General features: G+C 34.2%; 4 protein-coding genes across 8 annotated transcripts; 2 read left to right on the top strand and 2 right to left on the bottom strand.

The window, feature by feature from the left end:
- Positions 1 to 2,612: 2,612 nt before the first annotated feature.
- megf6b (multiple EGF-like-domains 6b) lies at positions 2,613 to 63,006 on the bottom strand. The gene is given in 42 exon segments (XM_043252523.1): positions 2,613 to 2,943; positions 3,023 to 3,141; positions 4,081 to 4,228; positions 4,315 to 4,443; positions 6,083 to 6,211; positions 6,289 to 6,304; positions 6,306 to 6,390; positions 6,464 to 6,579; positions 6,581 to 6,597; positions 7,661 to 7,792; positions 7,870 to 7,944; positions 7,947 to 7,997; positions 8,802 to 8,817; positions 8,820 to 8,882; positions 8,884 to 8,932; positions 9,199 to 9,266; positions 9,268 to 9,323; positions 9,997 to 10,042; positions 10,044 to 10,129; positions 11,219 to 11,347; positions 11,608 to 11,618; positions 11,620 to 11,694; positions 11,696 to 11,727; positions 11,805 to 11,888; positions 11,891 to 11,931; positions 11,934 to 11,942; positions 12,602 to 12,629; positions 12,631 to 12,654; positions 12,656 to 12,683; positions 12,685 to 12,720; positions 12,810 to 12,846; positions 12,849 to 12,915; positions 13,000 to 13,137; positions 15,555 to 15,682; positions 17,204 to 17,261; positions 17,804 to 17,860; positions 32,511 to 32,546; positions 32,548 to 32,633; positions 51,682 to 51,786; positions 58,573 to 58,682; positions 61,317 to 61,451; positions 62,687 to 63,006. Coding segments are annotated over 42 exon segments (3,228 nt in total). The 5' UTR covers positions 62,773 to 63,006; the 3' UTR covers positions 2,613 to 2,656.
- A 2,392-nt stretch (positions 63,007 to 65,398) lies between these two features.
- Positions 65,399 to 69,978, top strand: akr7a3 (aldo-keto reductase family 7, member A3 (aflatoxin aldehyde reductase)). Of its 2 annotated transcripts, none has more exons than XM_043252600.1 (7): positions 65,399 to 65,795; positions 66,642 to 66,829; positions 66,989 to 67,093; positions 67,221 to 67,317; positions 68,803 to 68,902; positions 68,996 to 69,125; positions 69,612 to 69,978. In XM_043252600.1, the coding sequence occupies exons 1-7, from the start codon at positions 65,414 to 65,416 to the stop codon at positions 69,771 to 69,773; spliced, it is 1,164 nt and encodes a 387-aa protein (XP_043108535.1). In that variant the 5' UTR covers positions 65,399 to 65,413; the 3' UTR covers positions 69,774 to 69,978. The 2 variants fall into 2 exon arrangements, with proteins under 2 accessions (XP_043108535.1, XP_043108534.1); XM_043252599.1 differs by having other exon boundaries at positions 66,639 to 66,829.
- On the bottom strand, positions 69,906 to 73,689 carry mrto4 (MRT4 homolog, ribosome maturation factor). Its single transcript, XM_043252601.1, has 8 exons — positions 73,561 to 73,689; positions 73,278 to 73,336; positions 72,854 to 72,957; positions 72,689 to 72,770; positions 72,085 to 72,152; positions 71,689 to 71,840; positions 70,764 to 70,840; positions 69,906 to 70,373 (listed from the first exon to the last, which is right to left on the bottom strand). Exons 1-8 carry the CDS (start codon positions 73,586 to 73,588, stop codon positions 70,215 to 70,217), a joined length of 729 nt encoding a protein of 242 aa, XP_043108536.1. The 5' UTR covers positions 73,589 to 73,689; the 3' UTR covers positions 69,906 to 70,214.
- A 2,116-nt stretch (positions 73,690 to 75,805) lies between these two features.
- iffo2b (intermediate filament family orphan 2b) lies at positions 75,806 to 105,838 on the top strand. Of its 4 annotated transcripts, none has more exons than XM_043252506.1 (10): positions 75,806 to 76,745; positions 94,794 to 94,854; positions 97,662 to 97,757; positions 99,130 to 99,189; positions 100,353 to 100,523; positions 101,382 to 101,521; positions 102,759 to 102,948; positions 103,806 to 103,895; positions 104,006 to 104,130; positions 104,936 to 105,838. In XM_043252506.1, exons 1-10 carry the CDS (start codon positions 76,270 to 76,272, stop codon positions 105,039 to 105,041), a joined length of 1,515 nt encoding a protein of 504 aa, XP_043108441.1. In that variant the 5' UTR covers positions 75,806 to 76,269; the 3' UTR covers positions 105,042 to 105,838. The 4 variants fall into 4 exon arrangements, with proteins under 4 accessions (XP_043108441.1, XP_043108442.1, XP_043108443.1 ...); XM_043252507.1 differs by having other exon boundaries at positions 75,809 to 76,745; positions 102,789 to 102,948; XM_043252508.1 differs by lacking the exon at positions 99,130 to 99,189 and having other exon boundaries at positions 75,811 to 76,745.
- Positions 105,839 to 113,528: the final 7,690 nt, after the last annotated feature.

Here is a 113,528-nt window from a genome sequence, read left to right as displayed (position 1 = left end):
ATGAAACTAAACTTCATTGATTACATGATTACATACAGTAGCAATAAATTATTCATACTGTACTGTCATTACTGTTTATATTTGGAAGCAATTTATTAATTAAATAAATATTAAGATATATAAATAAATTGTTAAATACATAATGAAAGAAATAGATAAATACATAGTTAAATGAATACACATTTATATGTTTATTAATTTATGTATAAAAAATGTTTGCTCCACATTTAATTTTCGATGTTGTCAGCACATCACTTTGTGGTGTCACCTTTCATTCTCAATTTCTTCAGTCTGATTTCTAGTTTAAGCCCGTTTTTGTTCTTCGAGCTGTCACAAGCTGTGGCTGAGCATGGTATAAGATTAACAATTAAGAATTATGGCAAAAGTGTTGCAGACCGGAAGAAGAGAGCTCAGGACACTGGTGATAGCCGTGTGCAGCATTCATAATAAAATATATAGCAAAACATGTCAATGACACAACAACCAATCTTGCATCATGGTCAGTAATAGCTTGTGATGCAAAATACAACAAAAATACACTTAAACTAGAAAGCAGACCAAAGAAATTGAGTTTATAAGGTGACACCACCTTGATACATACAGATGCATCTCAATAAATGATAATGTCATGGAAAAGTTCTTAATCCACTCCTGAACCACAGACAATGTCAGAGGCGTCCTACCTGGGGCTAAGGAGAAGAATTTGACCAGTGGTCTAAAGTCCTCTTCTAAGTTGAGCGCATGTTTTGTATTTCATTTGGAAACCAAGGTCCTAGAGTCTGGAGGAAGGATGGAGACGCTCATAGCCCACTTTGCATGAAGTCCAGTGTTCCGTTTCCACAGTCTGTGATGATCTGGGCTGCAATGTCACCAACATCACTCCACCGTTTACCAAGAAATTGTGTAGCACTTCATGCTCCTTTCTGCTGACCATCTTTTAAAGATGTTAATTTCATTTTCAAGCAGGATTTGGGACCTGACCAAACTACCAAATGCATCAAAAGTGTTGGTGTGCTTGACTGGCCAGCAAACTCACTAGGCCTGAACCCTACAGAGAATCTATGGGGTACTGTCAAAGGACAATGAGAAACAAGAGAAGGTCACTGTCAAAGAAACCAGGGCTTCCAGACCACCTCAGCAGTGCCACAAACTAATCACCTCCATGTCATGCTGAATTGAGGCAATACTTGGGGTTCAATTACTGAGTATGTACAGTAAATAAACATAGTTTCCAGAAGGCCAACAATTCACTATATTTTTTTTTTATTATTGGTCTTATGAATTCTAAATATTCTGATTTTGAGATATTGAATTGGTGGGCTTTTGTAAATTGTGAGCCTAAAATGTCGCAATTTATAGAACCAAAGACTTAAACTACTTCAGTCTGTGTGCACTGAATATATTTACGAGAGTTTAACAATTTGAATTGAATTACTAAAAACTTTTCCATGACATTCAAATTTGAGATGGACCTGTAGGCTTACTTATTTACTTGAGTGAAAAAAAGACAATGTATATAAGATGTTAAACTAAGAAAATGAGAGCTGACATTTATTCTAAAGATTGAACAGTTTGTACAATAATAGAAATATTTATAGACGCTATTAGCTGAATTAAAAATATAGTGCACAGTTGCTGTTTAAAAATATTTAACACATGCTTAAAAAACAACAAAAAACTTATTCCAGGGTGGCAAAATCTTTTCAAAACATTTACAATTGTATATTTTACAAAAGATAAATAATTACTAATTTTATACAAAACAATCAAAAGCATGAAAAAATGTACCAGTTCCCATGTTTTTTCTTCTAATATTAACAGAAGAGGCCCTCCTTTTAAAAAAAGGCCATCATAGCACCATTTCTAACATTCACAAAACATCACTTCATGTACATTTTAATATCTTCCCGTCCACAGCGATGTTTCTTTATCAAACGTTATAGTCTGTCAAAGAGGTAAAACAAATACATTTTGTGAAATGAGTAAAATCCTGGGATTGTATTTTATAGAATGCTCCAATCCAGCAGCGTAAACAAGAATGTTCTAAAATCCACACATTTTTGTACACTTTTTTTTTTTTTTTTTCCTTGTGGAGCCACATGTGAATCTGACAACAGACAATATGAAAATCCCCTGAACATGTGGTGAAGGATGAAGACCGAGCTTTGAGGAACAGTTAGCGTGAATAAAGTGCACCTGTGTGTTTATGTCCTGCTGCTCAGTGTGAGTGTTTTTTCCTCTGGAGGGCCACCTAAGAAAATACAATCACAACCATTCAAATCAGTATATCCTACCACGACTAAATTAGTTATTACAGTTAACTAAAACAACCTAAAACCATAAAAACAATTGATACTTTAAAATACTTAAAAGTAAACATGTTTTAGCTAAAACAACTAAAACAGATTTTAAAGAAATAAATATAAAATAAAAAATAAATAAATTGCTAAATTAGTGCACAAAATTGCTTTCCTTGGATTTTTTTGTCTTGTTCTGAGCCAAAATGTGTAAAAATTCAAGATGGATTTTTGTAAAAAGGTTTTAGAAAGTTTTTGCTTGAAACTAATAAAATGCATTATGTATTATTTTTTCTTGTTAACAAAAGTAAAGCATTTTTGGCAGTGATTATAAACAAATTTAAAAAAACTACAGATTTTCAGCATGATGATGAATAATAAAAAGTGGGAAAAGGCACGCAAAAATTGTGCGTTGTGCTAGGGCCTTGAGGCGTGTGAGTGTTTTTGCCTGAATTGGCTACCAAACTAGCTAGAGAGTGTGTTTCTTTCAAACTCTGACTGTGTGAAGCAGGTTTACGTTGTGAGCATGTGAGGCCGATCCAATTGTTCAGACACAGGCAGCGTCCATTTCGAGGGTCACACAGCGCTCCGTTCTCACATTCACAGCTGAGAGCACAGTCGGGTCCGAACCGCATCATGCTGCAGTCTGACACAACACAGCACATGTTACACACACACACTCTCATACATGTGTAATGGTGAAGATGCAGTATCTCCTTCCTCACCACTATCACACCTGACCCCTGTCCGTCCTGAGGCACAGATACAGCTGCCGCTCACAGGGTCACACGGAGTGCCCTCTTCACAGTCACACGACCCAGAGCAGCTCTCGCCGAATGTGCCTCTGCTCGCACTCTGAGCAATAAAAAGAGGTGGTATTTGTTTTTGGTTAATGTTTACCTTATTTCATATAAAAATGTTTTAAGGTTCTCATTCATTTTAGGACTATATTTTTAATATATTAAACATAAATTTTACCAAAATAAGAATAAGTGTTTCTTTCAGCTATAGACAGAAATAAAACAAACTGAAATGTTTTTATTATTATTATTTCAGTTGTTTATTTTAAGATTTATTATATTGTTTGTTAATAGTATTAAAATGTAAATGTTTACATCTATATATCAATGTTATTATCAATATTTAAAATTTCGGAGTGTCAGACAGTCTTGTTGGCAGTGGCTATTTACACAATAAAAAATAAATAAAAATTTTAATAAAAATAATAATAAAATTTTTAAATAAAGTATTGGGTAGGGTTAGGGTATGTGTACTGTAGGGAGACATCTATTTAATAATTTGAATTATAATTAACATTTACGCTCAATAAATTGCATTCTGTTTTATAATATACTTCAGTACTGAGGTGCAGATAAATGCCATTTGCAATAAGTAGTATGAATAGCAGAAAATGCTATTTGCACTTAAATAATGTTATTTTAAATTAGTGTAAATAGCATAGATGTTGTTTATAATAAGAGCAAATAGCAGTAATATTTTCTTAGCACAGGTTTGCACAGATCTGTTTTCAAATGAAAATAGAATCCATTTGCACTTAGTGTAAATAGCATATCACAAAAAAATGCTGCTATTTTCACTTAGTGTGTAAAGGATTAATACAGGCACATGAATTATACATCAGTTCCTAAGAAAATTAATTAAGAAATGTTAAAATGTAAACAATCCGGAATTAACTTACCGTTTAAAAATGTTACTTTGATTTAGGGAAAACTTACACACATAAGACAGATTGACTACAGTATTTACGTATGTGTGTGTTGACTGATGAAGATGATGATCTAACCTCTCTCACAGCGAGAGCGTCATATCCAGAGGACAGAGACACTGTCCGGTTCTGGGGTCACATGAAGCCCCATTCATACAGTCACAGAGCTGCTGACAGCCAGAGCCGAAGAGACCGGCAGGACATGCTGAAACACACACACACACACACACACACACAGTGAGCACGCAGCTAACACTCACTTTGGGAAGAAGAGCTTCTCGCGAACCTCACCGTGTTGACAAAGATGACCGTAGTATCCCAGCTGACAGCGGCAGCTTCCTGTCATTCGGTCACATGTGCTGTTATTCTGACATAAACACTGCAGAGCACAGTCAGGACCAAAGCGACCCTCGACACACTCTAAACACACACACACACACAAAATCATAAAACCACTGATAGAAACACAAAACAGATTTGAAGCAAGAGAGTCTATGCAATTATATACACAATATACAGTAATTATGGTAACACTTTAGAATGGGGAAGACTTATTCACTATTAATTACAACTTTTCCTCAATAAATTTTTAATTTGCCACTTATTAATAGTTAAGGTAGTTGTTAAGTTAGGGATATAGAATAAGGGGTACTTAATTAGCACTAATAAATGGCTAATATTCTAGTAATATTCATGCTAATAAGCAACTAATAGGTATAACCACAAAATAAAGTGTTACCAAAATAAATATGTATCATATGTATTGTAAAATATTTAATTAAAGACTAGAAAATTCATAAAATATTCAGTCAAATGTACTGTGCAATGTTATTACACTATTCACAGTTTTTATAATATACACATGTATCATATGTAAAAACATATGAGATTTTAAAATATTATAGTTGTATTATTACATACTTTTATCATTTACATATTTTTTCAGTAATTTCCTAAAATAAATGTTGTATTATAATTTATTTTATTTTATTTTTTTATTTTTTTGCTATTTTTGTTGTTTTAAATACATTAATGAAGACATTTTTATTTAAAATGTTAAATTAGTTTCTATATAATACAGATAATTAAAATGTAATTACACTTTGATTCATATATTTCTACATGATGAAATGAATATTTGTAGCTAAATTTTATTTCTATCACACATCAGACTGAAACAAAACTCTAGATCTAATTATTGTTTAGAAAGAAGACAATAGATTCATAAGCATTCACTCTATTAATAAACAGATAAAAATAAATAAAAATTTATTACACTCAAATAACCTTTTATCTGAAAGAGGATTTATAATTTTAGCTAAACTGATTTTGCTTACTACTTTAATATTAATCATCATATTTAATCTTCATATTTAAGTATTTACACCCTTTAATATTACAATAATTTAATAATTTAATTTACATAAACCTTCTAATGGTGTGTCATGGTGGTAAAATATTTCATATTTCTACCAAATCTGTTAAACGTTTTTATTTTGTTATAGTATTTATTTAATGGGTTTTAATATATGGTTATAATAGTCTTGTATTCTATTTTGTTTTTATTGTAAATGTATTTTAATTCTGCATTTCTGTGATTTTTTTATTTTAATGTAATACATTTTAATTTTATAATACTTTTATTTAATTTATTTTTAAAAAAGCAATACATCTTCGCAAAAATATATTTATTTTAACCTCACATTTGTATGACTATTAATGTATTAAGTGTTTTAACTTGTTATTAATTTTCATTTAGATTTTATAGTTTTATTTTTAGTACTTTTTTTTTTTTTTTTTAAATGTATTTAATTTGACACATGATTTTAGAAATTCACATCAACGTTATGCCATGTTTCTGAAGTGAGATAATTACTAATACTGAAAACTGATTAGCATATTTGACCTGTTCACTGACATCAGTTTGTGGGTTTCCGATATCAATTACCCACTGTGATGAATCTTGGATGATGGATCATGTCTTTTACAAATCAGATGGATAAATTACCAATGAAGACAGCGTAAGAGCAGCATAATGAACTCTATAGTTGATGATGACCTCTCTCACAACGTGAGCCGGTCCAGCCGAGGCCACATGAACAGTTTCCAGAGACGGTGTCACACAGGCCTCTGTTATTGCAGTCACAGCGCTGAGAGCAGCCCACTCCAAAGCGGCCGGCGGGACACACTACACGCACACACACACACACTGCTGTCAGACTTCAGAGAACACACACGTCTGCCCATCATTGAACAGCAGCTCACCTTCCTCTGCCTCACACTCGCCCGGTGACCGGATCATTCCTCACACCTACCCTGCAGATGGCCACATGACCACAGTCCGGCCCGGCGTCCCCACTGGACATTCTGAAGGAGGAGAAGAGCGCTGGTCAAACACTGTTGTTTGAGATGCATGCTGTGTATTCTTTGAGTATGTTACTTACTGAGATGACAGCGGGCCCCGATGAATCCGGCGGACACTGCAGGAACCTGAGACCGAAGACAGACACCTTCGCTCAGACACTGACAACGCTTCTACTTGCAGCCGGGACCGTGAGAAACCTTTAGCACACACTACACACACATCCAACACCGCAGCATCAGTAAAACACTTCACTGAGTTTAAAGCACCACAATATTTAAATATTTAAATATTTATTGTAGTATTACAATAATTTAACAGTTATCTAATGTTGTGTCATTGTGGTAAAATATTTCATATTTTTAGTAAGTGTGTTTTAAATGTTTTAATTAGTATTTGTTATAGTAGTTATAGTTTTTTGTGGTTTTATTTTTTGTATTTTATTTTGTTGTTATTGTAAATGTATTTTAATTTTACATTTCTGTGATATGTATTTTAACCTTGCATTTTTATGACTTTAGTAATGTAAAGTGTTTTAATTAGTTGTAATTTTTATTCATTTTAACTGAGATTTTATATTTAATTTTACTTAAGAATTTTATTAATTTTAGGTAAGAATATAGGTTTTGTAGTATTTAAATAAAATGTTTTGACACTCATTATATTATATTATATTATATTATATTATATTATATTATATTATATTATATTATATTATATTAGATTAGATTAGATTATATTAGATTAGATTAGATTAGATTAGATTATATTTGCTGTATTCCAAAAAATTACCTCAAATTTTATATTTTTAGGATTTATATTTTTGGTAAGTATCAGTTTGTATTTATTTATTTTAAAAATGTTTTATTTTATGATTTATGATTTATTAATTTGTTCATTCATTCATTTATTTACTTGCTTGTGTTTTTAAAATTTACCTTAAATTGAAATTTTATACTTTACATTTTAAACTTTTTCATTTATTTTACATTTTCATTTATATTACATTTTTGGAAACATTTATTGAATTGTTATTTTTTTTAATGCTGATATTTTTTAATGCTTTTGTTGTTTTAATTTTTAAAATTTTCATATTAAAGAGGATTTTTGTATTGTTTTTTTAATTTGACATTGTTAGCATTTACACTGCTCAGCTCACAAAATCCCTTGCGTGGTTCTCTGATAAACTTGTCTGATCTAAACCACAGCAGAGGAACAAACCCAAAACATCCTCTGAATCCAGTGGTTTGTGGAAGTTTAAATGCAATCACTCACGCTCTTCACACTTGGGTCCTGTGAATCCAGGCGCGCAGTAACATGTTCCAGACACCGGGTGGCACAGCTGGTTTCTTTCTGAACACTGACAGAGCTGATTACAGTCGATGCCGAAGGTGCCGGGCAGACAGTCTGTTGAGAAACACACGGATGATAGTATTATTAGAACAGCACTTGTGATATAGTGATTTCTGAAGCAACAAACTCACTATGCTCGCAGCCATTGCCTGTGAAGCCAGGAGAACAGCCGCAGCGTCCCGTCACGTGATGGCATGGCGCCCCGGTGGGCAGGAGCAGCGCTGGACACAGTCCTGACCGTATAAGCCCGGCAAACATGCTGACATACACACACAGTGTTACACACAGATACTGGACAATAACATCAAGTGAAGCAGCCGAAATATCCCATTGACTTAATGTTGTAACCAAAATTTACTATCACTCAATCACAACTTAATAGCTGGCAAATCAGAGCACACATTGCTTTTTTAAAACAATGAGCTTTGAACAAATAGTTTCAGGAAGAAGGGGCATAGAGGAGAAAAATAATGCACAGTATGTGGAAAATGCATCAGTTTTTTGAAACTTAAACACATTGCATTACATCAAATACACAAAAGAAATGTCTTTTTAGCAACATCATATGACTCCTTTAAATTGAAAAACATTCATGTTTAAAATTATTGTCTCTCGAAAGAAAGTGTAGATTCTGAATCATTAAAACATTGAGACAAGCCGTTTCATGTTGATGTCAAAATGAAACATTTAGCACATTGCTTGCCCACTTGGTCTTTTAGTGTTGGTCTGATTGAAAATGCTAATTCATTCTGGCCACTAGATGCTGCTTTGAAGCATTAAAACCTCACAAACACTGCTTTAAATTAAATCAACCAAACACTGGAGGAAAAATGAATCGTTGAATGAATCGTTGAATAAATAGGTAAAAATAAGTGGATATTATAAGAAAATGAAAGTAATTTTTGACATTGAATGCATGTCAATCTGTTTTTAGGGATGACCAAAAACAAAATATGAACCTTTCATAAACCACAATAGAGGCACATAACATCTGAAATGTAATGAGCAGCGTTTGTGGATGAACACACAGCTCCTGTTCAACATGCTGGACACTGGAACTGACCTTTCTCACAGTGTCTCTTCCTCTCCATCCTGCAGGACAGAAACACTGTCCACTCACATGATGACAGGCAGCGCCATGGTCGTGACTCACACCGGCCCTCACAGTCGACTCCAAACCGCCTAATACACATGCTGACGCACACACACAGCTGATCAGCATAATTACACCCCACATTCCCTACACACTAATATCACATGTCAAATATTATTTTTACCTCTATAGAAAAGTTTTTTAGGTTTGCAATCATTTGGTCAAACAACGAAAAAGCCCACACCAGCCAGTGCTGACGATATTTTGTGAGTTGATGTGGACAAACGAGGAGCTACTTCATCTCCGGCTTTGGTTTAATCACAGGATATTCATGGATTCAGCAGATGTCTGTGAATGATCTTACCGCTTCTCACAGCGCTGTCCCGTCCAGCCTGGCTGACAAACACACTGACCCGTCTGTCCGTCACACTGAGCAATCGTTTAGACACTCACATCTCCTGACAGTCTGCCCCAACTGACCTCCTGGACATTCTGAGAAACACACACAAACACACACACACATATGTGAACATGAAGCATATATTTATGTAAGTTACATTTAAATAATATATACTGTATATGCATGACTCCTGTATCACACATCCTTTTTTGCTTTCTTTTAGCTTAGAGATTAAAACTAAATAAAATGTTCACGCTGAAGCACCGCTCAACTATTGTGAGAGGTGAGAGGAGAGGAATACAAGATCTAGAAACAGAGGGGTGTTTAATGTGTCTCAAGTGGTTGCCAAAATCATCTGACACACAAGTTAATCTTAATAGTGGAAAGGAAAATAATACCAGCATGGCACTATATATATATATATATATATATATATATATATATATATATATATATATATATATATATATATATATATATATACATGATGCAATGCCTGGAAATTAGTGGCTATTTTCCTTCCCAACTTCACAATAACTAGATCAATTTTTATTTATGTGCATTTTATCAAATACATAAAATATAGAAACATTTACACACTGGTTTGCGTCATGTCCTGATTATTTTGTGTTCTCTCTCTAAAGTGAAAAAGTAGCAAAATAAAATGTGAAAACCCTGAGCTTCTCCTACATTGCCAAAAATAGTTCTAAATCTCCAATAAAATCTCAGAGCCCAGCCAGACTAATTTAAGGACCAGTCTCTCACCCAGTTCACAAGCTGAACCTGTCCATCCACTGGGACAGAAGCAGCGCTCCACTGTCAGGGTCACACTGAAGCCCCACTCTGACACAGACACTCTCTGAGCACAGCCTGTCCTCGAAGAAACCTGGAGAACAACCTGGAAAAACAGGGAGCACAAAAACCTGAACTAGAACAACGAAATCATAGCCTCTCAAAGAAAACCAGTATTCAACACACAGGATATATCATAATATCAGAAACACTGACTTTCCTTCATAGCAGGCCTCCATTCTACTCTACTGGAGGGTATTTTGTTCTTGCAACTTGGTAACTGAAAAATAAATATGTGAATACATAAATAATATTTGTGTATGAAAGTGGATTGTGTCTAAACAAAAATAACAGAATTACTGCAGCAAACATTAATATTTTATTGTTTAGTAAATTTATTTATTAACAACAATACACTTTGTGTCCTGAATGCAATTTTTGAGAACTTTTTTTTTTTTTGAAAATGATATAAACATTGGCCCAGTGTAAATCTACAAAAATGTGAATCTGTGTGGAAAGGGATTGTTTCGACATGTATGTCATCTTTATGTGAAAAAGAAGAACTCATAAAGGAACAAATATGCTTTTTTTTAAATACATTGTCATGTATTTTACCCTAAATCCATCAAGATGCAGTAATGTGATTGGCTGATTAGATATCTGTGCTTATTTGTGAATAATTTCTGAAGGATTGTGTATGAATTTATAATTATAACTGAATATTCAGCTTTGCATTACAGGAACAAATTACATTTTTAAAATATATTCAATTCAATATTATGTTTTTTACTGTATTTGTGATACAGTATACAGTATATAGTGTATATAGAAAATATACAACAATATCGGTCTTACCTTAATAGACTAAAAACATACACTGTTTAGTGACAGTAGTGGAACAATTTACCCCAAAATTAATTAATAAATTATAAACTACTTTACTTATACATACTTTTAAAAACAAAATGAAACAAATACTTAAACAATTATATATTTTTAATTATATGCACACACATACATATATATATATATATATATATATATATATATATATATATATATATATACATTATTGTGGGAGTCTTTAATAAGATTTCAACACATAAATACTTTTAAATTAGTTTTTTAGTTTAGCAACTTGCACCAGTTATGTAGAATGGCCCATAGAGTATATATCAAAGATTGTAATCTTATTGCCAGGAGCAGGTGCTTCCCGTCCACCCCGCACTGCACTCACACTGACCGCTTATAGCATCACAGCTGCTGTTATTGTGACAAACACAAGTCTGAGAACAGCTCACTCCATACAATCCAGTAGGACATGCTACAGAGCAGCAAACACACACACACACACACACACACCAAATTACTCCACTGGAAACAGCTCTGTGCAAGACAGGAAGACCACATGTGCTTGTAAAAGCAGAAATTACGAACAGAACATCATTCCCTGCACACATCAGCAAGATACACATCCCGCTTCTTTAAAGAGCTTTAGCAACTCCCTCGGGTGAAGTACAAGAGGCCGAGCAACCACATGCACACTGAAGGTTAAAAGTTGCTGATTTTCAATAATAAGCTCACTTTGGTTACAGGGCCATCCAGCCGGGCCGACAGGCACATACACCACTGATATGATCACAGAGACCCTGCCTGCACACACACTCCATGACAGTCCAGACTATAGAAACTCCTGTGGACAGGCTGACATACAAACAAATAAAAAGGTCAAAATAACATATCCTATTATACGACTGATGTAAATGTATGATAAAAGCAACAATCGTGAGCATTTTCAGCAGTGCTCCGGTCCAGCCAGTCTTACAGGTGCAAGCCCACCCCACATGGTCACATGACGCCTGGTTTCTTTACACTGGCAGTGATGCTTGCAACCCAGGCCAATGCAACAGCAGGGCATTCTGGGACAGACATAGATCACATTGCAAATGGATGCTCACTAATGTAACAATTTTGACAGATACTGAAATATCTAAGAAAGACTAGATGTCAAATCTAAAATGAGAACACAATTTGGAGATTTATATCGTAATTAATTTTTCAACTTTCAAGACAAAGTTTTAAATAAAAAAATATGATTTAAAAGACCTACAATAAATGTTACAGTGCTTATTCCATAATATATACATACAAATGTTATGTATCTTCTACATATTATTTTATTTTTATTTTATTTTGTATAGCTTTCCAATATTTCATCAACCATGAATATTCCATGAATATTGTATTGTTAATAACAGACATTGCAGTATATATAGAATATAGAGGAACTATTAAACTTAAAGTAGTTCTGTATATGTAGTAAAGTATATGTCAACTTATTCTCCTAACTTAAACCTCCCAAATAGCTCACTTCCCTGACAAAGAAGCTGGAAATTAATGAAATTTAGTTGACGTGGTAGATAACATGCGAGAAACTTACTAATGCTAGGTTAAATTAGTAGAACGTATAAGAATATTAGAATTAAGTGAAACCTCAATGCATGCAAGCCCATGACCTTATGTTTCCACTTCTACAGATCTACAGAAAAGTTGCTGTGCCTGCAGGTGTTTCACTCACTCTGGTCACAGTGGTCCGTGAACCCTGCCCCTGCAAAGACAGTGTCCGGTCTGGAGCATCACACACTCCACAGTCACACACACTCACAGTCCAGACCTCAGCTGCCCATGTCACAGACTACAGTCAGAATACAAAATCAATATCTGAGTAAAAGTACAGATAATAATATATAACTGCAGTCAATAAAAAGCTGAATGAGACGTGCACTTTCCTGCAGTTGTGGCCTGTCCAGCCTGGAGGGACAAGCAGCCCCAAGAGGGATGGCATCGCCTCCATTGGTCACAGGTACATCTGAGCTGGCAGCCCATCCGGCGCTGCGGGACACACTGAACAAAAGACACGTTCTAAAACTCCCTACAGGACAGGGATGTGTGTGTGTGCTCTGAGATTTTACTCACCGGATCTGGCACAGTCTGCCAATGAATCCAGGAGACAGACACATCGAGCCGGCTCACGGTCACAACGGGCTCTCCGCTCTTCCATACATCATGTGGACACTGCCTCCCATCCAGCACCCCAGAGACTTTTGGGCACTTCTGGCACAGGAACATAGGAAAGTGTGTTTGGATAATTCATCTGACAGTATTATGTTCAGAGATCGTCTACACTCAAAGATATGTTCCAGGTCAAAATACTATGTTATATGTTATACTATATAAATACACACACACACACACACACATGCATATATATATATAGTATATAGTATATATTAAAATATATTAGTAAGGTTTAATGATTAATTGTATCCAAAATAATAGTATGTATGTGCATAATATATGTGGTGTACTATGTATATTTCTTATGTATTTAAAAATACAAACACATGCATTTATATATTTAAGAATATGCTATTTTAATATATTTTAAATATTTTCTATTTATATAAAGTAAAAGAAAAATAAATATATAAAGGTATACATATTTTCTAAGTATGTACTGTATCTTAGTGCTTAAAAAAATGTTTAAAAATAGTTTTAGTGATTTACAAAGCAATTAAATAGCTTGAAAAACTTTTACCTATTTTTTTGTTTAATTTGATTGTGTTAAGGTGTGTTTTTTTAACTGTATTGAATCAAAGTATTAAAATTTTTACTTCCTATTTTATATATTTATTTTGTTTATATTTAAAAAAATATATATATATTTTGGTGATTGCATGTTATTTTACGTATTATTTTTCTATTGTATTTCATTAATGTACTTCAAAGCTAATTTAAATAAAATGACAAATACATTGTATGTATAACAACTTATATGGATTTTATCAATTTAATGTATTGTTTAATGTATTGTTCGCATGTTGTTTGACATTTGTATTGTGTTGTGTACAGAACATTTTTTTTTTATACTGCAGGAGTATATGAGCCACTAATACAAGTTTACTTATATTACTGTAATACTATTGCTGTAAAAAAATATTATGTTAGAGGTCTCTTGATAGATGTGGAAGATAATATTAAAAATACAGAACAATATAAGTATGACATGCTATGCTAGTATAATAACATCACCTTTCTACAATGTTTTCCAAACGCCCCATACCATTACAAGCACTGGCCAGTGATCCCCTGTCACATGGTGCCCTGAGCAGTCACATTGACTGAAAGCAGCCAATGCAATCTCCCATCAATGCAATCGACGCAGTAATGGCAAAATATGCTGAACATGTGAATACAAATCAAAGTCACATTCAACTTCCACATTTGCAGCTATTGATCTAACTGTGCGACTAATGCATGTCTACACTTTAGCCCCAATGGCCTTAAGACTATTTGGACATAATATGTGTATTTTAATTTGACTTTATCTGATCAATTCATCGATGCATATCAAGTACTTTATCTAGTTTGACTTGATATACCTTTGGTCAAGCATTTGTCTCCTTGTCTTCCAAAGCTGGACACTGCGCTGACACCCGGTCACGCGATCACAAGTCACTCCAGCTCTAACAGGAGCATTTATTATCACAGCCAGAGCCAAAGAAGTTTGATTCACACTCTGTTAAGAAAAACATGAATACTGACTGGGGATCAGAACATATAATTTTGTATAGCTAATAAAAGTTATTATTAGTATTAAGTTATTAGTAACTATTAATTTAATACATTTTTAGATAGTATGTCTTAATTTCAAATGCAAATTTTCAAATTTTATTGTAAATTTTAGTTTTTATTTACTGTAGGTCTTAATAAACAAATAAATAATTTTATTTAATGTTTCCAATTGTTTTTTATTACATTTCAAAAGCTAATTTAAAATAAAAGTAAAATTTAAATGATATGTGATGCACAAAGTGCATTTCATTGTTTTGTTTTTGCTTTTCTCTTTTCCATACACGATTAAAACACTTGATGCAAATGTTAAATTAAAAATTTGCTAAAAAAATAAATAAAATGCAATATATATATATTGCAAATGTGATCTTGCATCAGTCTAAGGGGATGTCATGCAAACTGACCATCTTTGCAGGTTTCTCGCTCTGATAAACTCAGGCTTGCAGATACAGGAGCCATGATGACGGTGACACTCTACTGTGGCCTCCTGTTGAACACACTGACACTCTTCAGAAATAGCCTAAACAATGTCCATTTCTAGGACATGCTGCATAAACACACAGGACGCAGAAGTCATAAGTGATCTAATGCACCCTGCAACTAGAACTTTAAGTTATTAATTATGCTTACAAAGCACAGTGTAGATTTACTATAGTACAGCACTCCACGTAAGGGCAGAACCCTTCCCAGACAGTCCCAATATCACAGATATCACTTCCCCATAGGTACGACATATGACATCAAGTTATTCTATGACACCATACTTTATTACAGAACTTCCGCATAGCGACCCCTTGGGATAACCTGAAATTATTTTCACATCAATATAAATATTACAGGTGGTTTGCATTTTGTCTATTATATCTTCCATGCAATGAAGGTGTTCTGGAACGCACCATCCTGACACAGCCTCCAATGACACCTGTGACAGTGGCAGCTCCCGGGTGACAGGACTGCCACACACCACTGTTCATACACTTACAGCCCAATGAGCAATTCCTGCTGAACCAGCCATCTGGACATGCTGGACAACATATAAATACACACAAGAAAGAGGTGGTAAGAGGCTTTAAATACATGTAAAGTACAATAAAAAACCTCATTTAAAAGAAATTATCCTTGTATCATATTTCATATACATTTTGTGTGTGAAAAATAAAATAATTGACTTTTGACTTTTTTAAATCCCCATAATTTGACTTTTCTAATATAAAACAGTTTGTTATAAATCAGAATTGCACATATAAACAATTAGAGAAAAAGTAATTTTTTTTTTTACATGGTAAGAAATAAGTTTGTACTGATTTATACCTTTAAAACTATATCTCTTGATCATGAAACTATGCATATAAATACTTCATCTTATTAAGATTAAAAACCTATTATCTTACTATTAAATATTATTAGAGAGTATAGAGTATGTCTGATATTTATTGTATGTACTCTTGTGTAATCTGCTATACAGCTATAAAGATTATATGTCATATGTATATTTTTGGACATTTTTTCAGAAATACACACATATATGAGCATATATATATATATATATATATATATATATATATATATATATATATACATAAATACACAAATATTTGGTTTTTTGATTAGGTAAACAAAATACTAGCTGAAAATAAAAACTAAATAAATTTTTCCATGACTATTCTATACGCTAGGTTTACAGGGTTATAAATTGCCCTTATTAAATGTGCTGTGGTTTTGAATGTGCATGAATTATCTGTTTTAATAATCTTTAATAAATAAAAATTAAATTTTTCCACTTGTGAAATAATATTGATGCAACCAAGCATGATTGCTGATATATTTCATGACTACTACCCTTTCAGAGAAACTTACTCTCATTGGCAAAAGGATCCCTGTCCAGCCATCGACAGTCACAGCCATTTCTGAGTTTGTTACATACTCCTCCTCGCTACTACAGTCCTCACATGATAGACTGCAGTCGGCCAAAATGAATCGCCCAAACATACCAAAGACAGACCAGAGGACACACTCGCAAAATGTCAACTCAAAGCTTCTATTCATCACGGCTATTAGGAGAACGTTAACGTTATTACTGGTTACGTATGTAACCTCATTCCCGAAGGAGGGAATGTAGCTCGCCATATATAAAACTGGGATCTCTACTGAGTCTAACAAAACAAGTCAATGGACATTGGCTGCGATGACTGCATCCAGCTGCAGCCATCATGTTGAGTATAAGTAAGCAGCTGGTGCACGTGATGATTCATGTTTTCGCCCGCAGCTCAGCTGTGGTACAGCAACTGTGGCTACGTAGACGTGATGTTACATACGAATTCAAGACGCCTCTTCAGTCGGTCACTTTCAGACGTTCCTTCAGTCAGATGTACCGCCAGGCTGCATAATAAAGCGCGAAACTATGAATACATATACAGGATCCTCTAAAAGGTTCACTCCATTTGGCACAATTCAGATTTCAAGAATTCATTAGATGAAGGCCTGGCACCAAATGCTCCATGACATTTGGGCCACCTAGAGTGCAGGAGGACCCAACAGGGCTCACCCGGATAGTGAACTCTCTGGAGTAAGCCGCCTCTGAACTGGCCTCTCAGCGCCACTGCCTGCGAAATGAGAACAAAGGGAGGAAACTGCCCGACACGTGCGCCATAGTCGCCTCAGCCAGAGGCACCACAGAGGGCTGGGAGGGAGCCATGTGAGATAATGATGCAAATAAAATGTTTATTCAATAATAAAACATTTCATTAATTACCATTTTATTGACATATTCAGATGACCAACAAAAGTTATACACTGTATAATAACCCTAGTAAGTATAATAATTACAATATATGTATTATATAATTTTTATAAATATAAATGTATACATGTGAATAATTTCAAAATATAAACTAATTATGATGAATAGTTTGACAGCACTACTTTAAACACAAATATTTATTAGTAATAACAATAAAATACAAGAATTTTTCATTTCATTTTATCTTGTAAAATAATTAAACCAAAGAAACATAAAAGAAGCTTTACAACTACTTTTAATTTACTTCATTTACAATAATAAATATTGACAAAAAGACGAAAACAAACATTGTTTCAGCAGAATTTTTCCGTTATGTGGTCTCAGCGCCATAGTTCCGTGCTTCACCTGTGAGTCACTGGCGTACCGCTCCAGGATTCGCTCAGAGTCCTGCAGGATGGTGAGCTGAGGTTGGGGTTTATTCAGCACCTGACCCGCTCAACGCTCCACAGACTCATCCAGCACTAGGACAAACCATTCCTTTGAAACTAATTAATCTAACAATTATTACATACAATTAATCAACTTATTAACAATAATTCCGCTTAAAGATTGCTTTATTTTACATTAAGTAGTAAACTTAATGAATAAAAAAATATTTACATTTTATATGTATATTGTTAAGTGCTTCTTTAAACTCCATTTGTTTATCATTTATATGTATATATAATACATATACTTACATTTTTATATGTATATTTTGTATTTTATATTATATATAAATATATTTATTATATAAACATAAAATAGTTTGTTTCATATACATGTGTATGTGTTTGTATTTATATATACATAGTAAATATACAGTATACATATTATGTAAGCAAAAGCTTAAATATAATATAATAGCAATATAATATACTATTAAAACTTAATAAATACAACTTGAAATTAGAATTGTGTTTTGTTCAAAGATAAGCTGAAAACTCGTTATACATGAGTGCTCGTCCTCAATCTGGTGACGGCATCACGCCTGCAGAAGCACTGGAAGGAGTCACGCTTGTTCTGACATACACGGTGGATCACATCCTCCGCTTAAGTGCCAAACACTCGCTATATCTGTAATCTCACATGTCTGGATCTAGATTCTGAAATCATTGAAAATGTTTTTTTCTCTTTCTATCTCTGTAAGGCTTTGTACCAACACTGCTGTTACAAATCTATCAAAGCGTTCAGTCGATATCCAGCGGTACAGTAAATATCTATAACCTCCGATAGTCGAGCAGTCGTGCTCACAACAGAGCCGCTGGCTTCACACTCATTTATATCTGAAAGGTAAGAACATGCATGTCGTTACCTCAGCATGGTTACTGTGACTGAAACTGGAAAATGGTTACATTAGTTTTTTTTACCAATGCAGGTCTCTGCCGACATCCAGCTGGTGTGTCCTTTGGTTACAGCTACACACAGGTCCACTGCTTGAATGTTCATAGTGATGAGAATAACCTACCATTATTATGATCACAGCTGTTTACAATCTCCATCTCTATACCTGTGAAAAGTGAAAAACACACCACATTTGAAATGAAAGGGAAACTAATTTCATTGATTGAAAAATGTTTGTACTCCCAAAGAAAATCTTACTAAAAAAGCATTTTTAAATAGAATCAACTTCAAATTGACCAGTTTATACTTTGTAAATGACGCTGCACCTAAGTAATACTTCTGAAATATATACTGCTATTCATTTATGTATGTGTGTAAATATGAAAATATGATATATGATATATGGTGTTTATACAATTATACAATAAGTTATTCTCTGCTACTTCTGTTTTTTTTTTTTCCATTAGATATACAAGATAATTTCTTGAACATTCTCTTTTGTTTACTGTTGCTATTAGAAATTTTTTTAGCAGTACTGCATTTAGGAAACTTGCTTCTAAAATTTTTTATAAAATCAATAAGGTAATTCTCGAGACAGTGCTATTGGGAATAAAAAATAATGACTGAAGGGCAATCTAGGCATGACACGACTTGATTTATTAATACACAGAACAGCTTGTTTATCATTTCCAGTATGTTCATAATAATAAACTTATACTATAACTTTTTTTATTTTAAACTTTATTTTGTTATATGAAATTACTGAGGCCAAAAAAACTGTTTACTTTTAAAATGATATTTTTGGCTGCGCATTGCGGTTTTATTGGAAAGTTTTTAAATATATTGTTATATTGCAATAATTTCTACATTCACCAAATTAATGTAAAACTAAATAAAGACAGTATATTTTTTGATTTATTTAATGCCACTTTTATGTCTAAACGACTTTTGGTAACTTGGCTGGCTTAACTGATGACATAAAAGGAAATATTTCATGTTTCAGGTTTCTTTGAAAAGACTTGTTTATGTGTTGCAGGCGACTGACAGATATCAAGTCTCAGGGATCATACTCACGACAGCACTGCTTGCCGTCAACACCCAGCTCATACGCAGAGGGACACACACACATGAACGATCCTCTGGTATTACGACAACCATGAGCTTAGTCCGCCTGGCCCGCCTTGACACTCACAACATCTGATGCAAAGACAACACACATAAAAACATATGCACAAGCTTTCATGGCTTTAAAGATCACTTCTGAGTATGAAGTCATGATTAATATGGCTGGCTACATTAATGACATGTGCTTATTCTATAAGCATCTGACACAAAACTCTATAATCTCACACCAAATATACTGTAGCTCATAATCCTGTGTACATTTTAGTTTCAAGGTGGTCTGGCTATCTTCTAGCTAGGTTGATAAAACTCCTGATGACATCCACACAGCGGTCTGATCTCCATCCCTATGTACCCTGAGAACAACACCATTTTTTCTCGGTACACGGATTCTCCGCTGACATTGGCCAAGAAATACACTGGGTGGGGCTTCTATTATTAATGAGATTAAGGGGAGGTTGTTGGCACTATGGGTTAACAGAACTCACAGAAATTCCAAGCAAAAAAACTTACTTACTTAAAAACTCAAAAAAAAATGTATTAATCTCTTTTTTGCTTCGTGATTGCAATAATTTTAAAGAATGTTTTAAAACAGGTAATATATGTGAAATATATATATAATGGGGCCAGCATTTCACTTTTTATGCTATATATATATATATATATATTATTGGCAGTATCTGTTATACTGCTATTCATTTATACATTTAAGAAAAAAACATGAAAATACATTTATAAATTTTGTAAGGGTTCCCTTTCTGAAGAAGATAGTCGGGTTTATAATGCACGCTTCGGGTCTTTCCTGCGCTTTTGAAAAATCACTTTTTTATTAATTTATTAATCTTGCGTTTTCAATTCTAAGTCTGACCCTTCACATGATTCCAATCTTTCGTGATTTAGTTATATTATATTTAAATGTAAACTGCTGATAATTTAGTTGTGATTAAATTTGGATCATTAATTAACTATAATACTCTAGTTTCCATTTCTATCGCTCATTAGAGTTCTGGGTCACTTAGAGACTCTGTTTGGCCAGAATAGACGATGCATACATCTGGACTAGTCCAGGTCTTAGCATAAGCAATTTACAGATCGGCTTTTACCTTAATGCAAGTTTATATCCCCAATAGACTCAAAAAGAGTAATTTTTTATGCAATCCCTAAGAAATAGCATGCTAAGCCAGTTTGGGTGACCAAACATCAAGGTCTCAAAACATGCCCTCGCTCCGCTCCATTGATCATTGATCTGACTCACCCTAGCATGCTAACACAATGGAAAACCTCAGAAGTCACTAACCTACTAGAAAAAATGATTTCAGATACATATAATCAACTAAGATTAAGGTTTTATTTTGCTAGGCAAGAATATTTTCCAAATTGGTTTAATTCATAAACATTTGCACAACTTATCAGCAGTTAATAAAAAAACAAAGATAAAGCAAGATAAACATATAAAACTAATTATAAAAGTATTTGTTAAAAGGTCATCATACTTAATCTTTAGAAATATATAGTGGCTGATCTAAGGCAGAATCACTTTGTTATGTTTTATTAGTTTACTTAAATACTAAATTACGAGATCATAAATTCCTGTTGTAAAAACTCTTTTGGTGTTTAGGGTTCTGCAACTAGGGTCACACTGGTACATTTTTCAGAGACCTCTTATGAGGATGCATATACTCCTTCTCCACAGAACACAGTTCTACAAAAGCTTTAATTTTCCTATAGTATAAGTGATTTCTGTAAATTGAGACTACTCAACAAATTGCACTGAGACCTTCTAACAGAGAACAAACATGAAGTTCATAAGACACATGGGCATATAATGCCTTATTCTGAATGGAACTCTGCCAAGGTCTTTGGGCAGAAGGAGGGGGAGGCAGGGAAGGGCAGAGGTGAAGAGGTGCTGCGAAACAACAGGGAGAAAGGGGTGTTGTCTGATATCTTTTAAAGTCTTTTGTTCCTTGATATCCCTTCAGATTAGTCTTATTGCATGGCAGTTTTTGATTTAGCTCCTTAAATTTTCTGGGCTTGATAAAATGTTGCATTTATTTTTAAAACAATATAAATGTGTTATACACACACACACACACACACACTACTATTATAATATTACATACATATATTGCTGTAGTATATGTTATATTATCCAGCTGCCTGAATAACTCTCTAACATACTTTGTGTTTAATGTTCTGTCCATCCAACAGCTGCAGTGAAATGATCTGTTCAAAGCCAAATAATTACACTTTGCAGAAACAGAATGGCAGAAATTATTTTTGCAATCATGATCCTTCATATTCAATGCAAAGAAATGTCTGTGTTCAACTCCAGACTTGACCCTGTGAGACGGTAGACACAAAGATACATGTCCCCAGCTGAAGCTACTAGTTTGATATTATGTCATCAAGTGAAACAAAGGGCATCCCAGACAAAATTGTATTTCCAATCAACTTTGAGTAGTTTTTGTGATTCTTTTTGGGAACTTCAAGGGGAAGAAAAATTTCAGCTTGAGATACTTAACAATAAGATTAAAAATAATGTTTTATATAACTTATAGAGTTAATTAGACTAGTTATCTGCAACTGGGAATAGAGCTACTAAGTATGTTAGTGTCCATGGTGTTTGCTGTGTGTAGTCAAGTTTTATCTTTATTCATTGTTAGTACAAATTAAATCTATTAAAACAAAATAAAATATAATTTATCTCATCTCATATTTATAAACAAACTAAATTACTTTGTGCTAAATGTCAAAAGGTACAAAATTTTCAAATTATATTGACTTAATCATAAAATATATTGTCAAAGTTGTTTTTAATTGCAAACATTCTCCCCAGTCTTATTACTTTGATAATGCGTTTGACATAATTGTAATTTTAGAAAAGGATATTTGTGTAATTTTTTCTTTCTTTTTTAAGTTGCACTAGTGTGGCTTTCCAAAACTTGTACAGAATTATGGTAATTTTTATGGCTTTGTCCATTTTGAGTTTAGATTGTTATACTGAAAGAGGAATGAAAACTGCTTAAATTTATAGTCAGGTTTCACAGAAAAGAAAGAAAAATTTAATGTACCAATTATGACTACATGTATGATGTTTTGTCCATTAGGCTTCAAAGATACTATGTTTGTTCTGGAGGAAAGTGATGCAGAAAAGCTTTGAATACATTCACCATTTGTGTTCACTGGTGGTTAAAGTGTGCTTAAAACATGAGACAAAATAAATGACTGTTAATGGAATATACACCTCACTTTCTTTAAAGAAACATTTATCATTGGTTTTGAAGATGAATTGAAAGAGGTTCCATAATAACAAAGCAGTATAAAATAAGTATCATTAGCTTGTAAATACATTCAGTCTGTCTCCGTCTGTGCTTTGTATTTTAATTTAGCTCAATCCCACAACTGGGTGATTTTTGGGCGTTCTTTACGTTCATGCTACCATCTTAAATCTGTATGTTCATGGAAACTACGGAACATCAGTGTATTGCTACCTACATTTGCAGTGCTTCCATCCACGTCGAGTCTGTAAACGAGGTCGGCAGTGGCACTGAAATGACCTACATCTGCTGATGCAGAAATGCTTCACAGCCACCGCCCCAACGCTGCAAGAACGGATGGCTAAACACATATGACAGAAAGACATACAGGTGGGAGAGCATTCTGAGAAGACAATACTGGCTGTTATTAATAGTTTAAAGATTAAACAAGTCATAATAGCGAAAGATTCTTGAAGTATTCATGAAGTGTTTGACTCTAGTAGACCAGAGTTTAAATGACTCGCTGCAGAAACATCAATGACTCACCAACTAAAACATGAATGAAGGAATTCAGCTGAAATCACTTTAAACTTCTCTAATTATAAATCATCTCTCAGGCAGTTATACTGCAGAGGATCTATGCCAGACATGCAATTTATTCTGTGGGGCCAGTATTCTACTTCTATCCTCTGTCCTTCTGTGTGTCTGATTAGCTGTCTGTCATTCTTTATCTGGCTTTATCTTTTAGAGGAGGACTGTACTGTACAAAACATTATGTTAGTTAAATCAAAAATTGTATGTTTTGCAATTACAGTTTTTTTCTCAATTGCTTTAGCCCAATTCCTGAATGAAATTTTTTTAATTTTTCTGTAAAACAATAAGTTCAGATCTCTAAACACCATTCTTGTTCACATCAGATTAGAATTTCTTATTGATTTGAGCAAATTGCAAATGCTTTGGCACATGCAAACAGTAAGTACAATTGTCTTACTTTTTGTACAAAAATTAATTGGTATATGGCTTAAGTTGATCAAAACTGATCAGACGAATTCCTCACTTTAACTGTCAACCTCATAACTTTCTAACTTTTCATTGTGTAAGCCATATCACACTCAAAACGCATCCATTCATATAAGAAAGGCATAGTTGATACATGTATATTCTATATCTGTCATTGACATTGTTTGTAATGTCTGATACTTGGCTAATGACCTCTAATTGCAACATTAATTTGAATCAACTAATCAACCAATTAATCTGAATCCATGTAACCTATCAAGTTTGGGGATATATGTAGATTGCCTACAGTACAATCACTACCATTTTTTTTTTTTTTTTTGGAAAAATGGGAGGACTTCTACAACCCTGAACTGCAGGACCACAAGATCAGATGTCTCTGCTTGAATGCCATGAAGCTGCATGTGAGGACATCACAGCTGATCATTGCAGGGGATGGGTGATGGTATCTCACATGAGATTTTTTCCCGTGCATTGTAAATGGAAACATCAGATGTGATGTTGATGAAAATCTTTGGCCTGACCTGCTAACAAGAGCGACAGGATGTCCACCAAGAATAATTTTTTTCTTCTTTCCTATGGTGTTATTCTCATTTGTGGTAACGTAAGACATCTGAAATGTGCTGGTAATTGGACGAAAGATTGGACACATGTAGTGTGCATTACAAAAATAAATGTACTGTATAAATAGCAAATGTTCATATGTTTCTTTTTTCTATGTACTATTGACTGCTCTCATTAAATATTTGGCTTTGTTTGTTTTGTTTGTTTTAATAAAACTTCCAATTTCATGGTTGAGTGCTATGGTGAAAAATAGCTAAACATTTTGACTCAGCTGTTGGCTCACACAATGACAAAATATTTTTATATTTTGGTGGCTCAATAAATGATCACATAAGATAATTACAGGTTTTGGGGCTATGAATGAAAAGTTTTGGGTGACTAACTACATTTTGTGTGTGACATGCAATAGAGTTCTGGTTCCAGCAAACAGTTTTGACATTTGCACTAACAGTTTAGAGAAAGTTAAGACTGCTTTGAAAAATGTGCCAGCAATTGAGAAAACTAAATGGATGGATAGGATGGGTGAGTAGAGCAATAAACTGATGGATGGACTGATAAAGAGATGGATGGATGGAATAGAATGATGGAGCTGATAAATTGGATGGATGGATGGATGGAAGGATGGATAGATGGAAACAATGATAGAGTGATGGAATGGACTGACGGTAGAATGACGGGGTGGATGATCAATGATGAAAAAGATGGATAGATTGACAGAACTAGCAGCAGTATGGATAAAACATAGAGGATGGATGGATGGATGGATGGATGGATAGAATAACAGAGCGGTGGGATGGAGGATGGATAGAATGATGGATGCATGGAAATAACAAAGTAAATGAATGATAGATAGGATGTAAATGATAAAGCAATGGATAGAAATGACAGAACGTGGATGGATAGATGGATGGAACAATAGAGTGCCGGCGATGGATGGATGGATTGAAAGGCAGAGTGATGGATGGCATGGAACAATAAAGCAATGAATGGAAAGATGTAATGTAATGTTAGCATCTATGCTAATATTAGTCTGTTTATTCTTATTCTGTTTCTCTGTTCCACTGTGAACACCTATGATGCTGGTATCACAGACAGATCTCGGAACTGTATATATATACACAATAAGTCCTGACATAGCCGTGTTTAAAACTGGAACTGGAAAGCAAATGGTGGTCATCTGACAGAGGAGAACTGGGCCTGGAAATTAAATGTTGGCCGTCTGACAAAAAGAACTGGCCTCAAACTGAGTCTGGTTCCTCCCAAGATTTTTTTTTTTCTACATTCTGGTACAGATGGGATTTTGGTTCTCTGCTTTGTCGCTCTGGCTTGCTTAGTTAGGATTATTGATTATAGATAGATATTGATTATCATTGATTTGATTACAGACTGTCTCTGCATTTACTGGGAAATAGCGTTTAATCTCCTATATATATATGTAAGCTATTATATATTACTATCATATTATTCAACTGTTCAGTGCTTTGCACAATCTGCACTTTAAAAGTGCTATATAAATAAAAGTGATTGATTGATTGAATAATGGATTGATGGAACGATAGCAAATGTAAGGGATGAAATGATGGAGTGATGAACTTGATGGAAATAATATAGAGGGGCCGGATAGATGGATGATAGATAGATCATTGACACAGTAAATTATAGTTTTAATGGTCCTAAAAACAGGCTTCATCGCATTTCTACCCAGATTTGATTTCTAGGTTTAGTGGTGAAACATGAGTCCGGTCCGGCTGTTTTACTCAATGCATGCGTCTGGCTCCACGCAGTCGAAATCCTGCATTACACTGGCAGTTATAGGGGAACCCTGGTGTTCACACTTGTGCTGGCAGCCGCTGTTATGCACCTGGCATTCACAACATCTACGAAGAATACATAAACAACAATTTAATATCAGTTATGAAACATCTATCAGATCTTGAAGTTATGGTCTGGCACCTGTAATTTCGTTAATTTAATTACTAGACACAAAATCAGTAAGTCCAAAATCAATACAGAAAAACATCTGACATCAGGAGCAAATAAATAAACTACACCCCTGTTGTAAAAACTAATACAGGAGATTGGCAAACAAATCCAAGAGAAGTAGCCATTTGTTTCGAGAAGTAGCATTATTGTGTACTCTCACAATAAAGAACAAAACTACAAAAAAATGAGCATGGTCTACGGTTCACTGAAATGCTGCAGGTTCTCAAACAGTTTTGTTGCTTTTAAAGCCAAACTGCCCATTGAGACTGTGCTAATAGAGCTGAGAATATCACAGTCTGTTGAGAAAGGCACTGTTACTACTTTAGATCAGCTATGACAGACATGCCCACTGGAGCAGCTACACATTAAACTGAATTGTTCTTCCCATGTCACTTGACTTTTAAGTGAGTCCAAACAAAAGAAATAGGAATCAAACAGAAAAAGGAAAATTTCTGCTTCCTTGCTTTCAATCAATAGATATTTTTTATTTCATTTTAATGTTCTAAAAATAATTTTAAAAAGATTAATCTCTATGTATTATTTGCATTTCTTTGTAATTATTTAAAAATCGTATAGATTTAATACTTGTATTTTCACATTTAGAAATTCTCTGAGTAAACTTCATAAATATTTACAAAAAGTAAATAGATTGAATAATTTTACCACAGTGCATGATGGTTGTGTATACACACTCCTGACATGTAATTCTGTGTAAAAGTGAAATTTGCATAGTAGGTCCCTTTTAGCTAAATAAGCAAAATAAATTATGTGTATCAACTTCATAAGCAAATACTTACTTCCACACTTTCAAAATGTGAGTAGCTTTATCTTGAGAAATTATTTGAAAGAAGCTTTTCAGCAATTTAACTACGTTTCCTATTTTTGACTATAAAGATCTACAGACTGCGTGTGACACCTGAGGGTATCCTCTCCTGCTAAGAGTGAAAAATCCTAAAAATCACCAGTCAAAACTGGTCTACATCCATACGATCTCACAGCAGGTCTCTTTAGCATGTACACTGCTTTCTTTCCAAATAAAACCTGCAAGACTTCGCCAAATACATGCAACAACTCCAAAAATCAACAAATGAGCTGAAGCTGAGCGACCTTTGACCCTCTAAAAGAGCACTAATGACTCTAGCTTTGTGTTTCTGTCACCTCGTGAACATCACCGTATGAGATATTTTCATTATTGGTTTTCATTACAGTAGTTATTATCTAATAGAGCCAAATGGTAGTTTTCACAAATATTCATGTGCAATTTTGATCAAATAAGGCTACACAAAAATCTTTAGTTGAAGTTTGACTAAAGAAGTTATTATATCTGGTAACAATCTTGTTATATACTTCATTAGCTGAACTCAATTCTTGAATCTATGCAGTATTCATGGTACTATAGGATAGCTGGTACTAAACAGTACATGTGTCATCTGGTAATGGGAACCAGCCAGTTGTTTACCTATGGAATCTTAAGTGCTGACTGAGATGTTAGGAGGCTCCAATAATCACAAAGCATGATAATGTATAACCTCCTGCAAAGCATGATAATGTTTTGTTTAAACTTTTGTTGCAAACATTTAAATAGGTCACTGATTTATTTGCATTATTGAAAATTGTACACATTTTTGGACTAACTGTGCTGGCTCTAATAGCAAGAAAATATGAAATACAAAATTAAATTTAAATAATTTGTAAGGCTTAATGGGAGTATGCATGCATTAAAATAAACATTTTAATGAGAAGAAAACAATTTACTTTTTATTTTTATATATATTTCATTATACTGAAAATATCAGCATGCAAAAGAACACAGGAATCATATTGTATATAAATACACAAAAGTATATATTTGCTAGAAAATATTTATACATGTATATATTTATTTTTATATTATTTATGCTATATAAATTATTTAATATACTTTTTTTTCTTAAATACATGCATGTGTGTGTATTTACATGATACATAATAAATAAAACACAGTACACACACACACACACACTATATTGCCTTTTGACTTGCACTAAGGAACTTAAGTGACATCCTCATCTCTAATCCAAATGGGTTTAATATGATGTCGGTCCACTTCTTGCAGCTGGCAACTTCTTCTGCTCTAGAGTCCAGTGGCAGTGTGCTTTACACCACTGCATTCACGCTTTGCATTACAGTTGGTGATGTTTGGCTTCTGATGCAGCTGCTCAGCCATGGAATCCATGAATCTCTCTGCGCACTGTTTTGAGCTGATGAAGGCCACATGAAGTTTGAGGTCTGTAGCGATTGACTCTGGGTAGAAAGTATATGACCCTTTCCACACTATGCGGCTCAAAATCCGCTTGGACCCTAATCTGTCAGGTTACGTGGCCTACCACTTGTAGCTGAGTTGCTCTCATTCCCAAAAAGTCACTTTCTTATAATTGACTTTTATACACCTCTGCCATGGAGTGATTGGAACACCCGATTCCAATTATTTGAAGGGTGTGGAGCGAATATGCTTGGCAATATAGTGTATATATGCACAAAAACTTTTTCTTTTAATACAATTAATCATGATTAATCATTTGTCAGCACTAATAAAAAAGTTCTATATGCCTTGCAGAATCAGCAAATGTTAATTATTATACCAAAAATAAGAGGAATCATACAAAATTATTTATAACTGTCCTGAATAAGATATTTTATAAAGATTTCACTACTTACACTTATCTACTTATTTGTTTTGGCTGTCCAAAAGTTCACTATTTAGTTAAACTGCATGCGGTTGTTCCAGAAAAATCCTCCAGGTCCCAATCAGGCATGATTTTAAGATCTAATCTTTTACAATGACAGCAAATGGAGGACTCATACGCAACTTATACACAGAGGGTTTCAAACACTGATGCTCCAAAAAGAAAACAAAGCATTAAGAGCTGAACTTTCTAAATTTGAAAGATTAAGGTTAATACTATATTCTTTTGGGAAAAAAAAAGTATCTTTTGTAACTTCTGAATATGCAGTACTAAGAGGAAAAATTTGATTTTTAAAACAATTTTTAAAATAATTGACACACCTGCACCTTATATAGAGAGCACATCTGAGCATAGTTTGAGACAAATAGAGATCTTTACAGAATATTTGAAGAGATATGTAAACCCTTCCATTGACTTGTCGTCTTCTAAACAATTTGCTGATTTTCTTTCCAATGCTAAGTACATCAAACAAACCTGGAACTGAACTGACTTTCTGAACAGTCTCTTTTGATATTTAAATACCCACTGATGTGGCATCTTTCAACAAATCACCCCAAATTCTGAAAGCACAAGCAACAGCAGTCAGCCAAAACACAACGTTCACCAATTGCTGCAGTCCTCTGAACTTCAGTGTCTGGCTTGACTTTTCAAAGGTTAGTTCTGGTTCATCCACGCTGGAATAATACTTCAACTATGCATGCTGATTCTGAGCCACTGATTCATGCCTGTGCCAAAAGTGTCTCCAGCCAGGAAAGCTGGCAGACCAGAGCTAACTTTCCATCTACACTGCTGTTTGGTTTAGGTTTCAATTAAATCACCAAGAAATGTTTCCCACATTGGTAAAAGCATTTGGTTTGGCTTCTATTGGATGCTCTGGAATCAGTGTTTATAGACTGAATAGCTAGAGGCAAGCTAGCGCTGTGTCAGTGGAAGAAGTTCCTGATGACAGACAACCTTATACTGTTACACTGGGACTTTTCAACTGGAACATTTTCAAACATGAAAATGATTACTGATGCTTGCTAACCATTTTACTAATTGAGAAATCAAAATATTGTTGGCAAGAAAGAACTTGTATGTATTTTAATTTCCTAAGAACAAAGATAAAAATACATAGTTAGGTATAATGCATTACTAAGTAAATAACTACTGTCATTTAGTTACTTTTGAACTTAAATGCATGCCGTGTACAACTGAACTTTAGCATGAACTTTTTTACAAAACTGTTATACTTAAAGCCTGCTAAACTGAAACAAATCATTTCTGATTAAATGCACTTTAATTGTGCAAAAAAGTAAGTGCTGAAATCCAACTAAAAATATACTGATTGCGCTAAAAAGTGAAACTATTGCAAGTATACTTAATTTAAAGAAATTATATTATTTATTTAATGTAATATATTATTTATATTAAAGACCAGTCCTTGTCAATAGTAACATTAAAGCACATTTAGGCTTAATATTAAAAAATTGAGAATTGTGCACAAGTAGTACTTTAAGTAAAGTTTAATTATCACTTTTATATCAGTAAGTCTCAAGTGATATTTAATAGATTTGAACTACAAAAACTAAAAGATATATAAAATTTTATTCTATTACATACAATAAATGTACAGGAGTTAATACATAGGACCAACTATTTCATTATATTTCTTAACAATACAGAATCTGTTACTAGACACTATGGCAGAACATCTCAGCTGGGTAAACTTAAGGACCAATAAATGTCTCCTCACCTGGTAACTGGTATCCCATAGTGAATGATGTTTGTATCCATGGAAACAGATTGGTCTATGGCAGTGTCTCAAATGATTCCAGTATCCAGAATAATGGGCAAGATCAGCTGAATGAAAATTAATCCCCATACAGACAGAGACAAAACATGAACCAGCCTGTCATGATTTACCAGATACTGAATCATAAATTCCTATGTGTGTCTATGATTGAAAAAGCAGCAAATGTCTCACATAAGTTCAAGCAGTCTGAGAGGGACAGGGCTGGAAACAGCAGGTTTTATTCCCTCCTGCCTGTTAAAACCCTTCAGCTGACACTCTCTCTCCTCCTTTCATGTCTGCATCTCAGATATTTCACAGCACTTAAAAAATGCAATAGTTTGGCTTTCTAAACTACATTATTCAGATTGGATAATTGTTGCATTCTCTGGTCCAATATTTTTCTGATAACATGCATGTAAACCTTTATGTAAATAAAATCTAAATGACATACCTGTTCATGAAGCAGGCAAGTTTGAAACAAAACGCTGAAGCTTTTATATTTTGGCATTTAAATGCATATAAAATATGTGAAGCAGCATTTGGTTTAATATGAAAGAGTTACAAGATCTAAACCATGTGTAGGATGAATACAAATATCTGGAACATCAGAAAGATTAATAAATCTTACAATGGCATCTTTCAGACAGACATAAAGAACCAGAGAGAGAAACTGTGTTGTGGCCAAACACATTTATACACGCTATGAGAGAAGTTTTATACAAACAGACATTTGACCCAATTCCAGCATTCTTCCCAGTTTATTTCAGGATTTTTAGAGTCGCGTGAGTTAACCAGTGATTAGACTTTGCCTAATATACTAAATATGACAATATTTTAGAGAAGTAGCACATTAAGCTTAGGATACTGGGAAGGTAAGTAAAACACTCACTAATTTGAACTAATAATTTAATAAAAAATACCCTTGTACTTTTGATATAACCTGGTATATTTAAGATGTGCTAAAGTAATTTTGTACTTAATTCACTTTTAATGTGTGGAAGTAGTGCTGAAATAGTAGTGCTAAAGATAACACTTAAGTATATTTGATTGTGTATAACTATTACAAGTATACTTCAGGTACACTATAAATATTTAGCATTTAAAGACAATTGTTATTAAGAAATCATACAATCTAAATCAATAATGACATTAAAACACATTTTGTGCTTTACATTAAGAAATGAGCACTGTGCACAAGTAGTACGCCACACAAAAATTCTATTATATATCAATCTGCTGAAAAGCATTAGTTTTAGAGAAACAGAGAGAGGGAGGATGGAACTCACCTGACAGGTCCTGCCATCTTCTTTGAGCTCTTGACCTCACGGGACACTTGCAGTAGAAACTGCCAATGGTGTTACAGCAAAGAGCTTCACATCCTCCATTGGTCTCTTCACACTCGTTTACATCTGACAGCAAGAGAACAAACACATTACTGTCAGAACTACAGATGCAGATTGTTTACAGATTTGGGCAATTGATTCCAAATGTTTACAATTTGGAGACACATAAACACATCGCACACACAACACACACACACATATATATATATGTATATATATACAGGCTGGACTCAAGGCTCACAAGCTTGTTGCATAGATTAAATGAGATCTCAACAAGTGCTTATTGCTGGAAATTCATTGCCATAATAAAACATAATATACTTTTTCCATCTTTTTATCTTAAAAATTTGATTTTGCCCATAATAGTCTGCTGCCAATGAGTAAATCATATGTTTAATGAAAGACATGTTTAGCTGTTCTTCACTTTAACAGGATTTGACAGTAATATTTTTTTTGATTATTTAATTGAAGCTACTGAAATCTGGACCCTTTCTTAGGAAAGTGATCAACAGAAAGCCATCACATTGGCCGTTTGTCAGTTTCATATCCTTTTACGCTATGAGCATGTGGTTGCTTATAATGTTTGGTGCATTCTGGTTACAAGAAAGTACAAGTACACACATGTAAATAACCCAGATATATAGTAAAACATTATGCTTTTTAAAATATGCAAAAACTTTAGGGAACACATTTTCACTTAAAAGTTTTCATTAACATCTGTTGTGTAAGTGTTAATAAAACAGTACTCTAGTAATATGCATGTTAACAGACAGTTAGTTAATAATGAAAATTGGTCTTTGAAGTAAATTGTTACCCCAATTATATTCAAACGCTCTCTATGGCATTGCACCATTGACTGAGGTTACGTGGTCCTGCATAGGAACCCAATCACCTCTGAGCTTAATAGAGAAAGTGAATGAGAGGTGGCGAGTGCAATTTGCATGCCAAGCCACTCCCTGTACATCACGTGTATATAAGATGGCGGCATGTAACCATTCAGATATATCTGCTTCAGAGGCAATTGCTTTCTAGAGCAACAAGAAGACTGATGACAGAAGAAACGTGAACCTGGAGGAGATTTTTTTGTCATTTTTAGCGTGTTTTTAGTGTTGTGATAGCTGACTCTGCAATTCAGTGGTGGTTGCCATGGGCTTGCACACTGTGTGCCGCGGTACTTCTCCCTGAGCAAGCTGCATGGTCATCAAGTCATAAAAATCTGTGGCTGTGCAAGGGAGACCTAAGAATTACGGTCAAGAATGCTCCGCCAGGCCAGTCGCCACAGACTTCCGACCCTCCCAGTGTTGCCCAGTGGAGCTTCTGAGGAGGTCTGACTCTATTGGGGCTCCAGAGGAGGATAAGATGTCTATCTCACATTGCAGGATGGGCCATGCTCCTTTGAGCCTCCAAGAGCTTCAAACTATTCTGACTAGTCTGAACTGCTTGAACATTCTCCTTGAAGGGTTAGTTATAATATTAATAATATTCACTGTTAATTTACTTAACCTCAGGCCATCCATGTAAATTAACAGCAATTTTCTTTCTTTTTTGTTGGTCAGAGTCCTCTTTAAACAGAGTCCTCTTTAAAAAAAATAGCAGTAAGTGTTTTCTTCCCATGTCAACCAAAATCGTTTCTTTTTTTCCAATGGACAAAAATCATCTCAATAAGATGAAGAGGGATGTTTTTGGCATTTGATTGGCCTCAAACCACTCTTTATATTAATCAGAAAAAAAAATAAATAGATGGAAAATTGTGTCCTTCCAACAGACCACAGTGAGAGCTTTCGCCATTAATTCAGCTTTCAGTGCAGATGTTTAACTAACCTCCCTATTACATCCCATATATTCAGCTCTTACACTCAAACACATGGAGATGTTTACGGGAAAATCTGTTTGTCAGTTTCCCAAAACATTATTTCAGTAAAATCCACACCACAACAAATTGGCCCCCTAAGAGCTGAGCGATGTAAGATGGAGGAGGAACTAAACAAAATGAACCAGAGAATGCTGACAGAGGAGATTACAACAATACACACATCTTATGTCTAGTGGCTGTCATTTAAAAAACTATAAAGGGATATAAATCTTTAAAGAAGACACATCAAGCTAAATCTGCTAAATATGTACTAGAAGAAATGCAATAGGTAGAAATACAATGCTATTGTAATAAGTATTAATGCATGTTATTATTGGTAAACCTGTTATTTTAAAGTGTTACCGATGTTTAACCATCACTAAAAAAATTGGGTATTGAAGAAGGACATATGTTGAAGGGTGACAACAAACAATATGATATGGAATTTGTTTATTCAATAAAATTTGACAACACTGTTAACATGTTAAAGTGCCCTATTATGGTAATGAAATGTTCATATTTTGGTTTTGAAAGATTACAATGCATGCTGAGCTTTGTTACACACAGCATGAAAGCTCATTTTCAAAATATACGCCCAGTAGTCCTATTATATTTAACATAATGTGAATAAAATTTGTGACAGGTCAGTAATTCATAATGCCAGACTCCACATACAAATGTCTACATCCAGACTGTAACATCAACAAGGAAATGGAGTTGAATCACATTCCTTCACTAAGAGGTCAAGACCAATTTCATGACCCGAGGCCAACCTGTTGGTCAAGGACTGAAACAGACACCTTTTGGGAATGGCAGTGTTTTCTTCCCTCAGGGGTGCTGCTTTAGACCATGCACCTGCACAGAGACTAAGACACAGCTTTTAGAGGAGGGTGTTACCAGCAGTGTGCAGGGTCACATCATGAAGTCTGGCATGTATTAGGAAGACTCAGTGTAACACACACTAATCAAACCCCCACTGTCCAAAAAAAAAACTAGAGGTCACATGAAGAACATTTTTTTCTCACTCTTCTAATGTCAATATTTACATTCAAGACAATTAGTAAAAAAACACTGTATTCATTTCCCTACCATCACCTTATAATTATTTGACCGACAGTGTTTATATACAGTATCAACATCTCTCACTGCTACTCATTTCAACCAAAAATATTCCAATCACAAGAGACTGGCAACCAGAGGTGTTAAAATTCTGTTGGGTTACCTGTCTAATGGTGGAGTCACACAGACCAAAACAAAAACAGACATTCCAACACAGAACAAACATTTCAAAACAAAAATAATTGACAGTAGTGTTGTTTTTAGATAAGCAAGTATGTGAAACCTAGCATCTATACTTAATATATAACTTAATATCTAAACATATTTAGGTATTTTTATGCTGTATTACAGTCAAAACATTCAATCCTACCTTTTAACTTTCATATACATTTGGCCTCAAATGAAGACTCATCATGTAATGATTTAACTGTTAAGGATTTAGACTGTCCAAGACTGGATCTTTTGAACCTTTATTTGAACACCTTTAATAAATTATGTACTTACTGAAGATAAAGCAGCAAAAACCAACTCTAACTGAAAGAAAGAGAGAGGTCGAAAATGCTTATGGAAAAACTAAATTATTGGCAGGAAATACTCTCTTGACATGCCATTTTTAGTTACCCTGTTAATAACAAGGTTTTACATTTTCATTGAAATGTCTTTTTTTCTGCTTTTAAATGCAAATATATAAATGTGTTTGGGTTTTTTTGTTTAGCACAATGAGAGTTTTCTGGAGATTATAATAGAAAACTTGACTGGAATTTGATGTCGTCAGTTGGATGATGTTCAGACATGTTTCCACTGTGTAACAACGGACTTGTTTTACCAACAGAGACATTCTGTCAAAAAGAACAATAGTTCATAAAGCTCTGACATCTCAACAGAACAACCACAAACAAAGAAGCCAGCTGACCTTGTAACTGATTTTTCATCTATTCAAACTCACAAGAACACACCACCCATCCTAGTTTCTCTCTGCCTGCAGTGTTTCTTACAAAAAAAAACAGCTTAAATTTATATTGAAGTCAAACAAAAATTTTAAGAAATAGTTCACCAAAAATGTACAAGAGAATGTACCTTCAGACCACACAAGATGTAGATGAGTTTGTTTCTTCATAGGATCAGATTTGTAGAAATGTAGCGTTGCACCATTTGCTTTAACCATAGATCTTCTGCAGTGAATGTGTGCTGTCAGAATGAGAGTCTTATAAAAACAGCTAATAAAAAACATTGGAGTTCATCAATTAACATATTGTGAACATCAAAGTTTGTAAGAAAATAATAACTTTAAACCATCACTTCTGATATAAAATATGTACCCATAATCCATAACAACACATCCTACATTGAAAAAATACAAATCCCGGTTGTCCTTTTACATCAAAATTTTACCAACATATTTGTTTAGGACCGCTTGTAAAGGGTGCTTTTTCTGTGTGTATTTCTCTCCTGATGCAGACAAGACAAAGAAAGCAATATTATCAATAGTGGATTCATATTTTAGCTGGAAGTCTCACTTACATCTTAATGGGGGATTTGTTTCCTACAAACTTGCAGCTTTTCACTTCACAACATGTTAACTGATGGACTTGGTGAGTGGTGTGGATTATTGTGTTTTTATCAGCAGTTTGGACTCTCATTCTGACGGGACCCATTCACTGCAGAAGATCTATTTTGGAGTACATTTTCATATTGTATTTCTTTACCAGATTTTTTCCTAACATTGTTTGATTTTAGAAAATCATATCAATTTGAAACAACATGAAAGCAGGTAAGCAATGACAGTTTGAATTTTTAAGCTTTCGTTTGCAATCTCTGTTCTGTACATCTGGTTCTGTACATTATAAATCTATTATTCTCAAACACACACAGATGTGCAGATATGCACACTTAACACACACACACACAAATGTGTTCTACTTTGAGTAAATCTGTTTAACTTCTGGTCAGTTTCTTTACCATATGTTCAGATCACTGTGAATACAACTCACACAAAACACCAATCAGAACCACCACATCTATGCAGAAACAACATTATTTCTCCTCTATCCATGTTTTCAAACATACTTAAACTTATACTAAAGAAAGAAAAGCCACAGGAAAAACAATCTAGCACATGTATTTTTAACCACCATCAAGCATTTGGACAGTTAATGTGTCAAACTGTGCGACTTTGAGAGATTTGTGTATGTTTGCATTCCAGCAGTGCAATGTGTGACTTCTCTCGTGAAGTCAGTGTGTTTCTTTGTAGACTGGGGTCTGTACCATAGGTTGGCACAGCTGTTGAATCAGACAGGTCAGACAGAGCCAAAGAAAACCATCCAGATGACATCACTAGGGTCGGCTAGAGCGCAGAGATACAGCCATCCATCACATAAATCAGACAAGGCAATGGCAAGAAAGTGTCTCGCTCAAAATAATATTATCTGAAATAGCATAACATTTTCATACACAAATGAACAATAATTTAATAGAAACCTCTGAAGAAAATGTCCTTGATGCATTTACCCTTCATTCTGTATCCCTTTTTTCTTATTTTTGTGTGTGTGTGTGTATATATATATATATATATATATATATATATATATATATATATATATATATATATATATATATATATAATTTAATATAATATATATATATCATATTTTTTTACTTACCTTTTCATGTATTTATTCCAAATATATCATACAATACTGTTAAATTATTATTATATAATTATTTAATTATTATATTTCATTTCATATAACATATTTCATTATTGTATAAAATGTATTAAAGCAAAAAAAATATATTTTTCCTTTTCCTTTACATAAAGCATAGCAAACAATAGTCTAATCACTTGCAAAAAATACTAAAATAAATTATAATAATCATAATAAATAATAATAATTAATAAATAAATACATTTTTGTTCATTCATTAGCACAAATAGTGCTGAAAAATTATCGGTTTAAGAGCAATACTTTTTCAGGTTAGGAGTTTGCTCAAAACACTAACCCAGAAAATGAGCAATAGCAAGTCTGAAACCATCCTGATTTATTTCTTATGCTGGTAAACTGATGAACAAACAAAAAGCTAAGGAGATGAAAATGTGCCTGATAACGATTGATACTGTAGTTATGACTGAATATTGTGCTAGCTACTGTGCACTGGAGATACACACTGCCCCCTCCTGCCTACATAGTGTACTTAAAACACACCTGCAGACATATGAAATTCTGCAGCCACACATAATCTGCAACAACTGCCACTTCATAACCGACCACATCTGTTCATATTCACCAGTGCATCATCTTAAAATGGATTGTTTTAAACAAAGAAATTAAAAATTGCATAAACGCTTCAAGTAACTGATCTGGTCAGTTCGAGAGCACAATTTAAAACCATGCAAAGAATTTCTAACACTTTGTGACATGAATTATGGGATGATATTCAGCTGTGCTCTTCCTCCAAACATGACCAGTCGCACACTCCCTATGCATGCATTGCTTTTGATTATGTTCCTACTGATAACAACAACATATTTATGACATTCGAATATCAAAGCATAACTTTCCATTCTAAACTAATAACAGATCCTCCAGCACCAGCAAATAAACTTAAGTTAATCATTTGTGTTTATGCTCAAAGCATGCATGCAGGTGTGTAAATGTATCTATAGCTGACAGTGTAAGGTAATTTGTGGTACATGCACACAGGCTGATGTCACAGGGCCAGAAACAAACACTACACAAGTGTGGAAATATCACTTTGCAGACTACACATAATTTATACTGTTTATTTTTGCTTTATGACTACCTGACTAACTCAACATTCAGTTTAATTGCACAGACATGGCCACATGTGCTGTGTGTACAGTCAGCAGTACAAAAGCTAAACTTGTATAAAAGATATTTCTGTTCTTAATGTGACTACATCACACCCACACATCAGGTGCAGCCGTGTATGTAAAACCAACAATCATCTACTTTAAATAAAACTTTTTTCAACAATTCAGGGGTGAAATTAAATGTTCCCAAAGAAATTTAGAAAAAAGGAAATATAAAAATATATAAAAGTAAACAAATAAAAATAAATAAAATATAAAAAATATTATATAAATAATTCATAAAAATATAACACATATAAAATAGTAAATAAATAACAAATAATAATAAGTAAAACAATAAATGAAAAGTAAATACATAAGTTACAAAAAGTAATGAAATAAAGATAAAAATAATCAACAATAAAAACAGAAAAAAATATAAATGAATAATATACAAAGTATATAGAAAAATAAAAAATACAGAAAAAAAGACTGAATGAATGGATACACAGCAAAATAATAATTTTGCTCTTTTGTTTATGTCTCTGTTTAAAAAACAGTGATCTCATCTTCTTCCTCAGCAGTTTCTCAAAATGTGCTCATAATTGCCATGTCTGCCAACAGAAGTCAGAGATCTCATAAAATCCTTCCAGAATTATTAGAGCTCCACATTAATTTCACAGCTCTAAACTCTTACTGCATGTAAACAAGCATCTCAGTTGTGTCTATTTATCTTTGTCCCAAGGTATTTTCAGAGAAACATCTCAGACAATATTGGAATTAGATATTGTACTGGAATCTTTAAGTATTTATCATCATGCCCTTGACAAAAGAAACTTGGCAGAGCATCTCCAATGTCTGTACATACAAAGCCCGACAGATTATACAAATACCATCAGAGTTATTATTCAAAAAATTAATCGCAAAATCAAAACCTTTTCAAAGAATCTCTCACAACATAGTTCAGCTAGACAAAAACCATTCCTCACATATATGTCTTTCAGAACAGCTGTGCTTTTTTTACACAGTTTTTCTTCCTAAGGCGTGTGTTGACAAGACAGAGAATCAGCACTGTAGCTCAAGAGTAACTCGAGAGCTGACGTGAAGTTTTGCTGAAAAGCACAACATAAACATATAATACATAATATTGTACGCACTGTATATTATAAATTACACATTTGTGACACTGAAGAGTGGAGTAATAATGCTGAAGATTTGCAGCAAAGGAATAAACTATATATTAAAACAGTTTCAAACTGAAAACCATTTCCTTCCCCCCAAACTGAAATCCACGTGTGTTTGCATATCTTTTGTGTGAATATATCTTAACTCCTTCTCCTTGAGTTTCTATGAAACACTGTTATGTGACACATGCCTTCAAGTAATGTTTTTCTTTGTCTTTGTTACTATGTTTGTAGTGTTATATAGTATTATTTTTTTTTTTTTTTTTGATTTTACCATCAACCTGCCAGGGACTGAAGATGAAAATTAGCCTATATGGCTAAATCCTAATCTAAAACCATTCAATTTCAACAAACATTTCAGGGGTACAGCAACCCTTTATAGGGTATAAAATGCTATCAAATCTCATGAAAATGCTCTATGGGTCTTTGATTATGACACTCAGAATCTGTGTTTAGTTCTGTTAATGATGCTTTGACATTTTTAAACTTAATTAGACAACCTCCTGGCCCCCTGTCAACCCGCTGGATCTGGCTGTGTGCATTCATGTGTGAGTTAAATGTGTGGTCAAATCATCAAGTTTGAGTGAATTTCCATCATTCTTTTCTCAGAAGACTCCAGCCATACATATCTCAGCATGTTTGGGAACTAAATTACAACAAAAAGACAGCAAAGCTGAGCCGATTTATTTTAGGGCTATTTGAAAAGACAAGCTCAACCAGACGCTCACGCTAAAACCTCTAGTTCTTTTTAGGGGTCTCTAATGGTCACAATCTCAGAAACACATTGACGTGCACACAAAGAATTGTTATTGTTTGCTCTCATCCTTGTCTGGTTTACAAAGCTCCTGGTGTTAACAAGAGAAGAAATATGTTTGGCAAACCCTGCAGGCTGGTCTTTAACCTGCACTCCATCTGAGCGTTACCTGTTTGGGCCTGAAATAAGCTTTGACCCCAGACATGGGAATGTTGTGCTGGAGCCTGCAGGGATCTGAGAACTCAAAAGAATGTCCAAATTTCTGCACATCCAAACTACTACTATTTCTGTATGTGTACATGAATCAATAGTTAACTGTGAGTTAACGCAGTTATCACTGTCCAATTCTGACTGGCTAGTAAATACTTCAATTCAATTGCATTTACAATAAATAATTATAAACAAATATGAAGTATGTGTGTGTTATAGTTACAACAAAAATGATAAGAAATAATTATATGAATTATATACTTAAATATTGATTTACAGAGCATTATAATAATAATCTAATAATCAGTAATAATCTCATTTAAAAAATTATATGATAAATGACAGTAAAAATTAATATGTACATGTAAAGAATAATTTGTAAATTACATTATCTATTAATTTATAGCATATACTATATATAGTATTATACTATATATATATATATATATCATATATATATATATATATATGTGTGTGTGTGTGTGTGTGTGTGTGTGTGTGTGTGTGTGTGTGTGTGTGTGATTGTGTGTGTGTGTGTGTGTGTGTGTTTGTATCGACATGCGTTTTGTTTTTTCAAAAAGGAAAAAGGAAAGAAAAAAACAGAAGAAGAGTTAAACTTGATAAAACCACACAGAGCTCAAAAAATGTGTGTGTGTGTGTGTGTGTGTATTATAATTTATAACAAAAATGTCACCCTGGACCACAAAACCAGTCATAACGGAACTGTTTTTTCAAAATTGAAATATTTGCATCATCTGAAAACTGAATAAATAAGCTTTCCATTTATTTATGGTTTGTCAGCTGTAATGAGATAAAAAGTGTAAAGGTATACTTTAGTACCAAAATGATCCATATATACCTTAAAGGTATATATTAATTCCTTGTGTACATATTAGTACCTAAAAGGAGACTGTGTACCTTTATTTATTTATTATTTGTGTACCCCCAGACTGTGTACCTTTATTTCTGAGAGTGGTCTGTCTAAAACAAGTTCTTAGCAACGCATATTACTAATCAAAAACTTGGTTTTAATATATTTACGATAGAAAATTTACAAAATATCTTTATGGAACATGATCTTTACTTAATATCCTAATGATTTTTGACTAAAAATAAAAATCAATCATTTTGAGCCATGCAATGTATTTTTGGCTATTGCTACAAATACACAATGGCTTTGACTTCACTCAGGAAGGTAAAGCAGGTGCAGAAAAATGTAACTGCGTGAAGAAGTGACTGACTCACTTTGATCACATCTCAACCTGTCAGAGCTCCTCAAGGGCACTAGAGTCATCAGCACTTAAATACTCATGTCACGTCTCACATTAACTATTAACTATTTTTCAAAATCAGATTTTGTTATAAAATTGAGAAGCTAGACTTAAAGTCCCATGGCATGAAAATGTCACTTTAGGATGTTTTTAAATTTAATAGGAGTTCCCCTAGCCTGCCTCACGGTCCTCCAGTGGCTAGAAATGGCAATAAACCGAGCCCTCAAGTGTATAGTAAGGACAAACTCACTGTGTCTATGTAGTCATGATGAAGATGTATACATTTAATTTTCATCAGGCAACAAATTTTACAGCTACATTATTTTTCCAGCTAACGTTGCAACAATGCATATACAATAACACATGATTACACATTACTTCATAAACAACATATAGTCGTGAGATGCAAAAAAGGCAAAATCATAGTCTGCCATTTTTCTGTCCATTAGACAGGCCAAAATCTATGACAGAGCTCTTGAAAAAGGGCGCTGTAAAAACATATTGAGGTGGTTTTATTACTTATACCACAAATATATATTCTCAAGGACATGAACACCTACAAATAAAACTCCAAAAAGGTGTACAACATGGGACCGTTAAAAAGAGAAAACTAAATGCTTTGTGTGTCATGCAAACACAGGATGAAGACGCTTTCTGTCTGTCAGCTGGACACCCTAATTGTGTTGTGCAAACAGCTGTCAGCTTCAAGTCTGAGTGGATACGACGTCCAGCCCCAGACTGACCATGATGGGCCTTTCATCAGGTCAAACGCAGCAGGAACTGCAGCTCAATTAGGAAAGATTAAGGCATTGATCTCTTGCATGAGAAACACGATTATGAAAACTCATTCTGACTGAAGCTTTTCAGCAGCAGGAAACTATAAAGACTCTGGCTATATATTTTCTCCTAGCCTATAAAGGGCAAAATAAGGAAACTAAACAGGAAGGATATAGACAGGAAGCAGGGACTGTGGGTTTATCCAGAGGCAGGTTTACTGTGAAAGTAATGAGAGAGTCACGCTGGTCTCTCTCTATTTCCTGACTTAGAACTGTTTATTTGGGTTTCTTATCATGAAGAAAACACAAGCAGAAAAAAGACAATTAAAAGTGTGTGGTTAAATGGAGAACAAATTAATGAAACAGAAAATAGACTGAGGCTATAAAATCTATAAAAACATAATATAATGTGTTTCTTCAAATATGATTGGCAGTACTGGCATGTGTGTGCATGTGTTTGTTTTATTTAAATTATTTTATTTTCTCTTTTTACTTTCACACCATATTTCCCAATGTAAAGAGTGACTGAAACAGCATGTATAGGCTACTGAATATTAGCATTGAAAACATGTGTACCATGTTGATTTGTACAAAGCTTCAGTAGACTTCTACTTATCCAGCATAAACGGACAGTGAATGAGAGAGAGATTGACTGATCACATGAAATGAACTGCGTCTGTCCTTCAGGTCTAGTCATGTATATTTGTGAAAGTCAAAGTGAAATCTGTTGTAGCAGCGATGGTCAGCTGGTCAGCTTAAACCGTTCAAAGTAAACATGATTTCAAACAGTATGTTTCATTACACCTCTATTTGAATGAATCAGCATTTTTGAATGTGTAGTTGAAAGAACGTTTAATATCTCTCTGAAACACTGTCTCTTTTTTTGGCACAGCAGTGCATTGACTGACAACCCGTCTAAAATGTGCAGGTATATTTTATATATTATATAAAGAAAATTATATATATATATATATATATATATATATATATATATACACACACACATGCTGAACATGACTCAGAAGCATTTAAACGGTCTCAGATCTTAGGCAGCTCAAACAGATGTGCAAAAGAGAACAATGACTGTAAAAACTGTAAAAACAGGAGAAAACAGGGTGACTGTGAGAGCCAGATGAATGAGTCTGATGAACTGTCAAGATGATGGCGATGGCGAACGTCAAGATGTAAAACAAATGTTACTTGAAAATGATATTGGGGAATGATTTTTTTATATCACTGATTTCATACAGCACAATGCAACAAGTATGTCTAGAAACTACACTGTCAAAAAAAACAGGTTCAGGTCAAGGTGAATTGTCATGTTCTGTAAATTACATCACAAAAAAAAAATCTTTAAACACCTTAAAACAATAGATTTGTTTCAAAAATTAAGTGGACTAACAGAAGTTGTGGATTAACCCAACTCAAACAAAACAACCACCTGAGATCAATCGCACAACGCAGTCTCTGACCGAAACCTTGTGCTGGTAAACCTCCACGGCCACTGATTGCCAGATTTCACCGATACATCATCAAGGTGTCACGTCTCTGGACTCTTTGTTTATGTTTTTGTTGTGTGCCATGTGCTCTGTGTGCCCTGCCTTTAGTTCGTTAATTGTCTATCGTCTTCAGCTGTGTCCTGTTAATTACCCTGTGTACTTAAGTCCTGTGTTTTCAGTTCCGTTGGTCTGATCTCGTCCATAGTTGCGTGTGATTTTGTTCCGTATATCTGCCTGCCTGCCTGTATGTATATCGTTTACTTTCATCCCCGAATGTGGATTAAATACTCTATTGTTTTCATTTATATTCGTTGTTTGCTTGCCTGCCTATCACACCCGTGACACAAGGTCATGAGATGGGCTAAACTGCAGAGGGGCATCTCTTACAAGGATCACAAGACCAAGATGTACGAGGACTTTAGCACAGAGATGGCGAGAAAATGGTCGGCTTTAAAAAAAACCAAAAGCCTATTCTACAAACAAGGAGTTCGATTTGGAATGCTGTACACTGCGTGCCTCCGAGTGCGCTGTAACGACGTGGAACAGATCTTTAATTCCCCTGAAGCAGCAGAGTCATTCTATCATCAGAACTTTCCTAACTAACTCTGGAACAATAGACTAAACTAAATCGCTGCGATGGAAGGATGACTTCAACGGGTACTGTTTATAAGATAATGCTTCAAGATATAGTTCTCGTTTTATTGCAATACATCTGAGTTTGAGGAAAATTAGACAGACACGTTATTAATATGTTTTAGTTTTATGTTGCTCATGTATCCCTAAGGTGTAATACCTCTTATTCTGCACCCATTCACTGCAGAGAATCTCAATTGGTGAACACGATCCACATAATGTAATGCTACATTTCACCAGACATTTTAATTTTGGGATTAAATATTTCTTTAACTACTGTCACGGTATGGTTTGCAAGAGAGAGTACTCAACAAGGAATTAAAGACGAGAACCGACAATTAAACAGAATCAAACTGGAACTTAAATACACACAGGAATTGACTAAATTAACAAGACACAGCTGAACACAAGGTCACACTGAACACATGGCACAAGACAAAACAACAACAAAAGAGTCCACATGTGTGACAACTACACATTTCTATTGTGGTTGTAGCTTGCTCTCAACAAAATGCATTCTTAGTCATGGGAAGTCAAAATTTGGTTCCTTTTGGTTCCTTTAGACATTACATATGAAAAGAATGATTACATGTGTAAATAATTTGCAAAACATTCTTAAGTTTTGCAGAATTAAATGCTGCCATTTACAATTTACAGGTTTTCTCAGAAAATCATTGTTTATTTTTGTTAAATGACTTTACTTCACCTCAATTGTCTGGCTTTTAATGTAAATTCACTATAATATACATGAATGCAGACAAACACAAAAAAATGTAGTTTAAAGTTGCATGAAAAATATAAAAGATTACAGAGTAAAGACTAAAAAGCCCTTAAATAAGTTAATTCATATATTTAAGTCATTTACACTACCTGACACAGCTAAGTGCGTTTAAAATTGAACTGGAAGTTAAGTGCTGGGCGTCCGGTCAGAGGAGAACTGACCCCAACTGAGTCTGGTTTCTCCCAAGGTTTTTTTTTCTCCATTCTGTATGCATGGGGTTTTGTTTCCCTTGCCGCTGTCGCCTCTGGCTTGCTTGGTTGGGGACACTTAACTTCTAGTGACTATCGTTGAATTGACTACAGAGACCGTCTCTGCATTTAATAAGAAATTGGTCACTTTCGTCACTATACATCCCTGTCATTATACTGTACAGTGCTTTGATGCAACCTGTGTTGTTAAAAGCGCTATATAAATAAAATGATTGATTGATTGATTGATATATGATAAAACGATTTTCTGTTCATTTTTTTGTATTTGTCTTTTTTAATGTAAGATTTTATTACACATTTGATTATATCAAATAAATCTAATTGAAAATCACATATTATGTTGAATAAACGGTATATACAACTTTACTTTTAGTTAATTATAACCTTGCCGTGAATAAAATGCATTAAATAAAACATGCATGATTCCTTCATATTTTTAACATAATGATAATACATGCCAGCTTTATCACTCTAAAAACTTTGGTTGGCATAAATCCAACACCTGTTTGAAGTATTTACCTGAGATAACTGAACTGAAAAGTTCAACTCTCTTCTCAAATGGTTTAGCATCGTTGTCACAGTCATCACGTTCCAAGAAAATACTTGGGAATATTTATCATTCCAGCATATTTTCTTGTCTGTCTGTACTGTGTGCTAAACATTTGATAAACATGTTTCCACTGAGACCCTGGGGTTTCCTTGTCTAATCTGGTCTCCACAAGAAAGCAGCTTGTTTCTACCTACAACAGCCAAAGTTTGGATTCCATCAGAAAATGTGAGCCAACTAGAGAACAGAGCTTAGAAAACTCCTCAAGGGTCAAGGATAGCAATAGCTAAGTTTCCATCCACCTATTTTTATGTGCATTTTGGAATGTGGAATATAAAAATGTAAACACCAAGATTTGCAAAAAATCTAAAAATGCACATTCAAAATTTATACGCACATTTGAGAAAGATAAACTTTTACCACATTAGAAAAATGTGGTAACACCTTTACCAAATAAATTCCTGCATGAACATCGAAAAGTCATGTGACTTCATGCTTTTGAGATGGGATAACTTGAATGATCATATTTACACAGTATCTATATGTTGTTATGGTCATTCTGAAATGAACGAGCAAAGTCTGTTGTCTAACTACTTCTGTATAACTGTCTTAATAAAAAGTATTTCTGTCTTACATCACTGCTCCCAAACAGCAGCATCTGCCTTCAAAAGCATTGACCACTTTTATTGCATTTCATCAGTTCATTCTTAGGTGGAAGTAGGCTAATTTGCCTATAACAAATCTAAATTAAATAAAAATTATAAAATTATATTCCAGTGCCTCCTATATTCTTATATTTAATGCCACAGCTTTCTAGGAAGTGACGTTTTGTTCTTTTGACTTCTTGGATGAAAACAGTGCTTTATTCGCATATGCAATATTTCAGTTATGCACATAAATGTAATTAAAATCTTTGGATGGAAACATAACTAATATTAATCCGTTTTGTTAGTTTTTTTGTAGAAAAATGGCAGATTTGGTGTTATGATTGGACAAATCACCTGTCAATCAAACTTCCAACATAAGTTCAATTGACCAAAAAAATGAAAGAAAAACACACTACTTGAATCTGCTGAAAGAGCAGATTCAACATCCAGACACTTACCATTAAATAAACATATAATATCTATATTTATTTAGGGATTCCAAATATTTAAATGACAAAAATGCTATTACGCTACCAAACATTTGTGATTACAAAATAACGGTTTTTGAAAACCATTGTATAATAATTGCACAAAGATAGCTACTGATATATCATAGAGATTTTTGGGTGTTTATAGTTTACTTAGCCCATCAATTTTGGTTTTATTCTCTAAAATATTTCCTTCTAACTTTAGCAGTGCTAATTTGGTTCTTTTTCAAACTACATCTAACTGACATGTAACCTCAAAAACACAAAAGATAATGAAATATTTCTTGAGCAGCAAAAGAGAATATTAGAAGGATATTAGAAGGATACTTTATACCTAAATTCCATCGGGTACATGGAAAAAAGATCCTTAAAATATGAAATGGGCCTAACAACATGATCTCCAGTAGCTTACTAGGAGTCAGTGTTTACTGGTATCCTGCAGAGTTTGAAAGCTGTATTTATAGCTCAGGGTCTCAGTGGTCAGATGTCCAGTTGATGACTTGAATGACCTGGTGTAAAACTGACAAACCAGTAACAATCTAGACGTCCTCCTCCATTAACTTCAACAGACCCTCAGCACAGGTTCAAAATCTCAGACGCCCTGCAGCAACCTAGACTCAATCAAATTCTAATAGTTCACTGCCATATCTAACTGTCCTGAGCGCATTCACATTGGCACCTTTTTCTTCTTCTTCTTGCTTTATGGCAGACTGCAGACTTACAAGTTCATTTCCACCGCCTGTCTCTCAAATGGATCATTGACACTACCTACAATCTCAGTTAGTCAATGGTCCATTTGAAAAACAGTTAATGCACTTAAGTCTGCTATCTGCCATAAAGCAAAAGCAAAGCTGTTGTTAATGCACTCAGGTACAGTTGCACATGTGGTGAATCAAAGGTAAAAAATCTAAATACTGTTCAGTTTCTTTCAAAGTTTGCTTAATTAAGATTTACAATAAATATTTTAACTGCTACTATGTAAGAGGACACTGCTGCAAAAAAGTTTGTAAAGTGTTTGTTCATATAGCATTAGTTTTAAAATAAAAGTACACAATACACCACATTTTATTGCATTTTGTGCATAACAATGTTATTTGTGCAGAAAAATCATGCAATTAACAAATTTTAATCCTATTTAATGTAATAAGTAGTTCAACTATTTCAATTACTTTTGTTATGTATCTAATCACATTTGATTACTTTTCTAAGTATCTAGCAAATGTTTTCAAATCATTTTCAAACATTTAAAGGAGGCAGGGTAAACAAAACTGAAACTACTGTAAAGAGATACTCAAAACTGAATACTACCAATTTTCTTTTCTATCAAAGTCCTTCACCTCTTAAATTAAGATCATAAAAATTACATTTTAAAGCACAGCCACCACAAACCTTTTGACTTTATCGTCTTTATCGTCCTAAGTAACCATTTAGTAGCTATGATGTTGTTTCTGAAATCAAATTGTGCAATTTTTAGTATGAACCATTAAATGCTGAATAAAACAAGCATGCAAACCATGCAATTATAAATATGTATACTTTTAGTTGGGCCGTCTGATCCATTCTAGTCATACATAAAGTCATGCAAAATCATTTTGACATGCTTTGATGAGTTAACCTTGCCTGTGCCAAGTTCAGTAGCTTTAAAAAGAGACCAATAAAACACACATTAGCCTCACATCAGTTGTTTAAGAGTAACAGGTATTTAAGAGCTTGAAAAGCATTCAAAAGCTTCTCTGGTGGGGTTTTACTCATCTGGTGATGAAGCAAACAAGGGAGGAACAGAAAGCACACAATCTCAAACACAGCCTTTGTCCTCACTGCTGAAACTACAAGATCAATGCCATAAATAAAATGTTAGGTGTTAGGAATGTTTTGGTTAATGCTTTGCTTAAAGCAAAGTAATATAATAATGATAATAATAATAATAATGTGATGAAAGATGCTGTATAAAAATATTATACAGCAGTATTGTATTACTATTTATACAATAACGTATCATGCATTATGTTTAATATAAATACTAAAACGGTATTTACTAAAAATAAATATGCCCGCATGAAATATCTAAAAATGATAACAATAGAAGACACTGCATAAATTATTATACAATATATTGTGTTGTATCATTTTATACAATAAGATATTTCATCTATTATACATATTAATATAACAGCAGCAAGAATAAATAATCCTCAACATTCGTGAGACTCGTATTTTTCTTCCAGATTGTCTCTTTTTCAGTGTCAGTTTGGCATTACAGAAGATATATGGGGTAAACTAGGCTTTCTTTCTTTTTTTTTGATTGTGGCTGTTAGTGTTTTCGTATGTGTTTGTATATCCCAACCAAACAATCAGCATCACTCTTAACGACACACACATAAGAAACTGCCCAGAATAAATGACCAATGGTTACCAGCTGTGCACATCTGACCCTGTTTTCAAGACACTGTCGGTTTCAGCAAACAAACTTGTTGAAACAATTAAGCAGAAAACAGACGAAAGCCACTAGGTCACACCACTTCCAACTACACTGACTGCATCCAGGGTCTCTGAAAGCCAATACGTAAACAACAACTTAGATGCTCATAATCTTGCTGAAAGCTGTGTAATTAACTGAATCTGTCTGCACCACTTTGATTACCCATGATTCCATTGAATGTGTTATCATTCTATTAAACAAAGAGAAGAGTACAGCAATTGAAAATGTAGGATGAGATTTGTGAAGAATTTCCTGTCGTGTGTAGATTATCACCAAAAACAACATCCTCCATTATTAGCATCCTCTCACTGGCTATGACTGCTGTTACAGATAAAATTCTTGGCTTTCAATACATTAGAGACAGCCTGAGAAAATGCTCTGTAGGTTGGAAACAATTTTTTTTTTAAACAAATGCTGTAAAAACTAAATAACTACACATTATATTTGCATACACAAAAGGTTTTTATATACTGTTGTTTTGTCCTTCCTTTCCTTTCCTTGTTGTAGTTAATAATAATAATAATAATAATAATAATAATAATAATAGTAGTAAATTGTATTAATAAAAATAATGCATGAAAAATATTATGTCATTAATAGTGTTAAATAAATAAATATAACTGAATTGTAACTTGACTGGAGTTTTTCCTCACGTAAATGCTGCAAAAACAATATAAATACACACATTTTCTAAAGGGCATACAGGAAAGCTTCTGATTCCAAGTGGATTCAAGGATTTAAAAATGTAAACCTTGTGCATTAAATAAAAATAAATAGTAAATAGTAGCCTAATAGTTGCCAATATAAAAAAAAAAATATGTATATATATATATATATATATATATATATATATATATATATATATATATATATATATATATATATATATATATATCTCATTGAAATTTACTTACCATACTGGCAGCTCGGACCACTGAATCCAGCCGAACAGTGGCAGAGTTGAGCAGACCCTTCTGTGCACCGACCTCCATTAAAACACACGCCAAAACTGCACGCAGCTGTCAGAGACACACAGACACAAAGACACAGACACTGATCATACTCCTTTACACCTGGAGGCTGACATGAGACATGAAAACATGTGGCTTTAGCAGCTGTTTCTCTGGTACTATTACCCTGTTAACACCTGAAGAAAAAACACTCTTATGCACGTATGCACTCTGCATGAGCTGCATGAATATCTTTTCATGATAACAGAAATCACCAAGACAAATACATTATTGCTGTCTATGTAAACTAAAACTATAAAAAAAAGTATTATTATTATTGTTATTTTTATTATTATTATTATTGCAAATACTGAAAATACAACAGAACAAGATAATAAAAATAAAAATAAAAAAATACTTGGCAGGATAAGGCAGACTTGGCAGTTATTTTATATATGTATATAGAGTATATTTAAAATAAATTAAACCATTTAGAAATGTTTACAAAAGCAAAAAAAAATTTAAATGAAAGCTTGTTTAAAATATTTAACATTTAATATTTTTTTTTACAAATTAATAAATATTTAACATTTTACAATAAATCCTAACAAATATAAGTATATAAATAATACACTTAATTATGTCAGCATGTGAAATTACACCACTATTACATATTTTTAAATGTGAATGTTGTCATTATCTTTATGTTATGTCAAAACATGAATATTGTTTTCAAAAAGCAAAAATCATTGTATTGAATTTTTAAGACAATAGAACAAGATTTAATAGAACAAGAAGTCTCTGATGACGACATATTGACAAGGGTGGGAACCCTGAATTTATCTCCAATTGGCTGCCTACAATGATTCAATTTGATTAGAGGAATTCATCCGACTCTTGATATGCTGTTCTTCCCACATGCAATCCTGCCATGTCACCGATAATACCCATGTTAATGCACTTTGTCATCCAGAATTCACCAGCACTCCGGGAGACTGTCTTCCGCTGAGAGACAGAGGAGGCTGACCTTGGGTCTGTGTTTGTACTGTGGAGCTGGTGGCCATATGCATCTAAAATGTCCCATTTATCATAAAAACTCCTTGCTATTCAACCTGTTCTTGAAAAAATGAATCCACTTACTACCTATTCCATCTAAGCGAAAAAAGAAATCTCCACCATTTGTCCCTGATCCAGATTCTGTTGGTTCGGCAGTCTGCCCCCCAAATTACCAGTACATTCCACGGACACAGCAGGGCACTGATAACCCAGGGGCCAATGCCACCCTCTTGCTGCTATCAGATCGCTTCTGGTGGCATGCTATGGCCAGGGATGTGAGAAGGTATGTCGAAGGATGTAAGGAGTATGCTTTGTCCAAGAGTCCATGTCATCTGCCAGCTGGAAAGCGCTGCCCATTACCAGTTCCCAACTGCCCATGGTCACACCAAGGAGTCAACATTATGACCGATTTACCTCCTTCTGAAGATAATACTTGCATACTTGCAGTAGTGGACAGATTCCACAAGTGTTGTTGCTTCCTTTTAAAGGGATTACCCCCAGTCCTGGAAACTGTTGAACTCCTCTTCAATCACATCTTCAGATATTATGGAGATTGGGTTTTGTAAATAAACTCTTAATTTCCTTTTGAATTTCCTTATATCTGAATATAAATAAAGCTTTGGCATTGCTCATATTATTACATAACACATTATTACATAAGATGTGCTGGAACTCACGATAATCAAGACAAAACATGATATGAATCTTTATAAACCCTGAAATACCTTCAACTCGAGTCTATTAAATGAAATCCACAAGGATTGTTGTGAGCTTCACTTAGCTTTAATGACCAATTGTGCCATGGACAGTTACTGCCTTTATTACAACAGACCACCCAGGACAGCAGTTAGGCACATTCCTGGTACTTCTTCAGGACGTTTCCTTCCCCGACAAAGACCTGCATTGCTCATAATTGCTGCTATTAGTGGTCAGTTCTGTTTTAAATCACTTTTCAGCAGCAATCACAATAGCTGGCCACTTTCTGCTTCCAACTTCAAATTCTGACTTTTGCTCCTTAAAGAAAAGATGAGTATTTTCAAGTGCACATTTTTTTAAAAGGGAAGGAAATCTCACTTATGCACAGAGGGCACTTCTAAAACAAACCAGAGTCATTAAGTCAAATGGTATACTTGAGAAACAAAGAAATAAACAGGGCTTCAGTGTGTATGTAGAGTACCCCAAAAGATCCCAACTGTAATTAGCTTCAAGATTAAGTTGCATAAACTTAGACTAGAATGAAAAACAGAATTTGTTTGTTGTCCCACTCGCAAGCCTGATCAAATTAAACCAAAGCAATTTTCCTGAAGTGCCTTAATGTGCGTTATTTTAGTTCCAGTTTTGCAAAGTGACGTAAATCTCAAGAAGAAAGCATAGAAAGACAAAAGAAAAGCTTTCTGAAGTTTAATCTAGTGGCTTGTAGAGAAAAAACAATGCAAAATGTTAAAAAATTATTTAAACTAAACATAAGTCTACTTTGTAAAGAAATAGGACAATCCAAAATTTTATTTACTAAAGATTTACCCATTAAATATACAGATTAATTTGTTTCTTCATTAGAACAGATTTGGAGAAATGTAGCATTACATCACTTGTTCACTAATGTACCCTTTGCAGTGAATGGGTGCCATCAGATTAAAATATTCAAATAGCTGTTAAAAACATCATAATCCACAGTACTTTAGTCCATTGGAGTTGTGAAAGTGAAAAGCTCAGAAATAATCATTAGTTTTTCATTTCAAAACATTGCTTATGGTTAAAATATGTGTCATCTATCCGTAATATTGCTTTCTCCAGTAAAAGATCATCTTGTCTGAAGCAGAGAGAAATATGCACAGATCAAGCACTAATTTTAAATGTGTGTAAATTACAGAATTTATTTTATGTATTATATTTATTATTATTATTGTACTTAACATAATAAATTACCTTAATAGTGCATATTGTTATAAACAGAATTTATAATATTTATATAAATCTTTAAATACATCTCTAAACTCATTTAAATTGCCACTGCTATTTCTGTAAATTCATATGTCATTAAAAAAATAATAATAAAAAAACCTGAAAAACTTATTGAAACTTCTGGAATTACATAATTTAATTATTTGAATTGTTAATAACTGTTTTGTTATTTGTATTAATTATTTAAATAATTAAATTCAATATTGTCGTAAATATAACCTATAAAAACAAATTGAATATCGTCTGGGATGACAGAGGTCATCAGAGACAAAAAGGTTGAGAACTGCTATATTAAACCAATTAGCATTTAGTGGGAAAACAAAGAAAAGCCATCACTGCACGCTTCCTTTTATCAAGCAGATTACCGAATGACAGCAACACCTCAGAGACAACCTTTTGACTCCTTAACAAGATCCAAACTGCCTTTTCTGCCACACACTTCACTGCCACTGCATATCCAACAGTCTTTCGATTGTCCATCCCAGCTGTCCAGGGAATCACACTGAACGAAAAGGTTATGAAGACAGACATTCTCTATGTGTGCCAGTCAGACAAGGATTTCTGGTTTGAGTATCAACTCATCAACTTGTGTTTTGTCCATGTTCAGTGGCTCAGAAAAAGTGATTAGTTTGTCCCATTTCTTAAAGTGCTTCCACGTCTCAAGTTGCAGAGATAAAAGCCGAGTTTGCGGGTTAAAGGCAACAGAAACTGACGCAAAATAAGAAAAGATGTTAAGCAGTGTACAGGAATGCAAGCTGAGTGTGTGTTAAAAACAAACCAAAAGGATCGGGGACGAAGCTTACATTTTTTTAGGTATAAAGAGCAGTTTCACCTTCTCAGAGAGACAAAGGGGTCTTTGAGGATTGTGTCGGCTCTAGTAATAAGACAGCAGAGAAAATCACAACTTGCAGGATAAACTGTTATGCAACTCTCAGTCATTCTGGCATGAGACCATTCGAGTCGCCATGATGCCTGGATAAAAAAAAACCCAAAAAAACAAACAAACTGTGGATGTCAACTTGATTAACAGAAGGATTCTGTTGATCTCAAAACCTGTTCTGGGAACTAGTCTCTTCATCTAAAAGGGAACAACAGACCCAATCTTAGTCAGGACAGATGCCAGGCTCGATTTGACAATGAACACAATGATCATCAACTCAACTAAACATTAAAAATACACCATGCAGGCACAAAACTCTAACTAAGACTTCGAAACAGCTTTGCCAAATTAACTTTCTGGAAAAGTTAGCTCATTCTGTTCACCTTCAAACACCATTGGGAATCCTCTAAATAAAAATAAAAAACAGAAGAACATTCATTTATTGAAACATCTGGAATTAAAGTGAAAGTTCACCCAAAATTAAAATCTGTCCTTAATTTACTCATCCTCAGGTCATTCAGGTGTCAGTGACTTGTTTTTTCTTCAGTTGAATCATAAGAAGATTATTGGCTGAAACCGTCAATGACAATTTATAAAATGCAAGTCTTTTTGAGAATCAAAAATGAATGGCTTTGACGATATGATGATATGAAGTCTTATAAAGCAAAATGATCAGTCTCTGTCTGAAACTGAACATTATTTGCCAAGCCTCAGGCAAATAGGAAAGTCTTCAATAAACTGGATCAATTCAATATATACGTATACACAAATATATTATTAAAGGGGTCATATGATGTGATTTTAAGTTTTTTAACTTTTTGTTACAAGCTGTTAGTGCATAGATAAGATACCTGTCTCAAAACCAAAAAGACATTCTTTATAAAAGTTATGACTTGCCTACACCCCCCTAAAAAGGCTCATTTAAACATGCCCCTACTTATCTATGTCACAGAGTGGGTTTATTTTATAACAACGCCCAAAAATATACACAAATAAAGAAGGCGGAACTATTATTCTCGCTGTAGTGTTGAAAAGTGAAACTACTTTGTGCTTCTAAAAGAGGACACAACTACAAATCAGTGGTTAAGTTGTATTTACAACACTGGTCCAGAACAGTTCAACCCAAATATTAGAGTACGTGCAGTGCCTTTTCCTGAACCTGGCAGCAGCCTATGCTGGCTGCGTGAAGAGACTATGGTGTAATTCTGCAAGGACAATCTGGCGCTTCTTACTCACAACCTTTAAGTAAGTTATGTTTTTTTTATTAAAAATATCTGCTACTTACTAGTGAACAGTAGTGCTGTTGTCTTTTGTCATTTCTCAGAACCACAAATGTAGACATGGAGTTAGGTTTCCATTTATTTTTCCATTTAAATTCAATATTGTCGTAAATATAACCTATAAAAACAAATTGAATATCGTCTGGGATGACAGAGGTCATCAGAGACAAAAAGGTTGAGAACTGCTATATTAAACCAATTAGCATTTAGTGGGAAAACAAAGAAAAGCCATCACTGCACGCTTCCTTTTATCAAGCAGATTACCGAATGACAGCAACACCTCAGAGACAACCTTTTGACTCCTTAACAAGATCCAAACTGCCTTTTCTGCCACACACTTCACTGCCACTGCATATCCAACAGTCTTCTAACTCACAACCTTTAAGTAAGTTATGTTTTCTTATTAAAAATATCTGCTACTTACTAGTGAACAGTAGTGCTGTTGTCTTTGTCATTTCTCAGAACCACAAATGTAGACATGGAGTTAGGTTTACACAATGCAATGCAAAGGGACAATTAAAGACAGTACTACGTCATGATAATGAGTTATTATGTCTCCTCTGGATGCAACAAATGCCCCGATTGTAATGTGTATTATTGTTTTGGTGTCACAGTGCCGGGAAGCAGTATCACATTATGATAAGGGCCGTAACATTTCCGGTAAATGCTGGAGGTATTGCTGATCACAACGCATTGGACATCAGGTGACTGTCAGGTGTCAGTGTGGTTTGAGTAACTAACCACAAACAGATTATTCCATTTATATTTAATGAATGCATTTAATGAAACGCCAAGGATTATGGTTTCAGGAAAAAATCAACTGTGTGGGTGTGGGGTGAGGAAATTAACAGTAAATTTATATTTTTGGGTGCACTGTCCCTTTTCAACTTCTCAATAAACTGGACAAAGCATCTTGGTATATCACTGTTTGGATTTTACCTGCTGTGAGTACATCATGGTCTAATAAGGGTCCATAGCTAGGCTACTCTTCATCAGGGTGCTTGTGGAAGTATGCAGATTATGACATTCCTATAAAATCCTAACAAAGCATTCCCAACTAGTCCATTTAGGCACAGGAAAACTCTTCAGAAAAGAAAAACCAGAGGGGCCTTCTTATTACCAGAACAATGAAAATGGTGGAACCCCACCTAGAACAGACAGCAGACGGGATGAGCTGCTGAAATAAACCGAGATCAGAGCTTTGTTGCTGAGACAAGCATGTTTTTTCAGTACCATTACTCATAAAGTTATACAGAATCCACAAGCAAAAGCATTACAGCAAATCTTGATACTAATTTCCTAATTTCACAGTGAACAGCGAGGACAACGGAAAGTACTACTTCAAGACTACTTCATGGTTTAACTGTCGCAAACATGTTAAATCATTACATGGACCTTCATGTTAGAGCTGAAACATTCTCTATTCCCTCTGTGTAATCTGGACACTTTTACACCACAGTAAATTTAATTACCTGTAACATGAAATCACTAACTTGATCTGTAACTTATACAGCTGCATAATCAGGCATCTACTGGCCAAAAAAAGGCCTCAAAATCATTATAAATAGAGATTTCAGGAATTGACACTCTAAGGCACATGCTTTACACAAGGGCATTTGTGCACTTTTTCAGTAAATATTGTGGTTTTGCATAGCATGGCATTTAAAGAAGACTTACGATACAGGCATCCAGCCTCCCCGTTGAGCTGTGACCATCCTGGACAGCACTTGTGAACCGTCTGGTGCTCCTGTCGATACACCTGTCTGTATGCAGTATAGTAAGCTGTTCTGTGGGAAAAACAGAAAGGAAGAAATCTTTCTTAATATTGTCTTACACATTCACTCTTTAACAGCAAAAATTACTTTTCATAAGACTATATGGTACAATGAGTAAACACACACACACAATAAGAATTCTTATCAGAAGTCTTCTTATAAGAAGTCTTATCTTTCAAATCTTGTCTATTTCTTTTGATGGATGGGTGTACTTTATTTTGCTTCAAAATCTGGAGCACCATATATTGTCATTATAAAGCTTAGAAGAGCCAGAATAGTTTTAATATAATTTTCATTTGAAAGAAGAAAATCATCTAGTATGGCTTGAGAGTAAGTAATTAATGGGTTAATGTTAATTTTTGTGTAAGCCTTGTCCTAAAAAACCCTAAAAATCCTAAATCCTAAAAAGGTATTTCTGCAAGGAAATCTATGGACTTGGCAACTTCGATTTAACTAAACATTTTTTAAAAATGAGCATGTTAGTGATGTCTTAATTATGACAGACAATGAGCCAGACAATGAACAATGAACCAAAATGTTGTAATTACATTTAAAAGTTAATGTAATGTAAAAACTTAACTTTGCTATATGTGCAATTTTAAATGTTTGCATAAAACTTTTTTTAAGTGTTGATCATTATATCTAAAAATAAAAAGCAGGTTTTTTTAAAAGAAGTCAAAAGTGCATATTGAATAGTACATTGAATAGTATTTGTTACACACTACATGCACCATAAAAGAAACCAGTTTACTGTTAAAAAAGAAAGAAAGTGAGGAAAAGAAAGAAAGAATGAAAATATCCATGGTTTTTACTTAGTTTTTCCATTTAGCTAAAGATTAAGACCTGTAAACATTCTTTATTAGTACACACAAGTCTGTCATCAGCCTCATCCTCTCTGTGAGCTATTAAAGGTGTGCGTTTGTAATATGTGTGTTTGTGGTTAGTGAGTGAATAAGAGATCAGGTCATGACTAATGTTTGTGGATGAGCTTCGATGTGTGAAAACACAAACATATGAGCCTATAATCAGCGACACATCTCTCTTATCCACCCTTTAATAATCCTTTCTGTGAACGTGAGATTCAGAGTTTCCCACTCCCTGTAGTTTACAGTCCTGCATCTTGGCTCCAGTCGTAACCCTGTGCCCTTTGTTTATAGCACCTAATTGCAGGGCCTGGGTCTCTCACATGCTAAGTATACGGAGCCGATGTGAGGGGAGGATTGTCAAAGTGTGAGCACAGGGCGTCTGCCTTCTGCCTTGTCGGTATGCAAGACCCTCTGGAGATGCCTGTCAAATTGCTGCTTTCATCAAGGCTGTAACTACACCTTACACTTAAAAGAGTCTGATTAGAGAACAAAGGTAGCCCATGAGAAGAAAAAAGCCTTTTTTGATGTTTCAGAAGGGAATAGTGTGGAGTGCACAAGGCATCATCAAAAATATAGAATATAGTGTATACTGCATACTATTTTTTTGTATGTGGAAAAAGTATGTAACAATACATATTTTAAAAGTATTATACTAACGGTTTCTGAATGACATTAAGGATATGGGTCTGAACAGATGCATACTGCACTCTGAACAGCATACACTATATACTGCATACTTTTTCAAGTATGTGAAACACAGTATGCAACAAAAAAAATAAAAATACTTTGCTACATTGTTGCCACATGACATTACAGGTAAGGATTTAAACAAATGCGACCTGCAATGCATAAACTGTATACTAATTTTACAGTACGTAAAAGAGTATGCAATGATAAATATTACAAATTATTACACATTAATTGCTGCCTCGTGCCTTGGATTTGAACAAATGCAAACTGCACAGCATATGGTGTATTCTATTTTTAAAGTATGTTAAACTGTTAAACTAATTACACATTTCAAACAATACTACCCTACATGAGGTGTTGCACATTATGGATAAAGATCTGAAAAGAATAATGCACACTGCACTTTTTAAAATATGTGAAAGATTATGCAAAAATAAATGTTTCTGAAGTATTCACGGTTTTCTCATGCCTTTATAGATAAACAAAATGATAAAAGAAAACTGCAAACTGAACAGCATATAGTGTATACAGCATACTGTTTTTTGAAGTATGTGAAAGATAATGCAACAATAACCATTTCTAAACTACTACACTTTGCATTATGGACAAGGATTCGAACAAATGCAAACTATACAGCATACAGTGCATACTATTTTTTGAAGTATGTTGAAATGAGTGCAACAGTAAGCATTTCAAACAAAACTACACTACATTGTTGCGGCATGACTTTAGGGATAAGGATTTTAACAAATGCAAACAGCAACACATATACTGTATACTATTTTTTCAAAACATCAAAACTAGGTAAGAATAAAAATCATTACATCATTGTAGTATGCATCAGAGATGCTTATTTTACATTTTTATTACAGTTTTGCATTACAAACATTTTTACTTTGGGCAGTATTTCTGTTTCTCCTACATACGCAAGAATTAATTTATGTGGAAAGTGTGCTTTCGTGAGTAACGCATGCTATATACTGCAAAAATTACAAGAGAAGCGGTTCATTTTCACTTAACTGACAATAAGTTTATTTTTACATAAAGATGATTTATGTAGTCAGTTTTGTCATTGTGTGAAAAGTCCCACCTCCTCTCGTAGCCCATGCACCATGACTGTCCTAGACATCCCTGTTTCCAGGCTTTAACCATCCGTGTGAAGGCCTGAACACATGGCTGCATCTGGGCCACAAGCTTCACCTCCTGCACAGCACACACATTAGGCCTGGAGATAAAAACACACTTCTGTTCACCTGCAGGTTCAGTCCTCGTCGAGCAACCTGAAATGAGACATTTTGAAAAAGAACCTACAATGTTTTGACATTTTGGTTCCAAGCCCAGATATTAATCACTATAGGTCACACCAATTCAAACATAGATTATCACAAACATTTATAAATTAGTCATCTGGAATTTTCAACCATCCTTCCATGCAATTTAATAAACTCAGAACATGGGAACAAGCTGTAAGACTTTCAAATACTTAGATGCTCCATGTCAGCATTAATATAGTAAGTAAATGCCAATAAATCATCTAAATCATCTCTGCACTAACAGATGACAAGATACACATGATTTACACAGCTTAAGTTCCCAAACTGATATATTCGTCACTCTGTAAAAAAAATTATATCCTCAAACATACTTAGGATTCTCAAACATACTTATGTCTGGGTTACTGGCAGATAGTGTCACAGAAACGTGAAAGTAAGGGCTTTGTCTGTGTTAAATATTATTTCTGAATGTTCTCCAGATATTCAAAACATCCAGTTTAAAAAAAAAAAAAAAAAAAAAAAAAAAAAAAAAGATTTTTGATTATGATTATGTGAACGGAACTTTTTTTTTCCATATAGCAAACGTTATGTGAACATTACGTTTCCAAACATTCCAAAACAATTATCCAGCTAACAAACATGTTTTGCTAAAGTTCCCTATAAGTTCTAAAAACATTATTTATTAATATTGTCTGACCATTCAAAACGTCCAGTATAAATAGCCAAACTTTAATCGTTTAGGGAAACGATTAAAGACCGGATAACTTTAATACGTTCTACTAGTTACTGGAAAAACGTTTGTTCATAACTTTGAAAATACCTTTCCAGAACGTTAGCCAAAGTTCTGAGAATGTTCCCTGTTAACTGGGAAGTAATAATGTTTAAAATGTTTCAGAAAAAACGTTCCATGAAAAATTGTCGAGTTAACGTTTTTTTTAAAACGCTATTAACCTAAAGACCAGACAACTTCAGTGTATTTAAGAATACTGTAACCTTACCAGAACGTTAGCCAAAGTATTCTGAGAACCTTCCGTTCACCAAAATACGAGTAAACATGGGTCAAGAAGAGTTTCCAAAGTAAACAAAAGGTTTTCGAAACGTGAGACGTAAATTCGCATAATAATATTCATAATAATAATAATATTTTAGAAGCGCGCGCAATATCAAACCAAAGCCAGTTACTCACATGTGCGGCATCAGTTTCCTTTCAGAAGGGGATGCTGCATAAATTCCATTAATTAGAATGAAATAAAATAACACGTCCATCTTCATACGCCTTTAAGAAAGATCCCTGCAGCTAAATAACACCCGTAAAGCCTTATTAAAACTAACTAATCTGCGTCCATACTAACGCGCGTGGAAAGCGACTGAAACCGCAGCAGCAAATGACAGCAGGGAAAAGACTCCCTTGATCCACCTTAGACACCAGCCGAGATCCAAATGCCCTCAGGACACCGTTTTCCTGTGGAAGCAGTGAAGGGAATGTCCTTTGAGAGGAACGAGACGCATACAGAAACAAGCAAAGGCAGTTGAGGGGCTGACTGAACTCCTTCAGGATGACTTACAAATGAGCGTAAACTCGTTACTTCAGCCTGATTTACTGCATCTATTCAAAGGACCTAATTCAAAGGAAAACACTTTATTAGATAGATGTCAGAGTCAAATGAATGTAATTTTGTAATGAAGTCACATTTTAATGTTCACATTGCTGAGGAACAAGCAAACACCTAACTAAAGGACCAGCAACAGAGCTATGACGTGCAAGTCTAAGTGCGCAAATAAAACACCTGTGTTTATTTATTATTTTTTAAACACTCATATACAATTTTAAATCATAAAATACTTCTTCTAATATTCAGAAAAAAAATACAGTTGTTTCTTAGAATACATTACACTCATGAATTACTGTACTTTTGCCAGCAGAAAGAGCTCATCTTTCATTTGAGATTATATATATATATTTATATATATATATATTATATATATATATATATATATCCTTTTACCAAAAATGTCACTTAACGACCTTCTGTTTCTCACCTCTCAATTTGTTTTGCTGTTAATATTTGAAATATTATCATAATACTCATTTGCATTTAAAATATTGTATTAATGCAGATGCTACTTGAAGTAACCATCACTGCATTACCCATATTCCAGAACCTTCAGCATGTGACATCAGAAGTTATTCTCTCACAGGACGGGCCTGTTGAGGGATCACAAACCACAGCTGAAGCAGCGCAGCGGGAGGATCTAGAGGTCAGCACTGGGATCAGGGATTCTGAGGCAACAGAACCTGGAAAACATTCTCTAACAGCACGGATACGACTCTAGAGGTCAATGCCAACCAGGGTTCAACACCTCTGCCATGAGCCCAAAGCGCTTACACACTAAAACACACCTATAAAAACATCAGCTATTCAGAGCACATGTGGACATGTCACAGGAAGATTTAGTTTGAAATTCTTTTCAAGAATGTTTAATATAATTCATGAAACATAAAAGAAATACATTGTAGAACAAAACATCCTTTGTTCTTCACAGATCATCTGTATTGCCTTTCTTAAGATAGACTAATTTTAAATTATTTATCAGAATATTGTAGTTTATAATAACTTTGTCACATAACACTTGTCACATAAAAATGTAAAAACTTTACTGTTTTTTTGAAAATGAAAGTAAAAAAAACCCATTATTATTGTCATTTTTATTGAAGACTGCATTTATTCTTATAAGAATAATTATTTTTACAATAATTATTGGCTTATGATAATTATGTGCAAATATTGTGATGTATCAGTGATGCAATTTGAAAACCCAACATGACATGTCAAACAGTTTGACATTACTATATTCTGTAGCCTTATAATAGAATTTGACATTATCTCATATTGAGATACTGCACTTAATATTTTGCTATAATTGCTTTTTAGAATTTTTTTTTTGTTCACTCTACAGCAGTGATCTTTTTTCTGTCCCCGTGTTCAAGCACCTCCATGTTAGTATGTTAGAAATAATGAACAAAAATTAAAATATGTTATTGTAGTGTTGAACATTTATATGTTTTGTGTGTTTTATAAAATTTTAATTAAAGATAAATATTTTAGGTCAAGTAAATACGTAAATATTGATTTGAAATTAAAATTTTATTTGTCACATACACATACATACATGGTACGACATGCAGTGAAATGCTTTTTACAGCCGTCCAGCGTCTAAAAACGTAAGAAAGGAAAAAGAAAGAAGAAAAAGTGCAGGAATTATAAATAAGATTTAAAAATTAAAGGAATAGGAAACAACTTTTGAGAAATATATAAAAGAGTATATAAGAGAAGAAAAAAAAGAAAGAAAAAGTATATATATAAATTTAAAAATTTATATATATAATATAAAATATATATATATAAAGTATAAAAAATATATAAATATAAAATATAAAGTACAAAGTATAAAGTGGCTGTTGTGAATTGTCCAATGTAAAGTGACTAGTGCAAAATTGTCCAGTGTAGATGTAAATAAAGTTTGAATTTGAATTTGATTTGATTTGGTCTCATCTGTAAGTTTGCTGAGCCCCCTCTTTAAGAACTGCTGTACCTCATTATTGAAATAAACTAATAAAGACCAAAATGTGATTAAAATAGCGAAAACCTAGTTACAACACATGGAATGTAAAGCTTTTCTTACACGTTTATATAAAGTTCACCCAAAGCTTGGATGATGACAAAGGAAAATTACGTTTTGGTCCACTACCGATGTATGAGTTATTTGTATTTTGCTGACATCTGCAGGTTACAATGAGAATTACATGTTCTTAAAAGAATAGTAAATAATACTTGGAAAAACTGAATCGTTATTTTGATGAGACAAAATATGAACTATGAACCTTAAAAAGTCCACCTCCCTGTGCTGACCAATGGCATTCGTTTGCTATGACCTCTGCGTTCACGCAGATTTTCGACTCTTTCGCGACGGTTCCTCAGTCCCCGGCTGTACTGTGCGTTACAGGAACTTGAGTATGCAGTGCGCTGCCAGAGCAGGCCTGAGAGCAGCTCGCCACGTACTTCTCTCTAGACTCACGACACCACGCTTTAGTCAGCTACGCAGCATGTCTCAGGCCAAACTCCCCGTTACTCTGCTGGGCTCCATGGCGTTTGGGGGACGCGCGGATGCACGCCTCAGCGCGCAGCTGGTGCAGCTGTTCTTAGACTGCGGCCACGAGGAGCTGGACACCGCGTTCATGTACAATGATGGACAGGCGGAGACCATCATAGGAAACATGCAGCTTCCCAAAACAGGTAGAAGAACTCATCCCAAACACTTAGTCTGATCACCACAAACAAGAGTGGATAGATCACGTGTCACTGCACGTAACATGTTCATTTGTATGTAAACACGTTTATACATTAGCAAAAGTTACTTGGCTAATGACCGTAGTATGCAATGTATATAGGCCCTTGCCTAGGTTATTGAATATTTGATTGATGTCTATTGTTGTATTTTAGTTATTTATAATTTATAATAATAGTTAGCATTATTATTATTATTATTATTATTATTATTATTATTATTATTATTATTATTATAAGTAATATTAGTAATAGAAGTAGTATTTCATGTTATTTATGTAGAATGTTAAATTGTGTATTCTATTTTTTATGTGTAATAATTAGTAGTTGTAGTGGTAGTAGCATAAAAGTATATTAAAATAGTAAGCAATAATAAATTATAATAAAATAATAAATATTAGTAGCAGTAGTAGTAATTAAGTTTGAATTAATATTGTATAGTATTTTATATTTTGTATCATATAATTTTATAATATTTTTAAATGTATTAGCATTTTAATCCAGAGACCAATCATGTAAAAAAAAACATAGAAACAATCCAAAATTAGGTACATCATAGTAATATATGAAATTATATTTTCAGTCTTGTCTGTGATTGTTACATAGTTCTTATTAACTAAAATTACATTTTACTTCTAATAATTAAAAAAATAGATTAAATTAAAATAGAAATATATTAATGGCAACATTCCTAATTTTCATTTCTTTTAAATCGAAGTGCTAAAATAGCTGAAACAACTGAAAACAAAATAAAAAAAAAATGTTTAGTGCTTTAATTTTATTTGTGTTTAGCAGTTCGCATCGCGACTAAAGCAAACCCCTGGGAGGGAAAAACACTCAAACCAGAAAGTGTCCGGAATCAGCTAGAGACGTCTTTGAAGAGGCTGCGCACACAGTGTGTTGACCTGTTTTACCTTCACGCACCGGACCACCAGAACCCCATTCAGGACACACTACAGGCCTGCCACCAGCTGCACAAAGAGGTGCGTCACAAAAGCTTTCTGTGATACAAAACTGACCCTAGACTTTGTCCGTCAGACAAGCACTTTGATAAATGCCTAACAGTCGCTGAGTTATTGATAGTTTATGGCTGCTGACCTAGATGTTTTCAGGAAACAAAAGCTTTCTTTGTTGGTGTTTAGGGCAAATTCAAACAGCTGGGCTTATCAAACTATGCATCATGGGAAGTGGCAGAAATCTACTGCATCTGTAAGCACAATAACTGGGTGCTTCCCACAGTGTATCAAGTAAGTGCATTAGATGCATGGATATATAAGTCTATATACAAGGTCTTGGTTAAAAAATTTGTCAATGAAGTATTATTGAAGAATGAATAAACCAGTTTTGAACAGTGTTGATTTTTTTCTTCTGAAGGGCATGTATAATGCAACCACACGACAGGTGGAGACTGAGCTGCTGCCATGTTTGAGATACTTTGGCATCCGTTTCTATGCATACAATCCCCTGGCAGGTAATGTGTTCCTTATTGTTTAAACATATTGCAAAACATAATAAATCAGGTCCTAATTAATAAAAGTTCTAAAGTCAGTAAGAACTAAACTGCCATGTATATTTTGTATTGTTGTTTGTCATTTTTAACTGCCGTTCAGTAATATTTAGTCTAAATTTAAATTAGGATAATACATTAACTAAGATGAACAAATAAAAATAATAAAAAAATTATATTTAATAGAAAAATAGAAAAATTTTAAAAGTATATTTTATGTTATATATTATAATAATTAGATAAAAATACTACTAATAAAAAAAATAATAACAAAATGTATACAAAACCCATTAATTTATCTCAACAAATTAGAATATGGTGACATGACAATCAGCTAATCAACCCAAATCACTTGGTTTCCTGAGTCTTTAAAATGGTCTCTCATTTTGGTTCACTATGCTACACAATCATGGGGAAGACTGCTGACCTTAATAGACAATCACTGACATCCTTCACAAGGAGGATAAGCCACAAGCATTCATTGACAAAGAAGCTGGCTGTTCATGGAGTGTTGTATCCAAGCATGTTGAGTGGAAAGAAAAAGTGTGAAAGATGCACAACCAACCGAGAGAACCGCAGCCTTATGAGTACTGTCAAGCAAAATCGATTCAAGAATTTGCGTGAACTTCACAAGGAATGGACTGAGTCTAGGGTCAAGCCATCAAGAGCCACTACTTACAAACGTGTCAAGGAATTTGGCTACAGTTGTCTTATTCGTCTTGTTAAGCCACTTCTGAACCACAGATAATGTCAGAGACATCTTACCTGGGCTAAGGAGAAGAAAAACTGGACTGTTGTCCAGTGGTCCAAAGTCCTTTTTTCAGTTGAGAGCAAGTTTTGTATTTCATTTGGAAACCAAGGTCCTAGAGTCTGGAGGAAGTGTGGAAAAGCTAATAGCCCAAGTTGCTTGAGATCCAGTGTTAAGTTTCCACAATTTGCTGGTGTTGGTTCATTGTGTTTTCTGAAAACCAACGTCACTGAACCTGTTTACCAATACATTTTGAAACACTTCATGCTTCATTCCTTCTGCCGAACAGCGTTTTGAAGTCGCTGATTTTGTTTTCCAGCAAAAATGTGTTTTTATTGGTTTTACGAAGTATTCTAATTTGTCGAGATAATTGGTGGGTTTTTTGTTAAATGTTATCCAAAATCATCAAAATGAAAAGAACCAAATATTTAAACTACTTCAGTCTGTGTATATTGAATTTATTTAATACACCAGTTTCACAATTTAAATTGAAGTACTGAAATGAATAAATATTCCAGAACATTCTCATTTATTGACATGCACCTGTATTTTACCCTCTTTAACCTTTTTGGGCTAATATTTTAGCACTTAATGTTTGGGTTTTTTTTACACATTTTTGGATAATTATTAATTGTAAATGATTAAAATAAGCAAAAATACACTCATCACAAGTAAAATAATTTTCTCTGCTACTCTCACAGGTGGGCTTCTAACTGGAAAATATCACTATGAAGATAAAGAGAGCTCTCAACCTGCGGGTCGATTCTTTGGGAACAACTGGGCCGGGACTTACAGAGACAGGTGCATTAAATTCATAATTCATGACATTCATAGTCTAGATCTAATTAGTTGAGCATTAAGATGTGATCAGTGTTACATGTTTTTGTGTTTCAGATACTGGAAGAAGAGTCATTTCCAAGGCATAGATGGGGTTCAGAAAGCCCTGGAAGCGGCGTACGGCTCAGAGAAACCCACTCTGACATCAGCTGCTGTTCGATGGATGTACCATCACTCTCATCTGAGGGTGAGCAATGTTCAAGTTTAAGTATACTTTTCCGTCTTAACTATATTTGGACTTTAAATTGAAATACATTGAAATGAGAAATATTGCCTTGGCAATTAACTGAAATGTTTAAAATATTTCAATTTGAATTAACATTTATTTTAATAAATAAAATAAAGCATTAAGCGGACTTCACAGGATATTCTGACATGAGCGAATGGAATGGTGAGAATCCATTCTGAAGAGAATTAACATGTTCATATATAGTCAAATAATTACCGCACCAAAGGTTAACTATCATTAGACTCAATGGAAGCCATTTGAAAGGTCAGTTCACACAAAAATTCTAATTCTGAGTTTATTTGAATAATTTTCATAAAAGAATATTATTGTAACACTTCAAGATAATTAAATGACTATATTTTGTGTGTGTGTGTGTGAACTCTCTCTTTAAGTCACAAAAGACATGAAAGATTGTATTCAGCGTTTTGACATGTTTGTTTACAGGGTGATCTGGGCGATGGGGTCATTATCGGGATGTCCAGCATGGAGCAGCTGAATGAGAACCTGACAGCAGCAGCAGAAGGGCCATTAAAACAGGAAGTCGTGGATGCTTTTAAACACGCCTGGGACTTAGTGGCCCACGAGTGTCCAAACTACTTCCGCTAGATGCCTTGTGATAGTTAAAGAATAAAGTTAAATTAAGCTTGATTTATAAGAACTAAGAGATAATTTTTTTCTAATGTTCATATTTTGTGAGTGAACAGTGATTACTAATACAATCAAAAGATTGAAAATCTCTGAACACAAAGAATAGATTTTTATCCTTGTTTACATGAGAATGCAATACAAATAAATGTGGCATTTTGATGAATAATTGTTTTGCTGTCTTCTTGCCAAACACTTGCTAAAATAACATTTAACAATGAGAATAAACAGTGTTCAGTTATACTATACTTTGTATTTTTATAGAAAATTGTAGTAAATTGAAACTAAACAGTGTGCAGATGACAGTGATAGTAATATTCAGCTCAATGAAAGAACGCTTAAAACATTTTATGGTTTTCTGCTGGATCAACACAATGAATGTCCACTGCCTGTGTCCAGGTTTTAATCACTTCCTTCTCCGTCCTCTGAGTCTTCATCCATTTCCTCCTCCTTGGTCTCGTTGCGGTCACCATCCGTCAGCTTTTCAAAGTTCCCGGATTCAGAATTCCACATGCACTTAATTGAAATTTTAAATTCTGCCATTTCGATTCCAAAGAGTTTCTGAATTGAAAGTACAAATAACCTTTAGTTTTACAATAATTTAATAATTCCCTTTGAAATAAAAATTAGTTTATGACCTTATAACTTTAATTGAGTTTAACTGTTTGAGTGCTTTCCAAAATAAAATGTATTTTTATGTATATAATTTAAAATGTTTACATGTCTCTTTAAACATATACACGTGTGCGCATTTATATACATAGCACACATATGGCACTAGTTTGAATGCAAATAAAGAGATTTCAAGTCTGCTAGGTGCATAAACAGTGCAGCATGTTGTCTTTTGTTTCCCAATGTTTTCCCAAGTAAAATGTAAAAAATTTATATTTATATATATATATTTTTTTTTTTTTTTTTTTTTAATGCAGTGTATTAACAGTACAAACTCACCAGAATTCGAGCCTGTTCAGGTGTGAGTGCATCTCCCTCTTTACAGACTTCAAAATCCTTTATCAGCGTCACCACACCTGCAGATGGATTCATAATGGTTTAATTATTGCAAACTACTTTCTGTCCAATGCATTTTACAACAGTTACAAATCCTTCCTCTAATTGCACATGCCACTTTGGTAATATATAAGGAATAGTTCAGGCAAAACTTTCGCAGAAAATTTATTCTCTCTCAGGCTATCAAAGATAGATAAATTTGTTTCTTCATCAGAACAGTTTTGGAGGAATGTAGCAGTGAATGTGTGCCGTCAAAATGAGAATCCATACAGCTGATTAAAACATCACAGTAACACACACCACTCCAGTCCATCAGTTAAGGTTTTGTAAAATGTTTCTTACAAACAATCAAGACAATTTACATTTTTACTTTCTCCTGAATTTTTTTTTTACTTCCTCCAGTGATAAATCCACTTACATATTTGTTTAGAGCTGTTTTGGTTGTAAACAATGCTTGATTCTTAAATATTTTTCTCCTGATTAAGCCAAGACAATGTTGTCACTAAAGAAAGCAAATATTTTAGCCAGAAAAATGGGTTTGAAGTTAAAAATATTTGTTTTTGTCCGCTTCTTATAAACACAATTTTTTGGCTTTACAGAATGTTAACTGATGGACTTAAGTTGATTACTACAATTATTTCTCCAAACCTGTTGCAATCAAGAAAATAAACTCATCTCTTAGATCAGTGGTTCTCAATTCCAGTCCTGGGGACCCCCTGCACTGCACATTTTGCATGTCTCCCTTATTTAACACACCTGGATGAGGCCATGAGCTCTTTAGGAGAGACATCCATAAACTAAAATTACCTGAAGATCTCATTCAGGTGTGTCGTTTGTGTAATAATCATTATGTTAACTAATGGTTTACCTTTCTTTAGAGCTGTAGGAAGGCCCAGTTGTCTGAGCTGAGGCTCCATTGAGTGTGTAAACTGCTCCAGCGGACCCTCATCCAGCGTCACGGCCATGGTCGCTACATTACCGGCTCGAGCGTAATCCACCTCCTTAAAATTACTAAAATATCTGAAAAAAAAAAAAAACGTTCATTAGATTTTATGAGAATGTAATGATAAAATCTGACATATTAATAATGTTGGTATATTAAAATACTTATGCTACGCAAAGCACAAAAGCTTGTTGACAGACAATGGTATTAATACCATTTAAACTATGTCAGTTCATCTAGTTTTAAATTAAATCACAAATAGGTTTATGTACAAGCATATTAATTGGTGCCTGAACATTAGAACGTTACACAAATACTTACTCGTGAACCTCGTCTTTGGTTTTGTTTGTAAACAAAACACCTACTTCGCCTCTGAGAAACTTGCTCACCTGCAAAACAAACCAGGCAATCAAATCAGACACTTTTGACAGTTTCATAAGCAAATTAATAGCCAGAGAAAAATGAAACGTTCATCAGTTAGCTATTACACTTTTTCTGAATAAAACACTAAAACCCATTGGCTGAACAAAGTTCTCAGTTGCCTGACCTCATTTAGCAAATTGTGCAGTCTGTCAATATCTTAGACAATTTCACATGGTAAAACTATTTGCAGATCAAGACTTTTCAGCAAAACACATTCTCAAAACAGTAAATTTTGAGCTACTATGATAAAACATGTTTTCGTTCATCAAGAGACAAATGACAGAAAAATATTAAATTTGTTCTGAAATTACAAATGTTCTCTCTGAGAACTATATATGTTTTGAACAATGTGTTTTCTGTTTTGAGGCAAAAGTTTAATTTTGCAAAAGGAGGAGTCAAGAGGTTTTGTAAATAGCGCTTGAAGATGAGGTTTTGTGTTTAATGGTTTTAGAAAATGTAGTGAGGAGCAAGTGAGAAAAACTGTTAATAATTGCAGACATACTTTATGCAGATTGTCTTTGTATTCATCTGACGGTCTTCTACCCAGTGCAATCATCATGACTTTGTTCTTACCGAAGAAGAACCTGAAACATAAAATCCAAGTTCTAGCTTAAACTCTTGGAAATCCTAAAATAACACACAGAAACCAGTAAATCAGATGTTTTACCGGCTGTGTTTCCAGGCCGTCCTGATGTCTTTAAGTTTGTTGTTTCTCATGTTTTCAACTGAGAACACAAACACATATCTGTAGATGTCTGCACATTTCCGCAGCTGAGAGGGGAGAAACAGAAAAATGTTATAATCAACTGCAAACTTATTGTGATGATATTACATGTTTAATTTAGACCTGAAAATAAGCAATCAATAAAAAAAACAGAGCAAATCAATCTTATAAAGAAAAAATATGCCTATATCAGTCTTCATCCATAATAAAATAATTTCACATTTTTAGAAAGCTTCGCTTTAAAGAATGAGCATGCTGGAGAACATGATCATCAAGCTTTATTTAAATCAGTGTTGCTGTCATTCAAGCACTTCAAACAATCCCATGGTACGTCTCACCCAAAAAAGCAATGAAAAGTCATACTAACCTCTTCAATCAGATTTTGTTTGGCTTCCAACCCCTTCTTGGTTGTTTTGGTTAAAGAGACTGTTAATGATATTACGAGAAACATCAACAAACTGTAATACAGCCAGCTCCTTTACCATTAAATCGCACTAAAATAAATTGCAGTTCACACATAAACACGTAAACTAAAATCTGAGCACCAATTAACAAATATGACTGTATTTCAGCTCGAGTCATTTTTACGTATTGCGTGTAAAGTGCAGGAATAACAGGTGATAAAACACGCCAAAAAATATAATAACTACCTTTTTTGTCTCTCTTGGATTTCGGCATGGCTCTCACGTTGTGGATCTCTGTATTTTCTTCTTCGCCTGATGATCTCAGAGCGCTTCACAGACTTTGAGGAATCACACCGCCGCCCAGCGGTGTTCGCGGGTGACTTATGAATATTAATTAGATCCGTGTTGTTTATACGGAATCATTCATATTCATAAGCTAAGACTACCAAAGTTGGATTTGCTATATCCTCGCAAGGAAAACTATTATTAGAAGAGAGTTATATTGAGAACCCGCAGGAGGCGAACCATGACTGTGATAATATGTGTGGATGTGTGGATTATGTGCGAAAATGATATTTTAATGTGATTTCCAACTAGTTTATAATCTATTGAATATGAAAAACAAACAACAAATATAAAAGTGGTGGAACATACAGTAGTCCAGAACAATGTGCAGCTATTATGTTGCCCCAACAGGGAATTGTGTATTTACTGGTTAATAATAAAAATAAGTAGATATGTACATTTTCTGAAGAAAAATAAAATAAAATTTTCAGAATTATGTAATTTTTTTCTCAAACATAGTCAATGGGATAAAATTCTCAAAGGGTGCAATGTTATTCTAGTAATTCTGTTCTAAACAATAAATCCTTTGTTTTTCCATTAAATGTACTCAAACTAGTTGGGTGAATATTTTTTTGTAAATGTATTTTTTTAAAATTACCTCAGGTAGCTAGCTAGCCAGTTACCACCATCTAACAAATGTTTCAAATATAGGCTATCGGCTAAATAGCTAGCTGTATAGGCTACAACTGCATGTACTTTGATTTTGCTGTAAATGTTTAAAGCAAAAAAGTTTTTAGGGGTTTTACTAAGTTTTGGTGCAATTTTTAATTTGTTAATTCTAATAACATGAAAACTCTGGGCATTTTCTTATACTTTGCACTCTACTCTATAATGCTAACTATTGGTATTAATTGCAACACCTAATTGTGTAAGCACCATTGTGCTAACAACATATTATTGTGTTATCATTATGCTAAGAACATGTTAACACAAGTAAAATGTTAAAACAAAATTTGCATGATTAGTATGATGTTAACATGTTTTTTAAAAAGCTGCTAATGTGATTAGCTGCTAATGAGATTAACATGTTGTTAGCATGAAGTTGGTAGGAAGTTGACAGCTTCATACCTTTCTTTTTCTCTTGAAATCCTTTATTTGGTTCTTTGCTTGCATGTCACTGAGAAATAAAGCATCAATAACATCTAGAAAAATGCTTACACAAGAGAAATGTAACTATAGTTTCACTTAAGTAGGATTCTGACTGATTTGATATTTTTATTTTTAAATGAGCATTAGGCTTAATGTTGGTGCAGCACCCGCTTAACACATAGTTTCTTTGTAGTTTTCTGCTGCCATAATGGATCATTTCAACTCGTCTGTGAAGTCTCTCTAAAAAGACACCTTTTCCCAGACACCTAAAACTCATTAGAGGAACTGCCTGCTTTTGTTATAGATTTGTATTAGAAAGCATGGATTCACATTGGCACTTAACACTTAAATTAAAGGATTTGTAGCAGACATGACTGCATTCCCAAAAACTTTGATTTTGCATACTTAGACCGTCTATTCAAAACAATTGAGGAAATTACAGATGATCCTCAGAAATCTGTGGGTGTGTTTTGTGCAGTGCTCTTCAAGCCAGGGCAGGTTTAAGGTGCAATGCTTGTGTAATGTTTAATTCTTTTCATCAGTCATTTGGTGATATGCAAACAGAGCTTGTGTTGCCGCAACATGCAAAAGTGAAAATAATCACTTTCCTTAATTTGCCTAAACGTAAAAACTTTCTGATGACGATTTTTATTTATGGTTTTGCTATGAGGTAGCTCTCACTTTCACACTTAATATTGATCATTACTGTTAATAAAGAATGAACTTTTCAGCTCTGAGTAATGAGCCTGATTTTATCACAGATTTGCATTCAGTGAACTAAAAAGCTAAATGTATAAATATTAGTGAATTGGCTATTGTTGAAAGTTAAATCATGAATACACATTTATAAAATGTCAATTATGTAAATTTAGATGCAAATGTAATCATATACTAATCAAAATAATATTACTTTTAACGATTTAACGATTAGTTCATAGATTATATTTATTAAAATCAGATTTTAATAATTTACATTAGCATTTTAAAGAAATAAAACCTAATGGAGTTTTTTTAGGGGGCGATGTTGCTAAATTCCTGCGCTCCCTCTGTTTTTGTGCGCGCGCTTGCTTTTATGCGCGCGCGAGGGGCGCTGCTGCTGGCGGCGGGGCGGAGAGTGCGCTGCGGATCTCACTCTTTTAGGAGAATGAAACTCGATCCCGTCGCGCCGGCAGCGTCCGGTATAAAACAGTCCAGCAGAAGAAGAGACTGTGAGAAAAATATAACTGTGATTGGAGAGTGTGGAGTTCACGATCACCGACATGACGCGCAGATCTCTAGATGACCGGGAGTTTCAGAAATGAGCTGACACACAGACTCCGCGCTCCTCCGTTATTCCTCGCGTTTCCACGGAGAACATGATGCGTCCTGGAAGGATAGACAGATAATGACCGCACTGCTTGTTTCTTGTCAATCGATAATACTTGATACTGATTTTTTACGCATGAGAAGAAGACCGCATGGACGCACCAGCTTTGAATCGAAGTCGTTAAAGCTCGCCGATATCTATTTTTGTATAAAAACATGAGCTCGCTGTTGTTCGGAGAAGGTTTTTTGGGCGGCGTGGTAAGCGGCGCGCCGTCGGACGCGGTTCCCAGAGCGCTACGCAACGACCTGGGTTCCAACATCCATGTTCTCAAGACCCTCAACCTGAGGTTCCGCTGCTTCCTCGCCAAAGTCCATGAGCTGGAAAGAAGGAACAAACTTCTAGAGAGTCAGCTAAAGCAAGCCTCCGGTCAGCCGAGGCATCAGGGCTTCTCCTTCACGCGTGAAGTCGGGGTCCAGACTGACTCTCTGGGCCCCAGACTTCCAGGCACCATCTGGAGCTTTACGCATATTTTGAGACATGGAGAGCGCGTCAAGACTGTCCAGGGACCCGGAGTCACCTGGACCCATCCGGATGGGGTCGGGGTCCAAATCGACACCATCACCCCAGAACTGAGAGCCTTGTATAATGTTCTGGCCAAAGTCAAACGGGAGCGGGATGAGTACAAGAGAAAGTAAGTACTGTGTTCACTGCTTGCCTTGATTCTTCCTTTAGGCCTGAAAGTGAGCCGGCTGCTGGTCCAGGCTTCTGTGTCAGACTGATTCATTGCAGCAGAATATCTTGGCACGCAAACAGCAAATATAGAAGGGCCCAGTTTTGCAGGACAGTTTTTCAGAGTCCATACAGGCCAAATGGCAGCTTCTGTGTATGCTGGTGTGCTTGTATTGTGAAGTGTTTCGTTTGCACTTCCATTAAAGATGTGTATGATGATATGACATAATAAGGCATCATTTAGACAGCTCTGGTGAAGTTCAGGGTTTGTTTTTCCATCTGTTCGCATAGCAGTGATCACTATTATTGAGTCACCTCTAAATAGACCTTTTTTTCCTTGCATTGCTCAGCAGCTGAAGTCCTGCAGATATTGCAGCTGTCTTCAGAAATATGATATGAGAAGCTTTTTATCACAGTTGTGCAGTGATTAAGTTAATTGTTTTATTCATTTATTTGCTTCATACAGAAATGCAGAGACTTGTAAAGATGATGCAAGACTTTCAAAATCAAAAGTAAAATATATATATAGTAGAAAGTGAGACATGATGATTTCTATCCTTTTGTGAATTATGTTTCCTTTGGATGTTGAATGGATTTTATTAATGCATGACTTCAAACAATGAGGCGTCAGAGGAGCCGCATGAATGGGAGTATAATATATATATGTGTGTGTGTGTGTGTGTGTGTTTTTAAACTGCCCTCTTGCCCAGGCATGTGCTGACTCACTAGTAAATACTGCTGCCTTGCCCTTCAGAAAGGCACAACAATGAACACAAATGAAGGCAAGTAATGAGGAAGCAAGAGTGTATGTGTCACATCCTGGTCATCTTGAGGGTGATTCAGAAACTCATTTTAACACTGTTGGTGTTGTGGGCTTGACTTTGTCTGAGACTGGCATCAGTTATAACATCATGACATTACACAAGAACTTCAAATGGTTTGCGGACATGTTTGAACACAAAATAGGCCAATATCTTTGTTTTCTTTGTTAAAATTTCTTTTGTATCATCCACAGGTAGTTTACTAACCAGTTTTAATCAAACATAAGGGAATCTAGGCTATTGGAAACTCGGGAAGCCAGTTTCTGCCACAAAATAAAAAAATATATATAATTCTGAGAAAATATGCAGAACTGCAAGATATAAAAAGTGCATTATGAGATATGTATTCTAAGAACAATTGTAAAAACTATGAGATATAAACTTTGCAATATATAAACTCAGTTCTGAAGCACAATGGAAAGATATAGCCTAAACTCAATTCTAAAAACAAAGTCAATTATGAGACAGAAACTCAAAATTCTCAAAACAAATGTCGTAATTATGAGGTATAAACTCAGAATTGCAAAATCTAAAAAAGTTATAAGATTTAAACAATTCTGACAAAATAATAAATATTGGATAGAAACTCAGTGAACAATGATATACAAATTATATTTCTTCCTGCAAACCTTTTATTTTCAGAATTACAAACTAAATGAGAGTGTCATTTATATTTTTTATTGAACAATTATAAAAAACAATTATTTACACCCTAAATTCATACCAAAATGTATCCTGATGCTCTTGTAAACAGTCAAATAACAGCAATAAATGTTGTGTTTGTAAATGCTCTCAGATTACATGTCCATTAGCTTCAGTGGCTTCATCCAAAGGAATGTAAGTTAATGACGCTTCATTAGCTTAATTTGTCTCTTCATTTCATTCCATATTATCCTATTCCATATTAATTACTACTAACCAACATGTTTAAATTATTTAGTGATGCAAGAGATGACGATGCAAGTGCTTTCTGACATGTTGATCATATAAGGTGTGTGTTAACAGGTTGCAACATTCAGTGTGTATGTAAGCTTTTCTTCTGTGTAGTTCATCCTGCTGGATATATCTGAACCTGCTCTGGTCTTTAGTGCTGTTGATTGTCTGTGAATCTCCTCAGTACATTACCTCTCACACATATTGCTTGTTCATAGGTTTGGGAAGTGCAGTTCCTACATGCTCATTTGCTCCAGCCGGTTCCAACAAATTCATTAGGCTTAGAAAAATAATTAACCAGCTTATAAAAAAGCTATAATGCTCAAACACAAACCAGCTCTTTGGGATTTGAATATCCCTATGTATTGAGTATGTGTGTGTTATCTTGGGCCACTGAAATGTGTCACAGATTGGCAGTTTTTCTGTGCATTGATATTCAATTAATTATTTACATAGTATCATTTGGAAATTTTTATCGGTTTTATGCAATTTACAGATAAACAAGTCTGTTAGTTACATGTAAGAATGCAACTTTAATGAAATTATAGAGCAAAAATGAGATTGTTTCTTTACAAAAACTAAAAAGAAATGCAAACACTGTTAATTACTGTGAACATCTATATAAAAATGTTAAGCAGGTTAAGGAAATGAATTAATTTTAATATAAATCATGGTCGCACGACATGACATTTTTTAAGGCTATTAAGTGATTTTTAAACACTAAAATCACTTAATATTTAATTTTTATATGAAAATATGTGTACACAACATTCTTAATGTTAGAACAACTACAAAAGATCCTACTATTTTTGTATTTTATAGTTTGTCTGTCGAAAATCCTTATGACCCATATATATGTATACTTATGTATATATGTGTGTGTATGTATGTATGTATATTAGGGGTGGGCCTCTTTAGCACTTCACGATCCTATCCGAACTCAAAACTATTATTCTTTTAATTATTCTGCTGTGCAAATGCATCTTTACAACATTACATATTAAATAACATTGGAGTTTTGCTTTTTGTGTATATATATATATATATATATATATATATATATATATATATATATGTGTGTGTGTGTGTGTGTGTGTGTGTGTGTGTGTGTGTGTGTGTGTGTGTGTGTGTGTGTGTATCAAATGATTAATCATCTATCAAATGATTAAAATAAAATAAAAGTTAAATATTTTGGTTTATTTCAGCAAATGCTTATTTAATCACTGCTTCAAAAACATTTATTTATTTATTTGTTTGTTTGTTTGTTTTTAGTTTGCCTTTATATGTTTTATGGTTTTAGTTTTAGTTGACTATAATAACCCTGCTAGGTTGAATATTTAGTGTTAGGGGTTTGTTTAAATCAACCAAAGTATGAGCAATTGTACTAATAATACTAATAATACAACTAATCAACCATAAGCTAGTTTTCTTTTTTTTTGAAACATAAGCAAAAAGCATAAAAAATAAATTTCATGTTCTTGTTGGGTGGGGTGGTCGCAATCTTGCACTATTCAGAAAAATAAGGTGTTAGCATCTTTGCACTGACAGAGCGGTTCATGAAAATCCATGTGCAAAGATTGATCAGAGCTGCTGAGCTTGTGAAGATTATTGATTTCCTAAACACTTCAAAGATATTGCTCTTCCGCCGCGCCACCACTAAAACAGAGTTTTCTCTATCATCAGTGCTGCAATGAAGTAATCATTGGGTCTGTTAGGAAGGGAACTGACATTTTTACTGCTGTATTGTGTGTGTGGCTTTAACTGGTATATATCTACAGCCACCTCGCTTCTGCTCTGAACAGCCAACAGCCTGCTGGAGCAAGAACAGAGATTTATGGCTTCTCTCTGTGTGTGTGTGTGTGTGTGGGGTGGGGGGGGGTGAGAGAGATAAACTGCAGTCAGGACACTGGTATGTGTGTGTATATGTTGATCTATTGCAGTCTGGTGCAGCGTTCTGTCATGACTTCTTTAGGAAAACATTCATTAACCTATAAAGAGAGGTATCAAGCTGACAGTATCTGCAGTATACAGTACCGTCTTAATGAGGACAATATGCAGATTTTTTGTAAGCATGAAATTCTTGATGACCTACTACATTCACTGAAATACACAGTATAGATCCACTGCCTGACATACTGTATCCCACAATGCAGTGTATTCGACTTGACCTTCAGTTTACAGTGGGACGAACTGGAAGTGATTCAATGGGTATATAAACTACCATTCAAAAGTTTGTGATCAGAATAATTTCTTTAACAGAATTTAATATGTTTATTGAGCAAGGATGCATTAAATTGTTCAAAAGTTAAAATATTAAAAATAAATTTAAATATTTCCATTTTAAGTGAATGATGTTCTTTTGAACTTTTAATTCAGCAAACAAAGTATCAAAGTTTCCACAAAAACATTAAAAATAACTGTTTTAAACACTGATCATGAAAATAATAACAACAATAATAATAATAATGTTTCTTGAGCAGCAATTTGGCATATTCAGCAAATCAGATTCAGCAATGACGCCATAAAAAAATGACCAAATTAGGCTGAGATCATCTGAGAGAGGCGACCTCCATCAAACACAGACCTCCAGGACACTTTCCCTCACATGAATAATTGAAAGGCAGCTGAATTTAGCTTCAGTGCTGCGGATCGATGCTGGAGCTTGAAGCTGAGTTTTTTGAGACTTTGCTTCCTCTTCTGCTGTTTGTAGAAATACAGCTGAAATGAGCAAAAAGTAACAAGCAGCTTCTTTTGAGGAACCTTATGACTGTAAACAACTACACTGTCTGACTGCCTGTCTGTCTGTCTATTGTTCTATCATTCTGTCTGTATATTTTTCTATCGTTCTGTCTGTCTATCGTTCTATTGTTCTGTCTGTCTATTGTTATTTTTTTCTGTTCGGTTGTCTGTCTATCATTCTGTCTGTCTATCATTCTTTCATTCTGTCTGTCTGTTTATCATTCTGTATGTCTGTCTGTGTTTTACTCTTTTATTTTGTCTGTCTGTCAATGTGAGTGGTTTGGATAGTATCTGTTGCAGTCTGAGATGTAGTCATGTTTCAGGGATGGTCCAGTAGATTAAAAGAGCATTAATGTTTGACAGACAGCTTCTCATAGTCTTTCACTCAGTGGTTAGATATCTAGATGTGTGTGTCCTCGTCATGCTGATGGAATGGGGGTGTGATGATGACCTTTCGGGTGGGCCATGCTCTGATTCACCCTCACTGATCTCTGCCATGCAAGCTTACACACATCCATGTCTCACCTGTGACGCCTCGTTTCCTGTGATTTATGGGCAGTCAATGAATTCGCTCTATAAACAAAGGCTGGGCTGTGCATGGACATTAATGATTCTGATCCCATAAACAATTATTAATGTCCTAGAAAATTTCAAGAGTGGTCACTTGCTGAGTAAAATATTATAAAATGGAAATTTGTGTACTTTTAAATAATATTGATATTATTTCAGGTTTTGAAATTAAAACTCACTCAGCAGTCTGTTTGGCTAATAGTTACCTGTCAATTAAGAACGTACAGTAACAAAATAAAAATGGAAATCAGCCTTGGTAGGTATGAAGAAAATACATAAAAATATATAAATCCATTTGATGGGTAGTTCATATAAAATATTCACATTTTTAACGTTACAAAAGGTCTTTATTAAGAATAAATGCTAAAACCTTTAAAATACTGATTGCTTGCATATTGCAGATATCTGTTACCTAAAAATTGCTGTTTTTTATTAATTGTAAACTCTACATTATTCTAAAGTTTATACAGAACTTAATATATTAATTAATATGCATGAGCTGTAACCATATATACAGTATATCATGGTCTGGATTTGTGTTGAGAAAGTGAATCACTGCCGTTCAAACATCAAATCTGTTGCACTAGATGAATACAGCAAAGTCCAGCATCCTGGCACTATGGTTCAAAGCCTTTTGCTGAATTGTGGGTGATTTTAAAGATCTATTTGTGAGCTTTAATGCATTATCGACCCACTTCTATAAAGAGAATTCATTATTAGCCCTGTTACTCTTGCACTGATGACAACTGAGAAACTGCAGGTCAACGAAAGAATAACGTTGTCTTGTATTTTGGGTGTTGCTAAAGCTACCAAATCTAACACTTTATATCACACCTATGTTATATCACATTGAGTCTTAACAAGCCTTGGGATTTTTGGAACAAAACTCTTTAAATGTTTTCCACCTATGATGAGGAGTGGTTTTCTGATGAATAACAGCGCCCTGAGCGCTGGCAATGCAAGTTATCATACAGGAGCAACTTGTATGAAACTGTTCTTGGCGGCAATAACAAGCTATTAGCTCAATTAAGTGTTCTTTCTTGAGAAAGTTTGATACGACTTTACATGCAAAATATGTTGCAGCCACACCCTGCTTATGTTGAAGCCGCTGAGGTGTATCAGAAGGGAAACGTGACAGAGAGGGAGTTGTTGGTTAGGCGGCCGTATGAGATAATGAGTTTGTTTAGCAGAAGATCCTGGCACATTGCTGAACACGCTGGGTGCGGTGAGGCCCCCAGGGGCCCGACAGGAGGTTGGATTAGCCATGACGGTCTGTCATCCGGCTCGAGCTGGAGACTGTTACCTTTTGCACATCTGGACGTTGATTATGTTGCATGTTTTGCACGTTACTGAGTTGACTTTGATGGTAATAACAAAAATAAATTAAACAAAAACATCCTTACAATTAATATTACATTTACATGTAGTTAAGTCGCTGGGGTATATTTTTCAACAATACATTGTATGGGTCAAAATGATCAAACTTTTATGCCAAAAATCATTAGGATATTAGGAAAATATCAAGTTCTATGAGAACTTATTTTGTATCATAAATGTAAAGATTTTTGATTATGCATTGCTAAGAATATGCGTTGCTAAAGACTTCATTTAGACTACTTTAAATGTGGTTTTCTCAATATTTAGATTTTCAAATAGTTGTATATAAGGCAAAAATTGTCCTATTCTAACAAACCATATGGAAATGTTTTTATTCAGCTTTTGGATGATGCATAAATCTCAATTTCAAATTTTCTTTTAAAAGTTGATATTTATCTCTCTATATGAATATTAATATCCTAACCCTGCATGATTACTTGGTTAGTTTCATGTTTTTTCTATCATCAGAACAGACACATTTTGATGGTAAAAATAAACAAAATAATATTTTCTAAAATATATTAATAGAATAAATAAAAATGAAACATATATGATTACTTTAAGTTAGTCAGTTGCCATCAGGACCAAACCTGTGACCCATTTTAGGATAATGTCACATGCCAGCTGCTCAGATGCTTTATGGCTGTGTCTGTTGTATTAAATGTCCACACCTGTTTCACACATGTCTGCATACCTAGTTCTCATCTCTAAATCCACACGTGAGCTGTTTTGTGCTTCATGTCACATTTTTTTCTTTTTTTCCCCCATCACACCCATCACACCCTAGTTGTTGGACTGAGCTTGTATTGGGCGTCATCTAGAGAACTAAACAGCACCTAAACCTCTTGAGGCTTGCGGTTAATTCTGGTTTAATGTCTGGTTTAAATCTCATGTCAGTAAAACAGAGCTTGCAAACCCAAATTTGCTGAAAATAATTATATTTGAACATAAAGTCAAAAAATAATTATAGCCGCTTCCCTCTCTTTCTCTTTAAATTAGCACAGATATCTGTCGTAATAGTTATTTTGTCTCAGGAACAATGCAAATCTTTGCGCAGTTTGAACTGAAAGGGATAGCTCACTCAAAAATTAAAATTCTGTCATAATTTACTCACAGTCATGTAGCTACCAACCCGTATGTGTTACTTTCAGCTGCTAAACACAAATATATAAAAAAAATGTTTGGAACCAAACAGTGGACAGTGTTTATTTCTATGGAAGTCACACAGATTATGAGCAGTATCTGTGAATGGATGTATCAGATGAGATTTCACGACTTGGCAATGACAACAGTAACTCTGAATCTAATCCACATTTTATAAGCAGTTCTTAAGGGTCCACTTAGAGCTGAGTCTGTCCTTTGTATGGCCTCCGGTCAGCCATTACTGATATGCTCACAGATCTTTTTGAGGCATGGGTTATTTTCTCCCTCTGTATTTGCAGTGCTGTTTTCATGTCGTTTGATCTGTGTCTGAAGCAAGAAGACAGGCCCCAGAAGACAGGTTACTTTCATAAAAACACAAATATGTGTGAAGCAAGACATGACTTATGGCAATGACAACGGTTCTTATGGAAACCAGCTGATTCATGAAATCCTAATATGTGTGTTAGTAGATAAATAGATGTCTCGACTCCACTTTCTGTTTTATAGAAAGCATGTATACAGTTGAAAATTGCAGCAGTAGTTTCTGTTAATATATGTTTGCTTTTTGGTTTTGGGCAATATGTAGCGAGTGGGTTAGCTTTAGGGCTGCAACAAATTTTTATAATGAAAATGAAAATAACAATTAACAAATTAACAACTGAAAATAATCTAACAATTATTAGAAGGGTTAATCACTGATTAATCATTATACATATTTATATAGAGCTGCCTTATAGCAAAACAAGTTGTAAAACCTTTTTCATTTATTTCAAATATTTATTGCTTTAAAGCAGTCTATTGTAAAAAGATTAATAAGATTAATAAATGTGACTGACTGTAGAGCTTGTGCAAAAAATCACATCGCTATAATCAAATGCTTTTTTAAAGGGATATTCCACCATAAAATAAAATACTCATTAATCACTTACCTCCATGTTGTTGCAAACTAGAAAAGCTCATCTTCCGAACACGATTTAAGATATTTTGGATGAAAACCAGGAGGCTTGTGACTGTCTCAAAGTATCTGCCATCAGTGGTTCGATTTGAATGTTATAAAGTGACGAAAATAATTTTAGTTTTTGGAAAGAAAACATAAATAATGACTATGCAACAGTTCATCAACTTACATGTTTTTCATACTTTTCTGGACCTTGACAGTGTTATTTACATGGCAGTCGATAGGACTGTCACAAGCCTCACAGTTTTCATGCTGGCTTGCAGTGTAACATTGCTGTACCAGACTGGCAACATAACTATGTTGTTTTTATTATTATTATTATTATTATTAAGATTTTTTTTTATTTGGTTAAATTGCTTATCAGTCCTTATCATTCCTTGTTATTATGTACTGTTTTAAAAGCAACATTTAAAAAAAATCTAATTTATACAAATTGAGTGTTTGATAATGTTTAAATGTACATTAAAAGGCTAAACCTAAAAAGAATAAATACATGTATTTATTAAACAACCATAAGGGCATCTAGTGGATAAACCATGGCATTGCATATGAATATAATTTTTTTTTCCACCAAATGCATCTGATTTGCCTCTGCACTGGAATTTAAAAACATTTTCTCTATGTTAATCTTAAATACTACACTAATTATAACATAAATAATACGCATATTAGAAAAATGTTATATTTTAAATGGTCATTTATGGAACATAATTATTGTTCATTTTATTTAGTGTAAAAATTAACTAAACAGAGCTGAACTATAATACCTAAATGAGTGAATGCAGTATCTTAAAATTCTGTAAAAGCTAAAGATATTCAATGAAAACAAATAACTCATGTATGCATAAAAAAATAATTTTTTCAAGGCAAGACGCGATGGCTGACGTTGTTCATTGGTCAGACATCACATCTCAGCCACATTATTGCAGGCACTTACTTTAGGTATCAAATGATTATTCAAAGATAAAAGATAACAACAACAAAAAGATTTCAGGCCTAGTTAAGTCAAGTGAAAATAAACCTGTTTTGTCCCTAATCTGATTTATTTCCCTTTACAATTAATTGAAATGTTAAATTAACTATAAACTGTTTTGTTTTCTGCACAATTATGTAAGTGTTCTTTAGTTTTGCAACTGAATTTCCCTTTTTAATAACCTGTAATTATTATTTGGAAGCATTTCAAGGGAGATGTTTGTCACAACCAGATGATTCTTGAGGTTTCTACTTTCTGCCTCGACCTGCTCATGTGGTCATAACTTTTTTAACAGGTCTTATGGAAATAATTATGTTGCTTGTTAAGGCACGTTGCACAGTTACAATTGATCATGTTGTTTGTTAAACCCTTTAATCCTGAGTATTAAACTCTGGCATGTAACTCAGACTTGAATGGATTCTTAAGTCTTCCATGCAAGAAAGAAAATTTTACTTTGTCATAGAAGCAAGAGTTGTTTGTTTCAGTCTTAAATTTAACTCATCAAAATAAATGTATGATTTAACTTGGTGAAAGGATATATATTACCATTTCATAGCAGAATTTCCTCTCTAAAGAAACGGCACACGTTTGCACATTTTTGTTGAATGTTTTAATTTAAACAATACAAATCTGTTGTACAAAACTAAAAATGAAATCTGTATTAAATAATAAAATGCAGAATCCAGAAATGGTAAAAGTGAGCATGTCTAAAAAAAGGACCATACATGAAAGGACATTGTTACTGGTAAAAATGCTAAAATTTTACTTTTAAGGAATGAATTCATCAGACATCAACAACCTAAATTGTACATATAAATACAATAAATACACATAAATATTTCTTAGGGTTATGTTATTTTTAATAATGTAATAAATGATTTATGTTAAATATTTTTTATATATTTAAATTAATTAAAATATATTTTTATTTTTATTTATGTAGCACTTTTAACAACACCGGTTGTATCAAAGCACTAAATATGTTAAATTAAATTAAAATTAAAATTAAAATTATGTATGAATTAAAATGATTAAGCTTGGATTATTACAGTTTAACAACCATTAAAATTATGGCCAAATTATTGAAATAAATAATATGAATATGTATGAAATTATATATATATATATATATATATATATATATATATATATATATATATATATATATATATATATATATATATATATATATAAATTAAACTAAAAAAATATATTTATGCATTTATTTGTTTATTTCTACAATTCCTTATTTTCAGGGTTACAGGTGTCAACACGTCACTTTAAGCACCCTTGTCTTGTCTTGTTCTTCATTGCTTCAGGTCTTTTTGCTCATTAAATTATGACAGGTCCTTCACTGCAAAACAATGGTCACAAAGGGATTAAATGATGGCCATGAAACCATATAAGAATAGATTGTTTTCTATGAGTGTACGGCACTGGAAAGCCATTCGACATCTGTCCGTGGTGCTCAGGACACTAGTGAGTGGCGGCCTGGAGCTTCTCGTCCAGTGTGTCTCATCTTAAATATGTAAGAAAGCATGCCAAAGACACAACAACCAATCTTGTACCATGGTCAGCCATAGCTTGTGATGACCAAAAAGCAGACTAAAGAATTCAAGCTTGAAAGGCGACACTGCCCACTGAGTGACGTGCCAACAACAACGTAACCCTGAAAATTAAATGTGGGGGAAATAAACAGATATTAAACAGAAAAATTTCATAAATATTATTTCCGCATTTATTTCTATATTTAATAAGTTCATTATGTATTTAACTATTTATTTTTGTATTTCAACAATTTTGAATAATTTGACCTTCTAAATAAAATGGAATTCAAAAATATTAAAATGGAAAATTTCAGGAAAGAAAAAAATACATTTATTTCACAGGGCACTTATACTTAAAAATGTTAGAAATTATTACATTGTTAAAATATTAAAAAGGAAAACACATAATTTAAATAAATAAATGCTTACATACAGTTATTGTCAAAAATGTAATAAATTGTTAAATATGTACAAATTCAATTGATTAAGTCAGTTTTAAATATTACAATTTAAATCAAATTTTTCTTTAAAATAAAATGCAGAAATGTGTTTTGTATTAAAAATGTAAGAAATTAAAATGGAATCCATATCCATAAAATCTGGAAGCAGTAAACATGAAACGCAGTAGAAAAATCTAACATCGTTATGATTTTATAGGACCATTTTTTCTCTTGCATGTCTCTTCTGAAGGGCAGTATGAATAGTGTGAAATATTTTTTCACAACATTAACTCACATGGTGAACACATCGGAGGCTGTCACATGGCATAGCATGTGAATGTGTGTGCGTGTGCATGATTTATGAGTTTGATTAAGCACAGAAGGATCGGTTTTGTCCTGTTAATCGTACAGACCCTGAACTCATTGAGAAACAAACACATTGCCGATTTCTTGCAATAGTCTATACTTTAAATTCTGCACATACAGCAGTATTTCAGTTGAACACACTTGGATAAATTGAAATGAACAGAATAATCTGAGTGTCAGAAGAACATGTCAGGGAACAGGTTGCTCTTTTTAAAGCTTCACACAATGTGCTCACATTCCAGTGTGCGTAGGATATAAAACTGACTCTCAACTACCATCTTTTATTGAGACAAATCTGTAGATGCAAATAGCTGGCTATAAACATTGTCCCTTTCATATACAAGATACTTGCATATGCCTCTGTCATATTTGAATATAATTAAGTGCCCCCGTGAAATTACTGTTTTGGTAATCGCATTTGCACCTCTATTTTCACTTCCCAGATTTACAGAGGCAAAACAATGGATGGAAATTAGGAATGCATTTGCTACTTTATTTCTGTAAAAAGAATGGAAAATATAGTTTGGTCACATCAGTCATAAATTACTCATAAATCAGTAAATGATGAACTAAAAAACACTAAATTATAAATAGGCTATCAGTGAAGTTTGAAGTAAAATGGTGTAATCTAATTGATGGAAATTGTAAAAACGTTAATCTTACATTTAGGTCTAAGAGCAGTGAGACATTTTTGTAGCACTGAAACATTTGTGCAATGCATGATGTGACATGCGGTCATCAGTAGCCAGATATTTGTGCTGTGACTTTGTCATCTGTTGCTGTCTGTCCTTGTAAGGTTATATTAGCCTCTCATACAAACAGAAGATCTTTCCAGCTCTCCTTACGGGGTTTGGGAGTGAACAGATTCTCATGTTGTAGTTCCTGGGATTATGTTCAGCATTTACCGAATTAAAATCACACCTCACTAGTTGTTCTGGAGATATATGCCAGTTTAGGTGAAGTTATTCTTTTTTACTAATGGAGAAGGAATCTATTGTGTTTTTAAATAGCCTTTAGTTGACATAAACGGCTGTCAAAACCATGATTTGCTTCTTGCTACTGTGTTTTTAGTCCATAGTCAAGAGCAAAATATAAATGAAAATTACCATTCTGTAAGATGTTTTTAAAAGACGTTTCTTATACTTAGTAGAGAGTGCATTAATTTGGTCAAAATACAAAAAAGACAGTAATATTGTGAAATAATATTGCACTTCATAATGATACATTTCTGTGTGAATATATGTAGCTGAATTTTCAGCATCACCACTCTAGTCTTCAGTGTCACATGATGCTTCAGAAATCCTTCTAATATGCTGATTTGCTGCTCTAGAAACATTTCTTGATGAGGGATTATTTTTGCTGTTGTGACACTGTAGTTTCTTCCCACGGGGGGGAAAAAACTAAATTGATATATATCATATATCTGAAATCTGATCTGCATGTCTTCTCACATCTGTTAAAAATAAGTCTTATGTGGAAACATGAAAATGCTATATTTATTACTTTAAATATTCATTAGCTTAATTGTGAATTCTGATGACAGTAAGATTCTGTTTGCTCTATACAACTGTCCAGACTGTCCACTATGATCAGATTGTGTCCTTCTGTCCTCTGCATTACTGCTAACGCCACCCTGCGTCCAGCAGGAAGTGATGCACTGTACTGTGATTGGCTGATGCAGCTGATGAACTCCAGTGACCTGCAGAGCTCTACAGCAGCAGTGTGATTCACACACCAGCACTTTAGCAGCAGTGTTCGATCAGCATCAGCCCAGACACACACAAACATACACAGAGAGAGAGAGAGAGAGACAGAGAGAGGTTAGCAGATTATTGCGTTACAATAGATGGATGGATAGACAGAAATATACCACAGATTTACTACTAATGAAACAACAACAACAAAAAAGCATGGCTAATAAACAGGACTTACTGCATTTTAAAGTAGACACTTCAAGCTTTCTTTAGATATATTTCTCATGTCTGTGTGTCATGTTTTTTAGCGACACGTTTTTAAAAACTTGTTTGCTGAGAGAGAAAAGGACAAACATGCACACTGTTTATTTTCCTTATTTTTCAAAGGCACACACTTTTGCTGTTATTTTGAGTGTACACAAAGTATTCACCTAACCAATTCAAATGGTGTATAATACTTTGAATTGGTTAGGTGAATACTTTGTGTACACTCAAAATGGTGTATAATACTTATTTGTGTGTGTCTTTTGCTCTAATAAGAAAAAAAAAGAAGTTGGACGTTGTCCAACCCCAGGGAGTTTAACTGTGGTAACCACAAATTAACCATGTGTTTGCTACACTTATCATAATTTAACCAAAGTATTTGTTGTAAAACTGTGGTTATACAAATGGTAAGCAATATACCAAAAACATGATTGCTAATGTTTACCTATAATAAAACCAAAAGATATAAAGTAGTTAACATTTGAAGAGGATCAAAAAAAAAGTTGTTCAAACAATAAGAACACATTTTAGTTTTAGGACAACTTTGAAAAAATCCATTTCAAATATTAACTAATGTATAAAGGATATATGAATAGAGAATGAATTATTAGACAGGATGGATTAAGAAATGGATGGAAGGATGGATGGATGGTTAAAATGACGGATGAATGATGGATAGATTAGATGCATAGAAAACAGTCATGGTGAGAATTGTTGGTTCCCTTGGTAAATATGATCAAAAAAGGATATGAAAACAAATCTGCAGTGTTTATCCATTTGATCTTTATTAAAAAAAAACAAATAAATACATAAAAAATCTAAGCTTTAATGTATGAAAATAAACAATACACAAATACACTAATACACAATGGCCAGTTGATACCCTTAGGAATTCATAAGTAAAATATATTCATATAAGTAAAGTATATTTTCATTAATAATTAACTTTTAAACACATCAGGATAAAAAGGAACATTAAATTGACTCGACATTACTTTTCCAAGAATCACAGGTGGAAAATTTAAGAAAATACTTGAGTGTATGATTTGCAAAGCCAAATGAAAAAGAAAGAAAGAAACTGAACATCTTATTCAAATACATGCGGCATCATGGATTCAATTAAATACCAACAGACCAAAAAAAAATGGGAGGAAATGCTCATTTATTTTCACAGCCTTTTTTGATCATATTTACCAAAGGGTACCAACAATTCTGACCACAACAGTAAATAAAAATAAATGATGGATGGTTTGAGAGGACATTGATTAGAATGACAGATAGATGAATGGATGGATGGTTATGAATGATAGTACAATAAATAGGATAGATAGTATGCAGCACTGGAGATTTGTTATTTATTTAAGTGGCAAACACTGCGTGATTTGTTGATTTTCAGAGGTTTCCTTGGTTTAAGCAAAGGTCTGCAATGTTTTGTGATGGCATGTGATTTGCCGAACTTTCTTTAATATGCGTTCAAGTGAGTGTGTTTGTGCACATGGTATTTATCACGTTATGGGGACCAAATGTCACCATAAGGATAGGAATACCAGTAAATTTTGACATTTTTAGGTCCCCATGAGGAATCAAGCTGTTTGTTTGTGTGTGTGTGTTTATCTCAAGGGCAGGTTCCAGTTCATTCATTTCAGTTTTTTAGGAGCCCCATTTAGTATGGTGACATCACATGGCTCTGTATCCTTTTTAGACCCGTGTCTCATTCAGAAGCACTGCGGAGTAAGTGTGTACTGTTTACCTCACTGTAGCAACAATGAAGCAGGTCAGAGCCGGCAGTAAATGTGATTGAGCGTTTCATCTGCTCAAGTGCTATTTTAGTAGTGAACTCAAGCATAGTTATAACAACAGAAAGTGATGCCTCAAAAATTATTCGATTGTCTGTAGAAAGGTTCCCTCTGGCGCTCAGCCTTGTTCTACATTTATGTTTACACGTTTGATTAACTGCCTCTTTACAACTGTCAGTCATACTTTGCAGCTTTTAAGCAGCTGATACTGCATATGATGCATGCCTATAAAGTTTGTTTCCTTGTTGCTGTAAACCACATTGTAAAAGAAGCCAGAAAAGTGAGATAAAAGATAAAATATGCATAATTTCTGCTGTAACTTTTGTTTTTGGTTAAGAATTATACTAAACAAATTTCTGAGCAAGTACATGACAGCCAGTGTTTGAAAACTCCTAAAATGGTCCACTGTGTTTTCTGAGGTCCAAGGTCAACGCAGCTGTACACCAGGAAGTTTTAGAGCACTTCATGCTTCCTGCTGCTGACCAAATTTTTTCGAGATGCAGATTTTGTTTTCCAACAGGACTTGGCACCTGCACACAGTGCCAAAGATACCAGTACTTGGTTTAAGAACCATGGTATCCCTGTTTTTAATTGGCCAGCAAACTCGCCTGACATTAACCCCATAGAAAATCTAAATGACTTTCTTTGTATGAATTTCGAAAGGCATAGAGGCTAGATTATACAGAAATTTAAATTTACATATAACTCCACTACATACAGTCACACAATGCTGATATTGTTAACATGAACAATAACAAGTAGTATAACAATAATTATAATTTGCACGGTTTGATCTTATGAGCTAACTGATTGTTAGATTTAATCACCATTGGAGCATAATTTATTGTGATGATTTTTTTTGGTCAGTTGGTCAGAACAAAAATGTTGCTTGTTGCTTATCAGATGACAAAATAACCAGTGAAAATTCTTATTTATTATATATTAATATATTCCAAAAGAGAGAGGCTAGAATCTTTGATTCTGAAGTGCAGCCTTTACACTGTTGCAGTGACAGACAGCCAAATACAAGTGTTTAATTGTGATGGAGACGAGTTCAAAATCTCTACTGGTTGACAAATTTTGGTGTATTATGTCTAGACGCCAGAGGAGCGCAGCCGAGCTGAGCTGAATGATCAATGAGACTAAGAAGGAACAATATGAACACAAAATATATTGTATATATTAATTGTATATATGTATTTACATAAATATAAGTTGAGAGCGATTATAAAAAGCATATGAAAATATGAAAATGATTGATTGATTGATTGATTGATGAATCCTGTGAAGCTGTCAAACGCTCTCAAGGTACTTTAATGTCAAATAAATGGGACACACCTATTCATATGCCGCAAATCTCATTGTATGAATGACTGCACGTTGATAAATGTGGCGGATGAAAACAGTTATTTGAATATCACTCCCCTAAAACATCGAGGTTTAGAAGCCTTGCGCTAGATTTTAGGACGCGTAGAAACAAAACCCGACCCAAAAGAGGAAGTGATCTCATGAAAGAGAAATTTATCTTAACCCAGAAACACCAGTTAACCTTGTAATTGCAAACAATAATGCTACACTAATTTATGTAGTTTGTATGTATATTAAACTGTAAACATTGTAGTCTCTTTCCCCTCACTTTACAACAAATATTTGACATTTTAACAGTATTTAGAACAAAACAAGAGTGAAAAATAAGTTGGCTAGTTCTGAAATTATATATTTAACTATAAAATAAAACACAAATTAGGCCATTGGCAGTCATTATAAACAGCTTATAAATGGTTCGCATTACATGTAGCCAGAAATTAATTTAATTTTTTCTATTTATTTTATTCCTTTTTATAGACTTTAGATTTCGGATTTCGGATTAGATTTCTGTTTGTTGCATGATGCAACTATTGAATCTTCATAGTCTGCTGTTTGCACTGGTAATTGCGAATGTAAAGTTAAAGCCATACAATGTCCAATCTGTCCCAAACTTCACACATTCATTAAGCGTTAAGCTGTTCTGAGCACATCTAAAGGCCAATATTCAGTTATAATCCTAGCGCCACTTGCTGGCAACAGGAAATGACTTGTTATACACAAAACATGCAATGCCCGATCTACACCCTATTTCACATGTTCGTTAGGACTCATGGCCTGAAGACAAATCTAAAGGCTGCTTTAACCTTTTAAACTTATCAGTGTACAGAAAAAAATGAGATGAATTAATTTTTGTTTATTGTGTTTAAGTATTTAATTAGTTGGACTTTCCACCAAAGGAGGATTTGAGACTGTTGCCATAACAGAAAAGTAGCTAAAACATAATTGTGCAGTATAACCATGATATAAAATTACTCATAGTGTGATGGTCAGATTCATCAGAGGTGTGTTCTGTGTGTTTCAGATGGGAGGAGGAGCTGTCGAGAAGAGAACAGATGGAATCAATGGTGCAGACGCTGCAAGAGGTGAGCTCACCTGTGCACCAGCCGTCTAGACTCTCCCACTGTGTGATACTTATTACATTTGCCATATATATGATGTAGGTTCCTCACTTAGGACCTTGTAGCTGAAAACTATGCCACCCAGATCATGATGCAGGGGAATATACTGACATTATACATTTACAGGATCATATTTATAATGTTTGTAGGCCAACTACAAATGCAAAACACAAATAAGATGATTTTGTTTTAATATTGATAAGATGAAAATTCTTTGTAGGTTAAATATCCCTTTAAAAAATGTATTTAAATGTATTTAAATGCAGCAACTCAATGCATTTAGGCATGTAGACATGGTCAAGATGATCTGCTGCAGTTCAAACCGAGCATCAGAATGGGGAAGAAAGGTGATTTAAGTGACTTTGAACATGGCATGGTTGTTGGTGCCAGACAGGCTGGTATTTCAGAAACTGCTGATCTGCTTGGATTTTCACTCACAACCATCTCTAGGGTTTACAGAGAATGGTCCGAAAAAGAAAAAATATCCAGTGAGTGGCAGTTCTGTGGGCGCAAATGCCTTGTTGATACCAGAAGTCAGAGGAGAATGGTCAGATGGGTTCGAGCTGATAGAAAGGCAACAGTAACACAAATAACCACTTGTTACAACCAAGGTATGCAGAAGCACATCTCTGAATGCACAACAGATCAAACCTTGAGGCGGATGGGCTACAGCAGCAGCAGACCACACCGGGTGCCACTCTTGTCAGCTAAGAACAGGAAACTTAGACAATAGAAGATTGGAAAAATGTCGCCTGGTCTGATGTGTCTTGATTTTTGCTGTGACATTCGGATGGTAGGGTCAGAATTTGGTGTCAACTATATGAAAGCATGGATCCATCCTGCCTTGTATCAACAGTTTAGGCTGGTAGTATTGTTGCTGACCATGTCCATCACTTTATGACCACAGTGTACCCATCTTTTGATGGCTACTTCCAGCAGTCATAAAGCGCAAATCATCTCAGACTGGTTTCTTGAACATGACAATGAGTTCACTGTACTCAAATGGCCTCCACAGCCACCAGATCTCAATCCAATAGAGCACCTTTGGGATGTGGTGGAACAGGAGATTCGCATCATGGATGTGCAGCCGACAAATCTACAGCTAGTGCGTGAGTCTATCATGTCAATATGGAAAAAAATCTCGGAGGAATGTTTTCCAGTACCTTGTTGAATCTATGCCACAAAGGATTACGGCAGTTCTGAAGGCAAAAGGGGGTCCATCCCGGTACTTGTAAGGTGTACCTAATAAAGTGGCCGACAAATACTTTTGCAGTATTGGTTGTTACATGTTTTTCGTCTAAAGCCTTAGAAGAGATCTTAGTGATGTCTCAGTTTGTGCTCAGACTGATCAAAGTCTGCCGTCAAAAGACGTTAAAGTTTAATTAATAAGCAATCGCATAGCAACTGCATTGAACTCTTTTATTTTTAAATGATGAAATTAAATATGCTGTTTCTTGAAGTGACTTCGATTAAGTGTGTGAGTACTCATGCTTTCATGCCAAAATACATGATGAGCAACTTTTCACACGTGATCTGAGCAAATATGATACTGTGTGTGTGAGAGAAAGACCTCAAACAATCTGGGACAGGGCTGTAAATGGAATGCGTTTAGTTGGAGTGTTTAAATATGCCCGCATGGTCCAGTGCCGCTTCCATGTCAGTCTCAGCCTCCCCACATCTCCCCCAGAAACACGCTGCAGGTGTGAGATCCATCCTCTGCTGATGTAGTGAAAAAAAAATCAATAAACGGCTGCATCTGTGTTTGTGTTGGATTATGGGTCAGCAAAACCACAGAGGAAAGAAGCGTCCCCAGAGATCCCAAACATGCTCAGAGCCTGCTTTTTAAATTCTGTATGGATTTCCTCTCCAACCTTCAGCACCACTGCTGTGAGGATTTCATTAGACTAGAGAGTGTATGTTGTGCTGATACTGAGCTGTTGTGCTAGACTGGCATCATGTTTAACATCAAAATCTGTAAGCTTTAGTAAGAAATTCTGAAAGAGGATTCTAAAATTAAACATTTCCAAATGTTGCCAAAATAATATGAAGCGCCAACATTGATAGTAATCACATATTACTGATTTTTGAAGGATGTGACACTGAAGACTGGAGTAATGATCTCAGTAATACATCTCAAGTGGAAAACAGTTCTAACAGTTTTAAAGTGCCCCTGTTATGGGTTATGAAAGGTTCATATTTTGGTGTAGAGAGTCCCAACCAACAGGCTGAAATGTATGCAAGGTCATAAACACTTTAATTTTATTATAATATTATGTTTTACCTTTGTATTTGCTCAACTTATATTCATTGCTCAACTTCTCCTGTGATACTAGTGTTAAAGAATAAATTAGCATTTTCATTCAAACCAACGCGAAAAGACCAACAATTGGACAATTAGCTAATGTTTAATTTACAACATGAAACTGCTTTGGAGTTTATTTAAAAACTACTTTTTTTTAATGATTCTACTCTTTATTTTGAGACAATAACTTCATACATGGGTGCACTTTCAGATTTAAAAACTTTGCAGGTGGTTTTCATTAACTTAGAGCTGTCTTACACACTGCATGAAAGGTTATTTTTTAAAAAGAGTTCTGCAGTATTTTTGATTAAATAAATGAGGCCTCTTAAGCTAAAAATACTTCTTTTGAATGGTAGTGTATGAGAGTACTTTTAATACTAAAAGTGTAATCATATACAGACTATTTCATGTATTCTTATGTTGCTTTGTGTGCTCATGTTTGTCTATAATTGTGTTTGGGTGTGTTCAGAATGTAAACGAATCTGAAGCCATTCAGGGCGAGTTGAATGAGAAGGTTGAAAGACTGAAAGCTGAACTGGTGGTCTTCAAGAGCCTCATGAGTGATGTGAGTATTTCCATAGCCTGGACCAAACAGTCTCATCTGGAGACCAAAATATCAGACTTAAGACATTTTTTTCTTTAGAGAATTCTTCATGATGAAAAGCAGTATGATTGTTTTGTTTTATTACATCATGAGATCACAGTATAAAAATGTGTTTTCAGTCCAAGAGACACAGAATTTATTGGATAATGGGTGATGTTTTCACCACATTTGATAAGAAGTGTTTAATTAGCTTATAGTTTATAAGCTGTTTAACTGTTTTTGCCATGAATATAGCCATTTCTCCTGACATGGCATTAAATCATAAATAAATTAAATAAATAAATCAATTTTTAATCAGGTCTTTAAAAGCCTAGAGGGATGTCACCCAAAATTTAAAAAAAGTGCTGTTATTTTACTTAGGCCACCCATGTAGGTGTTTTTTTCTGCAAGAAAGGTTTTTAGGTGAAAGCATAATCCATGCTGATCCATTCATTCTGTTTTTGAGAATAAAAAAACATATTAAAGAACACAAAATTAATACCCTTTGCTATAATATAGGTCTAATTTCTTATGAACTGAAATGATCAGTCTGTGCACAATACAGTACATTATTTATACAGAACATTATTACTTGTAATTACTTGAATGCAATTGACGAATGCAATTCATTCTTTTGAACCGGTTCTTTTTGGTTAAATCTAGTTAAATCATTTCACTAAATTTGACTGAATGAAGTGGTCTGTGGCTTGAGCAGCACAGATATTTCAAAAACTCACTTTCAGATGCTTCAAATGCAAAAGTCAATCCGACTCAAATTAGTTGAAATACAGACATATATGATCGTATGATGCTGCATTTTGAGACCATTTATAAGAACATTCAGCTCCGTAGACCAATGATTCGCTGATATATGCATGTTTTCTGAAACAGAAACTAACTGTATGAAAGGACTAAGGTGAGTAAATTAGGGTGAACTATCCATTTACTTAAAGTCAACACTGTTACTGGTTGTTTTATAAGACTTCTGTTCCTTGACAGCAGAGAAACATGCTTAGCCTTATTAGGTTTTTTCCCCTCCTGCAGAAACACAGAGCTAAGATAATACACTCACAAATACAGCTCTGTTTTGAGTCTCATTGTCATAATACCATTATCTCACCCATACACGCCTTTGATTTGGACCTACTGGTCTGGATTGGTAAATAACGAATAGACCGTTTACCCAGATGCCACCTGGATTTACGGGTTAATGTTAAGAGTTACTCATTTTTGCTTTCTAAATTGCCTCATCTGTCAACCAGTCATTTACATGAGTGTTACTGTGTGTCATAAAAATCATAAATAGTTTTAAAGCAATGAAAGCTGTGAACTGAAATCACTATTTATTGTAAAGGCTGGCGGACACCGCCGCTCTAAAGCTGTAGAAAATCGGCGGAAAATCCTGCACCTGAAAGTAAGAGCAAATGCAAGATGTGATCTGTAAAAGCACTGAATTTAATAAATACAAACAATTGCCCTGATTTGTTGAACTCACGTGTTTTGATAAGAACTTATTTTCGCCATGGAATAAAGAATTTTAAAACAGTAATCATGAATTTTTAATCTCACAATTCAGATTTTTTTTCTTGCAATTCTTGCAATTTATTAGAAGTTTAGAACTTGCATTTGAGAGATTTAAATGTTAAGAAGATAGAATATAAAGTCTCAACCGTGAGAAAAAGGTCACAATTATGTAGAAATTATATCTGATATTAAAACTTTTCAGAATTGCAAGTTTATAATTAAAAAAAGTTTTCAAATACAAAAAACTTGCAAGATATAGTCATAACTCTGTCTTTATCTTCAAATGTGAAAAAAATATTTTAAGCTTGTGAGATATAAACTCAAAGTTACGAGGAAAAAAGGCAGAATTGTGAAAAAGTCCTAATTACTTTTTTATTCTGTGGAATGGAAATAACTTCCATATGTTGCCAAAATGTGTTGTGCTTTTAATTAAGAAACAACAATTGTCAAGAGTCAATGTTTTTGACTCCTCCTTTTATCCATACAGAATAAATGAGTCAGAGCAATTGTTTTCCACAAGGCCTTTAGGTAAAATTAACTGCTCAAGTTTGTTGCGTGCCTGTGGATTTACCACAAGACTAACTTGTTGGTCCAAGCATCTGTGTGCAATGGCATTGATTTATAACTGGTGTGTTGATGTCCTTGTTGATAGTATATAATTGATGTTCAGCATGAAGATTATAACAATTTAGAGTGATCCTGTGGGATAGTGTGTTTTTCTTAAAAAAATGTTTCTTAGTTTCTATTTTTTTCTTTTTTAATTAGATCAATGTCACTGGTTAATATAGAATATTATAGTATATACTATAGTTCATAGTTCTCTATCATATCATACAAACATGGCCTTTGCAGTGTGCATGTTGCCTACTTGTAAATCTAGAGGCATAGAATAAAGAGGCTATTAGTCCAAACTTTGAAGACAAAATCCACCCTGACTAAGCACAAATCTAATGATACTGCAAACGTTAATGTTGTTTCTCCAGCATCATAACTGCATTATTTGTAAAGAAAGTTTTCTTTTCATTTTATAACAATTGTCAAATCTCTGCGCAGGAAATGTCTGACCTTGACACCAAGATTCAGGAGAAAGCCATGAAGGTGGACATGGACATCTGCAGGAGAATTGACATCACAGCCAAACTGTGTGACGTGGCTCAGCAGAGGAACTCAGAAGACATGTCTAAGATGTTCAATGTCAGTCCATCCAGAGCATCAGCAGACAGGGTGGGTAAAACACACAGTACTAAAGTAAAACTGCAGCGGCAAGATCACATTGCCCTGCAGCCAAACCCACACTGTGTTCAGTTCAAATGCACAAGTTGATTTTAATATGTGGCTGAAATAGTAATATATATACCATGTATGATAATATTGTAATTGTTGTTTTAACGATGTGTATTCTGATTTGAGTATGCCACTCACTTTGCAAAAAACTAAAGTGAACTAAAGCAAACAAAACATGTTTTGAGAAGCCAAAGTCATTCAATGCAAGATTTAGCCAATTTGAATGGAATGCAGTTAGAATGTAATGAAGGCAGAATATATCTCTGTATGGGTTTTTGTTTTTCTGTATTTATTAGATATTATGTACTTAAGTATAGAAGCCTGTAGAATTGAGACCCTTTCACAACGACTTTGCAATTGCTAATTTAAATACGAAAATTCTAGAATTTTTCTCAGAACTGCAGAACTCACAATTATAAGTTATAAGGTCAGAATTGCGTAATTTAAATGTGCAAATCTGAGAAACAAAGTTTGAATTGTGAAATATAAACTCGCAATATAAACTTGTCTTAACCCCCCTCAGAATCAGACTCACAATTACAGGATCCTTTCTCAAAAATCTTAGAAAAGTCATAGGCTAATTGCAGGAAATAGGTCTAATTGCATCACAAATATGAAATAAAGGTAAAGACATAAAAATATTATAATATTAATATTAACTGAGTTAATTTTAAACACAAAATGTGATCATGGTTTTCAAATGATGATAATAACTTTATAGCAAACTATTCCAGGAGTACAAAAGGACAAGTTACTGGCATAAAATCACAATAAGTAAACATTGTTTGCATGTCTTAGATGGCTGTGGTGTGCAAAAAAAAGGAGAAAAAGCCAGTGTCAGATGAGGAGAACTCAGAGATGGATGCAGATCCCAGCACTTCAGAGGAGGATGTCCCCTTCAACATCACAGACGAGATGAAACGCATGCTAAACCAGCTGTGAGTTTTCACAAAAACCAGATTCAGGTTTCAGCCTGTGATCTGAGATCATTTTATTCTTACTCTCTGGCAGCACCAAGTGGAGATGCATAGAATTGCAGACATGCAATGAAATGTTGGGGGGAATTATGCCGATTGCTATTTCCCATGTATTTGTAATGAGTAGGGACTGAGATTTTAATCTTTCTACTTTGATGTCTTTTTCTATGTTTTTCTAATTCTCACTTTCACCCTTTCACTAATAGCTTTATCTGCTATTGTAGGCCAGAAGAAAGTGATATTACTGAGGTTCTTTACATTGTAATTTTTGAAATATTGATCATGTCATACACTGGTCTTAACTACAAAATCTCTTATTTGACAAAACATAAATAGATATTTATTCAAAACACAGTGTTAATATAACTGACATTTCTTTATAAAGAATTAAATTGATATTTGGTTGGAGCATTTCTTAAATTGCTGAAATACATTTCTAGCTTCATCTAGTTTTAGATGAAAAAATTGACTCAAATAAATTAAATGACTAAGTGAATTAAAAATGACAAAAAAAATCAGTTCATGTCACGGTGGAGTGTTTATGATCAATAACCCTGTAAAGCTTTACGTATCATTTAATAAATTGAGGATCATGCTACTTGTTTTCTGACATCTTTAGAAAGTAAAAGACATTTAATATTAAAATTCAGATCATGGTTCACTTGGTCATTTTAATGTGAAATCTTCAATGATGAAGTGAACATAATAATTTTTGTCTTGTTTGTAATATTTCAGTGTGAACACCTGCCGGACTGAAGCATTATTTGATTATCCATACAATCTAAATCTATACTTTTTTTCTTCATAAAGTCATGTTCAAATGTATCAAATATGATTATCAGAAGTTTGGTCTGATGTATTACATAGGACACAAAATAAATAAATAGAACACAAACTTTTTTTTTTTTTAAATTTTAAAACTGTTTTATTTTGAAGATTTTTCTAAATGTAATTCTAGGTCAGGCTTTACAGGGATAAATGATGCTTTAAAATGATCATTTCACACTCAGATCCAGATTGAAACTGCAAGTGCAAAATCTTATAATTGACAGTAAGGGAAAAAATCAGATTTTGGCCTCATTTAACATGTTTGTGTATGTATGTTTCATGCTTGTCTATATTCTCATCTTGTGCTGGCCGTCCGAGACACTCTTTGTCTCTCCTCTTTTTCTGTCCTTTTCTTTTTCCTCATGTGCAGACATTGTTCAGATAATTCATTTGTTGCTAGACGGGAGACGTTTGAGATCGATGATGACTGTGACAGTTTGACATGGGAAGAGAACGATGATACGCTGTTGTTATGGGAGGATTTCACCAACTACAACGTTCCCTACAGCCTTACTAATAACGCCGGTGCCCTCGACTGCAACGGAGACGCACAAGAACCTGTGAGCTTCCATATACACCACTGTTCAAACAATTGGGATTGTTGACATGTTTTAATGAGCCTCTATTATGAGTTATGAAAGATTCATATTTTGTTTTGGGGAGTGCCATTTAGGGAAGAACAGGTGCATGCAAGGTCACAAAACTCAAGACTCCCAAATGATTTATTCAAGTTTCCAAACCGCTTCAGGGATTGGTTGATTTCATATAAAGCAGTGTTTGTGAGCTTTTAACGGTGCGAAAGCACCTAGTGGCTAAGAATGAATTTGCATTTTTATTCAAACAAATGACCAAGTCAGCAGGCAATATGCTAATGTTTCATTTTGACATCAATGTGAAATGGCTTGAGACTAATTTTTAAAAATTTCGAGTTTCAATGATTCAGAGGCTATTTAAAAATCCATAATAGGGGCACTTTAATGTTTAGAAAAAATTTATCTTCTGCTCACCAGATTTTGTTTAATTAAAATTATATTAAAATTACAGGGTTTTTTATATATTTGAAGATGTAGTTGCGATGCAAAGCTAAATTGAAAGCAGTCCTCAGTGTCACATGATCCTTCATAAATCATTTTAATATGCCTATCTGATTATCATCATGTGAAAACTATTTTTGCTGAATAGAAAGCTCAAAAGCATGTGCTTAAAATAGACATCTTCTGCAACTTTATAAATTGCATTACATTTTATAAAATCCATTAAAATTATTATAATCAACAGTAAAGATGGTCAATTTTAATGAAAAATAGAAGTATTAACTAAAAGAAAATACTCTGTTGTCAGTACATGTTGTCAATACATATGTACAAATTGAGAGTAAACATAAATGAAATAAGCCGTTTTGTGTCTTTTTTCTCAGGAATGCAGTCTGGGAAATCTCTTTGATGAGACTGAGTCTCTTTTCAAGACCAGAGAGCAGGAATATCAAAACACAATTGGACAAATTGAGGTTAGAATGTGTTTTTCTGTATTTTTTGTGGTTGTGTTTATCCTCCTAACCGTATTTACATTTATGACAAATAAAATGTATGTAATTAAATCTTTCTCTCTCACATGCAGATGGAGTTGGCCACAGCTAAGAGTGACATGAACAGACATCTGCATGAGTATATGGAGATGTGCAGCATGAAGCGAGGGCTGGATGTGCAGATGGAGACATGCAGGAGAATGATCAAGGGTGGCAGGTGATTTCACTAATGATTCACAGAATATAGGTTCACTCAAAAACAGCTTCATATGAAATGTTTAAAGCATTCAAAAGTACTAAAGAAAAAGCTTAGCAATGTGTTCTAATTAGGCAAGATGTTGTAACGCTCTGTCCCAGATAACTTGTGGAGTCCGAGAAAGAAATGGGAAACAGTTGGTGTTCCACGTTTAATGGCTGAGAGATTAACATGAGAGATTAACTCTTCCTTCTTGGCATTACAAATGAAACGAAAAAAAAAAAAGCAAGATGGCAGAGCGAATTTATCATCCCCGTTGCTTCTCATACAGTCACTTAGTCGCTCTATGTCATCACCATATGACATGCATTAATACTGAAATGATTTGTTTCTTAAAGGGCACACTTCAAAATAATATGATCTCCTGTATTGACAAGGCTGATCATTTATTTTTATTTACAAAATTCAAGGTGGCAATATATTAAAAGAATAAAATCAAGTAAATATAAATATTTAACTTGCAGAATGAAAATTTTCTTTTTATATTATTTGTTGTTTGCGCTTATTGATATCAATAAATTTACATAATTTTATTAGCAGTTTCTAAGCAAAAAAAATTTACAACTTGAATTATATATAAATTTATCAATGTGTCCTATGGTGTGATAGACCAAAAAATACTTTATAAATATTGTTGTAAGTTTACTTAGACTTTCTGTGTACATTTTATTACTTGAAAGTCATGCAGACACAAACGGCACCATTTCCAGAGAATAAGGTATTTTTTGTGTGGATTTTACAAAATCATCTTCTGCTTCTCTTTCAGAAATTCTCTTTCCATCAGCTCATCTGCGAGTAGTGACTCAGGGAACACTGACGAGATACAAGATGAGTCGGACAAGGACGGAGAGACGGAGGGGCCAATCAGCTGATACCTGCCCAAGCTGACCCCACTCTATTCCCCCCACAAGCTCCAATCAGCTCTTGGGCCTCCTAGCAGTCGGCCAATGCCATTACACTGAGGGACAGAGCCCACTCAACCAAACCCTAAATCCTGTAGGTGCTTTAACGTCTCTGTGTTAGAGTGGGGTGGAGTTGATGAGGGTTGTTTTTGTGTTTTGACATCAATATGGATGTGTCACATGGTGCCACAGCTGTCACAGGACAGCCTGTCTACGAATCAGATCAATCTCAGCCAAAATACATCAATACACCCGCTCAAACCTGAAGTCCATATCAAGTCCATATCTTGATTAGAAAATGTCCACACAACATGAGTGAAACAATAGACTGAAACCAATCAGACCAAATGGACTGATCTCCCTTCAGCTGAAAACTTTCCTTAATATTCATGGCTTTTTATTTTTTTAAAAACTATTTCAGAAATCAAGTTTACTGCAGAAACATTTAGGCCTTTTTAAGCCCGAATCCAGTCGACAAATGTGGAACACAGAAAAGGCTCAAGTTCTATGCAATCAGCCTTATTTTGTGATCTTTGTTTTCTTAGCTAACAAAACTGTGCTCTAAGAGTGTTTTGCTGATGTTCACAGTTAGCTATGAAAATGTTATTCATGAATGTTATCTGAACATTAAAATGTCCAGTTTTCATAAAAATTTAACCCTCTGGTGCTCTTCAGTAATTTTTTAACCCCTATTTTTTTTTTTACTTCATTGGATAGAATTAAACTTGGTAAATGTTTTGCCACTTTCTATGTGACAAACATGATTTTGTGAAAAGAATAGTCACGCTTGTATTTTTATAATCAAAAAATTACCACAGTGGAAATAAATGAATTGGAAACATTTGGTATTGCACTCAAACAAAATCTTACTGAATGCATTTTTTTTTGTGATATCACATTTGGAACACAACTTGTTTAAAATTCACAGTTTTAAGTATAACAATATACCTATATGTCTGTTTTTTGTTTTTTTAACATTTTTTTTAAATCAGCAATAATTTGTGAAGAATCTTCTTTAAGAAAGAGAACAAACAAAAGTCTATGCACCAAAGCGTTTAATATATCTATAACAGGTAAATAAATGGATTATAACCACTGCAAAAATATAATGTAATAGCATGAGATCTCCTAAAAATACAAAATGTTAACAACATTAAACTAAAATATAACAAAATAATTCGTAAATAATTTGTTCTATAGAAACAATAGTTGTTGTTTTTTTACGTCACATGACATGCATCAGAGGGTTAATTATCAAGCTATCAAATTAATTATCAAATTAACATTATCAATATATTTGTTTTAAATGTTTTCTGAATAGTCTCCAAGTAATTTTATTTAAAAAACGTTTTACAAAATGCTTCTGCAAAAAGTTCCATGAATGTTTTTAATGAACATTATTAAATGCCAGATGAATCTGAACAAAAAAATCTACTGAAAAATAGTTTGATAGAGCCTTGCCAGAACGTTAGCAAAACATTTCCTATTAGCTGGGTTTGATTTGTCTGATGTCATATGTTATGTACAATGTTCATGTGTTAATGTTTACGCACTTAATGGCAGAATCTGAACAGTGAACAGTGTCTATCATTTTCAGCAGCAATGATGATTGAACCTTTTTCAAGAGTTACACACATCAGTATCTCACACATTAAAGAGCTGTGCCTATATATACATTGCAGGTTAATTTTGGATGGCCTTACTACATTTCCACTTCATTCTAAAGTTTGCACTCATGATAATCATGGGGGAAATTATCATTCATATATATATATATGTATGTATGATATGTATATGTATACTGGACATTGCACTGAAGCCCTCATGATGGCACTGTTCCATACAGATTCAGGTTTGTTTTCATGGATATGGCTTATAAAGAGGTTTGGTAATATAATTTCATCTTTGTTTTTTCTCTTTCCCTTTTTTGGCCTTTTTTATATTCAGCATTTTTATCTTATACGCTATTGGTCAAAAGTCTGGAAGAATTAGGATTCTTAATGTTGTTAAAAGAAGTCTCTCTTGCTCCTTATTAAATCAAAACACAAACATATGAAGCAGCACAATTGTTTTCAACTTTGATAGTAATATTAAATAATTAATAAAATATTAGAAGACTGGAGTAATGGTGCATACATTACATTTTAAAATATATCAAAATAGAAATCAGTTATTTTAAGTTGTAACAGTATTACACAATAGTTCTTGCTATACCTTTGAGCATAAGAGACTTTATATTAAAAAAACATAAAAAATATCCCAGTTATTAAAAACTTTTGACCAGTAGTGTCCATTCTGGTTTAAACAATTAAATATTTACTCTGGGGAAATTTGGTGGGTCTTATTTAACTTATCAGTGATTTAATCATAAGCTCAAATATGTGATTATAAGCTTAAAAATGGTTGAAAGGGTTTTTTAAAAAATATATATTTTGTGGTAAATAAGTTGGTAAGCATATGTTTTGTTTATTCATTTATCTAAAACATAATTTAGATAAAAAGTTGATGTCATATCTGATTATATCATCATCAAATTGTGTATTTGATTTTCTAACTTATGAAAATATATAAAATTCATTTGATTTTATAATGTTTAGGGTATCTGGGGCTAATCTAAATGTTTTCCTCTGGAAATGAAGTCTTCACCTTTTCAAACACTGTTTGTCTATTTTTTATTGTTTTTGGTGAAAATCAAGCTATCTTTTGTCTGAATCTGAATCCATAACATGGGTCAGACATCTCTTCTCAAAATTGATTGTATGGTTTTTGAACAAATATGTAGTATAACAAGTATTAACACACAATATTATATATAAAAATGGAAAAGGTGTGTGTTATATGTTTTTTTCCTTATTAATTACATTGTGTTTATGATGTTTTATAGAAAAAATTTACAATGATATCTATAAAGCATCCTAAACAAAAGTTTGATCTTGAATGTTACTGAAGCTGATGAGAAAGTGATGCTGTCATCATGTTTGTGTTTATGTAATTTTAAGGAAAGCACAAAATGACAGCAAATATAGGTTCAAATTTCTATAAAACATAAAACTGTAGTGATGGGGTAATATAGCGCTAGCTAGCATTAACATAATGCCAGAAACATACTCAATAAAATTTAGTTTGTGCATCACAGACATGCATATAGTATGTTTCAGGCCAAACATTATGTCTTCATCAAATATGGTGTTTTTCTGAACCATTCTGCTTTTACTGCTTATAAATCTCTCATTATGCTAAACTATCATCAGCGCTGGGTAGATAACTATAACAGATTACAAATGATATAACGCAAATTGTAGTAACGATCTATTGGATTACACCTATTAAGTCATGTATTCTGAGTACATTATGATAATTCTGAAAACTTTTACATGACGTTTTTTAATCTTTGTTATGAAAAAACAAGAAGTGCATTTAACATTGTATGCCAAGGCTTTCTAAGCTATGTATGTAGTCGTGTAATCCATAAAAAAGTACCTCTAATCTAACTATGGGCTTCTAAAAAAATTAATATAATCTAATTACAAGTACTTAATTTTTGGAATCTGGTTATGTAATCCAGATTGTGTATAATCAGTTACTACCCAGCACTGATTTTTCTTTTTTGTTTTTTTTTTTTTTTTCATTTAACTTAGCTTTTTATTTTTTATTTTAAAGTGGCTGGTCATCTGAGCTTATTCACATCAGTATGTGAGTGAAAAAAGCTTTATTTCTGGGTAATTTCAATATTCACTCTAAAACTGAAGTGAATGATCTTAAATGTGTTCTAATTTAATGAAAACATGTAAAAAAGTGAAAGTCGGAATCCCAAGATATAATGTCACAATTGCAAGTTCTAAAGTCAGAATTGTGAAATATAAACTTGCAATTCTGAGAACATATCAATCTTTTTTCACTCAAAATTGGACTCTGTAACTTGCAATTGCAACTTTATATCACACAGTCCAAGATATAAATGAACAATTCTGACTTTTTTTTCCATGTAATTGCAACTCTCTCTCACAATGCTGACTTTATAACTTGCCAGTTTTTTAGGCAGGTCATTTTTAATCAGGAAAAAAAAAAAAAAAAAAATTAAAAAATAATAAACATTTTTTTGGGAAGTTGTTATACAACTTCTCTGTGAGCAAAGTTGGCACATTTTTGTCAAATTCAATGTCATTAAACAGAATTTTCAGGAAAAAGAAAAGGCTCTCTGGGTTAAAATGACTAGAAACACAATGAGTTAAGAAAGTTATTGTTATAAAGTTATAAAGTTATTTGCATTTACTCATCACATCAAGATTTGTCCGTTATCAATGAATGTACAGAATTCCACAAGCTAATGAGTAGAAAATGTTATTTAGTTTATGAGACACAATGTAAGTTGAATGTTTTGATCATATGACCATTGGGTTTCAACTGTATGAGGTTTTTACTGCAGATTTTGACTGTTCTGATCTGGACTAAAGCTACGTCAAGCTGACAACACAATAACTTTGCACAATTGCTTTTGAAATGAATATGGAATTTCTAATGAAGCATAAAACACCAGTTCATTAGGCCCCCATCATTATACCAGCATCAGCAAGTTTAACTGAAAGCCTACAAAGGATTTTCAGTTTCTCACTTTAGCAACATCTGTGGCCTCAATCATTCTCATATCACTGTTTATTATCTTTATTTTGATATTTACTTTGACATCTGAAACGATTCGTACACATACATTATGTTGTCTTTGTTAATTGTTTTTTTTTCTGCAAATGAATTTTTCTGGTGTGTGAGCTACTGTTGTACCTTTCAAAATAATGAATGCAATTGGTGCTGGGGTCAAAAAAAAGAAATAAAATAAAGGTAATTGAATAATTTGCTTGGTGGAAGACCATTTTTTTTGTTCATAAAGAAAGTAGTTGTTAAAGTAGGCCATAAATGTACATATATACATATATATATATATATATATATATATATATATATATATATATATATATATATATATATATATATATATATACATATATATATATATATACATACATACATACATATATACATATATATATATATTGTGACGGGGTGAAGAATCACACAAGGAAAGCTGAAACAAAAACCGCGGCGGGTTGATTTTTACAATGGGTAAGCAAATCCAACTGTGATCCAGTGCTAAGGGGCTCTCTCTCTTTCTTTCTCTCTCTGTGGTGCAGTAGGTCCATGTCATGCAAAGTGTGCTGACCGGTCACATGCTGCTATCTCAGGGGAAACAAGAGACATGCGTTACAATCAGCTTCTTCTGGAGGCATTGCTTACCCACTGGCATGCTTTTAGTGGCATGCTTTTTTTTTAGTGCTTTTAAAGCCAGCTGGTGATGAGGTGCAGCTATGACCAATCAGCTGTTGATGGGTCTGGTTCTGGAACACTTCTTTGGCTGCCTGTGTCCACCTCACAAACAGCAATAATAACCCACCAAACCCAAGAAAGCTTGTACCTGGGTCTTGGTTAGGGGCCTTGGTGCCTCCCGTATCACCTCCACCTTCAAATGAGGCCCCTCCCAACTTGGAAACCCAGGTACTTTGCTACTAAGAGTGCAAGATGACATTTGCCTGGTTTGGCGGTCAGTCCAGCCCTCCGGAGCTTGGAGAACACTCTCCGCAAGCACTCCAAATCTTCTTCCCAAGCCTCAGAATGGATTACAGTGTCGTCCAGATATTTGTGGGGCTGCAAGATGATGTCCATCATCCGCTTGAACGTCGCTGGTGCCCCGTGGAGGAAGAGGAGAAGGGTCTTATATTGCCAGTGGCCAGTAGAGGTAGAGAAAGCAATTGTAGGTTTCGCTCATTCTGAAAGAGGTACCTACCAATAACCTTTTGTGAGGTCCAGGGGTAGCAGTTGAATTGTGACACTTCATTCAGACATCATCGCGACCATCACGATCGGGCTGGACCATGGGCTGCGAGATGGTTCGATTTCCCCCAACTTCAGTATTTGTTGGACTTTGTCCTCAATAGCCTGTCTACAAGCCTCAGGGACGCGGTAGGCCTGTTGCCGGACGATGTCTTCTGGGGCTGTTCAGATTTTGTTTTGTTTTTTTTTTTATATTACATTGGTCCGCCCGGGGTGAGGGTAGAACATGGAGAACTGACTGATCAGGTGCTGGAGCTCCACCTTCTAGGCAGCCAAGAGATGGGGGTTGACATCTACAACCACGGGGGCAGAGGTACCAAGGGCAGTGAGCTGGTCCTCACTCCCTACCCATCTTTTCAGGAGGTTGATGTGGTATAATTGGTCCACACGTTGTCAACCGGGCTGATGCATGCAATATGTGACCGGTCAATTCTTTCTAGGACGGTGTACGGACCTTGCCAGGTGGCCAGAAACATACAGTCTTTGTCCATGGCACTACCAACAATAATTTTGGATGACAAAATGCGGGAGAGGATGGGGCCCAGGCTGCATGTCTTTTCCCTCGATAACATGCAGCACTCGCTCCTCTGGCTCCTGGTTTTGGGCTACATCTGCCAACTCGATGGCCTCGATGAGTTCCAGGGTACTGTTCAGGTTCTGCATGTTGATACCCTGCTGGTTGAGTTCAGGGAAGAGCTTGCAGGAACTGGTCGACCACCACACGTTCCTCTACCTGACTGGGGCTCCCTCTAGCAACCAATGCTGAGCCAGACACGAGGGCCGGGGCTGGAATGTGAGGATTATATTCCCAGTTATGGAACAATTGGGCAGCAGAGATGGATGACAGTCCTAGGCGAGAGAGAATTTCTCTCCGGACCTCCGGGTATCCTCACATGGGAGACTTTGTTGTTGGCAAATGCTAACTTCGGTAAGCTGCTGCAGCACTTCTTCCATGTCGGGGGGAGGAGTGCTTCGCCAATTGTCTGGTGAATCAGAAAACAGAGAACACAAAAAAAGTGGGGTGAGACACTTGTCAGTGCTTCCTTACTTTTCATACCTGCATTCTCCACCAGTGTGACAGGGTGAAGAATCACACGACAAGGAGAGCTCAAACAAAAACTCCAGAAGGTGGATTTATTTACAATGGGTGAGGAAATAAGCAAAATAAGTCCAACTGTGATCCTGTGCTGAGGTGCTCTGTCTCTTTCTCTCTCTCTCTGTGGGTCTGTGCCATGCAAAGTGGGCTGATCAGTCACACACTACTGAGGGGAAACAAAGGCATGATACACTCAGCGTCTTCTGGAGGTATTGCTCACCCACTGGAGTGCTTTTAAAGCCAGTATGTATGTATGTTTATATATGTATATGTATGTGTGTGTTTGTGTGTGTATATGTATCTATTTATCTGTCTATCTATCTATTGTTCCAACTATCATTATATCCATTCTTCTACAGTTCTATCTACTATTCTATTTTCTGTCTATTTATAAAGATGTGATTATGATGACCAGTAGGACTCAAAGATGAGTCTGTATTTGGAGGCTGGAAGCTGGAGAAGAATCACACAGAAGAATCTTCACTAGGCTAATTTTTTCTTTTAGATGTGGTACCCTCCTTCCTCTTTAAAACAGCATCAACAGACTAGCTGAGCTACAAGGCACAAAACACAAAAATGTTAATACACACAAACTTCTGAGCATTGGTACTGCAATAAGATTTACCTCTTCACATAGAAGAGCATGTATCCGTTGTTTGCCATGTTACTCAATGCCTTTGACCAGCTGGATCTAAAACAGCAAACTTATTTTCTGAGACATACTTCAAAAAGTTGTCAATCAGATTACTTTTTGGAGATCCTTGTATTGCCTGCTGCAAGATGGCAGGTGCAAGCTTTATTGGGAGATGTTTCTCTTTCTTCAAGCCAAACAGTATTATTCGGGCTACACTTTCCCACCTTTCTTTGACAAAATCATGTCGAAGAAAGGAAACTTTAAAATTGCTCCCCAGTGTGCATTGATCATAGAATTCCTGCCAAAACTCTGTCAGGCAATCCCTGAACATACCACCAACATCCTGGCCTATCTCATTGTAAGGATAAAAGAACCTCAGATACTTTGATTTCCTGTGAATCAGACAATGCAAACATAAAGACATCTTCAAGACACCCCACAGAGTGGTTTAGTACACTACCTTTCCATTTGGTTCTTTCTTAAACCCCTCCACCCATCTTTCTTTTTACTTGCTACATGAAAAAGCCAATGAAAGTGAACTAACAGTCATGTCTAGTGTCATTTGAAATGTCCCAGTGTCACTGTGACTGGTACAATGGTCTTATTTCTACAGAAGTAAACTTAACGGTAACAAAGATTTGAAGATTTCATAGATATTTTACTTATTGCAGTGGGTGTGCCCTCTCCAAGAGTCATTCCATGTAAATTATCTTCTGTTCCCATTGAGGTGTAAACCAAGTCTGAAACCTGAGTTAATGCAAATTCCAGTTCCTGGTACTTTCCTTCATTTAGGGGGATGTTTCATCTCAATTTGGTATTAAAAGGAATGCAGTAAAAGTGTTTC

This window comes from Puntigrus tetrazona, chromosome 11 (assembly GCF_018831695.1).
Source record: "Puntigrus tetrazona isolate hp1 chromosome 11, ASM1883169v1, whole genome shotgun sequence".
NCBI classification, from domain to species: domain Eukaryota; kingdom Metazoa; phylum Chordata; class Actinopteri; order Cypriniformes; family Cyprinidae; genus Puntigrus; species Puntigrus tetrazona.
This window is presented reverse-complemented; position numbering and strand designations above follow the sequence as displayed.

Coding starts and splice junctions, on each gene's coding strand:
- akr7a3 (XM_043252599.1), top strand. CDS start 65,414: ATGGCATTCGTTTGCTATGACCTCTGCGTTCACGCAGATTTTCGACTC. Junction 67,318..68,802: donor TGCATACAATCCCCTGGCAG/GTAATGTGTTCC, acceptor CTACTCTCACAG/GTGGGCTTCTAACTGGAAAA. Junction 68,903..68,995: donor GCCGGGACTTACAGAGACAG/GTGCATTAAATT, acceptor TTTGTGTTTCAG/ATACTGGAAGAAGAGTCATT.
- mrto4 (XM_043252601.1), bottom strand. CDS start 73,588: ATGCCGAAATCCAAGAGAGACAAAAAAG. Junction 72,958..73,277: donor AACAAAATCTGATTGAAGAG/GTTAGTATGACT, acceptor CTCCCCTCTCAG/CTGCGGAAATGTGCAGACAT. Junction 72,153..72,688: donor ACAAAGACAATCTGCATAAA/GTATGTCTGCAA, acceptor TTTGTTTTGCAG/GTGAGCAAGTTTCTCAGAGG.
- iffo2b (XM_043252506.1), top strand. CDS start 76,270: ATGAGCTCGCTGTTGTTCGGAGAAGGTTTTTTGGGCGGCGTGGTAAGC. Junction 76,746..94,793: donor CGGGATGAGTACAAGAGAAA/GTAAGTACTGTG, acceptor TGTGTGTTTCAG/ATGGGAGGAGGAGCTGTCGA. Junction 97,758..99,129: donor TCAAGAGCCTCATGAGTGAT/GTGAGTATTTCC, acceptor TTTATTGTAAAG/GCTGGCGGACACCGCCGCTC.